Source organism: Schistocerca piceifrons, chromosome 11 (assembly GCF_021461385.2).
Source record: "Schistocerca piceifrons isolate TAMUIC-IGC-003096 chromosome 11, iqSchPice1.1, whole genome shotgun sequence".
Classification (NCBI taxonomy): Eukaryota; Metazoa; Arthropoda; class Insecta; order Orthoptera; family Acrididae; genus Schistocerca; species Schistocerca piceifrons.
Window position 1 is genome coordinate 47958995 of NC_060148.1, and position 144179 is coordinate 48103173.

At 42.7% G+C, this 144179-nt stretch overlaps 1 protein-coding gene across 1 annotated transcript; it reads left to right on the forward strand.

The window, feature by feature from the left end:
- Positions 1-11711: 11711 nt before the first annotated feature.
- Positions 11712-115163, forward strand: LOC124719657. The gene is made up of 7 exons (XM_047244869.1): positions 11712-11865; positions 40705-40852; positions 56386-56564; positions 77326-77453; positions 78918-79093; positions 93739-93932; positions 114907-115163. The coding sequence occupies exons 1-7, from the start codon at positions 11712-11714 to the stop codon at positions 115161-115163; spliced, it is 1236 nt and encodes a 411-aa protein (XP_047100825.1).
- The last annotated feature ends 29016 nt before the right edge of the window (positions 115164-144179 follow it).

Consider the following 144179-nt stretch of genomic DNA (forward strand, 5'->3'; position numbering starts at 1 on the left):
GGCTTATCTCACTAGGCGTAAAATAGATACTGCCTACAGGAAAATTAAAGAGACTTTTGGAGAAAAGAGAACCACTTGTATGAATGTCAAGAGCTCAGATGGGAACCCAGTTCTAAGCATTCCACTAGAACTATTGACAGCCTTGGGAGAGCCAGTCCTGACGGAACTCTACCATCTGGTGAGACAGATGTATGAACAGGCGAAATACCCTCAGACCTCAAGAAGAATATAATAATTCCAATCCCAAAGAAAGGAGGGGTTGACATATGTGAAAAATACCGAACTATCAATTTAATAAGCCACGTCTGCAAAATACTAACGCGAATTCCTTACAGACGAATGGAAAAACTGGTAGAAGCTGACCTCAGGGAAGATCAGTTTGGATTCCATAGAAATGCCTCAAGTACGTGAAGCAATATTGACCCGATGACTTATCTTAAAAGACAGATTAAGGAAAGGTAAACCTACGTTTCTAGCATTTGTAGACTTGGAGAAAGCTTTTGACAGTGTTGACTGGAACACTCTCTTTCAAATTCTGAAGGTGGCAGGGGTAAAATACGGGGAGCGAAAGGCTATTTACAATTTGTACAGAAAGCAGATGGCAGTTATAAGAGTTGAGGGGTATGAAAGGGAAGCAGTGGGTGGAAAGGGAGTGAGACAGGGTTGTAGCCTCTCCCCGATGTTATTCAATCTGTATATTGAGCAAGCAGTAAAGGAAACAAAAGAAACATTCGGAGTAGGAAGAAAAAATCCATGAAGAAGAAATAAAAACTTTGAGGTTTTTCGATGACATAGTAATTCTGTCAGTGTCAGCAAGTTGTAAGTAGGCTGTTTAGGTTTTTATATTGGTAACGCCACGTAGCGCTCTGTATGAAAATCACTGGCTGTGCTGTGTGCAGTCTGTGGCTGATTTGCATTGTTGTCGGCCATCGTAGTGTTGGGCTGTTGGCTGTTAACAGCGCATAGCGTTGCGCAGTTGGAGGTGAGCCGCCAGCAGTGGTGGATGTGGGGAGAGAAATGGCGGAGTTTTGAAATTTGTAAGACTGGATGTCATGAACTGCTATATATATTATGACTTTTGATGACTATTAAGGAAAATCATTGTTTGTTCTCTATTAAAATCTTTCATCTGCTAACTATGCCTATCAGTAGTTAGTGCCTTCTGTAGTTTGAATCTTTTATTTAGCTGGCAGTAGTGGCGGTCGCTGTATTGCAGTAGTTCGAGTAAGGAAGATTTTTGTGAGGTAAGTGATTTGTGAAAGGTATAGGTTAATGTTAGTCAGGGCTATTCTTTTGTAGGGATTTTTGAAAGTGAGATTGCGTTGCACTAAAAAAATATTGTGTGTCACTTTAGTGAATGTTTGAGTACGTTCAGTTTTGCTCAGCTGTTTGAAAAGCGAATAATGTAAGAGGTTTATCAGCACAGTAATTTAGAAATTGTTCTAAGGGGACGTTTCAAAGTTAATTGGAAGGGCAGCTGAGCAGTACGGACGGTGTCTTGAGAAGAGGATATAAGATAAACATCACCAAAAGCAAAACAGGGATAATGGAATATAGTCGAATTAAATCGGGTGATGCTGAGAGAATTAGATTAGGAAATGGACACTTAAAGTAGTAAATGAGTTTTGCTATTTGGGTTCAGTAGGTACTGTGAGATGAAGAAGCTTGCACAGAAAATTGAGTAGCATGGATAGCTGCATCAAAGAAGTCTCTGGACTGAAGACCACAACAACAAAGTATAATTTAATTCCTCAAGTAAAAGTGTGTGAATTCAAAAGCTGGACACAAACCGTAAGTTTTCGGCCGTGGGTTTTTGTCCAAAATATTATGTACCCACTCCCATCTACATGTATTAGAAGTTTGGAACAGGAATTTCAGAACACCCTGTAGCTCAATGCAATTACTAATTCACGATCGCATTTATTCCGGTAGTTCCACATTTTTAGTATGTTAAGCTGTAAAGTCTAACGTCTCGACATTAGAGTGGACGTGTGCATGTGGTCACATTCGAAAAACCACCCGAAATCACGACAAAATCTTTTTCCCTATATGTCTACTTTCCAGTGGAAATTTCGGTAAACGCAGCGTTAATAAGTTTTGTAGAGCATTTTTCTGCAAACTTGCATCTACGATTTTTTCTCTCCATTATGGGTTCCTAGATATTATGCTTTAAAAATATGTATGAGTTAGGAGAGTAGTTCTTTCCAGGGAAATTTTGAGAAAAATTAACTGACAACAATGTAGTACAGCATAAAATACCCATAATACGTATAAGCTGCAATGGGTTAATCCTGAGCCCTAGTTAGAAATGCCGAGATAAGGGAAGAAGAGCAGTAGTTTAAGTCTGCACACTATTTTAGTTGATATGTTACAGTTTCCAGTCTGTAACATCCCAAAAGAACGTTAATGCATTTAAACTCTTGTTTTTCTGCGGGTATTAATCGACATGCGAGATTTTGCTCATCACTCCAGGTAATTTTCGATAGCAGGTGTTCCAGACTTTGTATCGTTCGAATTACTGATTAAAATTGCTATATAAAACGCTGGTGTGTTTTGTGACCAATAACTAGCAACAACTGCTGGTGACATTGCCAGCGAGATATTGCACATGTGTAGGCTGCTAGATGAACTCGTCGTCGGCGATCCTATCAGATAACAGGATACACAAGTGTGTAAGAGGTCACAGGTAAATGATGCTCACTGCTGTACATTACATATCACTGAAATAAAACACAGCTTTAATCAATGACGATCACAGCTCTTGAATGATACTTCCGCCTTCTGACTGTACACACTTCCTTGTTCTATATTAAAATCATGATTCTGGCCTTAAGTCATTATCATGTTCACTGAGTATAATCAGACATTGTTAAGTGAAGTCATCGTCAAGGTCTATTGAAATGGATGTCTCAGCGTGCAGAAAGTCCAAAATCGTCTAAATCTGTGACAAACAGGTAGCAAATATGTTTTCCAGTCATTAAACAATCGAGCCACAGAATGAACATTAGTACAGTAGTTACATGTGTAGTGAATTTGGTCTGAAAATATACTATGGAAGATACTGATGGACTAATGCCCAAAGATGAATAGCATAGGTTGTATGTCCCTGTACGATAACACATGTTTACAGGAAGATCATAGGTACATAAAATCATACATATTTGGAAGAACTATGTTTTCTGTGATTACACTTACAAATACATCTTTGGAAGATCAGTGTTTTCTGTGTCTACAAGGTGTAAACAGCATGTCCATAGCATGAAAATGTGACACCATGCCGAAAGGAATACCCACATGATACACAGGATTAAATGAGAAACATGTCCATGTGTCATACATACCATACTAAAGAAAATTACGAGAATTTGCCTTTGCCAAAGTCGACAGCGAAATGAATCAAAGTATCAGCAGCTCGAACTCGTGCAGTCTCTACTATTTCAGTTCCAGGAGATGAGAAGCCAGCATAACGTGACAGTATTGCACTGGTGTTAAGGATGCGAATTTCATTGGCGCAAGGACGATGAAGACACCTCATTTAATGATACACAAACGGTAAAAAAGCAGTGAATAAATTCTAGTGCCCCGTTTCACCCTCGGCTTTGACCACAGGGTGAGCATTCGGACGCACGGATTTAATTTTCTGTTGTCGACACACATTGCCACAGTGGGCACGTGACCTCGGGGCGGCGTAGGTCTGTCCGTAAAACGTCCCACAAAGTTGGAATGCCGCCATATCCTTAGTACCGATAGAGACCCTTCGTATGCGCTGTGTATTTGGGACAGGTGTTTTGTAGACGCCATAACAATTTGCATTCGATACCTGAAATAAATTCTTCTCTCAGCTTAGATGAGTAAAATGAGCGGGCGTCATCTAACTGCACCGTCAAGTCAGCGTGTGTTTACACTGTCTGTCACGTCATGTAGCGTCAATTCCCTTAGTCTGTGTGAGAGTACAGTATTGCAATTGAGGAAACAAGGTTGTTAATGGCCAAAGCAAACCAAATAAGGCATGTTCTTGATCAGTTTTGTTTGTGCTAAGACGTGAAACAACATTTCAAAACGTCGACATTTCTGTGCTGTGGGAAAGTGGGCATCTGTTCTGCTACTCTCAAACCTAAATAGTTTTGTCGCTTTCGGATATCTCACACTGCTTGTGTAAAAACATCCAATGCAAAAAACCTGCAAGTCAGCATGAAACATTTACAATTTGCCACGAAAATAAAGCACAATAATAAAAGAAATATTAAGAAGATACAAAGCACAATATCCACTACTATAACACGCGTGAGTGCGGGAAAATAGGTTAACTTACGATGTTAGCAGACAATGATACTGTCGACATTTCCTTCCCGGGAACCCTTGACCTGCCGTGACGTGACGTGACGTGACGGTCTGTTGACGACTTGTCTGAATGCCGCCATTTGAAATGCAGTGTGGAACGTTTTGACGGGACGCAATGGCCAAGATGAACTGTTCTTAAACAGAGTCATGCCGAGATCACGTGATAATTTCTGCTTAATGTTGACAACGTGAGCATCACGCAGTGACCACTCCAGAGATTTTTTTACTCCATGGCTTTGACCGATGTCATATCTAAGTCACAGACGCTACATCTGAAGGCAATGAGGTTTATTCCTAAACCAAAGAATGTATCGCAGAAAAGAAAGATAGTAGACATACATACAATAAAATTTCATAGCAGCTCACGCGAATTAAATAGCCACAAGATATATTGCAAAGAAATTGATGTAACAAAAAAGAAAGTAACAACATTAAAAACAAACAAGCATAAAATAATTCCAGAACGAGATTTTCACTCTGCAACGGAGTGTGCCCTGATATGAAACTTCCTGGCAGATTAAAACTGTGTGCCTGACCGAGACTCGAACTTTTTTTTTTTGAACGTATATAGACTTTTATTTACAAAATAACAACTTTCGTTTTACAATTACAGTTCGCGTTTTACTTCTAAAGACGAGACAATCCAGTCTTTGCTTTTATTTTTCTGTTACTGTACTGTCCAGGTAATTATTTCATTTGGTGCTTTTTTATATATATATTTTTCGAGAGTCTGTCAGTCACATTTCGTTAGTTGTTTCTTGCACTGTTTATTGTTGCAGTTTAGCTTTTTCTGAGTATTTGTACACTACATCTGTACGTGTGGCAGAATGGATTGGGAATAAGCATTGATTGTACGATCTAGTTATTTACAGAGAAAAATTAGCAAAAAAAAGTTGTTTTGTGGAAATTTTACTTATTACTAGTTATGGTATTATTATTATTGTTATTTTTGTAGATATTTTGAGTTGTGGATGTGCTCTATTCATTTTACAACAATGTTGAGTTATTACTATCTTCTTAGTAAATCTTGTGTTAGAAAACAAGGGGGAGGCATTTTACGTTGGGTCTTGAAAACGTGAACTTAGTGGGACATGCACTAGGCATGAAATCAGTTTGACAGAAATATTAACGAGTCTATCAATTGTCCGCTGTTGTTTGATGAGTGAACTCACAGCTGTACCTCTGGCAGTACCTCGTCTCCTACCTTCCAAACTTCCTGTGTTTGCAGGAGAGCTTCTGTTAAGCTGGGAAGGTAGGAGACGAGATACTGGCAAAAGTAAAACTGTGAGGACAGGGCATGAGTCGTGCTTGGGTAGCTCAGTTGGTAGAGCACTTGCCCGCGAAAGCAAAGGTCCCGAGTTCGAGTCTCGGTCCGGCACACAGTTTTAATGTGCAAGGAAGTTTCATGCATTAAATTAGTTTATGCAAGCAAGTGAAAGAACCATAGACGGCCTGTCAAGTCCGTAATATCACTCGTAGTAAACCCTTAATCTATATTTACACCTACAGGGATACTTTGCAAATTACATTTACGTGCCTGGCAAACGGTTTATCGAACCACCTTCAGGATAATCCTCTATTATTCCAGTCTCAAACAGCGTGCGGAAAAAACGAACACCTATATCCTTCTGAGCGAGCTCTGATTTCCTTATTTTATGATGATGATAGTTTCTTCCCGTGTAGGTCGGCGTCAAAAAATTTTTTGGCATTCTGAGGCGAAAGCTGGTGATCGAAATTTCGTGATAAGTTTCTGCCGCAACGAAAAACGCCTGTGTTTTAATGATGATCCTGTATCGTGTCAGTGACACTGTCTCCCCTGTTTCTCGATAATACAAAATATGCTGTTCTTCTTTGAACACTCTCGATGTAGTCCGTTTATTCTGTCTGGTAAGGATCCAACACCGTACAGCAGCGCTCCAGAAGAGGACGGACAAGCGTGGAGTAGGCAGTCTCTCTAGTAGATCTGTGGCATCTTCAGCCAATAAAACGCAGTCTTTGGCTCACCTACCCACAACATTTCCCATGTGTGCTTTCCAATTAATGTTGTTCTTAATTGTGATTCTTAGGTGTTTAGTTGAATTTACAGCCTTTAAATTTGACTGATTTATCGTCTAACCAAAGTTTCACCGATTCCGTTTAGCACTCATGTGGAGAACCTCACACTTTTCATTATTTAGGGTCAACTGCCAATTTTCGCAACATACAGATATCTTTTCTAATCGTTTTGCAAATTGGTTTTGATATTCTAATGACTTTACTAGATGGTAAATGACAGCATCATCTACAAACAAGCCGGCCGGAGTGGCAGAGCGGTTCTAGGCGCTTCAGTCTGGAAGCGCACTTGTGCTACGGTCGCAGGTTCGAATCCTGCCTCGGGCATGGATGTGTGTGCTGTCCTTAGGTTAGTTAGGTTTAAGTAGTGCTAAGTTCTAGGGGACTGATGACCTCCGAAGTTAAGTCCCATAGTGCTCAGAGCCGATCTACAAACAACCTCAGACGATTCATCAATTGTCTCCGAAATCATTTATATAGATAAGGAACAGCATTACCTTGGTATCATTAAGTGCATAAGAATCACGTTGGGGAATTTATAACGGAATGCAGAGTTCAGTAAACAGTTCATTCGCTTATCGCCTCACGGCAGCAAAGCAGAACTCGGAGGTCGCTTCTGAGGACAACAGGTCGAATCGCCAGACTGACGTACAACTTAGCAGTCAGGGTGCACGGAGTAACCACGAGAGTGATCCAGCCTTCACACGAAGCCACACTGCAGACCGTAACCCTGCGTGTCTGGCAGGCAGGTCGGCTGCAGGCACTCAAGTCGCCTCCTCCTAGTCGACTCCCGGCCGTCACTGGCACCGAGGTGGAACCAGCCTCCACCAGGAAACACACGACACCTCCACCCTGCTGCGCTCCACTGAGTTCTCGCTTGACACCACTCAACTCTCAAACGTCGCTGGTCTGTGGGTAGTAGAATGCACGCTACAAGGCATCCACCTCGGACCTGTTCCTGAAGTAACCACTTTGTAACAGCTCATTGTGTCATTGTGGTGCCAACTACCACCTAAGCTGCCGCTGCAGATGCAGTACGGTACGCCAGAGCCATACGCCAAACACAATTGTTTTCCCTCTCTGTAGTTCCACGTGGCCGTTTGGAGTCCAATCTTATTGGCTCCGCAGTACATTGTCGTGACCGTTTCTGGCAACAATGATGTACAGTGGCAACATTCGGGGCAAGTTTTCCTGTAATGTTGCAAAAGGAACATGGACCTTCTTGTAGCCCTAATACACAACCTCTCTCAGCCCCAGTGACAAACATCAAATGGCAAAGTCCAATTTCAAAGATAAATGAAATATGTGACTAGGGCCTCCCGTCGGGTAGACTGTTCGCCAGGCGCAAGTCTTGCGATTTGGCGCCACTTTCGCGACTTGCGCGTCGATGCGGACGAAATGATGATAATTAGGACAACACAGCACCCAGTCCCTGAGCGGAGAAAATGTCCGACCCAGCCGGGAATCGAACCCGGGCCCGTAGGATTGACATTCTGTCGCACTGACCACTTAGCAACTGGGGGCGGACAGTTTCAAAGGTAATTAACGCTCACGAACGTTGCAGCAAGTATTTAAAAGAAACTTGATTTGCATCCCCATAGAGGCACTGCTAGCCACACTCTTGTGCGACTGGCACTGCTCTTAAATCTGGATAGACATCATCATTCTGAAGCAGAAAGACGCCTCCCAACTTACGTTTCAGATGCAGAACAGCTCCTTGGTGTTGCGATTTTCAGATCCGAGTATAGGGGTGCAGCTTTCTCCATTTCGAAGGAATCCCCACCCTGGCGTACCCCCCCTCTCCACCCCTCCCCTCACAACCACCACCTACTCTCCCCCCCCCCCCCCCCAGCTGATGTGGTGCCTTTGTCTTTTCAACTAATATCCTAGTAGCGCAGTTTTCTCGCCAATAGTAGCCATCTCGACACCTCACACTTACTACAATATGTACACACACTAAGCGGTACCTGGCGGCATTCAACTTCCCGGACTGCCGTGGTGGTCATGTGTTCGCTCATTAGCGTATTTCCTGCATAACGTATCCATCGATAATCATTTTGATCAACAAATTTATTTTTGTTACAAACGCAGTTATCGACGGGTTTATACAACGATACGATATTGCAGTGCCTGTGTTATTCCGAATTACGACGTGAAGTTCGCTTCGGCGTGCCTGCATCGTAATTCAGAATAACACAGGCACTGCAGTGGCGTATTCATCCTCCGACTGTAGGCAGGCGACTTTCTACAGAAACGTCTCCCCTGTGTTGGAATACACATAATGGAGGTAAGAGTACAGCTTGCAGACACATGGTTGACAACAAACAGGTGTTTGCGGCTGGCCGCGGGTCCCGCTCGGATAGCCTAATGGCAAGGCGGCCACTCGCGACGAGTGGGACGTCCGGGTTCGAGTCCCGGTCCGGCACAAACTTTCACTGTCGTCATTCCACTCCACAGCTTATGGTTGTCCATATTCGCAATTTCGAATTGATATAATGCACAAAGGGCGTTATAAAGTATTGCACAGTCGTCTCTTTTTTTTATTTTTTGAAGGAGGAGAATGAAATTTTTTGTGAACATACTTGGAACATTTAGCTCTACATTGAGCCTACACTGTGTAGCCTCCATCAGCTGTGACGCATCTGGCCCAACGTTCTTACTATGCACTTTTGTAAAATTCTGGGGATTGACTATTAACCATCGCGTGACACAGGAAATAAGTCCCACTATCAAATGTTTTACCGCGCAGGCGGGCCTTCTGACGATCAAAGAGGTAAAAATCCGCACTGTAGGGAGGATGAGGAACAATTTTCCAACCCATTGTCCTCATTTTTTTCTGAGGCATAAGAACTGTATGGGGTTTGGCATTGTCACGGTGTAGTCTGAAGAACTGACGCTGAAGCTGTGGTCTGTGGGTCTTGACGGCACGTCGCAGCTTGTCCATTGACAAACAGTAATGGTGCCGATTAACTGTGGAGCCAGGTTCCAAAAAGTCAATGAAAACGACACCACACTGATCCCAGAAGAACGAGGCCATCACCTTTCACCCTCCTGTTCGTGAACGTCTTTTTTTTTCTTCTCCCGAGGGGAACCCGGACGGCGCCGCTCCATGGATTGTACTTTGCTCTCAGGTTCGGACAAAAACAACCATGTTTCATCCTGTGTAATGACGCCGTCAAGACACTGTTTCCACTCTTCAGTGAAGGTCTTCATGAGACCCTAGCATACATTCTTCCTCATCGGTTTCATTTCGCTTGTCAGTAATCTAGGCACCCAACGTGCAGAGACTTTTCTGTACCCTAGTGACTGTACCAGTGATACCACACTACCCAATGACAAACGAGTCATTTCAGCAATTTGTCGTGTCGTCACACATCTGTCTTTTGGATGATTTGGTCAATGGTCTCCTTATTCACATCACTCACTGCCATGGATGGTCTACCGCATCGTGGATTTCCCAGTAAAGAGAAATCAACTTCTTTAAACCTCTGCAACCACCGCTGGATACTGCTGCGATTCACAGTGTCCTCCCCATTAACAGGGAGAAACTTCCTCTGAATCAATGTGGCAGAGTCATCGCCTGTCTTGAAAGGGGAACTCCATCATCGACCGTAGTCGCCACCTGACATCTACTTCACGGTCCATTATGGCTCACCTGTAAATGAAAGGAAATACTTTTATATACCAAGTTATAGCTGAATGTTCCAAGTATGTTCACAAAAAATTTAACTCTCCTCCTGCAAAAAATAAAAAAATTAGCGACCACTGTGCAAAACTTTTTGAACGCTCTTTGCAGATCTACAATGAAGCGGGAAAGAAACTGTTATGGGCATGCATATTCAAATACAGAGATATGTAAATAAGCAGAACGCGGCGCTGCGGTCGGCAGCTCCCATGTAAGACAACAAGTGTCTGGCGGAATCATTAAACTGGTTATTGCAGCTACAGTGGCAGGTTATCAACATTTAAGTGAGTTTGTCGGCGTACGAGCGATGGAACACAGCATCTCCAAGGTAGATAGGAAGTGAGGAGTTTTCCCCGTACGATCATATCGCGAGTGTACCGTGAATATCAGCAATCGGGTAAAACATCAAATCTCCGACATCGCTGCGGCCGACAAAACATCCTGCAAGAACGGTACCAACGACGACTGAAGAGAATAGTTTAACGTGACAGAAGTGCAACACTTATGCAAATTGCTGCAGATTTCAGTGCTGCACCATCAACAAGTATCGGCGTGCGAACCATTCAACAAAACATGATCGATATGGTCTTTTGGAACCAAAGGCCTACTCGTCTACCCTTGGTGACGGCACAACACAAAGCTTTACTCCTCGCCAGGGCCCGTCAACAGCGACGTTGGGCTGTTGATGGCTGGAAACATGTTACCTGGACGGACGAGTGTCGTTTCAAGTTCTAGCGACGGATGGATGTGTGCAGGTATGGAGACAACCTCATGAATCCTTGCATGTCAGTAGCGAGGGTTCAAGCTGCTGGAGGCTCTGTAAGGATGTGGTGCATGTGTACTTGGAGTGATATGGGACCTCTGATACGTCTATATACGACACTGACAGGTGACACGTACGTAAGCACCTTGCCTGATGACCTGCATCCATTCATGTCCATTTTCCATTCCGACGGACTCGGGCAATTCCAGCAGGACAATGCGACGTCCCAAACGTCGAGAATTACTACAGAGTGGCTTCGGGAACACATTTATGGGTTTAAACACCTCCGCTGGCCACCAAACTCCCCAGACATGAACATCACTGACCACATCTGGTATGTGCTGCAACGTGCTACCCAGAAGATATCTCCACTCCCTCTTGCGGACTTATGGTGTTCATTCCTTCCAGCACTGCTTCAGACATTAGTCGAGCGCATGTGGCACTTCTGCGTGTTCGCTGGTGCCTTACATGATGTTAGGCAGGTGTACCAGTTTCTTTGGCACTTGAATGTGCATCAGTTCCCAATTCATTATTAAAGACTGGCACGTCATGAGATTTTTGTGTCGGAATAGTAAATCAGTACGCCTGGACATCTGCTACAAGTCTCTTAGTGTAACTCGATGTCGTCCTAAGTCCACGTTGCAGGCGTATTTGTGAAACAAATACTCTTTTGTGACGAATGCGTGTCCGCAGTTGATGTCTGGTAAAGTTGAGGGAAAAATGAGCGAGTCACGGGTGGGAGACGTCACGCTCCCTGCGGTTTAACCTTCCTGCGGAAACACTTCCGCTGCACGTAGCGCACACTCAGTCAGTGCTCCCTGCGGTACGCACCGCGTGTGTTCGTTCGCACCTCTGCGTGAGTAGCTGACAATGGACCCAGCGGGCGTAGCTACGTCGCTGCTGGTTTTGCTGGCAGCAAATAACTCCTCGGTGCTCGACTGTGTCTGTAACCACGTCGCCAGCGTCACCGACAAAATGAGTTACGGCGATGGACTGATGTGGGAGACGTACTGCCAAGACCTCGGTGAGTACATCTTCGTACAGCGTCGATTCACTCGACGTTACGCAGTTACACAGTTATGTACTCAAACAGGCGGCTTGACTTGCACATAGTGCTGTGAAACAAGGTAAAACGTTCACAGGCCACCAGTGAAGGACTACGTGTACGTCTACATCTATATGATCACTCTACAATTCATATTTAAGCAGTTCATCGAACTACATTGTACCTTCAAGTTACGTGGCTAGTGTTCCACTCTCAAACAGCCTGCGGGAGAAATGAACATTTAAATCTTTCCATGTGAACCCTGATTTCTCTTCGTCTTCTCTGTGTAGGTGGGCGCCAAAAAAGATATTCCCACACTCTGAGGAGAAAGCTGGTGATTGCAGTTTCATGAGAAGAACCTGCCTTAACGTGAAAGGTCTTTTTTTTTTTTCATGACAGCCACCCCAATTCCTGTATTATATCCGTTCAAGTGATTCAAATGTCTCTGAGCACTATGGGACTTCTTAGAACTACTTAAACCTAAGTAACTTAAGGACATCACACATACCCATGCCCGAGACAGGATTCGAACCTGCGACCATAGCGGTCGCGCGGTTCCAGACTGTAGCGCCTAGAACCGCTCGGCCACCCCGGCCGGCTATTATATCCGTGGCACACTCTCCCCTATTTCGTGCTAATACAGAACGAGTGCCCTTCTTTGGACATTTACGATGTCCGTCAATTCTACCTGGTAAGAATCCCACTCAATACAGCAATATTGCGGAAAAGGGCGGACAAGTGTAGTGCAGGCAGTCTCTCTAGTGGACCTGCTGCAGCTTTATAATCTTCTGCCAATAAATAGACGCCTTTGGTTAGCCTTCCCACACACATTACCTATGTGACATTTCCAATTTAATTTACTCATAATCCTAATCTCTAATTGTGTAACTCAATTAGATTTCCGCAATTTATCGTGTTACTGAAATTTCGCGGACATATTTTACTGTTCATGTTAATGACTTCACACTTTCCATTATTTAGAGTCAGTTGCCACTTTTCAAATCACACAAATATCTTGACTAAATCATTTTGAAATTTTTTTTGATCATCTGATGACTTTACGACAATAATAAATTACAGCATCAGCAGCAAGTGGCTTGTAGTGAAATAGCGTGCTGACGGAATATCGTTTCAATTATGCGACTGGATTCGTGATTTCCTGTCAGAGAGGTCGCAATTCGTAGTAACTGACGGAAAGTCATCGAGTAAAATGAAGTGATTTCTAGCGTTCCCCAAGGTACTGTTATCGGCCCTTTGCTGTTCCTCATCTACGTAAACTATTTGGGAGACAGTCTGAGCGCCGGCGCCGTGCGGTTCTAGGCGCTTCAATCTGGAACCGCGTGACCGCTACGGTGACAGGTTCGAATCCTGCCTCGTGCATGGATGTGTGTGATGTCCTTAGGTTAGTTAGGTTTAATTAGTTCTAAGTTCTAGGGGACTGATGACCTCAGAAGTTAAGTCGCATAGTGCTCAGAGCCACAGTCTGAGCAGCCGCCTTGGCTTTGTTTCCAGATGATGTTTATCGATTAATAAGGTCATCAGAAGATCCAAACGAATTGTAAAACGATTTAGAAAAAATATCGGTACAGTGCGAAAATTGGTAATTGTCGCTAAATAATGAAAAGTGTGAGATCATCCACATGAGTGCTAAAAGGAATTCGTTAAACTTCGGTTACACGATAAATCAGTCAAATCTAAGCACCGCTAACTTCCACTATATAACTAGGAATCACAATAACCAACAATTTAAATTTGAAGGAACACATAGAAAATATTGTGAGGAAGGCTAACCGAAGACTGCGTTTCATTGGCAACACACTTAGAACATGTAACAGGTCTACTCAAAAGACTGCGTGCACTACGTTTGTCCGTCATCTTTTAGGATACTGCTGCGCGGTGTGGGATCCTTACCAGATAGGATTGACAGAGTACATCGAAAAAGTTCAAAGAAGGGCAGCACGTTTTGTATAATCGCGAAATATGGGAGAGGGTGTCACTGAAATGATACAGGATTTGGGCTGGAAATCATTAAAACAAAGGCGTTTTTCGTTGCTACGGAATCTTCTCACGAGATTTCAATCAGCAACTTTCTCCTGCGAATGTGAAAATATTTTGCTTACGCTGACCTACGATAACCATAAGAAAATAAGGGAAATTAGAATTCGCACTGAAAGATATAGGTGTTTGTTTCCTCCGCGCTGTACGAGATCGGAATAATACACAATTATTGTGAAAGTGGTTCGATGAACCTTCTTCCAAGCACTTAAATGTGATTTACCCGTGTAGATGTAGATGCAGATGAAAAAAATCTTTGTGGGCTGTTCAGATTGTCTCCTAAATGATTCATGTAGATGAGGAACAACAGAGGTCCTATAAATATTCCTTTGGAATTACTCGAAGAGTTTCCGTCGATTACTACGAACTATGACCTTTCCGACATGAAATCACGAATCCACTCGCACAACTGAGACACACGTAATTTGATAACATTCCGTCTGTGGGGAACAGTGTCAAAAGCCTTCTGAAAACATAAAAGTATTAAATCAATTTGACATCCCCTTTCGATATCACTTATTACTTCGTGAGGATAAAGAGCGTGTTGTTTCTTCACAAGAACAATATTTACTGAATATGTGTTAGTTATCTCTCGATAAAACGCCTTCTTCCAGGTGATCCATGATGTTCGAACACAGAGCATCTTCAAAATCATACTGCAAATCGTCGCTACTAATGTGGATCTGCAATGCACAGGATTACTCCTGCTTCCGTTCTTAGTATTGGTGTGACTCGTGCAACTTTCCAGTCTTCGGGTACGGATCTTTCGTGGAGCGGGCGGTTGTACGCGACTTCTAAGTACGGAGCTGTTGCATCAGCATACTTTGTAAGGAACCTGGCTGGTATACAGTCGGGACTAGAAGAGTTCCGTTTCTTAATAGATTTGAGCTGCTTCGCTACAGCGAGGACAACTACTTCTAAGTTACTCATGTTGACAGTTGTTCTTTATTCGAATTCTGGTATATTTACCTCGACTTCTTCGGTGAACGAATGTCGGGAAACGATGTTTAGTAACTCTTATTTACTGGCACTGTCATCACTAACATCACCATTGTTAACGCGCAGTGGAGGTATTGATTGCGTCTTGCTGCTGCTGTACTTTACATACACTCCTGGAAATGGAAAAAAGAACACATTGACACCGGTGTGTCAGACCCACCATACTTGCTCCGGACACTGCGAGAGGGCTGTACAAGCAATGATCACACGCACGGCACAGCGGACACACCAGGAACCGCGGTGTTGGCCGTCGAATGGCGCTAGCTGCGCAGCATTTGTGCACCGCCGCCGTCAGTGTCAGCCAGTTTGCCGTGGCATACGGAGCTCCATCGCAGTCTTTAACACTGGTAGCATGCCGCGACAGCGTGGACGTGAACCGTATGTGCAGTTGACGGACTTTGAGCGAGGGCGTATAGTGGGCATGCGGGAGGCCGGGTGGACGTACCGCCGAATTGCTCAACACGTGGGGCGTGAGGTCTCCACAGTACATCGATGTTGTCGCCAGTGGTCGGCGGAAGGTGCACGTGCCCGTCGACCTGGGACCGGACCGCAGCGACGCACGGATGCACGCCAAGACCGTAGGATCCTACGCAGTGCCGTAGGGGACCGCACCGCCCCAGCAAATTAGGGACACTGTTGCTCCTGGGGTATCGGCGAGGACCATTCGCAACCGTCTCCATGAAGCTGGGCTACGGTCCTGCACACCGTTAGGCCGTCTTCCGCTCACGCCCCAACATCGTGCAGCCCGCCTCCAGTGGTGTCGCGACAGGCGTGAAAGGAGGGACGAATGGAGACGTGTCGTCTTCAGCGATGAGAGTTGCTTCTGCCTTGGTGCCAATGATGGTCGTATGCGTGTTTGGCGCCGTGCAGGTGAGCGCCACAATCAGGACTGCATACGACCGAGGCACACAGGGCCAACACCCGACATCATGGTGTGGGGAGCGACCTCCTACACTGGCCGTACACCACTGGTGATCGTCGAGGGGACACTGAATAGTGCACGGTACATCCAAACCGTCATCGAACCCATCGTTCTACCATTCCTAGACCGGCAAGGGAACTTGCTGTCCCAACAGGACAATGCACGTCCACATGTATCCCGTGCCACCCAACGTGCTCCAGAAGGTGTAAGTCAACTACCCTGGCCAGTGGCCAGCAAGATCTCCGGATCTGTCCCCCATTGAGCATGTTTGGGACTGGATGAAGCGTCGTCTCACGCGGTCTGCACGTCCAGCACGAACGCTGGTCCAACTGAGGCGCCAGGTGGAAATGGCATGGCAAGCCGTTCCACAGGACTACATCAAGCATCTCTACGATCGTCTCCATGGGAGAATAGCAGCCTGCATTGCTGCGAAAGGTGGATATACACTGTACTAGTGCCGACATTGTGCATGCTCTGTTGCCTGTGTCTATGTGCCTGTGGTTCTGTCAGTGTGATCATGTGATGTATCTGACCCCAGGAATGTGTCAATAAAGTTTCCCCTTCCTGGGACAATGAATTCACGGTGTTCTTATTTCAATTTCCAGGAGTGTATGATCGGAATCTCTCAGTTTTCATTCAGATTTTTAGAAAACTATTCAAGACATGTTCCATCGAAGTTCCCGCTAAATTTCGAGCTTCTGTATAACTTTGACGATCTAGGTGTTCTTTCGTTCTTTTAAAAATTTGTGTGCTTTTTTCTGTTGCTTCTGCTACACCGTTCTGATATGTTTTGTGTATCGTGGGGAATCTGTTTGATACGCATCTCTCAACTGCGGTCGATGCCATTTCCTAGCATTCAAACTCCGTCTTGTCTGTATTTAGATATTGCGATCGAAAAGAGTGGAAATTGCGTGAAGCGGATTTTTATCTGCTTGTTTAAGTAGATGTATTTTGCATGTACACTATGTGCTCAAAAGCATCCGGACATGCCAAAAACATGCGTGTTTCATATTTGATGCATTGTGCTCCCACCTACTGCCAGGTACTCCATATCAGCGACGTCAGTAGTCATTAGACATCGTGAGAGAGCAGAATGGGGCGCCTTGCGAAACTCACCGACCTTAAACGTGGTCAGGTGATTGGGTGTCACTTGTGTCATACGTCTGTACGCGAGATTTCCACACTCCTAAACGTCCCTAGGTCCACTGTTTCCGATGCGATAGTAAAGTGGAAACGTGAAGGGGCACGCACAGCACACAAGCGTACAGCCCGACCTCGTCTGTTGACTGACAGAGACCGCTGACAGTTGAAGAGGGTCGTAACGTGTAATGGGCAGGCATCTATCCAACCATCACACAGGAATTCCAAACTGCATCAGGATCCACTGCAGGTACTGTGGCAGTTCGGCGGGAGGTGCGAAAACTTGGAGTTCGTGCTCGAGCGGCAGCTCATAAGACACACATCACGCCGGTAAATACCAAACGACGCGTCGCTTGGTGTAGGGAGCGTAAACATTGGACGACTGAACAGTGGGAAAACGTTGTGTGGAGTGACGAATCACGGTACACAATGTGGCGATCCGATGGCAGGGTGTGGGTATGGCGAACGCCCAGTGAAAGTCATCTGCCAGCGTGTGTAGTGCCAACAGTAAAATTCGGAGGCGGTGGTCTGGTCGTGTTGTTCATGAAGGGGGCTTGAACTCCTTGTTGTTTTTCGTGGCACTGTCACAGCACAGGCCAACACTGATGTTTTAAGCATCTTCAAAAATGGTTCAAATGGCTCTGAGCACTATGGGACTTAACTTCTAAGGTCATCAGTCCTCTAGTACTAAGAACTACTTAAACCTAACTATCCTAAGGCTATCACACACATCCACGCCCGAGGCAGGATTCGAACCTGCGACCGTAGCCGTCGCGCGGTTCCAGACTGTAGCGCCTAGAACCGCTCGGCCACTCCGGCCGGCTCTAAGCATCTTTGTAGTTCCCACTGTTGAAGAGAAATTGGGGGAATGGCGATTTACGCTTAAAACACGATCGAGCACCTGTTCATAATGCACGGCCTGTGGCGGAGTGGCTACACGACAATAGCATCCTTGTAATGGACTGGGCTGCACAGAGTCATGACCTGAATCCTACAGAATACCTTTGGGATGTTTTGGAACACCGACTTCTTGCCCAGCCTAACATCGATACCTTTCCTTAATGCAGCACTCCGTGAATAATAGGCTGCCACTCCCCAAGAAACCTTTCAGCACCTGACTGAACGTACGCCTGCGAGAGTGGAAGCTGTCATCAAGGCTGAGGGTGGATTCCAGCATTACCACGAACTTGTAAGTCGTTTTCAGCCAAGTGTCCAGATACTTCTGATAACATGGCATATTTTTGGTGGGTTTAGGTGTTACGGTATTCAGTCTCACTACAACAGCCTTGTAGTCACTAATCTGTGTATCCGCTATTGTGCTCTCTATTGGTTCACCTTTATTTGTTGCTAAGAGTTAAAATATAGTTTCTAAACCATTAACACTTCGAGTGCGCTCCTGAACTAACAGTTCGAAATAGTTTTCTAAGAAAGCATTCAGTGGTATTTCGAAATAAGTTTCTTGCATGCCACCGACTCTAAACATTCATGAGGTTGTCTCCATACTCGTACACGTTCATCCACTCGATACAATTTGAAACGGGAGTCGCCCGACCAGAAAACACGTTTCCAGTCATCAACGGCTCCAGTGTATATTCTCTGCAATTCCTGTCGGTATGTACTGGTGTGCATTGAACAGCTACAGCCGTTTCCAGTCGCTATATTAGTTTTCCAGTGCCCTCTGTTATTTCGAGCAGTGGTTTGTAGAGCTACCAGTGTTTTCCAATGGCCGGTGAACGTGCTTAGCTGACATGGCGAGCCAGACTGCGTGGTGCTTACAGCAGGCCGTAGTTGTGAGGGGTGGAACGGTACTTGAGAAGACATCCTGCCTGCATACAGTCATGTAGATCGCGGATCACCCAGAGAAGGGGCGGCAAACATCATAGTTATAATAATCTATACACACACACACACACACACACATATATATATATATATATATATATATATATATATATATATATATATATATATATATTGTGGATCATAATTACTAGTGTAAACGCATGTAGTTCAAAGTACACGATACTAGAAGTAAAAAAGTCTCAGTAAACATAGCGTCGTAAATGCATACCTTAAGAGCTACGAGCAATTCTCCATCTTCGATACTGTGAAGCAGGTCTCACCTACTGCAGGCTCTTTGCTTTCCACATTTTGGGAAGTATGTCCAGTAACATTTGCTATAAAATGCAAACCTGTAAAGTTATAAGCAATTGTTCATTAGAAGAGTTGTGTTTCCAAGTAGCGAAGATGAGCACGTGTTCATAGCTCTTAAGGTGTACATTTTAGAGCCAATGTTTACTGGACACTTTTTCTTGTTTTGGTCCCTACTACTACTTCCCAAAATGTGGAAAGCAAAGAGCTTGCAGTAGAAGAAGTTTGCTTCATAGTATCGAAGATGAAAAACTGCTCGTAGTTCTTAAGGTATCCATTATCGACCCCATGTTTCCTGAGACTTTTTTGCTTCTAGTATCGTGTACTTTCAACTGTATGTGTTTACACTATTTATTATGATACACGGTGTATAGTGTTCGTTTCATTGTAATTCATACAAATCTACAGTATTATTCCGATCTTCATGAAATTTTGCACACTTTACCTTCAAGGGAAGAGGAAGGTCACTGTCTGCATAATATTTCGTAATCTGACTTTAAATATATGTGTTTGTGGTACATATAGAGGAAAGGTTTTTGCGAAATAACTCTAAAAGTTCTTCGCCGATCTACTTCAAATTTCTACATGATGCCATAGTGAAAATTTGGGAGGACGTAGGCTACATATATTTTTAGCAAGAGCTGGTATTGTCATTTGGAGAGCGAAACCGGTAGATACATAATACTAACTGCGACCTGTGGCTCTTTTCAGAAACTTGTATACATACCTACACACGAGCAGTGGCGGATACAGGAAAACCTCAAGGAGGGGCGCTAAAGCTATCTTGAGCTATCTTTACTTTTAGCTTAATATTAAATAATCGCCAGCCGGAGTTGCCGAGCGGTTCTAGGCGCTACAGTGTGGAACCGCGCGACCGCTACGGCCGCAGGTTCGAATCCTGCCTCGGGCATTGATGTGTGTGATGTGCTTAGGTTAGTTAGGTTCAAGCAGTTGCAAGTTCTAGGGGACTGATGACCTCAGAAGTTAAGTCCCATAGTGTTCTGAGCCATTTGAACAATTAAATAATCAAGTCACACGGAAAGTTTAAGAAAGTATCATTTGAACTGATTTATACGCATATACAACAGCATGCCATCTTACGATATAAAAAAGTTACAAATGTGGTTCTCTTCCTCAAATGAAGAATTGTATGCGCAAATTGATTAATTCGCATAACATACATTACTGGGCAACTGAAAATCCATGTTGGCTGCGGCAAGTTGCACACCAAAAACCGTGGTCGGTTACTGTACGGTGTGGGATTCTGGACAGAATTACAGGCCCCTATTTCATCGAATGAAATCCTAATGTTAGGAAGTACACCATGTTACTGGAAGAAACATTAGGTCTGTTATTGGAAGAAATACCTTTAGGAACAGAATGTAGTATCGACACTTTGCGTGTCCGGCACATTTTTCGCTGACGGCCAGAAACGAGTTGCAGAGACAATTCCCAGATGGTTGGATTGGACGCGGAGGAGACGAGTCGTGGGCGGCTCGTTCGCCAGACTCGACACCTCTGGAGTTTTTCTTGTGGGGGTTCATAAAGGACATTGTTTATAAAGACGTTCCAACTACACCTGAAGATATGCGAGAGAGAATTGTCAGAGCATGTGGTTCGACAAGTGCCGAAGTGAGAAGGAATACCACTCAATCCATGATAAGAAGATTGCAGCACTGACTTGATACCAATGGTCATCAGTTCGAACACCTTCTGTACATGGACGTTCGTGCCGCGTTTTTGACCTTCGTTGATCATCAAAGACCTTACTGTTACACGTCATTCGATTCGTCTCGATAGCCGCTGTGAGCTAATAAGTGCCAAACTATAGCATCCCATTTAAGAAAACGAAGTTGTCCTTCATATCTCTGACGCGACACCACCTAGCAACAAAAAACCAACGACACATTATGGCCGCCGTTGTCCCATGCAAGATCTGCCCCACAAACTTTTCAGCTACTATCATACTTTCGGAGTTATTCTTGGTGGCAATAGTTGGTGACTCACCCTGTATATTCGTATGCGACTCTCGTTTTCGATTCATCTGTATCTGTAATTTAATTAATTACTAAATCAACTTCCAGTATTTTCACTTACATAGCTGTCGATCTGTCTTTTATTGCAACTGCTTTTGTAATACTTTTCTAAAATTTTTCCTCTCATATGACTGAAGCCCGGCAAATAGTGTCCCCTGACGATCCAACCAAAGCCCATACGTTGGCGGGGGGTGGGGGAGGGGGGGAGGAGGGGGAAGCAACAGTAAGGAAGAAAAAAAGTTGATTGCTGTTTCCCAAGCGGGTTGCTTTCGCTGTGGGTATCAACAAGTCACAGGGCCAATCAATTTCTTGACAGATATTAAACATCTTGGGCAACGTCGGGAATTACTTACTTACAAGTATTAATGATTAATTATGTTGTAAAAAATGTCAGGCAATGTCTTTCAGCCACTGTGACGCTACTCCGATCCAGTAAACTTCCAGCCTTCTCCAAACAAATGACGAGGACAGTGATGAGACCAGAGGCCACGCAGTCGTACCAAACTACGCAGTGGGCTGTGCTGCGTGCGAAGTGGATTCGCTGGCTCTTGGACACAATGCAGCCAAGATCTGTGTGTCGATTAGGACCTCGAAGCTTTCTGCATTTACAAGTTTATTAATATCTCATGCACATTACTGTAAAGGTCGCATTGATTATTTGCAATGTACACACTATGATGGCATCCCGATGTTTCGGCTGTTGATGATAGCTGCCTATCAGAGGCCTCGCTTCATGAGTTTACTTCACGACAGTGCTACTGACTGCGAGGAACATCGCAACGAACAGTAACACGGAGCAGGTACGAAACAGCTTAAATGTTCTCTCGCGAGATTATCTCTCAACCGAGATAAACTTTATCGGAAGGCTCCGAGGTCGCTTCTCACGGGCTCAGCGTTGTTTGCTTCCAGAGACACTGAATTTTCTCCTGTATTTCTTAATCTAGGGCTCTTATTGCTCTTTCTCGGTGCTTTTCCTAAAGGGGACTTGAGTCGCCCTTTTAAAATATTCTCCTATCCTTCGTAACGGAACTAGCGGGGAGAATGTCTTTTGCGTGGTAGAATAATCTGACCATAAATTTTTAGGCAGATGAAAATAATTTTTTTCTTTTTTTTTTATTTACTGTGGGTCCACTTGCTGCCATTCAGTGCTCTGACTGCTGCTTCATTGCCGGCGTGTACTCATTTGTCAGCCACACTACTACACATAAAGGCAGATCCTGTTGGATTATTGTTTTAACCGATCCGAAGACTGTTGAGTAATCAGCTATCGTATTAGCTTACTGTCAAATGTGTAAGTGTAGGTGGAAAAACACTGTAACACTCTGACTCTCTTACACGAGTAAAAAACAAGGAATGGCGGCAGATCGTCAAGTAAATATACGTGACGAGATATTCAACGTATCCAGCTCAGAGGCGTATCACTGAAATTAAAACCACTACACTAGGGGCGTTCAATAAGTAATGCAACACAATTTTTCTCGGAAAATTTTGATTGAAAAAATACGGACTTTTGTATGCTACATATTGGAATATTCCCGCCTATTGTCTCATGGAGCTCCGATAGGTGGTGGGGGACAATACGCAGCCTTTAAAATGGCGTCTCTAACAGAGGTGCGTTCCAAGCAGAGAGAATTTATAATTTCTATTGGCGGAACACCAGAGCGTCGCAAACACTGACAGGCGCGTGCAGAATGTCTACGGTGACGTGGCATTGAACGAAAGCACGGTGAGTCGTTGGGCGAGGCATCTAACGTCATCGCAACAAGGTCGCACAAGACCTTCGGATCTGCCGCGTGCCGGCCGTCCACACTCAGCTGTGACTCCTGCAGTGTTGAAACGTGCGGACACTCTCATTCCAGATGATGGACGGATCACACTCAGACATCTCGCTGCAGAACTGGACGTCCGTGTTGTTAGCGCTGACACACTCGTCCACCACGTGAACTACTCAAAGGTGTGCGCCTCCTGGGTTCCTCGTCGCCTAACAGAAAGAGTGTTCTAGCAGCAGTGGACACGGGAAGATCCTGAAGAAGATCCCAGCAGAGGGGTCGAAACGTCGATTATTTTAGAGGAAATATGAAGTGGCCTAATAGCCCAGAAGATTTTAACTTCATGGAAGGACCGTCTGTGCGGAAATGCTTGCACATTACGTAACTGATAGTTACAATTTTTTGTCGGACATCGGCACATGCTATGAAACTTGGATTCATCACTTCGAAACGAAGAAAAAACGGCAATCCATGGAGTGGCGCCACACAACCCCACTTCTGAAGAAAAAACTGAAAGCCATACCGTCAGTTGGTAAAGTAATGGCGTCCGTCTTGTCGGAGTCTGAAGGGGTGAAGGGGTTATTCTGTTCGATCTTCTCCCTCATGGTGCGAAGGTCAAATCTGAAGCGTACTGCGCTACATTCAGTGAACTGAAGAAACGACTTCTGCATATTTGCCGTCACAAAAATCTACATCTACATCTACATGGATCCTCTGCAGATCACATTTAAGTGCCTGTCAGAGGGTTCATCGAACCACCTACACAATTCTCTATTATTCCAATCTCGTGTAGCGCGCGAAAAGAACGAATACCTATATCTTTCCGTATGAGCTCTGATTTCCCTTATTTTGTCGTGGTGACCGTTTTTCCCTATGTAGGTCGGTCTCAATAAAATATTTTCGCATTCGGAAGAGAAAGTTGGTGACTGGAATTTCGTGAGAAGACTCCGTCGGAACGGAAAACGACTTTGTTTTAATGATGTCCAGCCCAAATCCTGTACCATTTCAGTAACACTTCCCCATATTTCGCTATGATAAAAAACGTGCTGTCCTTTTTTCAGCTTCTTCGATGTACTCCGCCAATTCTATCTGGTAAGGATCCCAGACAGCGCAGCAGTATTCTAAAAGAGGACGGACAAGTGTAGTGTAATCAGTCTCCTTAGTGGATCTGTTACATTTTCTAAGTGTCCTGCCAATGAATCGCTGTCTTTGGTTAGGCTTCCCCCACGACATTTTCTATGAGTTTCTTACAATTCAAGTTCTTCGTAATTGTAATTCCTAGGTTTTTAGTTGAATTTACGGCCTTTAGATTTGACTGATTTATCGTGTAACCGAAGTTTAACGGATTCGTATCAGCACTCATGTGGGTGACCTCACACTTTTCGTTATTTAGGGTCAATTGCCAATATTCACACCAATCAGATATCTTTTCTGAATCGTTTTGTAATTTCTTTTGATATTCTGATGACTTTATTAGTCGATAAACGACAGCGACATATGCAAACAACCTAAGACGGCTGGTCATATTGTCTCCCAAATCGTTTATATAGATATAACACTAACTTGGGAACGCCAGAAATCACTTCTGTTTTACTCGATGACTTTCCGTCAATTACTGAGATCTCTCTGACATGAAATCATGAATCCAGTTACATAACTGAGATGATATTCCATAGGCACGCAATTTCACTACAAGCCGCTTGTGTGGTACAGTGTCAAAAACCTTTCGGAAATCCAGAAATACGGAATCAATCTGAAATACCTTGTCAATAGCACTCAACATTTCGGGCGAGTAAACATCTAGTTCTGTTTCACAAGAACGATCTTTTCTAAGTCCATGTCGACTGTGTGTCAATAGGCCGTTTTCTTCGAAGTAATTCATAATGTTAGAACACAACAGGCTATATGTTCCAAAATCCTGCTCCATATCGACGTTAACGATATGGGCCTGTAATTTAGTGGATTACTCCTACTACCTTTCTTGAATATTGGTGTGACCTGTGCAACTTTCCAGTCCTTAGGTACGGATCTTTCGTCGAGAGAACGATTTTATATGATTGTTAAGTATGGAGCTAATGCATCAGCATACTCCGAAAGGAACCTAATTGGTGTACAGTCTGGACCAGAAGACTTGCTTTTATTAAGTGATTCAAGTTGCTTTACTACTCCGAGGATATTTACTTCTACGTTACTCATGTTGGCAACTGTTCTTGATACGAATTCTGCGATATTAACTTCGTCTTCTTTTGTGAAGGTATTTCGGAAGACTATGTTTAGTAACTCTGCTTTGGCAGCACTGCCTTCGATAGTATCTCCGTTGCTATCACGCAGAGAAGACATTGATTGTTTCTTGCCATTAACATAATTCAAAAAAATGGTTCAAATGGCTCTGAGCACTATGGGACTTAACAGCTGAGGTCATCAGTCCCCTAGAACTTAGAACTACTTAAACCTAACTAACCTAAGAACATCACACACATCCATGCCCAAGGCAGGATTCGAACCTGCGACCGTAGCGGTCTCACGCTTCCAGACTGACGCGCCTAGAACCGCACGGCCACACCGGCCGGCAATATAATTCACATACGACCAGAATCTCTTTGGATTTTCTGCCAGATTTCGAGACAAGGTTTCGTTGTGGAAACTATTGCAAGTATCTCGCATTGAAGTCCGCGCTAAATTTCGAGCTTTTGTAAAAGATCGCCAATCTTGGTGATTTTGCGTCTGTTTAAATTTTGCATGTTTGTTTCGTTGTTTCTGCAACAGTCTCCTCACCTGTTTTGTGTACCAAGGAGGATCAGCTCCGTCGTTTGTTAATTTACTTGGTACAACTCTCTCAGTTGCTGCCGATACTATTTCTTTGAATTCAAGCTACATCTGGTCTACACGGATATTATTAATTTGGAATGAGTGGATATTGCCTGTGAGGAAGGTGTCAAATGAATTTTTATCTGCTTTTTTGAATAGGTATATTTTTCGTTTATATTTGGAAGATTTGGGTGTTACAATATTCTGTCTCGCTACGACAACCCTGTGTTCAGTAATCCGTGTATCCGTTATGATGCTCGTTATTAACTCAGGATTATTTGCTGCTAAGAGATCAAGTGTGTTTCCACAGCCGTTTACTATTCGTGTGGGCTCACGAACCAACTGCTCGAAATAGTTTTCAGGGAATGCGTTTAGCACAATTTCGGATGATGTTTTATGCGTACCTCCGGAATTGAACATGTATTTTCGCCAACATATCGAGGCTAAATTAAAGTCACCACCAACTATAATCGTATTAGTCGGGTTGGTGTTTGAAATCAAACTCAAGTTTTCTTTGAACCTTTCAACAACTGAATCATCTGAATTGGGAGGTCGATTAAAGGATCCAATTATGATTGTATACCGGTTGCCAACAATGACCTCCGCCCACACTAGCTCACAGGTAGTATCTACTTCAGTTTGGCGGCAAGTTGAACTACTTCTGACAGCAACAAACACGCCGCCGTTGTTATCCATGATTGTGTAAGGCCTTAGACAATTCTACACACCCGAAATGAGCTCACAGACCATCATGGGACTGTTCTTCCTCGTGCATACTACATCACGGAACTCACACATTCCGATTGCCATCTGTTTGTCCCAATGAAGGATAACCACTACAGGAAGCAGTGCGTGGATGACGGGGAAATTATCGATGCAGCAGGAGGCTGGCTCCGTCATCACCCAGTAGAGTGGTGCCATGAGGCCCTCCCAATGAGGCGGCGTAAGGGTGTCGCACTGAACCGACGTTATGTTCAAAAATAGAGTTTAGGAGCCAGAGAACTGGGGAATAGTATGGTGTCTTGGTAACCTGAATAAAACATAACTGTTGGCAGAGAAAAAGTGTTGCGTTACTTACTGAACACCCGTCGTATGTCCATTATAATGTGAGGATTTTTGTTTTCCTGTATGAATGTGGGCAGACAGCCCATGGTGGGGGATGCAAAGAGGGTGTCATTCCGGGAGGTGAGAGCACGTTGGAAGGCAGGCGGGAAGTCGACGGCAAAGGCTGCAAGTCTGCAGAGCAGGCCGGACTGAAGCTCTGGAGTTGGCGGCACCCACCCCCGCTGGCCGCCAGTGTACAGACGAGCCAAGTCTTAGGGCTCCTGCGTGCGGCAGTTCGGGTGCCACAGGTGCAGTCCAGCGTCTCTCATGAAGCCTTGAACAGACCTCTCGCTCACTGACGTACCGGTATCTCATCTCTATCGTTCTGAAAAGTTTCCCATCGGCGCGTGCATACATCTGCCTAGCCAGCTCGAATTCTCCAAATTGCCAATGAAATCAGTGAACAATAGCTACGTTTTCGATTTGGACAACACACTCTGTGCTCGCGTTAGATATTGCACTAGTACGAGATATTTCGGATAACGCTGCAATTCTGATAGACACCATATTATCGTGTATAGACAGCCAGTCGAAATACTCCTGCTCCGTGCCATCTGAATCCATTACGACAGTGGGTATTAAAATTATCTGTTTAACACTGTCCTGTATTTAGTGCATACTTTCTCGAAACGTCTATCAATATTTAATGCGTGTTGTCAGCCTGGCTTCATACGTGGTGAAACCAGAGTGAAACCACACCCAGAGGTTGGGCAGCCACCCCTCATTACCGGTGTCGGACATCGTAGGCTGGGCAGCGAACTGTGGCGGAACTAGCGTCAAACTTCCATGTTGGGTAGAAAATATATAGATACAGCAATGAGGAAGAGCTCAGTAGGCAGTACAGTTGAAGAGGAATGGACGTCCCTAAAAAGGGCGACAACAAAAGCTGGGAAGGAAAATACAGGTACAAAGAAGGTAACTGCGAAGAAACGGAGGGTAACAGAAAAAATATTTCAATTGATCGATGAAAGGAGGAAATACAAAAATGTTTTGGGAAACTAGGGAATACAGAAATACAAGTCGCTGAGGAACGAAATAAATAGGAAGTGCAGGGAAGCTAAGACGAAAGGGGTGCATGAAAAATGTGAAAGAATCAAAAAAGAAATGATTGTTGGCAGGACTGACGCAGCATACCTGAAAGTCAAAAGAACCTTCGGTGACATTAAAAGCAAGGGTGATAACATTAAGAGTGCAACGGGAATTCCACTGTTAAATGCAGAGGAGAGAGCGGATAGGCGGAGAGAATACAATGAAAGTCTCTGTGAGGGGGAAGATTTGTCTGATGTGATAGAAGAAGAAACAGGAGTCGATTTAGAAGAGGTAGGGGACCCAGTATTAGAGTCGGAATTTAAAGGAGCTTTGGAGGACTTAAGATCAAATAAGGCAGAAGGGCTGGATAACATCTCATCAGAATTATTAAAAACGATGAGGGAAGTGGCAACAAAACGACTATTTACGTTGGTGTGTAGAATGTCATCCACACAATTCCGAAAACGTCAAGAGTTGACAAGAGCGAGAATATCGCACAATCAGCTTAGCAGCTCATGGATCCAACTTGCTGACAAGGATAATATACAGAAGAATGGAAAAGAAAATTGAGGATGTGCTAGATGACGATCAGTTTTGCTTTAGAAAAGGTAAAGGCACGAGAGAGGCAACTATGACATTGCCGTTAATAATGGACGCAGACTAAAGAAAAATCAAGACACGTTCACAGGATTTGTCGACCTGGAGAAAGCGTTCGACAATGTAAAATTGTGCAAGATGTTCAAAATTCTGAGAGAAATAGGGGTAAGCTACAGGGAGACATGGGTCATATACAATACGTGAACCAGCCAAAAGGGAATAATAAGAGTGGACGACCAAAAACGAAGCGCTCTTACCAAAAAGGGTGTAAGACAAGGATGTAGTCTTGCACCCCTAGTGTTCAATCTGAACATCGAGGAACCAATGATGGAAATAAGGTTCAGGAGTGGAATTAAAATTCAAGGTGAAAGGATATCAATGATACTACTCGCTGATGACATTGCTATCCTGAGTGAAAGTCAAGAAGAATTACATGCTCTACGGAATGGAATGAACAGTTTGATGAGTACAGAGTATGGACTGAGAGTAAATCGAAGAAAGACAGAGGTAATGAGAAGTAGTAGAAATGAGGAGAGAAACTTAACATCAGGATTCTTGGTCACGAAGTAGACGAAGTTAAGGAATTCTGCTACCTAGGCAGTAAAATAACGAGTGACGGACGGAGCAAGGAGGACATCAAAAGCAGACTAGTAATGGCAAAATGGGAATTCCTGGCCAATAGAAGTCTACCAATATCAAATATCGACCTTAATTTGAGGAAAAAATTTCTGAGAATGTACGTCTGCAGTATAGCACTGTATGGTAGTGAAACATGGACTGTGGGAAAACAGGAACATAAGAGAATTGAAGCATTTGAGAAGTGGTGCTACAGAGGAATGTTGAAAATTAGGTGGACAGATAAGGTGAGGAATGAGGAACTTCTGTGCTGAATCGGAATGGAATATGTGGTAAAAAAGTGGTAAGGAGAAGGGACAGGATGATAGGACATGTGTTAAGACATGAGGGAATGACGTCCATTGTACTAGAGGAACTGTAGAAGGCAAAAACTCTATAGGAAGACAGCAAATAACTGAGGACATAGGTTGCAAGTGCTCCTCTGAGATCAAGAAGTTAGCACAGCAGAGGAATTCGTGGCGGGCTGTATCAAACCAGTCAGAAGACTATTAATATTTTCTGATGGGTAATCAACATATAGTTTGTACAGTAAGGCTCGTGGTAATGTTCCCTAAAGATCATACTGTTTATGCAGTGAATTTCTTTACGTCAACCAGCAAAGAATCTGAAATATGTGGGACGTGCATGAACAGACTAAATCTTTATATATGTGTCAACTCAAAGGCTATGACCCAGGATATCAGGTAGCGTATTTACTTATCTTAAAATATATTTGAGTAGTCATCAAACCAAAATATATCAAAAAGAGTACCGTGATGGGGTTTCATTCAGGCTGCAATAACGCAGCTAGGACTGAGACGAATTCGACAGATGCAGAGGTAATCATAGCGAACTACACTACAAAATAAATACGACGCACCAAGAATTATGTGAATGGGACGGAAATCGGTAGATGTGATGTAGATGGACCGACAAACATGTAATTGTAGTTTAAGAAAAATCGGATGATTTATTGAAAAAAAAATAACTTCACAAGTTGAGCAAGTCTGTAAAACGTTGATCAACCTCTGGCCTTATGCAAGCAGCTGTTTGGCTTATCTTACCACTGTCTGGGGCGCCTCCAGACACCTCTCCACTGGCCATCGGGGCTCAGTTCGAAGCAGAATTCATCAGTGAAGACGATTCTACTCCAGTCACTGAGCTCTCAGACCAAAGACGTGTCTACAGACGTCCCGCGCAATGGCGGGACACCAACCAGAATGTCGCCCGCCGCGTGGCGCGGCACCCAGGAGTGGTCTGGGGTGACGTTTCTTTTCTCTTCGTAGCAGGAACTCTTTGGTAGGCATCTGCACCGCCTTTACTGCACAGTAGTACGTCGACGATTTTCTACGCCCACTTTTGTCGCCTTTCATGGCAGACCATCCTGGGCTTATATTTCAGGAAGATAATGCTCTCCCGCAGACGGCGAGGATTTCTGCTGCTCGTATTCCTGCTTGCCAAACTCCACCTTGGGCAGCAATGTTGCCGGATCTCTCCCCAATAAAGAACGTAAGGAGCATTGTGGAAAGAGCCCTCCCACCGTCTCGAGCCTTTGGCGATCTAATTTGCCAGCTGAGCAGAATTTCGCACGATGTCCCTCAGCAGGTCATCCAACAACTCCGTCAGTCAATGCTAAGCCGAATATCTGCCGGCATGAGGACCAGAGGTGTACAGCACGTTACTGACTTGCTCAGTTTGTGAAGCTCTTTCTCTGGAAAAAACTATTAATTTTTTTTCTTCACTTGTCATCACTAGTTTATTTATATCTGTCCACCACATCTACCGATTCGGATAATTTCTTCGTGGTGCGTTGTTTCTTCTTTGTGTTATAGTGTACTTTGTGAAATTTATGTTCGTACTGAGTGTTGATTACGCAGTGGAAAATATTGATAATAACCTCACATGACGCAGTTATCTATAATGAAGTGCTACCCGAAAGAACCGGCACAAACGTCTAACCATATGTTGAAAATCGATACGACTTCAAACTGGCACAAAGAATGGCAACTTGCATTAAACGTTCAGAAGTATAAAATCGTGCACTTCACACATAGGAATCACTCATCTCGTAGAAATACCTGGGTGTTACAACTTGTAAACATATCGGAATGATCACATGTGCTCAGTCGTATGCCAAGGCGGTGGTGGACAACGGTTAACTGGTACAGTACAGGGAACGTAAAACCCATACATATATTACAAATGTGAAAGTAAATCTGTGTGTTACATTGTCATGACTAAATCGCTGAACCAATTTGGATAAAATCTGGTATGGAGATATCTTGGACTTCGAAGGAAAACGTGGTAAACTCAGGGAAGAAAAAAAAAATCCTGTTAAATTGCATAACTGTTCAGCACCAAATGTTTCTTTGTTTCTCTAACACTATCTTTTTTTTAGTTTCTAAAATGTTTTCAATATTATCTATTTGTAGAACATCCTTTCCATCTTTTTTAAGCTGCGTAGTTGTATTATCTTTATAAGTATTATGCACATTTTTAAACATGGTATACGTGACTATCCCGTAGACGACACCCCAGCAGATGTCGACGACTACAAGTGTTTATAGATTAAACCGTTACAGTGCAAAACCGAGGTCTGCTCGTGCGTGCGGTTTCTGCAGTTTTAAAAATAACTGCTACACCACCTGGTGAGGCCATACGATTTTTACGGCGTAATATTGTGGAGATGCAATGATAAAATGCTAAGGTAAGCCCGAGAACCGTGGTTAAAACTGTTACACCGGTTCAAATGGCTCTGAGCACTATGGGACTTAACATCTGAGGTCATCAGTCCCCTAGACGTAGAAATACTTAAACCTAACTAACCTAAGGACATCACACACATCCATGCCCGAGGCAGGATTCGAACCCGCGACCGTAGAGGTTGCGCGGTTCCAGACTCAAACGCCTAGAGCCGCTCGGCCACACCGGCCGGCTATTACGCTGGGAAAGCTATAAGAAACATAGCAGTGGAAAAATCGCTCCTACCGGACCACAAAAAAATCATTTCCTTAAAAGGCTCTCAATCAAAAGTGGGTTAGCAGCCACTTTCTTCTGCACCTGTAAAATTTTACTCAAAAATATAGGCATGCGAACATATTCGTTCTTCAACAAGTTCCACTACCTGTAACTCGCTCACATCCAGTAGTCCACCCCTGTGACCGGCTAATACTCATCCACTTCCAGATGTCCTTCCTCACCCACCCATTCAGCCCATCATCGCTATTATAACTTTGTGTATCTCTGTCATTCTCTAATGTCTCACAGCCACACTCCCCTTCATTCTGTCCTACTACTACACCCTTCTGTCACTGTCTCTGTCTCCCTCTTGCTCTTTCTTATTGCTAATATACTATTTCTTCCTCCCCACTGCATGTGTCTCTTCTTCTTTGTCATTGTCATACACATCATTCACTCTGTCTCTTAATATCGCTGGCTCTCCTCCACTCCCCCCTCCCCCCCTGGCCACACCTTATCACCCTGGGACTGTCTCCTTCACTCGTTTCAAAGAACTGTTCTGTCACTCTCAACTATGCTCCACTGGCACTGAGCTTCTCTGTTCCCCCCACACTGCCACCGTCCCGTTTGCATTTTCTATAGCACAACCACTTTCTACCATCCTTCAGTATTTATTACTTTTCTGTCTCTTCGCCACTGCCACTCTCTTCTTCTCTCTCAGCAAAATCTTTAGAGGTGCTGAGGAATGTAGAGTGGGGCAGATAGCACTCAGTATTCAGTCAAGGGTCTTTCAATTAAACAGGGACATATTCGCATTTTTTCTGTCCGATACGAACATTTCTCAGTTGTTTTCTTTCCTTTCCCTGCTGCAACAGGGCATGTAACTTATATGAAAAGAAAGTTATTGGCCAATAAAATATAGATACTTCACTTACACTATGTGATCAAACGTATCGAGACACCCGGAAACCATACATTTTTTATATTAGGTGCATTGTGCTGCCATCTACCACCAGGTACTCCATATCAGCGACCTCAGTAGTCATCAGACATCGTGAGAGAGCAGAATGGGGCCCTATGGGGGACTCACGGACTTCGAACGTGGTCAGGTGATTGGGGTCACTTGTGTCATGAATCTGTACGCGAGATTTCCACACTCTTAACGTCCCTAGGTCTACTGTTTCCGATGTGATAGTGAAGTGGAAAAGTGAAGGGATACGTACAGCACAAAATCGTACAGGCCGTACTCGTCTGTTGGCTGACAGAGACCGCTGACAGTTGAAGAGGCTCGTAACGTATAATAGGCATACATCTATCCAGACCCTTACACAGGGATTCCAAACTGCATCAGGATCCACTGCAAGTAATACGAGAGTTAGGCGAGAGGATTTCATGGTCGAGAGGCTGCTCATAAGCCACTCATGATGCCGGTAAATGTCAAACGATCCTTGGATTGGTGTAAGGAGCGTAAACACTGGACGACTAAACAGCGGAAAAACGTTGTGTTTAGTGACGAATGACAGTACACAATATGGCGATCCGATGGCAGAGTGTGGGAATGGCGAATGCCCGGTGAATGTCACCTGCCAGCGTGTGTAGTGCCGGTAGTAAAATTCGGAGGCGGTGGTGTTGTGGTGTGGTCGTGTTTTTCATGGAGGGAGCTTGCACCCCTTGTTGTTTTCGGTGGCACTGTCACAACACAGGACTACATTGATGTTTTAAGCACCTTCTTGCTTCCCACTGTTGAAATGTAATTCGGGAATGGCGATTGCATCTTTTAACACGATCGAGCATTGTTCATAATGCACTGCCTGTGGCGGAGTGATTACACGAGAATGGCATCTCTGTAATAGACTGGTCTGCACAGAGTCCTGACGTGAATCCTATAGAACACCTTTGGGATGTTTTGGAACGCCGACTTCGTGGCAGTCCTCACCAACTGACATCAATACCTCTCCTCAGCGCACCACTCCGTGATGAATGGGCTGCCATTCCCAAAGGCCCCTGATTAAACTTATGCCTGCGAGACTGGAAGCTACATCAAGGCTAAGGGTGGGCCGATACCATATTGAATTCCAGCATTACCGATGGAGGGCGCGACGAACCTGTGAGTCATTTTCAACCAGGTGTCCGGATACTTTTGTCCACATAGAGTATGTGAAACTGAAATAACACAAAACTGAGTTTCGCCTTCAGACCTGATTTTTAGGAGCAAATGGATTTTAGTTTTACAACATGAAGTACCCAGATGATAACGGAGACACCTTACAGCATATTTCTTCTTGTTACGTCACTTTATGTATCATGATTTCGTCTCAAACCGGATTAAAGGTGCGTATTTTGCGCGTACAAGTAGGATATCTTTTAACCTCTCTGTATCTTGGAATGTAAAAAGTTATGAAAACAATTTTCAAGTTTGTTCGAGACCGGGATCTTTGGGATATTTGCTGTGAATCGCTGTCTTGGAATCCTCGGCTGGGTTCTGGTCAGCCGGTGCAGTCGAAAATATAGTAAAAAGCCTTTTTTGTATGGTTTTCCAAGGAACCGCATATAAACTAACGGTGCCTCCATCCGTTTCATCAAACACATTATAAGCACTCCGTCAGCAGGCCACAAGTGCCCCATCGCTACCATCCGACCGCCGTGTCATCCTCACTGAGGATGCGGATACGAGGGGCGTGTGGTCAGCACACCGCTCTCCCGGTCGTTACGATGGTTTTCTTTGACCGGAACCGCTAATATTCAGTCGAGTAGCTCCTCAATTGGCATCACGAGGCCGAGTGCACCCCGACAAATGGCAACAGCGCATGGCGGCCCGGATGGTCACCCATCCAAGTGCCGGCCACGCCGGACGGTGCTTAACATCGGTGATGTGACGGGAACTGGTGTATCCACTGCGGCAAGGCCGTTGCCCTAACACATTATAGACCACGTCAAATGCAAAAAGAACCAACCGATTTGCTCCATTTGCCTAAGCAAGATGAAGTGTGTACTATTCGTACTTTGATCCTGTACTGTAGGATAGTGGCACTGAGAGGATCCTTCTGCTGGGTATGCAAATGGCCTCTAGCCCAAGGTCCGTCCACAACACTGGGCCCTACCTTTTTATCATTAACATAACCTCAGGTACGAGAACATTAAGGTCCTGTTTTTGTAAGCAGAGTTTTGGAGTATATTAGGTTCGCGTGCTGCCAGATGCGCACTGATTATCGGTTATTTCATGCTACGCTTCGTAAACGTGAGTGTGATTTAGAGTATTTTCTAAGATAGCTCTGTCTGCGAAAGTTTCTCGAATTCATCAAGCCTCAAAGCAGTCTCAGAGCCGCCGTACCTTACATGCAGAACGTCATGCGGCCGTAACAGCTGCAGAGACAGACCAGTCACTGACACGCTGCATTTTAGACACTGAGTGTCAGAGGTGTCTTGCAGCTTTCGAGACGCTTGAACACTCTGAGCGACGGCGTTATTTGAATGCAAATAAGAAACAGAGAGACTATGTACTTTTACATGTAAAATGTGGGAAGCATTTAGTGAGCTGCATTTAATTATGAATCATTTAACTGACTACGTTAATCATCGATTGGTCATCTTAGGGAGGATACATCAAAAATGTAAACATCGTAACGCGTTGAAATCGTAGGAAGAAATGGTTGGTCTGATTTGCTCTGGAGACGAGCTCTCAAATTCCTAGGAAAGCCGGAGGAACCCCTAAAAACTGCATTTTTGACGGAATGTAATGAATCAATGTGTTGTTAAAATATAATTGGGAAATGCAATGCATGCTTTGAGACGACATCATTTGCTACGGGTACGGAGGTAAAAATGCCAGGTTTTCACCTACTCTTACGATTCAAGGTGAAATTTACCGTAATTGCCTCTTTGCGTCCTCCACTTAACCATCACCATCAGTCCCTACAGACAGACATAGTGGGGAATGGGACCAATGAAGCAGCCTGTAGGGATACATGCGAGGCGTGGAAAAAAGAGAATGTTGCGTGAATACAATCACCTAATTACCAATTTTAAAACTGCATTGGAGAAAATGCTAGGAGGAGATTACAAAGAAGTGATTCACCATATCCATGCGCCGAGGGCCGAACTGTGAAGTCCGTATACTGCTCCGTTACTCATTACAACGTAACTAATTAGTCTATAAGGGAGCTTCCTTACAAAACGGTCGTGCAACCCAGCCCTGCTTACTGTTGAAATGTATGGGATGCATACGAAAAAGGATTAAGTGAGGATTCCGAAGGTAGGCGAAGAGAGCAAAGGAGGTTTTAAGATGAACATCAACAAAAGGAAAACGACGATAATGGTTCAAATGGCTCTGAGCACTATGGGACTTAACATCTATGGTCATCAGTCCCCTAGAACCTAGAACTACTTAAACCTAACTAACCTAAGGACATCACACAACACCCAGTCATCACGAGGCAGAGAAAATCCCTGACCCTGCCGGGAATCGAACCCGGGAACCCGGGCGTGGGAAGCGAGAACGCTACCGCACGACGATAATGGAATGTAGTCGAATTAAATCAGATGGTGCTGAGGGAATTATATTAGGAAATGAGGCACTTGTATACGAAACTAGAAATTAGTTTTGCTGTTTGGGAAGCAAAGTATGATGGTCGAAGTAGGGAGGATATGAAATGCAGCCTGGCTATGGCAAGAAAAGCGTTTCTGAAGAAGAGAAATTTGTTAACATCGAGTATAGACTTAAATGTCAGGAAGTCCTTTCTGAAAGTATTTGTATAGAGTGTAGCCATGTATGCAAGTGAAAAATGGCTGGTAAATAGTTTAGACAAGAAAGGAATAGAAGCTTTTGAAATGGGGTGCTACAGAAGAATGCTCAAGATTAGATGAGTGGATCATGTATCGTGTGGTGTAAAAACTGTAGAGGGAGACCAACAGATGAATACAGTAAGCAGATGCAGAGGGATGTAGGTTGCGGTAGTTACTCGGACATGAAGAGGTTTGCACAGGATAGAGTAGCATGGAGAGCTGCATCGAACCAGTCTTCGGACTGAAGAACACAACAACAACAACGAAGAGAGCAATTCGAATGGACACAGGCTTCTCTGAGTCGCATAAGAGCATCAGGGGAACGCTGTTAAGGCCAAACTAGTCTCAGCTATTACTCGATAGCCTGTATAGGGTGACGATCCAGTGAAAAAGTTTGGAATCAGAGATTAAACTAGAGCCACCTACGTATTTCATTCTTCCCGTGTACAATACGCAAAGCATTGAGGAACCCTTCGTGTGTAGTACAAGGGAATGTAGCCTGTAACAAGCATTCCATCTACATCTACATAGATACTGGCTAGGTCACCGCATGGTGAATGCAGGAGGGTTCAGCCCGCGACTACTAGTCAGTTCCATTCCACTTGTGAATTTTATCAGCAGGTTTTCGCGAACAGAACATCGTCTTCCCTCCGTGAATTCCCATTTGACGTCACCAAGTATCTTAGTAACACTCGCGTGTCTATCGAACCTACCGGTAACAAGTCCAGGAGCATTCCTCTGATTTGCCTCGACATCTTCCTACAGTTCGACTTGGCGGGCGTACCACACACGCGACCAGTACTCAAGAATGGACCGCACAATTCTTCTATACGCGGCCTCCTTTGCAGATGAGCTGCACTTCCCTGTAACCGAAGTCGACCATTCGCCTTACCTGTTACCGTCCGTACGAGCTCGCTCCATTGCTCATCGCTTTGCAGCGCTACTTCTAGGAATTTCACTGATCAGTTCTTTCGTTACTGTTTCAACATGGATATAGGTTCTCTCTCCCAAAATGATAGCTAGCCACACGTACAACAATGTAGATTACAAAAAGATGTTACGAAAATGAACATATAATACACCGCCAACAGTTCCCTATGCACAACAATGCCAACCACAACATTTCATTTCTTTTACACTGAAGAGCCAAAGAAACTGGTACACCCACCTAATATCGTGTAGGGCCCACGCGAGCACACAGAAGTGCCGCAACATGACGTCGTATGGAGTCGGCTAATGTCTGAAGTAGTGCTGAAGGGAACTTACACCATGAATCCTGCAGGGCTGTCCATAAATCCGAAAGAGTACTACGGCGTGAAGATCTCTTCTGAACAGCACGTTGCAGGGCATCCCAGATATGCTCAATAATGTTCATGTCTGCGGAGTCTGGTGGCTAACGGGAGTCTTTTAACTCAGAAGTGTTCCTGGAGCCACTCTGTAAAATTATGGACGTGTGGGGTGTCGCATTGTCCTGCTGGAATTGCCCAAGGCCGTCAGAATGCACAATGGACACGAATGGGTGCGTGTGATCTGACAGGATGCTTATGTACATGTCACCTGCCAGAGTCGTATCTAGACGTATCAGGGGTCACAAATCACTCCAATTGCACACGCCCCACGTTACAGATTCTCCAATACCTTGAACAGTCCCCTACTGACAAGCAAAGGTCCGTGGATTCATGAGGTTGTCTCCACACCCTCAAATGTCCATGCGGTCGATACAATTTGAAATGAGGCTCGTCCGACCAGGCAACATGTTTCCAGACGTCAACAGTCCAGTGTAGGTTTTGACAGGACCAGCCGAGGCGTCAAGATTTGTATTGTGCAGTCACGAGGGCACACGAATAAGCACTCTGCTCCGAATGCCCATATCGATGACGTTTCGTTGAATGATACGCACACTGACACTTGTTGATGGCCCAGAATTGAAATCTGCAGCAATTTGCAGAAGGGTGGGGCTTCTGTCACGTTGAACTATTCTCTTAAGTCGTCGTTGGTCCCGTTCTTCCAGGATCTTTTTCCGTTCGCAGCGGTGTCGGAGATTTGACTTTTACCAGATTCCAGATATTCACGGTACACTCGTGAAATGGTCGTACGGAAAAATCCCCACTTCATCGGTATCTCGGAGATGCTGTGTCCCATTGCTCGCGCACCAACTGTAACGGCACATTCAAACTCGTCTTGATTAACTGACACTGTAGCAGCAATAACCGATCTAACAACTGCGCGAAACATTTTTTGTTTATATAGGCCTTGCCGACCACAGCGCCGTATTCTGCCTGTTTACATATCTCTGCATATCTGCGCATACCTATACCAGTTTCTTTGGCGCTTAAGTGTATAATGCTTCACTAAGCAGAAGCGTTATGTGTCGGAGATAAAAGGTATGGTACTGAACGTATCATTAGAATCGACGCTGAAGTGTTTTAACGAATGATGAAATTTGAGATTGTTCTTGAAAATGCTGCGGTATTGAACAAGATTTTTGTTTAAAAAAGACGTGTAATTCATGTCACACCTCAAAAACTGCAGAAAATGTGCAAAATCGGAAAACTGGATGAAGGAGGAGTGCTAATCCAGTACGTTTCACAGGAAAACTTCTATGAAGTACTGGCGGAGGTAAAGCTGTGAGGAGGGGTCGTGAGTCGTGCTTGGGTGGCTCAGTCCGGAGAGCAAAAAGTAAAGTTCCCGAGTTAGAGTCCCAGTCCGGCTCGCAGTATCATTCCTTCAGGAAATTCCAAGCAGCTGGTTTGCTGTACATCAAAGTCGTCGCTAAATTATGGATGTAGAAGCCCACATTTGGCTACTAGATTCGTAACAGCAGAAGGTACAGAAAATAACTAAATTGTACTTTCTGTGTGTTTTCTGAATACGGGCAGATACTATGATTACGTTGTTAGCTGACTGATGGCTATACAAGCTGTAGCACACAGAGCCTCCAGTTGTGCCATCAACACTGGCTGTGATCTGACTGGACGTTGAGTCGAACTAAAGCTTAGATGACAGGTATAGTTACATTCTAGCCCTCTTCAACTCTGTACCAGAGCTCAATGGCTGGTGAGTTTTGACGTGCCCGTTTCTTAGCAACACGTGACAAGGTGCTTTCAATGGGTGAGAGGTCTGCAGAACGTGCTGGAGGTAACAGCCCAACACTCTCTGTATCGATGTACGTTGGGACAGCATGGGAAACATAGAATGAGATTTTCACTCTGCAGTCAAGCGTGCTCTGATATGAAACTTCCTGGCAGATTAAAACTGTGTGCCTGACTGAGATTCGAACTCTGGACCTGAAACTTCCTTGCAGATAAAATCGGTGTGCCCGACTGGGACTCGAACTCGGGACCTTTGGCTTTCGTGGGCAAGTGCTCTACCAATCGAGGACTTGCCCGCGAATTCAAAGGTCCCGAGTTCGAGTCTCCGTCCGGCACACGATTTTCGTCTGCCAGGAACTTAATATTTTGCTGAAGACAGAATGATGGAGATCTCGAAGGTGAGAGGTCTGCAGATCATTCACAGGTCTTAAGATGTCAGAAATTTAATGATTTTTGTCAAACTTGCCAGCCATTTACTGTGTACGATAACACAAGGTGCCGGAGATATATGAGAGCGACCAGTTCAACCTGGCGACGTTCGGTCTCGGTGGAGTCGATTTTTTTGTGTTGCAATTTCAATGGCTGCTAGTGACCGTCTAGACAGTAGTAATCAAGAAGAACCTGTCTGATCAGTCAGTGTGCCAGCCTAATGGGTACTGGAAATCGTTTCGCAGGAAATTATTATCTGTTCGAAACGTGCGAGAACCTGGAGGCGCCGTCCGTCGCGGTGCCGGCCGCCACACGGCTGGTGCCGCGCAGAGGCCACGAGCCGCCGGCCGCGGAGGACGAGGAGTGCGGCCGCGCCCTCGCTGAGGTTCGCCACCTCACGGAGGACAGCTCCAGGGAGCTCACCAGGGGCCTCATCCGCAGCGTCGCTGCCGACTGCATTCGCTCTTGCTCTGTACAAGGGTACGTACGCCACTGAAAGAACCAACCCATAGTCGTACATGTAATCCTCTTCTCCAGTTCTCATATTTGTTCTCTAAGTTACCTTTACTACCTCTATTTTCCGAGACTAATATTAGTTAGTCAGTAGACGGGACGAAACATTGGTCATCTAGGAGATATCAAGATAACACCTTGTGACAACTTGATAATGACCTCTGGAGTTTCTTCAGCTTAGTCATATGGAGCTCAACTTCCCTTAAAGTTACCAGTTGAGCAGGAATGGCAAAGGGAGATGTGAGGAAAAAGAGTAGCGAAGGCATTGATGAAATAGAAGGCTGTGTAGAACTGGAGTGGAAGCAGGAATGGGATAGGAGTGTGGAGCGAAAGGAATAGCAAGGTCTCAGCTAGGGGGCTTATGGGAAGGTAAGATAATTGCAGGAGAGTTCCCACCTGCTCAATTCAGAAAAAGCTGGTGCTGTTAGTCAGGATCCAGATGGCCCAGGCTGTGAAGCAGTCACTGAACTGAGGTCCAATGTAGTGGGCAGCGTAATCAGCAACTGGGTGTCCAGCTGCCTCCTGGTCACAGTTTGTCATGCGGACTGACAGCTTGTTTTTTGTCATGTCCCCATCATATTCCTGCGTATTCCCACAAGCAACACAGCACCCTCCCCCACCGCTTCCATGCTATCCTTCCTCCTTCCCCACCCTCCTACTTACCACCAGCACTCACGGATTGCTTCTCTCATCAGACACAGTGGTAGTCATATGTGTGTAGATGAGTTTACAGTTCTACCCTGTAACAATACTTCTGTACTGAGTGGTCCACCGAATCTGACTTAAGTCCACAAAGTCGACATGATTTTGGATCTGCTGGCAAGTAATAACATGACACAAACTGATTTAAGCCTGTCATCATGATCAAGAGGCCACGCACGATGATATAGTCACAACATTCAACCAGTCGACAGCTTGGCACCCTACATCGTCCCACTTACCATTTAGAGTTGGGGTGATGGTGTATTGCACTGCGTTAGCTTTGCTCATTATGTATCATCTTTTAAGTCTGTGTAGATTGTCACAAAACAAAATATACTTCATCAATGTCAAACAGACTCACTTGCTATGAAACTGTATTTCATGGCAGTTTGTTAACTGGGAATGACCAAGAAAAGCTTGTCATGCCATAGAGGTGAAGCACCAATTATTCGCCTGTCCAGTTTCTTCCAACACCTGGCGCGTTCTCACTGGTTGCCATCCTCTCTGCTCACATTTTTTGGCTGCAGTGACGTCAGACAGTCCACTGTAGGACAAATAATGCTTTTCATACTATAATGGCTCAATTCGATGGCCCCACTGAAACACTCTCCTGACCATCTATTAAATAATTTTTTATACCTCCCAACGCTGACAACGTGGGAGGGACTAATTTTCCTTTCAGTTCTACACTGCCTGTGATTGTTTCACCTGTTAGCACCTCAGGGGGTATCTGTCTCTGCAAACTACACAGTATTTTTTCTCCTGACACGACAAGCCAAACTACTGCCACGATGAATTGGAATTTTTGTGGGCACTGTCTTCCTCTCGAGCTTCAATGATTTCTTGTAGCTGTCATATTCTGGAAATTAGGCAGTTAGAAACAAAATTCTAATCCCTCTTGATTCCAGGTTTGGATCATGATGTAGTTTTCGCTAACCTCTCTTTAATAAAGGTTTACATCCATCTACATACACTATGTGATCAAATGTATCCGGACACCCCGAAAAACAAACGTTTTTCATGTTAGGTGCATTATGCTGCCACCTACTGCCAGGTACCCCATATCAGCAAACTCAGTAGTAATTAGACAGCGTGAGAGAGAAGAATGGAGCGCTCTGCCGAACTCAGGGATTTGGAACGTGGTCAGGTCGTTGGGTATCACTTGTGTCATATGTCTGTACGCGAGATTTCCACACTCCTTTACATCTCTAGGACCACTGTTTACAATTTGATAGTGAAGTGGGAATGTGAAGGGGCACGTACAGCACGAAAGCGTACAGGCCGACCTCTTCTTCTGACTGACAGAGACTGCTGACAGTTGAAGAGGATCGTAATGTGTAATAGGCAGACACCTATCCAGACCATCACACAGGAATTCCGAACTGCATCAGGATCCACTGCAAGTACTATGTCAGTTTGACAGGAGGATTTCATGGTCGAGAGACTGCTCATAAGCCACACATCGTACCAGTAAATGCCAAACGACGCCTCTCTTGGTGTAAGGAGCGTAAACATTGAGCAGTTGAACAGTGAGGGAGACAAACCACGGTACACAATGTGGCGATCCGATGGCAGTGTGTGGGATGGTGAATGCCCGGTGAACGTCATCTGCCAGCGTGTGTAGTGCGAACAGTAAATTTCGGAGGCGTTGGTGTTATGGTGTGGTCGTGTTTTTCATGGACCGCTTGCTGTTTGGCGTGGTACTATCACGACACAGGCCTACATTGATGTTTTAAGCACCTTCTCGCTTCCCACTGTTGAAAAGCAATTCGGTGATGGCTACTGCATCTTTCAACACGATCGAGCTTCTGTTCATAATGCACTGCCTGTGGCGGAGTGCTTAAACGACAATAACATCCCCGTAATGGACTGGCCTGCACAGAGTCCTGACCTGAATCCTATGGAACATCTATGGGATGTGCCAAGCCTCACCGACCGATATCGATACCTCTCCTCAGTGCAGCACTCGGTGAAGAATGGGCTGCCATTCCCAAAGAAACCATCCAGTACCTGATTGATCGCATACCTGCGAGAGTGGAAGCCGTCATCAAGGCTAAGGTTGGGGCAACACCATATTGAATTCCAGCATTACTGGTGGAGGGCGCCAGGAAACTTGTATGCCATTTTCAGCCAGGCGTCCGAATACTTTTGATCATATAGTGTAGGGTTCCTCTGCTTCCTACTCTTAACCATTATTTTAATTTGCAAACTTAATCACTGTGAATAGAACGTGTGTAGTAAGATGACACATCACATGTCTCACATTCACTGACAGCAGCAGTTGGTGTAAGGTGTGAAACGACTCAACATTCACTCAGAGTGACAGTCGTTCTCAGTCCCGGCGGTTAGAGTCTCTTTAAGAACAGTATTGTTACGCTGACTTTTGTCGCTATGACTGGCACATCGTTCCCTCCAGACACATGCACAGTGAGCGTTGAATCCAGTACCTTGGGTAACTTCATTCATGGTCTGTTCATGTGCTTGTTCAAAAGTGATAGATCACTTCTGCCATTCCGTAAGATCTACACGTCGACCCGTCTTAATCTACTGATCTGTCACAAGCGACCTGCACACCACGATTACCACCTCAGTGTTGTGGCTGACGTCAGTGGCGGGGGTCACGTGACTGCATGGTACCAGTCCTGCAACATCTGTAGCACTCCAAAGCGACACGTGTGCTCAGTTAAGGTGGTGAATAACATTTTGTCTGGTGGGTTTATGTCACGTTTTGCAAATTGTATGAGGCTTGCAAAATTTTTGAGTACGCCTATTGTGGCTAATAGTGAGCATCGTGTTGGAAATCAAGAAGTGATTGCCCACTTTGTTTTTAATTTCACTCAGAAAAGTTATCAACAGGTTAGTTTCTTTCTACAAAGACCAAAGCAGATCAATGCTCAGTTTGTAGACCTGGTATAGAAGGGGTCTGTGTTCGGTTCCAAGTACTGCGAAGTATTTTACCTCGGAGGACTGGAATGGGGTGCCCTCAGCCTCGTGATGTCATTTCACGAGCTGATTGCGTCCGAAAGACCGGCTCCAGGTTCTGAAAGTCGACAGTGCGCTGGAGAGCGGTGTGGCGGTCGCACACTCCTCCATGCCCCTCCCACGACGCCACTGGCAGAAGATGACGCGGCCGCCGCTCTGTTCCCACTGGAGCGCCAGGACAAGAGCCCAGAGTTTGTTAGCGTAAGTTTATTCTTACTGCTAGTGACATTCGTATATGAGTGAGGCTACGACAACTTTTCACCGAATATTTATAAATCTCGAGTCTTAGTTCCTCATTCGGACATAACTTTGCTTTAAAATCATAAAGGGAACACCTTCCTGATGTTCGGCAGCTGTTATTCACTTAATGTCAAACTGGCTTTCAGCTCCTTAACTCATGGTCAAGTGTCGACGTGACGCTGACCTACAAACTGAGAGCCGGATTGTGATTAAATAAACACCAAGAAAGTGTTTGCAGTACGATTTTCCTGTCATGTTCTGTCAAACACGGAGTACCGTTAAGTTAATTCATTTTCTTTTCTTTCAAATGGTCTTATATCTCAACGATATTAAATCGTAGAAAACAAAGTTACCTGTCCTTAGGTTATTAAGTGAACAAATCAGTCTGAACTGTGAAATGTAAAGGTGTAATTAAATTAGGAAATGAGTCACTAGAAGTAGCTGACGGGTTCTGATACTTGGACAGTAAAATTACTGAGCTCGGAAGAGGTAGATCTACATCTACGTGATTACTCTGCTATTCACAATAACGTGCCGGGCAGAGGGTTCAGTCAACCACCTTCAAGCTGCCTCTCTACCGTCCCATTCTCGAACGGTGCGCGAGAAAAATGAGCACTTAAATTCTTCTGTGCGAGCCCTGTTTTCTCTTACCTTATACTGATGATCGTTTCTCCCTATGTAGGTGGGTGACAACAGAATGTTTCCGCAATCGACGGAGGGAACTGTTGATTGAAATTTCAGGAGAATATCCCGTCCCAACGAAGAACGCCTTTGTTTTAATGATTGTCACTCCAATTCATGTATCATGTCTGCGGTACTATCTCCCCTATTTCGTGATAATACAAAACGAGCTGCCCTTCTTTGTACTTTTTCCCTGTCATCCGTCAGTCCCACCTGATGCTGATCCCACACCGCACAGCAATATTCCAGAATAGGGCGGACAAGCGTGGTGTAAGCAGTCTCTGTAGTAGACCTGTCGCACCTTCTAAGTGTTCTGCCAATGAATCGCCGTCTTTGGTTTGCTCTACCCACAATATTATCTATGTGATTGTTCCAATTTAGCTTCTTTGCAATTGTAATCCCTAAGTATTTAGTTGAATTTACAGCCTTCAGATTTGTGTGACTTATCGCGTAATCGAAATTAAGCCGATTTCTTTTATTACTCGTGTGAATAGCTCCACACTTTTCTTTATTCAGGGTCAACTGCCACTTTTCGCACCACACAGATATCATATCTACTTAATTTTGCAGTTCGTTTTGTCCATCTGACGACTTTACAAGCCGGGAAATGACAGCATCATCTGCAAACACACTAAGGCGGCTACTCAGATTGCCTCCTATCTCATTAATATAGATCAGGAACAGTAGAGGGCCTGTAATACTTACTTGGGGAACACCAGATATTACTTCTGTTTTACTCTATTACTTTCCGTCTGTTACTACTAACTGACCTTTCTGACAGGAAATCACGAATCCAGTTGTGTTTCACAAGAACGATATTTTCTGAAGCCGTGCTGACTGTGTGTCAATAAATCGTTTTCTTCGAGGTAATTCGTAATGTTCTAATACAGTATATGTTCCGAAATCCAACTTCAAAACGACGTTAGTGATAAGGGCCTGTATTGAGCTGATTACTCCTATTTCCCTTTTTGGGTATTGGTGCTACTTGACCAATTTTCCAGTCTTTAGGTGCGGATCTTTCTATGAGCTAAATATGGGGCTATTGTATCAGCTTACTCTGAAAGGAACCTGACTGGTATACGATCTGGCCTGGAGGCCTTGCCTTTTTTAACTGAGTTAAGCTGCTTCGTTACACCGAGGATATCTACTTCTATGTCTGTCATCTCGGCAGTTGTTCTTGATTGGAATTCAGGAATATTTACTTCGTCCTCTTTGGTGAAGGAGTTTCGGAAACTCTGCTTTAGTGGCACAGTCATCAGTGTATACACCGTTTTTATAGCGCAGTGAAGGTACTGGTTGCGTCTTTCCACTGGTGTGCTTTATGTATGACTAAAATCTTTCGGGTTTTCTGCCAGATTCAGAGACAGAGTTCCGTTGTGGAAGTTATTAAAAGCATCTCGCATTGAAGTACGCGCTATATTTCGAACTTCTGTAAAACTTTACCAGTCTTGGGGATTTTGCGTTCTTTTAAATTTGGTACGCTTTTTTCGTTGCCTCTGCAACAGCGATCTGACCCGTTTTGTGTACCATGGGGGATCAGTACTATCACTTATTAATTTATGTGTTATATATCTCTCAGTTACCGTCGATACTATGTTTGATATCATTCCACATCTTTTCTACGCTTACATGATCAGATGGGAAGGACTGGAGACTGCCTCTTCAAAAGACGTTAAGAGCTTTTTTATCAGCTTTTTTAAATAGGTATACTTTGCGTTTCTCTTTGATGGTTGTAGGTGTTACGGTATTCAGCCTAGCAGCAACTACCTTGTGGTCGCTAATCCCTGTTTCGACATGATACTATTTGTGCAGGATTTGTTGCTAACAGGTCAAGTATGCTTTCGAAACAATTCACTCTTCGAGTGGGCTCATTAACTAATTGTTCAAAATAATTATCTGTGAAAGCATTCAGTAAAATTTCGGATGACGTTTTATGCCTGCAGCAGGCTTTAATCGTATAATTTTTCCAGCATATCGAGGCTAGATTAAAGTTACCACCGAGTATAATTTTATGAGTGGGGTACTTATTGTAAATGAGACTCAAGTTTTCTTTGAACTGTTCAGCAACTATATCTTCTGAGTCGGGGGTAGGTAAAACGATCCTATTAATAGTTTAGTCCGATTGTCAAGTACAACCTCTACCCATACTATTTCGCAGGAACTATCTACTTCAATTTCGCTACAAGGCAAACTACTTCTGACAGCGATAAACACTACCAACTGTGTTTAATCTATCCTTTTTGAATGGTCGATTGAAAAGTTTTCGGCTGAACTTATTTTCGGCTTTAGCCAGATTTCCGTACTATTTCAGCTTCAACGCTTTCTATTAGGGCTTTCTGGTTCTTTCCCAAAACAGCTACGACAATTTACAACTACAATACCAACTGTTGCCACAATTGCCTTACTGTGTTGTACCTGCCCCTTTTTCGACAAACTCCTTTTCTGTGTGGTTTCCTGAGACCCTCTAACCTAAAAAAGACCCTCTAACCTAAAAAAGAAGAAACAGGAATCAGTATAGAAGAGATACGGGATCCAGTATTACTACCGGAATTTAAAGAGTTTTGGAAGACTTAAGATCAAATAAAGCAAAAGGGGATAGATAACACTCCATAGAAATTTTTAAAATCATTGGGGAAGTCGAAAGTAAACGATTATTCACGTTGGTGTGTAGAATGTATGAGTTTGAGGACGTTCCATCTGACTTTTGAAGAAGCATCATCAACATAATTCTGAAGATTACAAGACCCGACAAGTGCGAGAATTATCGCACAATCATCTTAACATCTGATAATCCAAATTTCTGACAAGAATAATATTCAGAAGAAACAAAATTAAAATGGAGGATCCATTAGATGACTGTCACCTTGGCTTTAGGAAAGGTAAACCACTAGAGAGGCAATTCTGACGTTGCGGTTGATAATGGAAGCAAGGAAGAAAAAGTCAAGACACTTTCATTGGAGTTGTTGACCTGGAAAAAGCGTTCGACGAGGTCAAATGGTGTAAGATGTCCGAAATTCTGAGTAAAATAAGGGTAAGCTATAGTGAAGAGCGGGTAGTATACGACATGTACAAGGATCAACAGGGAACAATGAGAGTGGAAGACAGGGATGTACTCTTTCGCCCCTATTGCTCAATCTATTCTTCGTAAAAGCAGTGATGGAAATAACAGAAAGATTAAAGAGTGAAATTAAAATTAAAGGTGAAAGGATATAAAAAATAACATTTGCTGATGACCTTTCTGTCTTCAGTGAAAGTGATCGAGACTTACAGGATTTCCTGAGTGGAATGGTCTAATGAGCGCAGAATATGGACTAAGAGTAAATTGAAGAAAGACGAAAGTAGCAGAAATGAGAAGAGCGACGAACGTAACATCAAAATTGGCGGTCACGAAGTAGATGAAATTAAGGAATTCTGTTACCTAGGCAGAAAAATAACCCATGACAGACGGAGCAAAAAAGGACAAAAAATGCATACTAGCATTGGCGAAAAGAGCATTTCTTCCCAAGAGGAGTGTGTCAGTATCAGACATAGGCCCTAATTTGTGAAAGAAATTTCTGAAAATGTACGTTTGGAGCATAGGATTGTATGGTAAGTGAAACATGGACTTTCGGAAAACCGGAAAAGAAGAGTATCGAAGCATTTGAAATGTGGTGCTACAGAACACTGCTGAAAATTAGGTTGACTGATGAGGTAAGGAATGAGGTGGTTCTCTGGTGAGTCAGTTAGGTGAGGAATATATTCGAGCACTGACAAGGACATCTTTTAAGATATTGGGGAATAGCTTATATGGTACTAGAGGGAGCTGTCGACGGTAGAATTTATAAAGAGAAGCAGAGATTGGAGTACATCCAGCAAATAATTGAAGACAAATGTTGGAAGTGCTACTCTGAAATGGAGAGATTAGCACAGCAGAGGAATTCATGGTGAGGTGCATCAAACTAGTCAGAAACCTGGTGGCTCAAAAAAAGTGCCTGTCGTTTAAGAATACAGTATACCACCATTGTAGGAGTTGAACACCAGAAAAGACATGTTCATTCACAAGAAAGTGCATGTTCCTACTTCAATTTTATCAGCCTGTCCCCTATAAACCAAAGGCTACCTCCTCCAGAATATAATTAATTCAGTTCCTAATTCGAATGTGTAAACATAGTGTCTATCCCCTCCACAAGAAAAACGTCTCCAGAGTCATCTGCTGCAGCTGTTACATTGTCATTAAGGTATATTAGAAAAAGAAATGGCTCTAGCATATCAAGTTACTTAGTGACGTGTTCCACACATCATAGTCACGATAGATAAATAAATAAACGTTTTGATGTGAACTGTCTCATTTGAAGAAAAATAAGACACAGTTTTTAACCAAAATATACTATTCACATGACTACGTGCTATGCACTTGAAGAATTCCTCTATAGAATAAAAGGGATTGTTAAGGAGGCACATCTTGAATCTACATTGAAAAACTCTTCTATGATCTGAAATTTTTCTTCAGATGGTGTATATTTCAGTTTTTCTGTGCCAAGGTTGCATGAAGGGCAAAGCAAATGCTTCTAGTGTTATGAATATCTCTGTTACTTTCAAACTCGGATTCACTGATTGTAACAAATTTTAAAGTTCATAAATGAATTACGAGGCTTTGATTAATATTCTCGGATTATTAGAGGGATACTTGCTAGACGTATGTGTGAGGACCACTCACATAATTGTAATTAATTTCTTTGGGGAAATGAATACTTTTTGCCTCTGTGAGAAGTTAGGCAAGAATATTTTCCATTAAGACATCAATGAATGGAAATATGGAAATTATATCAACTTACTGACTTCTATATCCCCAGAGTTGAAAATTATTCTCTTTGCAACAGTAAACAAAGCTAAACATTTTAGCAAGTCTACTCAACGGGTTTTCCAGTTGAACTTTTCATCAGTATGGGCACTTAAGAACTTAAAACTTCTACACTGTTAACTATTTCTGTTCTGTATTTTCGGTTAATCAGTGGTAGGATGCTTTTGACAGCACAAAACTAGTTGGTGTGTGTGTGTGTGTGACTGCGTTTTCAAATTTTAAAGGTAGCCTATTAGTGGCTTAACTTTTACAAAAGCACAATTTACTATTTTTTCTGCTGATGATTTTTTACTAGCATTCACAATAATGCATGTATCACCTGTGAAAATCACTAATTCTGTCTGCTGATGCCAGTAAAATAATAGAACATTAACATGAAGCAAGAACAGTAGTCAGCACATTTATCAGTCAGTTAATTAGAGCAGAAATTGCTGTGTTCATGAACATGGGTATGTACCGAGGAATAAAAATGTCCAATAGATTGCTTAAGAAGACAAAAGTGACTATAAACGAAAATATTTACAGATGCAGTTAATAACCACCTGTTAAGCAGTAAGTTCTACACTGTGAAGGATTACTTGATAACACAGAGGTTTCCTAACAATGTAACACAAGTAAATAATAATAACACACCACAGTTATGTCATAGCACATTTTCGATCTTCATTTTGTTTTTATGGAAAACTTCATCTCAAAGTTCTGTACTGGAAAGTACTGACATACCTCTGAGCCCAATATGTCACTCATTGTGGAGCGATGTTAGCTAAGTATTTTCCGGCAAGCCGATGGGAAGTTATGGTACATGAAATTAAAACCTAATATTCTTCGTCATACTGTTGATTGCACTTGATATTGTGTACGTAGAGTATGCAGGTCTGTTGCTAAGAGATGAACGGACAGCGCACCACCAGTCTGCTCTATTCACCAGCCAGATATTCTAACTTCAGTATTCTGTTTTCCCTAAATCACTTCAGGCAAATGTCCATATGGTTTCTGCTATGAGGCCCCGCCTCACTAACTGCCCCTTCTTGTCAAAATAGATGTGCAGATATCTAAATGTCTGTCCAAAAGAATCGTAAGAATTATGTTTGTTGTCTTCAAGCTGTAAAACAAGGACGTGTACCACATCCTTAAAACATTGATCCACACAGGCATAAAACTACCATTTCAGCTGTTACATGAACCAGGTTGAGCATGCTTTAGACCTGGTGAAAGTGTGAGTCTACCATCACGAGAAATCTCTGCATACTCATTCGATGGTCTCAGGAGTGCCTCCATGGAAAAGTGTGGTAGGCCTGGGCAGCGATGAATCGACCACTTTGCAGACAGCATGCCAAGAGTCACTAGCAATGTGTCCCACAGAAGCGTGTTAGGGCCCTTGTTGTTCATGTTTGGTATTAACGACCTGGCAGCATAATGTATAATAACCTCAGGCTTTATGTCAGTACTTACTCACCTTATGTGTGCAGATTGGTAACAGTACCAGAGACCCGATTAGCCAGAACATTATGACCACCGACCTACCAGTGATATAGACCCACCTAGGCGATGGAACTGTCACCCTGTGAGGAATAAATGCCAGTCGACACATGCACGGTGCATCTCTAGTATCAGTGAGTATTCTGTGCATGTTTATAATGTGGAAGGCACGTGATATACCTGAGTGTGACCGAGGACAGAGTGTGATGGGCCGGAGGTCCAGCACGGAAACTGCACCACTTGTCAGGTGTTCTAGGACTGCAGTGGTGAGTGTGTTCAACATGTGGCGACACCCTGGTGAAAGCACGTCCACACGTCGTGGGGTTGGGTGGCCACCCATCATTACAGATGTTGTACGTCGAAAGCTGTGCAGACTGGTAAACCAGGACAGGCAGCGGACAGTGGGGGAACTAACATCCAACTTTAATGCTGGCCAGAGTTCAAGTGTGTCTAGACACACAGTGCACCAAACACTCCTAGTGACAGGCCTCCACAGCTGACAGCCTGTGTCTCTGCAAATGCTAACGACGTCAGCAACTGCGACTGAAATGGGCACACTATCATCGACTCCCGTACTTGGCGCATTGGTATGTTGTGGCATGATCTGATGAATCTCGATACCTTCTTCATCATTCAGCTGCAAGGGCCCCAATCCGTCGTCTTCCAGGGGAACAGTTCCGTGACACGTGTAATGTGGGGTGGAGACAGACTGATGGCGGCTGCATTATGCTCCAGGGAACACTCACGTGGACATCCGTGGGTCCAATGGAGCTCGTGTAAGGCACCATGATGGCCAAGAATAGTACACTGGTTTGCAGACCACATACACCCCTGCTTGACGATCATGTTTTCTGACAACTTTTTTTTTCGGCTAGATAATGCACCATGTGACGTGGCAAGGAGAGTGATGGAATGGTTCAAGGAACACAGTGACAAGCCCCAATTGGTTTGCTGGCCCTCCAACTCACCAGATCTGAACCTGATCGAACACATCTGGGATGTGCTTCAACGTGGCGTCGCAGCTCATGGCCCTCCTCCCCGGAATTTACGGGAATTAGGGGATTTGTGTGTGTAGATGTAGTTCCAGCTCCCTCCAGCGGCCTAGAAAGGACTCACTGCTTCCATACCATGATAAGGCTCCACTATTATCCATGCCAAACGTGAACGTACAGGCTATAAGGTAGGTTGTCATAATGTCCTGGCTGATAAATGAATTTCCAGTACTGAGACAATGGATGGCTTTGTCATTTGCCACCATAAAGTATGCCACTGTGATGGTTTTGCCTGTTTTTGGACATATCGTTAAGTCTTGTATTGCAGCACATTCACAGGAGTTGTTCTTGTTACACCTCCATTTTCTCAGATTGGTATTGCAGTGTGTGATGGTCGTTCTTAAGTGATGAAGCACCTGCCATGTCGGAAACAACAGATGATTCGCAGCAGCCAGTGGTTCTTCAGGCTTCATTAGCATCTGATCAGTACAGTTTTGCAATACATTTTTTATCCTATTTCAGGAGGCTCGTTTACAGAATTAGTCCTTCGCATTAAACTTCACTGGGATATCAGTAGCCTGTGCTGTATTTCGTAACCATATAAATCGTGCCGGTGATAATCAGACTGCAACTTACCTTCTGTTTATGGGTCGAGCTATGTCGAAGGTTGGGTAAATTTGCCTAACTAGCATTGATTTTAGGAGCCAGACACTACGCGCTCTTTCTCATTGTCTGCTACGTCGGCATATGTGGCAACTGCAGAGTGGTACCAGGCATTTGTCGCATTCTCAGCTGCAGAGAAATATAGGACGAGAGCCGATGTTCTCAGAATTTGAGGATGAACTCCCCATTTCGTGCCGCTGAATTTTTGGATGATGTTATTATTCGCACACACATTTCCCTTAACGTCCAAAATGTCACATTGTTGTCAAGTCGGATACCCAAATATTTCAGCGGTTCATCTGGTTTAGTTCTTGACCCAGCCTCGCCACTTTAAATTGTGTATGTGCGTCTTTATTTCTAAAGTGAAAGACACACATCAGAGTTCTACTGGGATTTGATGTGCGGAAGTGTTCTCCATAGTATGTCTTTGAGAATTCACACCACAAACGATTTTCCTTGTGAACCCATGGGAATATCGTCGATATATATATATATATATATATATATATATATATATATATATATGTGTGTGTGTGTGTGTGTGTGTGTGTGTGTGTGTGTGTGTGTGTGTGTGTGTAGGTAGATCGGCCAATATGGCCGAGCCGTTCTTGGCGCTACAGTTTGGAACCGGGCGACTACTACGGTCGCAGGTTCGAATCCTGCCTCGGGCATGGATGTGTGTGATGTCCTTAGGTTAGAGCCATTTGAGCCAATTTTGTGTGAGTGTCATTTTTTCGCCTTCTCCTGTGCCTATTTCCTGTTTGTAGCGTCACGTAAAAAGTCTATTTTGAAATAGACGTTCCGCTAATTTTGTCATTCAAAGTCCTTGTCATAAAATTTATCGAGCAGCCGTTGGTGACTGACAGTATCATAGCCAGCAGAGAGATCTGTAAAAGCGAGTCCCATTATCTGTTTCTGTTAGAGGCCGTCCTCTATATGTTGAATGAGACTGAGTATTTTACCGCAACCACCAAGCATAAATCCTACTGGTTCTGGTATGAATTTGGTCTCTAATGCTACAAAAAGTCTTTCAGAAAGTATTCTTTCAATGGCCCCATAGAGATGACACAAATGTGACAAAGGCGAGAAGTATGAGGATCTGTAGGATCTTTCCCTTGTTTCAGCTGGGCTACCACTCTGGCTTTCCTCTACAGTTTCGGAATGCGCATGCTACTTACTGATACAGCTATTCATTAACTTTACATTACATTATAAGGCTGTACTACCAAAATGCTTTATTCGTACACTGCAGATATCATCCAGGCCAGCAGCCCTATGTTCCTTCATTTGTTGGTGTGGCGAGGACGTGTGTTTCATTATTCATATCTCGTTCGATTTTCAGTCTTTTTAATTTTATATTTTCCATTTAATTGAGGGTTGTAAGATAATCTGTAGGGAGATACTCTGGTTTGATCAGGTGGTGGTGTTGTAGGGTTGTGGCCCCTCGATGTCAGGATGTGGTTTCACCTTAGTTTCGCCTCGTATTGAAGACACTCCCACAGTACTCCCGGAACATCCGTCGAGCCGTGCAGTTTCTGAAATGCTCGTGCCGAGCCTCTGGGCCATCACAATCCGCCCTTGGAGGAACTCAGGTAGACTGCGTGCCTTCCCATTCTACACACAGACAGCTCTCTCACTGATACCACATGAAGCGTGTGTGTGCGTGTGTGTGTGTGTGTGTGTGTGACTAGCACACGTCCCTTGCCAGGTAACGCTGCTACAGTCTGGACTGTTTCGTATCGATAGTGATTTGGTGGTCATAGTGCTTTGGTTGACCAGTGCGCTGACTGTGGCCAAACCCAAATGAAATAACTGCTTGTCTAAACATCTACTGTAGGCGTCTCCCTTATCTGTCTCTGTCATTTGTGCTGCACTCAATGGATCTGACAAAGTTTGGCTCAACAGTAAATCAATTGCACCAATTTTCTGGAAATGACTGGGGATTAAATGCAGATATGCTACGCAATGCCCCAGCATGAAAATGTAGTGACCATTATGCACAGTGAGGCCTTGAGAACCGTTAGTGGCACTGCCAGATCAAGTGCCACTCAATGGTTGCCTGTCCTATCCAACACTGCTCCTGCTCACCTGAGATCTAAAGCGACCGATGTGCAAATTCTGAAGCACCGTATGAACTCAGTTCTAAATACCGTATTCCATAAATCCACTGATTGCACACCTGAAGAAAGTCACACAGGCCACTTTGTGTTTATTTTCGTATTTATCTTCGATGTCACCGAGATGTAGAAAGAATGTGGGAATGAACTTCCACCCAAAAGGCGCATCTTATTCAGAATCCAACGGTGAAGCGTGCAGAGTCTCATCTTCGTTGTGGTGAATGCTCATGACTCATCTGCACCCGAATGTCGCAAGGCAGATATGGCCACCTCTTGATGAAGTGGTGGCTTTATAGTGAAAGTGGTGCATGTGGCTGTGCTGTGCAGGAACAGACACTTGTAGAGAACTGTCAACGGCATGTTTCGAATCTTAGCCTGAAAGACTTGTGTCAAGTGACACCGAGTGCTATGGTATGATTATGAAATTTGAACATTCACCAATCAACATAATGTATATGTTTGTATGTTCTGTAAGGAGTACGTTAGTAATTATCTATCTGTACTAGAGTTTGTACTTGTCCTATCATAGTATTGGATGAATTTGTGTAAAAGTATTCTTCAACAAAGACCGCTCACTTTACCAAAACGTGTCAACAGACTCGCATACCATTCACAATTCACGCTGGAATAACTCAGTCTAATATCTTGATTCACACCTAATGGCCTGGATGTCAGTGTCGAAGGGCGACCTAAAAACTTGAGAAGTGGCTGCCTGAGTTTGGTTTCATTGCTCTGTTCACGAAAAGACAGTCTAGTATCAAAATGTCACTTGTTACATCAGGTGACCGCATTTTATTGTTTAAGGTTGGATAACATGGAATGGAACCTGGAGACACTGCAAAAGGATCGGCTGAGGAGTGCGACTCTCTCCAAGTTACTGCACGCTGTACAGCAGATCACAAGAGCCATAAACCACAGGAATCGCCTTGTCTTGGATTATAATTGGGAATTTCTTCATAATGACCAGAACCTCAGCAAAACTGGTGAGTATCTCCTTTGAAACTTTGTTATCTCTATACATGAAGATCCACGTCCTGAGTGACTGACTCGTCACTATCCAGCCTTAATCACAAAGGACAGAAATTCGAAATTTGGAGAGAGTAAAGAAACAGTGTTTCAGCACTTTTGGGAATTGAACTCCTGTGGGGGGAGAAATAGTGTGTGACTGTCTCTTTTTAAAAATAAATCTTTATTAAAGAACTATTGAAACAATTATTGACGCTACATCTATGTTACTTGAATTTTTGTTTAGAAATAAAAAGAAATACGGTTTTCAACGTTTTTGCAATAAGCACTGAAATGTTTTATGAAATTATTTCATTATGAAAGCATTTTAAAGCTAAATTAATTAAAATTTGTATTTGGATACTCGATTAGAAACAAGAAATACGTGTTTCGGTGTTTTTGGAAATTCAGCTCCTAAGTGAATGAAATAGTGTGTGACTCATTCACTGACTCATCATTCATCAGTCCAAACTGCTAATGAGACGAACTTGAACTACTGGAATGGGCGCTGGTCTTACACTGTTAGCACCATTTAGTGAGGCATTGTTCGAAATTCCATCCCTAAGAGGGTGAAGTAGGGGCTGAAATGCTTTTTCAAGACAAGTCACTCTTATGTTAATTGTGATGCTAGAGCTTGAAAACTGGTATTTGGTTTCTCAATCAGAAATAAAAAAAATACATGCTTCAGTATTTTTGAAAATTCAACTACTAAGGGGTTAAAATAGTGGGTGAAAGTTTATTTTGAAAATAAATCATTATTACAGTACTAATAAAGTATTTTTAAAGATGTATCTCTGAGAAATGGCATTGGACTTCTTTGTTAGTAATTAAAAAGTATGTGTTTTGGTGTTTTTGGTATTTTAGTCGCTAAGGGGGTGAAACAGGCGATGAACATTTTTCTGAAAGTATTTCATTAAGTAATCCTTTTTATAACTACATCGAAGAAAATTTGTATTTATGTTCTAGGTTGGAAATCTAAAAAATTATGTGTTTCGGTGTTTCTGGAAATTCAGCTGCTAAGGAGGTAAAATTGGGAATGAAAATGGTTCTGGAAATATTTGATTACGAAAGAATTTTTCAAACAAAATGTTGAAAGTTTGTATTTGGCTTCTTGGTTAGAGGTAAAGAAATTGATGTTTAAATGTTTTCTGGAAATGCAACCCCTAAGGGGTTGAAATAGGGGACGTTAGTTTTTACAAAAAATTTCTTTATATTAAAACATATTTAAAGTTAAATCTATGAAAATTGGTATTTGACTTGTAAAGAAATATGCGTTAGGGAATGAAAATTTTGATGAAAGTAAATGTCACCGAAATTACTCAAAAGGGTGGATTAATGAGGATCTCTGACTCCAGTTACCAGAATTGATTTCTGGTCGGAAGTGCATTCGGAAAAGACCATACTTCTACGGCCTTAATTAGCGTGAAAAGCTTAGAAGATGTAGCGATTTCTGAACGACGTAAAAATCCGATAAAGAAATAACCAGTGTGGACCATACACTCCACACAAGAGAAGCAGTGGGTGCTAAGATAGTTGTTAAATGAAACGGAATGTGCCCTTTAAGTTATGTTAGGACGTAAATCTCGTCTAAGATAAAAAACACATAGATTATGGGGCTGTGTTTACCGCACACTCCTCAAAGTGACACGAATGGTACACTACCCCTTGCCTACATGTCGGTGCTTATATACCCGCGTCAGAGTCATGCTACATTGGAGATATGCTGTAGCAAGGTCTTTCAGATGGAAACTTTTTGCAAATAGAAAAATGTTTTAAAAGCTCTGATGTCAGATGTCGCTTTAAGGTTAATAACACCCTAAAACTACGAATAAAACATAAACTGAAAGGGAACTATGATAAATTTGATGGCTCTGGAGTATAAAGGATTGACTGCAGTAATTGTGACAAATATTATATCGGACAAACAGGCCGCTCTTTTAAATTAAGGTTTAAAGGACACTCACAGAAACAAAACGGCTTTGGGACAGCGTTTATCTGATACAGGTCACTCCATAGGGAGCATTGGGAGTTGTACGCGTGTTCTTCACCGAGGGGGAAAAAGCCGTGATCTTAATTTGTTAGAGAACCAGCTCAACTGCCTCACTGGCAAAATGACTTTGTGCCCAATGCCTACTTTGCTTTATTTGACAATGTTTTACTCTAATCACTTCACGCCTCTGTTATATATAGTGTGTTGACAAGTTCACCTAGCATTGAGTGCATCACATATTTACTTCGTTTTCATACGTTTTACGCATGACTCTAGTATGTTCTTGTTCCCTCTCTATTCATTTCATAGACTACATTAATCAGATGATGTAGATCATCCACTGTTACGGAATTTTATCATTCTTTTCTTGCAACGGCTGGGTACGAGGTGCCCTCTGCCGGTCACGTCCCTCCAGCCACTTCCCGCCTGTGCGGAGTTCTGTGGTTAGCGCTAACAGAGGGGGCTGATTATGTGCTGCACTATGTTTTCTTTCATTTGTGGCTCCTTTAGTGATTTGTTTTACGATCGTTTAATATTACCCGGTACACTATCAACGGTGTTTAATATTTATGTCATTATCTACAGCACATGTCAACCACTGTTTTTTAAGTCTTCCCCCCTTTTAGCAATATTAATTTTGTCGTGTTCTTCTTTTTATTTCTTTTTATTAATGTAATGCCTGTTATACGTTATAAGCTTATTACAGACTTCAACTATTGTACCAGCCCTTTATTTTCGCTATTTCAATTAATTATTGAAAAGTAGTGTATGCCGACATTAGCGACATCTGGTGAACTTACAACACAAACATCTTGTGGCTACTGTACGGCAACTTGTTTATACAGTAGTACTACTGACAAAATGACTCGTGTATGTGATGTTATTTATACGTTAATGACGATGCTGGTGCTGATTCCGCATTTAACATTTGACGATGCCTCCATGGCTGCAGTACATTATGACTTTGTTTTTATGAAACAGGTACGCCTCTTCATATTCAAAGTGCACAAATGTAAATTTTGTCAGCACTACTTTTCATTATGGTCTGTATTGTTCTTAAGCTGTATATAGTTTGCGAGTGAATTTAAGTTTTTCCCATTTTTGCTGCAGATCTAATGATGGTCATTAAAGACCGAGACCGATAATCTGTTATCAAAAGGTTTGTGACCATAGACGTAAATTAAAGGAAACTGTTTGATCGCCCCTTATATAAATCAGACATTATTTCTTCCTGTACTTGCCCGTTATTTGTCTGCAGCACCTCTTGCAACACTGCAATTATCTGCGTTTTCCTGACACATTTCCGAGAACCTCTTTTTCTCCTCAATATACACGACGTTTTATACTCTTTTTATTCAATATTACTCCATACACCATCATTATGCTGATCCCTTTCAACATACAGGGACGTCTCCTTCATTAAGTCTTGAGTTCTTTTACGTAATACCTAATAACTACACTTAGTTGAATCTTCAGGCTTTTACTAGCTCTAGCTTCATATTCCATGCAACGTACATAGATATGAGATAATATGGCTCTCTGTCCCCATACACATCACACTCTCTACTATCTACATCAGATATAAATGTATATATATTTGTTTACGTTGTTCTCAGATGCAAACTGTAGTTTCAGATTTCTGACTTGATTCAAAGTGGTCAGTATGAGGTAATTGTTTCAGCTGCGCCATTCTAGTCAAGATAGTCAAAAATAAAGACAAATAACACTTAATTAATAAGAACGAAAGATAAATGGAAGTATGATACTTGCATTTGGAAATAAAGTTCCATCCAGTTCAGGCCTCTTAGTTCGCCAAACAGTGTAACTACGATGCAGAAGTACCTTCCCAACAGACTCTTAGATACTGTTATCTATAATTTTTCCCAGGGCTATAATGTTCCTGAGTCTCAATTCCTTCCAGATTTTCAGATATTCGAGAGACATTCACGTGAGGTTTCGTACAATTCTGAATGGTTGCTTATATACCTGCATATCCATTTTAGTTTGTGCCATTCTGCTTTATTCATTACTCTTTACTAATACCAGTTATCCTACTTTGAAATTAAATGGGGTTACAGATTTTACACCATATCACCATTTCGCATCTAACATTCTTTCCCCTGTTTACTCTTTCTTGTGCTTGATTATTGCCTAATGAGATATCGAATAAAACAAGAAAGTCAGTCAGCTCTGGTTTATGGTTACATATTAATTTGTATGATGCAAATACTGTTGCATCAGGCTTGTGGTTGTTAATGATGGCTTCTAATTCCTTAATATTATTACCCCATGTTGAATGTTTCCTCTACATCTTCTGCAAAGTCCCCTATAACCTTATCACTCATATTTATCTAAGGGAAAATCCTAAGATAATTATGTATCGTATCCTGACAACATTTCTTCACTTTTTTAGCATCAAACCGTTTACCGCCGACCGGAGTGGCCGAGCGTTTCTAGGCAGGTTCGAATCCTGCCTCGGGCATGTATGTGTGTGATGTCCTTAGGTTAGTTAGGTTTCAGCAGTTCTAAGTTCTAGGGGACTGATGGCCGCAACAGTTAAGCCCCATAGTGCTCAGAGCCATTTGAACCATTTTTTGGAAACCGTTTACCATTACTCACCACGACATTCTGAGGCCTACCTAACTCAACAAAATTGTTGTTACCCAGCTTTTCTGTAGGTGTTGTGGTATTAGCTCTTCTGTCTGGAAATAGCTTAATGTATTTACTGAATCCACTGAAGTAGACCAAAGCACACTCCTCTAGAACTAGGCGTAGGTCGAAAATGATAGACTGCTAATAATTCCACTGTGTTCAAGGGATTGCATATTCCCTTGCACAATGCTATTTACTAATCTTCTATTTAACTCAAAACGCATATTTTCTAAAGTTACTCTCTCATTGAAGTTTGTAATGGATTTCTTAGTCCCTTAATGCTCTTACTCTAAATACACTTAGTCTATTAAAATGGCAGATTTTTGGAGGGGAAGCATAGTATCCGTTCTGGCAAATCCAAGTTCGTCCTCTTGCACCAAATTCCTTGATGGATATTGTAATATTGTGCTACTATGGGATAATTAGGGTCTCCCAAATGATGTTTTACTGATCTCCGAAGATCACCCTATTCTGTTCTCTTTCAGAGTACCGACATATTTTCTTCAAAGCAATTTCCGCTTTGATTTCATTTATAGCAAAAGTGGGTACCAAATCGTTTTTAGTTAATGTAAGTTCAGACGCCTTATATAGTTCAGCATTCTAGGCAACCTGTTGGCCGCCAAAGTACACTTTCTTCATATGTTTTTAATTTCATGATCGAACTGTTGCAGGAACATTGCTCACCTGGCATGTTTTAGCTGACAAGTTTGCAAAAATGTTAATGCTTTAAAATCATTGCATATTATTACTTGGTGATTCAACAAAGAATGCTCAGATTTCTTCATTCCAAATACGATGGACAGTGCGTCTAGCTCTGATACTCCTTTATTATGCTCCACTGATTGCAGTGATTAAGTGGTAAAAGCTATCATCTTACACACTTCAATACCCCTTCTTTTTATTTTATACACTCTTTTACCATATGCACCAGAGTTCAATAAAATAAAAGAAGTCTTCTCAAAATGTGAGTGATTCAGCAGCGGGTTATTTACGAAATGATTTTTTAGCTCATAAAATGTGGGCTGATATTCTTTAATCTGAACCCAGGGGCTATCCTCTTTTAACATCTGATGTGTGTAAGAAGCGTAGAATGACTCCTTCTACAAAACGCCGATAAGACATAAACAAGTTAAACATGGCTTTACGTTGTTGCTTTTTCTTTGACGTTTCAAACAGCTCAGTCACGGAGAACCGGGATGGTTTTGCTAAAATACGTTCTCCGTTAAACACATGGAGCAAGAAATACAATTGGTTCTTAGTGCATGCCATACTTTCTTAATTCAGTTTTGTGCCACCTTGTCCTACTTCATGTCATACATTGTCCAGAAAACTAAAATACTCTTCCCAAGTAGGACATGCAACTTCATGTTGTCTACGTAAAATGTCACTTGCCCTAATGCTTCCTGCCTCTGTAACAGCGCCATAGATCTTAAAATATTACAGACAGAGGGAAATACCCTATACCCATGAGAAAATCCATTATATATACGGGACACATAATTTCTTCAGTCTTTTGCCAATGGAAAATTCCAGTAATCACAAATTATATCCAACCATTCATGTGAAACAAGTAGCTCCTCAGAATTATTGCAATAACTTCGTATATTTTGTGCTTTATCCCTTATTAAATTTTGTTTAAACTATGAGAATCCAGTACCAGCCTTACAATTCTATCGCAATTCAGTGCTACCACCAGTGAATTTTTAAAAATATGTATTGCCTGTTCCAATATTCCCCAATCTAACGTTCGTTGAATCATTTTTTAAGAGGTTCTTGGCAACTGGTCATCGTTAGATATGGTTTCTTGAAAAATATTTCCAACTTCTTACATTTAAATTGCATTATTAATATGTTTCCATACATGTGACAACACATTGTTATGCTTGACTAACACTTGCCTAAGCTCTTCTCTCTGTTTACATGAAACTGGATGTTCACACTGAATTTTATGTTCAGTACACAATGGATCCTGATATTTGTAATTCTATTATAGGGTGGCTCAACTTATTATGAACTACACTGAAGCGCCAAAGAAACTGGTATAGGCTCACGTATTCAAATGCAGATATATCTAAACAATCAGAATACGGCGCTCCGGTCGGCAACGCCTTCATAAGACAACAAATCTCTGGCGCAGTTGTTAAATGGGCCTTCGGAGACAATGACTGCACGACACAAAGCTTTACGGCTCGCCTGGTCCCGTCAACACCGACATTGGACTGTTGATGACTGGAAACGTGATGCCTGGTCGGAAGAGTCCTATTTCAAATTGTATGTGTTCGGATATTGTAATGTTGTTGACTGGAAAGATGTTACCTGCTCGCAAGAATCTGGTTTCAAATTGAATCGAGCGAATGGACTTGTACCTCATGAATCCATGGACCCTGCATGTCAACAGGGGACTGTTCAAGCTGGTGGAGTCTCTGTAATGGTGTGGGGCGTGTGCAGTTGGAGTGATATGACCACTAATACACCTGGACACAACTCTGACAGGTGACACGTACTTAAGTATCCTGTTTGATCACGTGCATCCACCAGGACAATGCAACATCCCACACATCCAGAATTGCTACAGAGTGGCTCCAGGAATGCTCTTCTGAGTTTAAACACTTCCGCTGACCACCAGACTACCCAGTCATGAACATTGTCTGTTCAGAAGAGATCTCCACCACCTCGTACTCTTACGGATTTATGGACAGCCCTGCAGGATTCATGGTGTCACTTCCCTCCAGCACTACTTCAGACATTAGTCGAGTCTGTACCACGACGTGTTGTGGCACTTCTGCGTGCTCGCGGGGGCGTTACATGACATTTGGCAGGTGTACCAGCTTTTCTTGGTTCTTCAAGGTATCTTCAAAAGCATGCCCTTCAGGTAAAAATGGGAACCTTCATGGATGGAGGATGGATAGCTACCGCACCATACAACTCCCTTAATTGTACTGCGACTCGTTTATGAGTTTCAGGGACACACATATTATGCACTTACTTCTCCAATACATATTGATTATAAACCACCTGCATGAGTTTTGTACTCGATAAATCATATAAATCATATATAATATCATCAACGGTTTTACTTAGAAATATTGAATCATCTTTGGTGATGTGTCATCTCTCTCACCGTCCATGGTCGTGTTGGGAGTAAACAGGAAAGACGGTCTGCTTGTGTATTGTAACTTACATCAAGTACATGTCTAATTAATTACATCTTCTAGTAATTCAGACTGTCTGTCTGTGAGTTTGTCTGATTAGCATGGTATTTCAGTTAAGATGTATATTCTGCGTTATGAGCCTGGTCAAGTTAGACCAAGTTAGGCCAAGTTGAAATTATTTTAGCATGATTATGGCAATGGAATTCTTACTTTAGGCTTCAAAATCTTGTTTTGGAACCAGTTTCGCCGGATATGTGTGTGTGTGTGTGTGTGTGTGTGTGTGTGTGTGTGTGCGTGTGTGTGTGTCTGTGTGTGTCAGTGTGTATGTGAGTGTGTGTGTGTGTGTGTGTGTGTGTGTGTGTGTGTGTGTGTGTGTGTGTGAGAGAGAGAGAGAGAGAAAGAGAGAGAGAGAGACTGAGAGACAGAGGGAGGGAGAGGGAGAGAGAGAAAGAGAGATAGTTCGAGCGTTTGTGTACAAAAATGTCTTACGTAACAAACTTTGACTTCAATGTGAAAGTTATGGAAATAATGCAGCTTGACTCCATTTTTGCGCGAGATTTACACAATAAAGTTATTAAATACAGATAAATGTGTGTGTGTGTGAACGAAATATTACTGTCAAGCAAATGATGCCCGTATCTCACATTGGTTCCCATTCAAGTTAATGTTACGTAATTCTTTACTGCATATCTTTGAACTTAGCGACATCATTATGCTTGATTTTAATACCACGGTGTGGCTGTTTGGAGAGGCTGATGAGATGGTGGTGGGAGGGGAGAAGGGGGGAGGGGAGGGCGTGGGTTGTAACTTGATAGACAAGGGGGCGTGGCTGCCGCTATCTTAGATTATGACGTGGGTCACATGATGTAAAGAAAGTGGTCCAGAACATATGTATAATGTAATGAAAGAGGCCCAGCATCCCCATACACTGTGCGACTTACACTTTTGTTGTTGTTGTTGTGGTCTTCAGTCCTGAGACTGGTTTGATGCAGCTCTCCATGCTACACTACCCTGTGCAAGGTTTTTCATCTCCCAGTACCTACTGCAACCTACATCCTTCTGAATCTGCTTAGTGTATTCATCTCTTGGTCTCCCTCTACGATCTTTACCCTCCACGCTGCCCTCCAATACTAAATTGGTGATCCCTTGATGCCTCAGAACATGTCCTACCAACCGATCCCTTCTTCTGGTCAAGTTGTGCCACAAACTTCTCTTCTCCCCAATCCTATTCAATACTTCCTCATTAGTTACGTGATCTACCCATCTAATCTTCAGCATTCTTCTGTAGCACCACATTTCGAAAGCTTCTATTCTCTTCCTGTCCAAACTGGTTATCGTCCATGTTTCACTTCCATACATGGCTACACTCCATACGAATACTTTCAGAAATGACTTCCTGACACTTAAATCAATACTGGATGTTAACAAATTTCTCTTCTTCAGAAACGCTTTCCTTGCCATTGCCAGCCTACATTTTATATCCTCTCTACTTCGACCATCATCAGTTATTTTGCTCCCCAAATAGCAAAACTCCTTTACTACTTTAAGTGCCTCATTTCCTAATCTAATTCCCTCAGCATCACCCGACGTAATTAGACTACATTCCATTATCCTTGTTTTGCTTTTGTTGATGTTCATCTTATATCCTCCTTTCAAGACACTGTCCATTCCATTCAACTGCTCTTCCAAGTCCTTTGCTGTCTCTGACAGAATTACAATGTCATCGGCGAACCTCAAAGTTTTTATTTCTTCTCCATGAATTTTAATACCTACTCCGAATTTTTCTATTGTTTCCTTTACTGCTTGCTCAATATACAGATTGAACAACAAAGGGGATAGGCTACAACCGTGTCTCACTCCCTTCCCAACCACTGCCTCCCTTTCATGTCCCTCGACTCTTATAACTACCATCTGGTTTCTGTACAAATTGTAAATAGCCTTTCGCTCCCTGTATTTTACCCCTGCCACCTTTAGAATTTGAAAGAGTGTATTCCAGTCAACATTGTCAAAAGCTTTCTCTAAGTCTACAAATGCTAGAAACGTAGGTTTGCCTTTCCTTAATCTTTCTTCTAAGATAAGTCGTAAGGTCAGTATTGCCTCACGTGTTCCAATGTTTCTACGGAATCCAAACTGATCTTCCCCGAGGTTGGCCTCTACCAGTTTTTCCATTCGTCTGTAAAGAATTCGTGTTAGTATTTTGCAGCTGTGACTTATTAAGCTGATAGTTCGGTAATTTTCACATCTGTCAACACCTGCTTTCTTTGGGATTGGAATTATTATATTCTTCTTGAAGTCTGAGGGTATTTCGCCTGTTTCATACATCTTGCTCACCAGATGGTAGAGTTTTGTCAGGACTGGCTCTCCCACGGCCTTCAGTAGTTCCAATGGAATATTGTCTACTCCGGGGGCCTTGTTTCGACTCAGGTCTTTCAGTGCTCTGTCAAACTCTTCACGCAGTATCATATCTCCCATTTCATCTTCATCTACATCCTCTTCCATTTCCATAATATTGTCTTCAAGTACATTGCCCTTGTATAGGCCCTCTATATACTCCTTCCACCTTTCTGCTTTCCCTTCTTTGCTTAGAACTGGGTTTCCATCTGAGCTCTTGATATTTATACAAGTCGTTCTCTTATCTCCAAAGGTCTCTTTAATTTTCCTGTAGGCGGTATCTATCTTACCCCTAGTGAGATAGGCCTCTACATCCTTACATTTGTCCTCTAGCCATCCCTGCTTAGCCATTTTGCACTTCCTGTCGATCTCATTTTTGAGACGTTTGTATTCCTTTTTGCCTGTTTCACTTACTGCATTTTTATATTTCCTCCTTTCATCAATTAAATTCAATATTTTGTACCAAATCGAATTTACTGCAAACTAATAGAACGGCCTGGCACCAACATGGAGAGAAGCGATTAACTGATCAGTGATAGAAGGAGTTACAGTGAACGTTTCGCAGCTATGTGGACATACAGTGTCGAAAATGGAAAATGTTACCGTAAAACACCAGTAAGATTTTTGCTTAACTTTGCGCAAATGTTTATCATTAATAGGTATTAAGGTGTTAAACATTCGGTTTATTCGAGACTAGTGTCCATCATCATAAACGCTCTCCAAATGTCCTCTTGAAGAACTTATTGCCATGCTTAAAATATATGATATGGCATTTCATACGTATGTTTTGGCTGGAAGTTGGTATGAATTAATGTCATCCTATCGCATCATAGTTTTCAACTGCTGGGAAAATTAATTTTTCTTTATTTAAAATCATAGGTGTCACCACCGAATGTGGGGAGAGAGGGCGACAATGGGGACATGTGGGAAAAGGTTTCTTCAAAAGCAATTTCAAGTTTTTGAGTCTCACGAGGATAGATCCCCAGCGATGGGATCGACTTTCTGAAATCATTTACACAGTGATATACGTCAAGGTCTCAAGTTTCAGACGCTGCAGGCAGTCACCATCACAGGCATTCATTTACGAGTAATCGACGAAAAAAATTCGGAATTTCGCCTAATAATCTTCAACTTTAAAGAAGACACTTTTAAACAGACTGCTTGCACAGGCCTCACATGTAGGAAGTTAAGAGTTCAGAACTAGTCAGGTAGATAAAATTTTTTTATTTTTAAACGTTTTTTGAAACGACTTTAATCATTATTTTTGCTAAATTAATTGGGTTCTATTTCTTTATTTCCATTCCTTTGTAACATAATTTTAATCAATATATTTTTAAAATTGCTCTCACTTTTTCTGATGCGTTTTGAACTTGGAATTTATTTACATTTCATTTTATTATTTTTGTTTATTAATTCCGACTCAAATTCTTCTTCTTTACCATTCTATGTTTCTCACCATGTTATTGCATTCATTATTTCCATTCCACATTTGGCTTAGATTTCGTTTTATTTGTAATCCCTTCTTTTGTTTAAATCACCATTTTACTTAGTCCCTAGTGGAATAAGAATAAATTTTTAAAATGTTTTTATCATTTAACCATCCAAAGAAGGAACATCTTAAATAGAAATATACATTTTTGGCACAAATGCACAGCCAGTATAAAGAGACTATTTCGTCTTTTGTTGTTAAACGATTCATCTGTTGTTTCAAATGTTTAAACATTATGAGTGATAAATAAAAATAATGAAAACACTTGCGAAATGATCCCAGTTGGAAAAAGAACGTAAAAAAGAAGAGAATGAGACAAATTGTAAATGTTGATGTGTTGTTGTTGTTGTGGTCTTCAGTCCAGAGACTGGTTTGATGCAGTTCTCCATGCTACCCTATCCTGCACAAGCTTCTTCATCTCCAAGTAGCTACTGCAACCTACATCCTTCAGAATCTGCTTACTGTACTTACCTCTTGGTCTCCCTCTACGATTTTTACCCTCCACCCTGCCCTCCAATACTAACTTGGTGATCCCTTGATGCCTCAGAACGTGTTCTACCAACCGATCCCTTCTTCTAGTCAACTTGCTCCACAAACTCCTCTTCTCGCCACTTCTGTTCAGTACATGATCATTAGTTACATGATCTATCCATCTAGTTTTCAGCATTATTTTGTACCACCATTTCAAAAGCCTCTTCTTGTCTAAAACATTTATCGTCCATGCTTCACTTCCATACATGGTTACACTCTGTACAAATACTTCCAGAAAAGACTTCCTGACGCTTAAATCAATGCTCGATGTTAACAAATTTCTCTTCTTCAGGAACGCATTCCTGGCCATTGTCAGTCTACATTTTATATACTTTCTATATCGACCATCATCAAATATTTCGCTAATAAAATAGCAACTCATCTATTACTTTAAGCCTCTCATTTACTAATCTAATTCCCTCAGCATCGCCTGATTTAATTATGCATTCCATTATCCTCGTTTTGCTTTTGTAGATGTTCATCTTATATCGTCCTTTCAAGACACTGTCCATTGTATTCAACTGCTCTTCCTGGTCTTCTGCTGTCTCTGACAGAATTACAATGTCATTGGCAATCATCAACCGTTTTATTTCTTCTCCATGGATTTTAATTGGTACTCCAAAGTTTTCTTTTGTTTCCTTTACTGCTTGCTCAATATACAGATTGAATAACAAAGGGGATAGGCTACAACCGTGTCTCACTCCCTTCCCAACCACTGCCTCCCTTTCATGTCCCTCGACTCTTATAACTACCATCTGGTTTTTGTACAAATTGTAAATAGCCTTTCGTTCCATGTATTTGGCCCCTGCCATCTTCAGAATTTGAAAGAGAGTATACCACCCACATTGTCAAAAGTCTTCCCTGTGCCTACAAATGCTAAAAAAGAAGGTTTGCCTTTCCTTAATCTATTTTCTAAGATAAGTCATAGGGTCAGTATTGCCTCACGTGATCTTCCCCAACGCTGGCTTCTACCAGTTTTTCCATTCGTCTGTAAAGAATTCGTGTTAGTATTTTGCAGCTGTGACTTGTTAAACTGATAGTTCGATGATTTTCACACTTGTCAACACCTGCTTTCTTTGGGATTGGAATTATTATATTTTTCTTGAAGTCTGAGGGTATTTCACCTGTCTGATACATCTTGCTCACCAGCTAGTAGAGTTTTGTCAGGGCCAGCTCTCCTAAGGCTTTCAGGAGTTAATGGAATGCTGTCTACTGCCAGGACCTTGTTTCGACTTATACCTTCTAGTGTCCTGTCAAATTCTTCACTCAGTATCAGGTCTCCCACTTCATCTTCACCTACGTCCTCTTCCATTTCCATAACATTGCCCTCCAGTACACCACACTTATATAGAGCCTCTATATACTCCTTCCATCTTTCTGCTTTCCCTGCCTTGCTTATAAGAGGTTTTCCACCTGAGCTCTTGGTTTTCATACAAGTGGTACTCTTTTCTCCAAAGGTCTCTTTAATTTTCCTTTAGGCAGCATCTATCTTATCCCTATCAATATATGCCTCTGCATCCTTACAATTGTCCTCTAGTCATCCCTGCTTTGCCATTTTGCACTTCCCTTTGATCTCATTTTTGAGACGTTTGTATTCCTTATCGGCTGCTTCATTTACTGCATTTTCTCCTTTCATCAGTTAAAATCGATATCTCATCTGTTACCCAAGGATGTCTACTAGCCCTCGTCTTTTTACCTATCTCATCTTCTGCTGCCTACACTATTTCTTCTCTCAGAGCTACCCATTTTTTCTTGTACTGTATTTCTTTCCCCCATTCTTGTCAATCGTTCCCTAATGCTGTCTCTGAAACTCTCTACAACCTCTGGTTCTTTCAATTTATCCAGGTACCAACCTCTTAAATTTCCACCTTTTTGCTGTTTCTTCAGTTTTAATCTATAGTGCATAACTCATAGATTGTGGTCAGAGTCCACATCTGCCTCTGGAAATGTCTTACAATTAAAAACCTGGTTACTAAATCTCTCTCTTACCATTGTATAATCTATCTGAAATCCTCCAGTGTCTCCAGGCCTCTCCCACGTGTACAACCTTCTTTCATGATTCTTGAACCAAGTGTTAGCCATGATCAAGTCATACTCTGTGCAAAATTCTACCAGGCGGCTTCCTCTTTCATTCCTTCACCGTATTCCAAATTGACTTACAATATTTTTCCTTCTCTTCCTTTTCCTACTATCTAATTCTAGTCTCCCACGACTATTAAATTTTCGTGTCCCCTCACTATCTGAATGATATCTTTTACGTCATCATACATCTCTTCAATCTCTTCGTCATCTGCGGAGCTAGTTGGTATATAAACTTGTACTACTGTCGTAGGCATGGGCTTCGTGTCTATCTTGGCTACAATAATGCGTTCACTATGTTGTTCATAATAGGTTGACTGCACTCCTATTTTTTATACATTATTATTAAACCTAGTCATTACACGTATTTTATTGTATTTATAATCCTGTGTCCACCTGACCAAAAGTTCCTCCTACCACCGAACTTCACTAATTCCCACTTTATCTAACTTCAACCCATCCAGTTCCCTCTTTAAATTTTATAACGTGCCTGCTCGATTAAGGGATCTGACATTCCACACTCCGATCCACAGAACGCGTTTTCTTTCTTCTCATAACGACATCCTACTTAGTAGTCCCCGCCTGGAGATCCAAATGGGGGACTATTTTACCTCTGTAATATTTTATCCAAGAGGTCGCCACCATCATTTAACCATACAGGAAAGCTGCATTCACAAGGGAAAAATTACAGCTGTAGTTTTCCCTTGCTTTCAGCCGTTCGCAGTACCAGAACAGCAAGGCCATTTTCAGTAATGTTACAAGGCCAAATCAGTCAATCATCCAGACTGTTGCCCCTCCAACTACTTAATCTGTTTGATCCCAAGAAGGTTTTCCATTCAAATGTCTTACGAATTCCTATTTAAATCGAGTGAGGATAAACCATAAATACCACTTTCATGATTTTAACAACATATTTAGTGTAAAAAAATTGACGTTCCCAAAATGGAACAGCGTGAACGGGAGGGTGCAGGTACCGTGCATGGTAATACTGTGAGAAACGAATGTAAATTTTTCATATTTACGTTTATTTTTCTCACTACATAGTTGATACAGCTCATTTACAGATTATCCAAAATGTGGATGTGTAACCAAATAAGGAATAAACAAAATTAAACTGTGATTTACTGAGTTCAGTTTCAACTTTAGTTTGTATGAAACTGCTCAAAACAATTTGCATGCAAAGGAATTTTACATTTCTTACATTGTTTTGCTGTGTTCTTCTTGCACTGGCCACATCTTAGTTGTTTGCCTAATGGTACAATCAGATGATCTTGTCCATCATAGTGTACATCATTGAGCACCCTTTTATGTAAGGCTTTTGGATTTAGTACTGGATGGGCAGATGATTGTCATGAGCTGTACTTTTGAAAGTAGCTGTTGACCACATACCTTCTGAAGCCAAGAAGATCGAGTGGATTGCCCTTATACTGTATTGTTTGTCTATACAACAACCAAGCATTGTATGTTGATGCAGTTAGCAGAAAAGCAAGAAGTTGGTAGCATCATTTCTTTGTTCTGAAACTAATCCTTTAGTTTACAATATTTTCATTAAGTCTGTCCACTTGTCCCATGTAAGTGTTGTAGTTACCACCTGCAGCAGGAGTAATTATATCAATAAAGTTTTTCTCACTCCTACTGTATCATTTGGATTGTCCAGTTGGTTGAACTCCAGTTCTGTTTGACATGATGATAACAATACTGTTGTCATGGTAGCGAATCAGATTATTATCGGTTACTTGGTCATATGTTCTCCCTGGAGCGTTTTTCATTTTATGAAGTTCTTGCAGAGAAGCTCCCTCTGTTCTACTTGAGCGAATTGTTCCTGTTACAGTGCAGCCCTTTCCTGTTAGTGCATACAAAAGTGGCAAGGAAGTATAGAGGTTATAAAAAAAGAAATCATATGTCTGTTCATTCTCAAATGGAAGTTTTGATACTAGGACTAACAGAACTGAACCACATACAACAAGCTCAGGTCTTGTGTTTCCTGTTGCAACACCCTGGTATGGTTCTGCTTGAACTAGGTACCCTAGTCTTGTATGAAGACAATAAATATTATAACCAAACCTAATCGGTTTACCTGCTATTTCTTACTTTGTTCCATGTCTACCATAATACAGAATCATAGCCTCATTAATACATAGCAGTCTTTCGTTATTGAAAGCTCTTAGCCACCTACTATACAAGAGCTTCCAAAGGGCTCTCAATTTTGAAAATCTGTCATATTTGGATAAGCTGTTGTTATCGCAGACATGTATGCATTTCACAATTTTGTCAAATCTTCCCCTTGTCATTGCTTTTGACACAGATAGATTATGGCAATCCTCGTTCATTTCTCAGTACATTCTAAAGGTAAAGGGTTGTAACCTGTCAGAAGAAATATGGCCAGTAATACTCTTATTTCTACACTTGACACACTGAATGATGTATCTCCCTGCTGATGAACGTAAATATTTGGGTAATGGGCTAGCATGTCAACAATAGTGTCATCATAAAACAGTTCAAGTAGCTGTACTGGTGACATTTCTTCCATCAAAAATTCTGTAAGTGTCCATGTCTTCATCTGCACTTCATTTATGTCATTCTGAGCCATCTCATATCAGCCCTCTTTCTTCTGCCAGTAACAGGAATAGTATTTGATGTAGAACTTTAGGGGCTGAGAACATTATCAACATGGGCAGCACCAGAAGCTGAACATGATGGCTCATTAGGCTCCCTATGACCCACCTGTAAAATAAAACATCAACTTTCTAGAAACTATAAATAATATTTAAAGTTACAGATAAATAATGTAAAAGATTGTAATAAGTGTATTTACTAATCAAAATCTTCAATTCATAGTACTGTCTAATATTTACTTATTGGGTAACAATGTCCCATTCACAATACTTCGTAAGTTTTGCTTCTGCAACAGATTCTAGCTTTTTGCCACTATGATTTATATCAATTTCACACTCGTCACCTGAATCTTCATCTGAGCACCATGGGTCATCAGGGGGATTTATGTACAAGTCTGCATCACAAAAATCAGTATCCTATTCCAATAATGCTATAATTTCATCGGCAGTCAACCTAAAATGCAAGTGTTTTACTGTTATTTCAATGCAACCACTCAATCCTACTGTTCCAAAAATGTAACACTCAGCTGTAATGCATTATAACCCATTGTTGAGAACAGATATGAACAAATAAAACACACACAGACTATCATTATTGTATTTATACGCCATATTTAGAAAATATAATGTCGTTATCCACTGTCAAATATAGTAAAACTTATTTGCCCTTTCCTTGTAGCCATTTTTCCATAAACAGCAATTACTACAGCACTAACACTGTTTCTACACAGATGCTAGCAGCGCAGCTGGCAGTTTTGTGTAAAAGCAAGGAGCATGTAGAAGGCCAGCAGTGTAACAAACTTACCAGAAACTAAAATCACTGTACACAAAAAAATTACAAATTTTTGTTCCAGAAATGGAACAGTGGGGTAAAATGGGTTAATGTGCTGGTGCCCCTCTTCAGGAGGGGCCTCTCAGCAGATACCCCTCCGTTGTGGTTGCACCTATGGTGCGGCTATCTGTATGGCTGAGGCACGCAAGCCTCCCCACCAACGGCAGCACTTGACGCCTGTAGCTTCACCGTTACACTGCACAGCATGTTATCACCGTACAGAAGTTTTCTGAAAGTCCATGACACCGCTTGTAGACGTTTCCTTGTTAGCTGACAAAGAAAGAATGACGTCGTTGAACGAATATTTCCAAACTCTAACGAATTACACATATCGAAAGCTCTTATGCAGTGATTAGTAATGGTTTGTAGGACTGACTAACGTGTCAGTAAGAAAATTCTCTTATATTATTCAATAAAAAGAAAATATTTCGAGCTGTGTTGGTATGACTACGTGGGACGAATGATGAGGGTAGATGAACGTGAAACTGATTGGTTTTGCTGAAAGCTTTTTCGAAGGGGTGGCAAGGAGGCACTCAGCTGAATTCCATGCAACAATCATTTACAACCTGATGTTTGTATAATAATAATGTTGTAGTTAGTGCTTGTGTCAAAAGCAATTGCTATGAAGAGTGTTACAAGCAACTGATTGCTACTTCCTTTCCTGAAAGACAAGGGAGTGACTACTAAGCTTGTAGGAATTTATTTTTAAAGTGACTGAAAGACAGCGTATTGAAAATTACATTTGTACATATTATCATTCCTTGAATGTTCCCTAGAAGAAAGTTTATAATAAACTAGCGCTTTACATATCGCAGCTTCGTCCGGCTAACACAGAAAAAATATATTCTTGTAAAATAACAGGTTTTCAGCGATCTCCATGCTTTTAAAGCATAGGTCTGTACTTGAAACTATGAAGTACATTGCATTTTCTGACGGGTTATTTTCACTTTCTTAAGCTGGTTTTAATAATGAAACTAATACAGTATTTAAAAATGCGGTCTCCACCTCTTACTGTTTTACTCGACCGACTGAGACGAAATCGTGGATGAACGAATCTTTTATTTGCTTTCAGAATGGTTTCCACGTTGGTTTAGGAGGTAATACACTTTACTCATACGCACAGCCTCAAAAGTGCATATGTTAATATCATATATGTTTTTATACTAGATAATAGCAAAACAAGTTTTAATCTGGGCTTAAATTGGAGAGCTGTAGAAATTTAAAAAGCTACTGAAATAAAGTGACGGGAAAAAAAATTTCAACACAAAAAATTAATTAATGTAGACTTACTAAATTTCGGGAATACAAAAGTCTAGGCACCATATTTAGATGATTAGCGCTGGTAGATCTCAGCTTAATGTAAGCAGGGCGAAAGCCATTCCAAATGTGAAATGCTTGTACATTAATAAACGTGTAACTCCCGAAATTTAGAATGCAGGCATGCAAACGAGCATCCGTTGTGTCGTACAGGTGCCACGTTTCAGTTTGTCGGATGGAGTTCCGTGCCTATTGCACATGGTCACTCAATGCAGGGACGGTTAAAGCTTGGTGTGGATGACACTGGAATCGTCTTCTGATGATGTGTTATACGCGCTCGATCGGAAATGTGATGGTCGAACAGCCCAAGGCAACATGTCGACTGTAGAGCATGTTGGGGTCACTACAGCGAGCGATATCCTGTTGGAAAACACTCCTTAGGACGCTGTTCGTGAATGTCGGTTCAACAGGTCGAGTCATCAGACTGACGTACAAATTTGCGTCAGAGGGATGCGATAACCACGAGGGTGTTCCTGCTACTATACGAAATCGCACCTCCTACCATAACTCCAGATGTAGGCTGAATGTGTCTAGCACACAGACAAGCTGGCTGCAGGCCTCTGGGCTTCTCCTAACTGACACATGGCCGTCACTGGCACCGCGGCAGAACCAACTCTTATCAGAAAACACGACAGATCTCCACCCTGCCCCCAGCGAGCTCTCTCTTGACAGCACTGAAGTCGCAAATGGCGGTGGTTTGGGGTGAGGAGAATGCACAGTACAGGGAGTTTTGCTCGGAGCTGTCCTTGAAGTAACCAATTTGTAACAGTTCATTATGTTACTGTTGTTCCAACTGCTGCTCACATTCCTTCAGCCATCTGCTGAACACGATGGTTTTCCCTCTCCATAGACCCACGTGGTCGTCTGGAGCCCAGTCCTCTCGAGACCGTGCATTCTCGTGCCCACCGTGGCCAGCAGTCATGTACAGTGGCTACCTACCTACCTGTCAAGTCTTTCTGCAATATCACAAAGGAACATCCAGGTTCCCATAGCCCTATTACAAACGCTGTGAGCTGTTGATAATAGCGTGTCTGTCGCCTTGAAGATATTCTTGACTAACGTCAATCTGCCACATCCAGTACGAAAGGTAACTGACCATCATAACAGTTACAGTGTGTATTTAAATAAATGTAATTTGTATCGTCATACGCGACTGGCGCGAAATTGGAATAGGCGTCATCATTAAGATATAGAAACACTCCTACTTTCGTTTATGTCACACAATTCTTTCTTGGCATTGCGTTTTCTTTCCCCGTCAGTTTATGTGGTCTGAGACCTTACCAATCCTCCAAAAAATGATTTTAGCTTCCAATTTTTTTACGTTCTTCAAGGAGATCTCCCATTTAGAGTCTTTTATGATGTAAGCCTACCTATTTGGTCCCCCTCCCCCCCCCCCCCTGGAATTTAGTGCTGTTGACGCCAGTGTTTAAAATACTAAAAGTAAGCTGACATAGAGATGACATTTCCATCAACATATGATACAGGCACAGATATACTACTCGTGTACCGCTTCGGTCCGAAAAAGGTGTCCATACTGTAGTGTGACAGTAGTCTGACAGTGTATACATATTTAGTAAATTCTACCTTCATACCCTCTTTATCCTTGTGAACGCAGAAAGTGAATGTTGTGCTTCCATAGAAATCTGATTCACTGACCTCTTCACCACTTTCTCGTCCGTCTTCTTGTCCAGAATTCCAGGCCGAGATACCGGTCTTCCTGGAGCACCTCTCTGACTACTGGCGGGACTCGGCGCAGCTGCTCTCACTGGGTGTCAAACATTTCTCTCAGCTGCTCGTCCCCCTCGCTTTCGAGCAAATGGTAAGTGGAGATTCTTTTCGTGTTTTATGTTATATGTACGCGGGATGAGAAAGTGATACACACAGCCACGATTACGTGGTCAGTCCTCTTAGTCTGTTTACTGGCTTACGTGGCTCACAGTGTCGCTGTTTACGCCGCTCTGACTGCAATGTTAACTCACTGCAAGAGATCGGACCCCCTCTACCTTGTGCGGTTATTAGGCAAAGCAAGCACAGTGGGAACGGTTAAGGATAGCCAAAAAAATCATCCGTACCTTTCTTGTTCGTAGTTTCTCGTAACTTCCTAAACCAGCTGGAAAACTTCCTGTCAGATCCTACAGTACAAGCCTAAGCCTGGTGGCCACATATTTCTTAGGCAATGTTCCAGATGTTACTAAACCGTCCTTTATCTCACTATCTGAGAATCTGCTTATTTGGAGTCTATTACTCTGTAGGTAATACGCGGGAGAGAGGGGTCAGGGATTACGGTCTGCTATAAAGATCACCTTGCGTAATAGAATTTGACAGCCTATGTTGATTTTTTAAAGGCTTCATCGTTCAGAAATAACTTGGAGAATATCCACACATGAAGAATTTAATGGGCGCAAACTTAAGCTTATGCACCGTGGACATCATGACCAACCACTACCTACCTCACACTCCAGTATTCCTGCTCCTTCTGCGAAATTACACTGAGGTGACAAGGCACGGGGTAACGATGTGCTCACTTACTGACGGTGGTAATGTCGCGTGCACAAGGCGTGGAAGGGCAGAGCATTGGCGCAGCTGCCAACTGTACTCGGGTGATTCATGTCTGACGTGGTTATGATCGCACCACGGCAGTTAACAGGCTTTGTACGCGGAATAGTAGTTGGAGCTAGATGCGCGGGCAATTCCATTTCGGGAATCGTCAGAGAATTCAGTATCCTGCTGCCTACAGTATAAAGACTGTGCCGAGAATAGCAAATTTCAGGGATTTCCTCTCACCACGGACAATGCAGTGGCTGACACCCTTCACTTGATGATCGAGAGCAGCGGCGTTTGGCTACAGCTGTCACTGCTAACAGACAACCAGCACTGCGTGAAATAACGGCAGAAATCAGTGCGGGGCGTATGACGAACGTATCCATTAGATCCATTTATAATCTGTTTAGGGAAAGTTTATCTATAACTACCCATACACATCCATAGCTAGTGTGTGTTAACGTCGAATGTAGGTGGTGGTCACATTAATTCGACTCCATTGTGTACAAATAAATGCAACTCTCTGAACTGACTTTGTAGCTTGAGAATCGTGTGTTTGATAAGACATCAACACAACCCACTTTGCATTAATGTTATAATATGTTGTACAAAACTGAATATTTAGTCATAAGCTGGCATTAACTTAAGCATTATGCAATAGTCGCACCTACACGTGTAACTTAAAGTTGGCTGCTAATTGTGAATATTGTAAGTAATTTGAACCACCTTCTGTGTGTCTCAGGGTATCCACTCAAATGATCTGCAACGCCATGAATGGATTAAGAGCATGAAACATCTGAGAGACATGCTGCACACGAAATTAAGCGGCTGGGTTCATGATGTGCAATCCGTCAGCGAGCAGATGGCGTACTACAAAGTGGAAGAACACAAGAACAGGCCTGGGACTTACATACTTAGGTAAAAGCGAGTGTACTTTGTAACTTTTGTCGAACTAATTACGATTCATGAATTTTTATTCCATTCCTTCCCCTCGTACGTATTTTTTACAGTTACGTAAACAGCTGCGATAATTTAATTCAGGACTGAGCAGAAAATGTGACTAGTGGACAACAGTCAAATACCGTTGCTGCCAGATACTACATAAGTTTACATAATTTATGGAAACAGTGAGAACCTCTGAAAATTTGTAGTACTTGACACATAAACCTAGTATAGAGGTCAAACAGGGCTAAAACAATTTGTCTAATCGAGGAAAGTCATGCTAATAACGTGTATTTCCACGTGTAGCCTAGATGATGGCACCAATTAGGGAAGGAAGAGCGTACAAAAGTTATATTAATCTAAGGGCTAACCAGCGATAACGATTAAACAAATGATGAAGAGGTGTCGATAGGAGGGTGTGGGGTGGTAATTGGTCATAGTTTTCATGTCTTACACTGTGACGTGCGGTTTTAAATCCGCTCATAGCACAGTGCATAAATACTGGAAGATAGAAGTGAGAGGTACAACGTGTATGCCTCTCCACCACTGGGCATGTGGGGTCACGGAGTGGCCAGCTTGGGATTGTCGAGGATGGTGAGTGTGTCTTGGAGGTGCAGGGCGAAAAGTTTTACTATACTTACGACGACCCCTTTGAGTGCGGGGTGGCAAAAGGCCAATGATGTTTGTGGCATTCAACTCCTCACATATTGTCTATCATGCAACCACAATATTGACTGCCAATGGCAACAGGGGTGGGACTGGAGGTCTCCAGCTGCGAGCACAACATGAGGCTATGGAACATAAGTGAACTGCTTAGTCAACGAGTAACTCGCAATAGTATTACAATGCTAGTGGTGCTGATATGAAGCAGAGCAATGGCAACAATTAAGAAACAAACATTGTAATATATCTACAACAACACTTCACGAAGTTGATGATTCGTCAGAAAGAAACACAGGGATTTTTGCAGAGTGAGAAAGAAGTGGCAGATAAAATATTAAGACTTCTGCAAGATGATTCAGTGGGATGTGTGGCATCGTATATGTTTGACTGTACAGATGGTATAAATAACGAGTGCAATGATGATAATATGTGCTTAACAAGTGAAACTGATACTGAAACGAGTCCCAGCTATGTAGTTCATCACACTTGTAGGGCAGGGAGCCAGAAATCTCGGCTCCATTGAAACGTAGTAAAGGCAAATCGTTGTCCAAGGAGCGGGTATTAAACATAATAACATACATCGAAGATCATCCGCAGCATAGGAATAACGCAACTGTGAATAGGTTTCGAATAATTCCACAGCAGTATGACCGTGTTCTGCATAAGAAAAAGGACAAATATTCAGAGTAGAACAAGAAGCACTTTTTACAAAAACTGATCTCCGCGCGTTTCAAGGTTTCTTGATAAGATTTATGGGATGTCCATGATAGTTACCTACTACGTTATGCACATAAAATTGTGTGTGACGTAGATTACAGTGATTTCAAGGGAAGTAGTAGACGGTAGCATAACTTGACACAGTGCTATAGAATTGGAAGACATAAGATAACGACATTTCAAACGAAGTGTCCACTTGATATGCACAGCAAAATACGGAATCGACCCGAAAATTTGTAGATGATTATTCTATCCTTCAGTAAGGAATTTGTTTGAAGAAGAAATGCATTTAAAAGGAATCCAGGAAATTAGAGGTACTAAGAGAGTTGTGTCAAAGTCGAGTAAAATCAATGCCTCAATACATTAGTATACAATTATACCGATTGTTTAACTTGATGGTAAATCGGCTATAAAGTTATTTATTGTGCTGCGACAAGCTGAAGGTGCTCTGCTCCCTACGACTCTTTCTCGTGCGTGTGATCTTGCAAAGGCAGTAGGATATATTTATGTCACAGAAAGCAAGAATGGAATAGCGGCGTAAGAAAACAACAGCTATGGTAAGAACAGTGGTTTGGGCCAATCGCTGGTCCATTTAACTTGCTTTTGCTTGATTCCTCGTCTCCAGATAAAAATCATGCTCCTTTAGAGCAAACTATTCCTCCTAAAAAATGTGTGACATTGCATTTCACACCACCTGGAACCACTGTGTAAATTCGACCTCTGGATGTCTGCTTTTTGCACTTCCATAAACCATATTATAGCACTTTCTGGAGCTATGTCTTCAAGGATATCAGTTTCACAATAAGCTCTTCGGCGTGCTGTTCTGCATTAGGCTGGATGAATCACATTCCATCTGTTTTCACCACCCTATTACACCAATATGATTCTGTATGCTTTCTTTAAGAGTGGACATGCAGTTGGACGTCCTTTTCGGTTTGTAACCCCAAAGAAGTTCGCCTTGGATCTTGATGGTTGGCACCTCTTTGACGACTATGACGCACTATTTTTCATTTGGTGTTCATAGTGCAATTTCATGGTTTGCTTTTAAAATGTCTTGAATATCGACAATGTCTGTTTGTGAAGCATAATACACTCCTGGAAATTGAAATAAGAACACCGTGAATTCATTGTCCCAGGAAGGGGAAACTTTATTGACACATTCCTGGGGTCAGATACATCACATGATCACACTGACAGAACCACAGGCACATAGACACAGGCAACAGAGCATGCACAATGTCGGCACTAGTACAGTGTATATCCACCTTTCGCAGCAATGCAGGCTGCTATTCTCCCATGGAGACGATCGTAGAGATGCTGGATGTAGTCCTGTGGAACGGCTTGCCATGCCATTTCCACCTGGCGCCTCAGTTGGACCAGCGTTCGTGCTGGACGCGCAGACCGCGTGAGACGACGCTTCATCCAGTCCCAAACATGCTCAATGGGGGACAGATCCGGAGATCTTGCTGGCCAGGGTAGTTGACTTACACCTTCTAGAGCACGTTGGGTGGCACGGGATACATGCGGACGTGCATTGTCCTGTTGGAACAGCAAGTTCCCTTGCCGGTCTAGGAATGGTAGAACGATGGGTTCGATGACGGTTTGGATGTACCGTGCACTACTCAGTGTCCCCTCGACGATCACCAGTGGCGTACGGCCAGTGTAGGAGATCGCTCTCCACACCATGATGCCGGGTGTTGGCCCTGTGTGCCTCGGTCGTATGCAGTCCTGATTGTGGCGCTCACCTGCACGGCGCCAAACACGCATACGACCATCACTGGCACCAAGGCAGAAGCGACTCTCATCGCTGAAGACGACACGTCTCCATTCGTCCCTCCATTCACGCCTGTTGCGACACCACTGGAGGCGGGCTGCACGATGTTGGGGCGTGAGCGGAAGACGGCCTAACGGTGTGCGGGACCGTAGCCCAACTTCATGGAGACGGTTGCGAATGGTCCTCGCCAATACCCCAGGAGCAACAGTGTTCCTAATTTGCTGGGAAGTGGCGGTGCGGTCCCCTACGGCACTGCGTAGGATCCTACGGTCTTGGCGTGCATCCGTGTGTCGCTGCGGTCCGGTCCCAGGTCGACGGGCACGTGCACCTTCCGCCGACCACTGGCGACAACATCGATGTACTGTGGAGACCTCACGCCCCACGTGTTGAGCAATTCGGCGGTACGTCCACCCGGCCTCCCGCATGCCCACTATACGCCCTCGCTCAAAGTCCGTCAACTGCACATACGGTTCACGTCCACGCTGTCGCGGCATGCTACCAGTGTTAAAGACTGCGATGGAGCTCCGTATGCCACGGCAAACTGGCTGACACTGACGGCGGCGGTGCACAAATGCTGCGCAGCTAGCGCCATTCGACGGCCAACACCGCGGTTCCTGGTGTGTCCGCTGTGCCGTGCGTGTGATCATTGCTTGTACAGCCCTCTCGCAGTGTCCGGAGCAAGTATGGTGGGTCTGACACACCGGTGTCAATGTGTTCTTTTTTCCATTTCCAGGAGTGTACATACGTGCCATAGAAGTATGACCTGTGCACCTCCTGGACACTTATTTTCTGTCACTCTCTTGATGCACATGGTGAGTCATTTGCAGCTAATGTTCTTCCTGTCAGAATTGTTAACACAACGCTTTGAAATTAGCTTTACTAAAGACTGAAGTTGTGATCTTGGACTCAAGAGGGTCCTTGTTAGACTGTCAGTCAGGGGTTGATTATTGAGAAAGAGAGGGTAATGTTGAGTGGATCATGGCTGGTAAGTCAATAGAAAGCTTGCCAGTACTTGAGTTTATAGTTGGTATACTCAGAGCTTGTCTGTCGTCAGTTCAGGCGTCTTTTTGTATGAAGTATATTGCTGTGGCATCTCTCTAATTCCTAGTGGCGAGTTAGTGTGTTCAAGACATTGGTGAGGAAGAAGGAACAGTAGTACCCATGAGATTCTTTGAATATTTCAAGAGGTCAAGGAGTAGGGAGAATTTAAATGGGACTGATAGCTGGGATGAGTGTGTGTGTATGTGTGTGTGTGTGTGTGTGTGTGTGTGTGTGTGATAGTGACTTTCGTTGAAATTTGCTGCAGGAAGGAATTTGTATCGGATATACCTTCAGGATATGGAGAGTGACAAGGTATTTTCTGATTTGAGTCTGTACAAGCTTCCAGTAAACGTCCTAGATTTTATGGTACTGTTCTAGAATTATTTTACGTGGGTTATTGTGGGGTGGATATGAGATGGAGTGAGAATAAGGGTTGACTTTTGCATGAACTCGTGATCACTTTCAATCAGATGAAGGATATGTGCAGTTATGCGTCTGAGGAGGTAGACAGACGAATCATTTCAGTGATAGGGGAGTTGAGACATGAAAGGAAGTAGATCATTTGTCCTCAGCTACGTTCAACATGGTAACTGCTGTGGATATACAGGTCCACAACGATAATGTAGGTGTAGAAGGGTTAATCAAAGTGAGCAAGGAAATAGTGTACGACAACTCAGAAAGATATGGGTGGTGACTGTTAGGTAGGGTAGATCACATAACTAAAGAGGAGGTACTGAACAGAAGTGGGGAGAAGAGGAGTCTGTGGCACGACTAGAAGAAGGGATCGATCGGCAGGACATGTTCTGAGGCATAAAGGGATCACCAATTTAGTACTGGAAGGAAGCGTGATGGATAAAAATCATAGAGGGAGACTAATGGATGAATTCAGCAAGCAGATTCAGAGCGGTGTAGGCTGCAGTCGTTACTCGGGCATGAAGAGGCTTGCAAAGGATAGAATAACATGGAGAGATGCATCAAACCAGTCTTCAGACTGAAGACCACAGCAACACCAACATGGGGAATGAGTCCTCCTACCCAATATCCTCTTACTAACTTGGGAGGTGGCGAGGCTTACCTGAACACCTACAAAATGAATTCGTTTTAAACAAGTGCCAGTTGTTTATATTATTGGATATTCTCTCACTTCCTTCCCCTTCACATATCTTATTAATCTGTAGTCCACTGCAAGGTGTTAACGCTATTTAGTGTTTTGTTACTTTCGACTCCTTTATACACTTTAATGTGCTGCCTGCTCCAGCTGGTTTCCTCCCAAGTCCTACTTTTTTGACTTATTAACGCAAATATCTACTATCCTTATAGTGTTATTCACTTATCTGTTCTTATCCTTATTCTTTCACGTTTATTTCTGTATACTCATCAAACTTTAGTGTCAATTACGTCTCCATAGGGGAGTAGTGATTTTTTAGGTGCTGTGTCGTTGATACTACAGGATATATTTTGCGTGTTTCTGAGTACATCTTATCCACCCATATGACTTTATATTTTCACATATATGCACCTGTCAAAGACTATCGTGTCACTTGATCTATTTTATGTTCATGATTTCTATGACTTCCATTTGTTTAGCATTTTTGTTATTAGGTATAGTTAAAAGAATTTAGGTTTATGCTTTAAAGATTGACACGATATTTGAAGAATGCATTGCCATACAAAAAACCTACATGGAGAGATTACCAAACATGAACTTGAGCCCTTATGCTCCTTATCCGCATGTTCTGTATAGCTGCACAGCGCAGAGATTTTGTTTAATGCTGAGACTCAATCTATTACTCCATAATTAAGTGTCACACTTACTTCTACTTCAGTCCCCTTTCCTCCACGATTAAAGAGTACTCTTGACAGGAGAGTTGGCTGTAGCGCAGAATTGTGATATAAACTAGATAGCACCACCGTAGCTATGGGCCCTATAATGGCGAATTTCATAGCTGCAGAACAGTTGTGCATCCCCTGAGGTTACTTGGTATAGACTGCTGCGATCAGTTTAAATTTTGTACTCTTCACTAGTTTCTAATAAATACTTTTTTTCGTCAAATGTATCCATTTTCTCTTCATCAGGTATCAGATCGATGTAGCTTCGACTTTACTTTTGTTTCTCGTTTGTCATTTCTTTATAATCTGATTTATACTTCTCCCTTCTCTCATAAATATCATTTTCTGAATTGCAAATGTTTAGCGACTTATCTTTCAGTGGATTTATTCTTGGCTTGTTGAAATATACCTCTTCTGCAACACAGTCACATGAGACAATACTAGTGTCCTCCCTGTCTTTAGCAGACTCCTTTATTCAATCCCCATACAGGTATTTACGATGTCTATGTTCTCTTCACATGGGTGATTGGTTTCGTTTCCATATGCGTTAAACCATACTATTTTCTTGGGCCGTTTCTGTTTTACTCTCCTTGGTACCTTCAAGAATTTTACTTTGTGCAGTCCCTTTGTCGTTAATGTACATGGTCGGACTTCATAAGAACCTGATACGTTACCCATCACCCTCCTGTCTCCATTTGTATTTCCATGTGGTGTGACATATGTAACTTTTGACTGAGTCAGGTAAATTTAATTTCCGGTAATTGTACGTTATTCCATAAGTGCACAATGCTTCGCTTTTCAGGGTGCCTTAGATAGCTACCTAACGATGGCTGGCGAAAATAGCTATTTCACCGCAATCTTAGATCAAAAGACAGTTCACCTGCAACCTCATTACATTTGATTTTAAATAGATCTCTTATACTAGAAAGAGATTTGCATACACTTTATCCAGTGAATCACTGCTGCTTATGTTAAATGTGACAATTCTCGTTTTTCATTTGTTTTTTAATTAACTGAACGTCATTAACTTCTAAAGCCACCAGTTATTGGTCATTTCCTATGAAATGCTGATGCAGTGTCTACAAGACAAACTGAAATTTCTAAGTGAACTTCATTCGGTAACGACACCACATTAGATTTAAACAAGCTATTGTAGGCTTGTATGCCTCAAACACACTCTAATCTTACATAATATTTCAGGCATGTCGCACTGTCCTACTGGATTTGTCCAAGTCTGTCAGAATGCACAATGGACATGAATGGCCACAGGTGAACAGACAAGCTACTTATGTATGTGTCACCTGTCAGAGTCGTATCTAGACTCATCAGGGATCCCACATCACTCCAACTGCACATGCCCCACACCATTACAGAGCCCCCACCAGCTTGAACAGCCCTTGCTGTCATACAGGGTCCATGGATTCATTAGGTTGTCTCAGTAGTTCCTTTCACGTTACATACATTTTTTTTTAATCGAAATTTTCTGCCTACGTTCAATAGAGTATTCCCTCTTTAATCTACATTCACTTTAATCCATATTTACTAGCAAGAAGAACAACGAGTACTCCAGCAGCGACTCCCACGCCGCCTTGGTGCATGCTAACAGCTACTGCCATGCACCACCGCCACCCCTTCAGTAATGGTTATTCTTCCTATCTTACTGGCCCTGCTAATTCATACCGATAAAACGTATGTCTCAACAGGTGCCCTAATGGGCGCATAAAACCCCTATTCTAAAATTGTTTTGAATGTAAAGGAAAATAAACAGACCTTTGGTGAAGTCACTGGGCATCTCATGATTGACATGACGATCAGCTACTTCGCTCCTCTCCTAAATGGATACTGTTACTGCCGCCTTACCCCAAAATATTCCATGCATTATGGGTATAATTTGAAGGGTGTGTTGATAAGGGTAAATGTTTGCATTGGAATTTGTACTCTGAAGAGACTAAAGTCATGGGATACCTAGTAATATCGTATCAGGTCTCCATTTGCCTGGAGTAGTGCAGCAGCTACATGCGGCATTGATTCATTGGAAATCCCCTGCAGAAATATTGAATCATGCTGCCTCTGTAACCATCCATAATAGCAAAAGTGTTTCCAGTGCACGATTTTGTGCAAAAACTGACCTCACAATTATGTTAAATTAGTGTTCCATGGCACTCATGTCCTTGATTGTCCAGAATGTCCTTTGAACCAGTTGCAGATAATTATTGCCTGATGACATTAGTGGGACAATGGGGGTGCGGGGCCATTTTGTTACTGCGGGTTGCCTCCATCAGCGGCAGGTATGCACTCAGAGGCAATCCTATTGTTCTCCTTTGATTGACACATACTTAACCTATTGTCCCATTAAGTGGTTTTCCATGTCACTGCAGATAACCTATTGTCCCCCCCCCCCCCTCCACCCACTCCAACTCCCCTACCCCTTTCACTGCTACAGGTACACTTTGAAGTCTGAGTTACTGGAATAGAAACTGCCACTACTATTTCACATGAGGACACAAGTACAATTAGACCTGTGATGCCACAGATACACTGATTGACCTCCCATCGCAAATCCAAGATGGCGGCCGTGATGGCGCAAGTATCGTTACCCAAGATAGCGGTGGTGGGAAATTCAAAAAGTGCCGTACCCCCTCACAGGTGGGAAATTGAAATTTTGTCAGTTTTTCGCGAGGGCCATGCTCACCTGGACGTGAAATGAGTTTTTGTGAGTGCCATACCCACCTGGACTTTGAAGGAAATAGTTAAAGCCTCCACCACAATCTTCAACCGACCACCACATCCCCTTACCATGTTGGTGGTCTAACGTCTACTAACGTGCACTAATGTGTACTAACGTGCACAGTGCATAGAGTCATCTAAGATGGCGGCTGTGACATCAGTTGATGATGCAAGTGCCACACCCCACTGGTAGGAAGTTGAAATTTTGGCGGGAAGATAGGTCAACTGGGCTACCTCCCCTAACTTAACCCCCCTCCCCTCACTCCAGAAAAATGGCAGAAAGCTCAAATTCCAACAGGATAATGCATCACACCTAAGTAAATGGCAGAGCTCTGCATATTTCTTACACCTTGAGCACAGTGCTTAATTTATGTTCTATCTCTCTGCCTATGAGAGTCACAGAGCATGCTCTAAAGTATTGTTCTAGAGTCTAGGATGAGTACCTGGAAGGTATTGGTAAGAGAGAACATACACACATGCACTTCTAGGGCTACAACGTTCTGCACTTAAAACGGGCTGTAATGTTAGATCGTCTGCATTTCCAACCTATCAGTTGTATGGAATGTAGCACTGTTAATATTCCAATGTAAGAAATATATTTCAAGCATGGGACATAAATCGTTCTTCTCGGATTCTCTATGACAAACTATGTTATCGGACCATAAAACGAAAAAACTACTTTCTTAAAACATTGGCTCTGTGTGATTCGGGTACAATATAGCTTTCAGGTGATGTATAGCACCCACTGTACACATCCGATCATGGTTCCAAAATTATACTATGCCTGCATCAGCGCCGGCCGCGGTGGCCGTGCGGTTCTGGCGCTGCAGTCCGGAACCACGAGGCTGCTACGGTCGCAGGTTCGAATCCTGCCTTGGGCATGGGTGTGTGTGATGTCCTTAGGTTAGTTAGGTTTAAGTAGTTCTAAGTTCTAGGGGACTTATGACCTAAGATGTTGAGTCCCATAGTGCTCAGAGCCATTTGAACCATTTTGAACCTGCATCAGCCCTATATAAAATGATTGTTAGTAACTCCGAATACCTCTTACAAGGAAACAGATAAACGTACAGCAGCAGCGCCTGACATGTGAAAATTAGCAGTCATTCCATCACTAACTGCCGTTTCGAATCCTGCCTCAGGCATGGATGTGTGTGCTGTCCTTAGGTTAGTTAGGTTTAAGTAGTTCTTAGTCTAGGGGACTGATGACCTTAGATGTTAAGTCCATCTGTCACTAACTCTGTAAACAGCACTCCTGTCGGGCAAATATGTACACTGGGAATGCAGTATCACTAATTTAGTTATGACGCTGAAGTCTAGATTTTACACCCAAGATGTGGCAGGAGGATGGAGTACATCACATAAATCAAAGTTCGTTTAGAGGGATGTGTCACGTCTCATCACACATGAGATGGAAGTCCTCTGATGACAGACAGGTTTACTGTTGACGATCGGAAATGTTATGCTGCTGCTTGAACGTGGCTTATGTTCTGACATACGTTTGTGGGAAGTGATCAAACTACTATTCACGTAAAAACAAAAAAGACTGCGTATGTCTAGTCATAACAGAACGATGGATTGAAAATGGTGAATTGTGATTTCAATGCATCGAAAAGTATATCCGAACATACGTGGTGATAGATTCATTTCATAAGCAGCTGCACAATATAGCAATGCAAGTGTTCATCTGGAGCTGCTATAGTGCACAAACAGGACAGTCAATACAGCTGTTACAATACGTCCCCTCATTGGCACCCCGTAGGGGTACCCTAGTATTTTCCTTGCTGTCTGTCAGAGGTGATATTGATTCAGTACGCCAACCCGTGTCTGTGACGCCTTTCTTAGCATTACATCCGCGGATGGGGTATTCATTACCACACAGTGCCAGGCGCCTGCCCTTCATAACACTTGTTTGAAGAATCTCGGCAGGGTGCAGCACCTTCCAGAAGTGATGATTCGACGACTTTGTCGGGTAATTTCCTAGGACTGAGGAGAATCGAGACATATAGCCAGTGTGAGTGTGGGCCTTTTTTTGGATGCTGTGCAGATACAAACGATAACTGCACTGTTTGTGCAAAATGTGTATATACTGCATTGTAAAGCTACTGTGGTTTATGGTGTGGCATGACTAGAGAAGATGACTGTGTGTCCTATCGTGAGGGACGTAAATATTAGGGACATCGATAACCACAAGCGATTTTTTACATGGGAAATTACAGTATGTGCACTGTAGATAATGAGATTCGTTCCAGAGGAAACATTAGCTGCACATCTATCGATGTCAGACTGCAGTTGCAATCGTAATATTTAATTGTAGTTAGACTGTTAAATATTCTTTTGAGTCTTGTATGTATTTGATGATCTGTAGACAATTTTTACAGGGTTTAACTGTCAGTGCAATGTAGCGATCTGTGCAAAATAATTTTGTCTCTGAAAGTCTCGTCTGCAGGAAACAATGGCAGATGGTGCTCCCAGACCAGCAGTTTGACGGGTAAGTTCACTGGTGGACAGGATCTCCTGTTAGGAATGTGCCCTGGGAAGCATTGCAACATCTCTAGGTGGTGGACCGAACTGCAGCTATGTGTCATCACACCAGCAATGGTGCCTAGGTGAACACGTATTTCGGTAGGAATTTCTCAAGTGCAAAGTTAGAAAGAGATGACAGCGTCTCATACTCACAGAGCCCAAACTATTGCGTCATAGCTTCGCTGGGAGTGCCAGTGCAGCGTCAGGTGTCAGGTGGTGGGATGTGTTTTTTATTATTAGCAATCTTTTATTTAAACTATAGTCCATCTAAATATATATTCTGCTAGCCACCAAGCGGTGTGTGGTGGAGGGCACTATTCACACCAAAGTTATATTTCCCTCCTTCTGTTCCACTCTCAGTTTGTGTGTGGGAAAAACGTCTGTCTGATCACCTCAGTATGAGCTCCAATTTCCCTTATCTTTGAATGGTGATCATTGTTCGATATGAAAGTTGGTGGTAATAATATATGCTCTGCATCCTCGGCAAAGATAGGATTTTGAATTTAGTGAGCAGCCCTTCCATTTAGTGCGCAGTCTATCTGCAAGTGTGTTCCACTTCAAATTTTCAATGAGATTTGTAACACTCTCGTGATGGTTAAAGGTACCAGTCACGAATCTTGCTGTTCTTCTCTGAACCTTCTCAATCTCTTGAATCAGAACCAACTGGTAAGAGCCCCCATACATACAAACAATACTCAAAGACCAATAGGATGCCACAAATTACAAACAACTACACCATACATGTGAAGAATATCGATTTAATTAATTTGCATAAACTTTTTATGTCAATGTGGTATTAGCGGTACAGTAGTTAAGGGGAGGCAGTGTATGCGTGGGTGACATGGAGCAGAGCAGCAGGTTAATTGCAGCACACTAAGTTAATTTGAATACTTTTTATGTGAAACGCAGTTCAATAGTTTAAGGGGATGGGGATGACAATGAAAACCATTTAACAGAACAACAGGTTAAGTGCTGACAAAGGACCAAACATTAGGTTAAACAACCAGAGTACAGTGCTGAACATTATGTTACACAACATGTTTTCCCCATGTAATTGATTATTACAAGACCTAGATGTTTCCAAACAGCAGAGAATGATGAGCCAGAGAAATCCAACCCCCACAAACTGAATTTCTTATAAATAAACAATATACCTTTTCCATATATTCCATAAATTTTCTTAATTGTTTAAACAATATTCCATACAGAGCAATCAAATACCCTCCAAATGATCGATCAACTGAGTCTTTTTCCTACCAATTCCTAGAAAGAGGTGTTGGTTGGGTGAATTAGGTCAGTGCAGGTGCTCTTTTTTCCTGCCATTTTCTTAGGTATGTTGCATTATCCTGTTGCAATTTGAACTTCCCACCATTTTTTTGTGGGAAGAGGAGGGGTGTTAGGTTAGCAGAGGTAGCCCAATTGACCTATCTTCCCGTCGAAATTCCAACTTCCCACCAGGTGGTGTGTGGCACATCCGTCATCAACTAATATCACAGACGCCATCTTAGATGACATCATGCACTGTGTACGTTAGTACATGTTAGTGCACGTTAGTACCTGTTAGCCTGCTAACATGGGTTGGTAAGGGGATGTGGCAGCTGGTTGAGGTTCGTGGTGGAGACTTTAACTATTTCCTTGCAAGTCCAAGTGAGCGTGGCCCTCGCGAAAAAATGACAAAATTTGAGTTTCCCACCTGCAAGGGGGGAATGGCACTTTTTGAATTTCCGCCGCCGCCATCTTCGGTAACGGTACGTGCGCCATCATGGCCCCCATCGTGAATTTGCGATGGGAGCCCCATCAGTATGTCTGTGATGTCACAGGTCTAATGGTACTTGTGTCATCATGTGAAATAGTAGTGACAGGGGCTATTCCAATAACTCAGACCTCAAAGTGTACCTGTAGCAGTGAGGGGGCGGGGGAGTTAGTGTGTGTGGGGAGGGGGACAATAGGTTAACTGCAGTGCCATGGAAAACCACTTAACAGGACAATAGGTTAAGTACCTGTCAATCAAAGGAGAACAATAGGATTGCCTCTGAATGCATACTGCCCACGATGTAGGTAACCTGCACTAACAAAATGCGTCAGCATCCCCTTCTTGAGGGGGGAGGGGAGTGGGAGGGGCTGGAAGGGACAATAGGTTAAGTGCCACAACATGGTAAAGCATTTAGCAGAATAATACGTTAAGTACCTGTCAAACAAAGGAGAACAATAGGTTTCCCCCTGAGTGCATACCTGCCTCTGATGTAGACAACCTGACTACCCCTCTGTCCCGCTACTGACATGGTGCATGGTGCTCTATAAAATTTCCAACTTTATTTGGGAACATTACTGCATGAACGACTGCAAATGGTCTCCAAGTAGCCGAACGAGACCGTTTCCAGTCATTTATCAGTCCAGATGGACCAGAGGACCCTGTTCATTCCATTACGGAGCCACCATCAGCTTGCACACTGCCTTGTTGGGAACTTGGGTTCACGGCTTTATGGTGTGTGGTCTACACTCAGACCCTACCATCAGCTCCTACACAATGAAATCGGGAAACATCTGAAAAGGCCACAGTTTCCCTTACTCTAGGGCGCAACCAATATGGTCACTAGCACAGGAGCAGTAGCAGCATCTTCTACTATCATTCCCCATTGACAACAAATTGCATTGCACTTTCCTAACGGATACGTTCGTCTTACGTCCAACACTGATTTCTGTGGTTGTTTCACACAGAATTGCTTGCCTGTTAGCACTGACAACTCTACGCAAACAGTGCTGCACTCGGTGGTTGAGACCATCGGCCACTGTGTTGTCCATAATGAGGAGTAATGCCGGATATTTGGTATTTTTGGCACACTCTCTTGGAACTGTCAATCTCGGAATATTGAATTCTCTAACGATTTCCAAAATGCCTATGCGTCCAGATCCAACTAGCATTCCGTGTTCAGAGTCTGGTGATACCTGTCATGCGATCGTAATCGCGTAGAAACCCTTCTCACGTGAACTGCCTGATTACAAATGACAGCTCCACCAAAGCACTCCCCTTTTAAACTTCGTGTACGTGATACTGTTGCCGTTTGTGCATGTGCATATCGCTACCCCCAGACTTTTGTCACCTCCATGTATAACACTGTAATTCATCGTAATTCATCACAATAAACGACTTTTATTTGAGCAAAATGTTCTAATGACAGACCGACACACAATTTTAATTTGCCGTGAAGTTTCATACCAGTGCACCCTCCAGTGCTGAAAGTAAATACTTTGCGGATACCTCTACATCACACGTGAGCTGCACATGATCTGGCACGCTGAATTAACTTGTTTTTAACTTTTAACGTCGCAACTTTTTTTGTTACAGACGACCTCTGTTGAATCATGACCTACTGTCCTACCACGAGCGGTTCCTCTCCTTCAGGGACGACTTTACTGCGCTGTGCGTCGCTCGACATCGACGGGCGTCACAAATGTTTGGTCTCGCCGACGCACTGTATTCCTTCTATTATTACAACTGGTTCTTCGACCTACAGTTTGTAGGTGACATCGAGAGTTTAGGTAAGAATAATTTTCTCAGTCAGTCACTTCATTTTTGTGCACTGGTGACTCCCTACTGTATTCCAGATCGAGGACTGAGCCTCGTAAACAGCTAATGATGTGTGGTTTCACATTTTCCGTAATTTCCCATGTGACCTGCGTTAACTACTGGTGTGCTTTTCATTGCTGGTTCCTCGACTGGTTGGCAACTCTCCCCCTAGTTCTATTGCAAACTGACTACTCCAGTTCGACGTATCTATAGACTCCTGCCCAATAGGATGTAAAAACCTACATATAGCAAATATTACAGTGTTTGGAAGAGATAAAAAGAATCGACTGGTTGGCAACTCTCCCCCTAGTTCTATTGCAAGCTGATTACTCCAGTTCGACGTATCTATAGACTCCTGCCCAATAGGATGTAAAAACCTACATATAGCAAATATTACAGTGTTTGGAAGAGATAAAAAGAATCGACTGGTTGGCAACTCTCCCCCTAGTTCTATTGCAAGCTGACTACTCCAGTTCGACGTATCTATAGACTCCTGCCCAATAGGATGTAAAAACCTACATATAGCAAATATTACAGTGTTTGGAAGACATAAAAAGAATTACTTTAAATGTTACAGAAACGTCACTGGAGCGTCGGTTCCCCACTAGGCATCCGTGAATTTCGCGACGCTAGTGATATTCACAGACGTTGTTAACACTGCTGCTTGACTAGTATGGTTTTAGAGACGTTGCTGAAAACGTCGCGCTATTACATTTACCCATTGCTGCCATCGCCATAGCAATGCTTGCCTAATTCCATCAAAACAACCAACTGACTAGTGTTCACTAATGCGCCAAAGGAACTGGCATAGGTATGTGTATTCAAATGCAGAGATATGTAAACAGGCAGAATACGGCGCTGCGGTCGGCAACGCCTATATAAGACTACAAGTGTCTGGAGAAGTTGTTAGATGGGTTACTTGTGCTGCAATGACATATTATCAAGATTTAAGTGAGTTTTAAAGTGGTGTTACAGTCGGAACAATGGACACAGCATTTCCAAGGTAGGGCTCAAGAGAGGATTTTCCAATACGAGCATTTCAGTGTACCGTGAATATTAGGAATCTTGTAAAACATCAAATCTCCGACATAGCTGCGGCCCAAAAAGATCCTGCAAGAACGTACCAACATCGACTGAAGACAATCGTTCAACGTGACGGAAGTGCAACCCTTCCGCAATTTGCTACATATTTCAATGCTGGACCATCACCAAGTGCCAGCGTGCGAACCATTCAATGAAACCTCATCGATACCGGCTTTCAGAGCTGTGGCCCCAATTATGTACCCTTGATGAATGCACGACACAAAGCTTTATGCCTAGCCTAGGCCTGTCTATACCGACATTTGAGTCTTGATGACTGCAAATATGTCGCCTGGTCAGACGAGCGGATGGACGAGTACGGGTATGGTGAGAACCTCATGAATCGGTGGACACTGCATGGCCGCAGCGGTCTGTTGAAGCTGGTGTAGGCTCTGTAATTGTGTGGAGCGTGTGCAGTTGGAGTGATGTGGGACCCCTGATACGTCTAGATTCTTTAACCAAATGAAAAATCAACTCTTCTGGAGTGTCTATCGTTGCCCCATACACCGAAGGCTTCATGTCCCTCAGTACGAGATCAGCAGCATCCTGAAAACAATATTCATCACACAGCCATCTGAACATGGTCTCGAAACACAGATTACGTCAAAACTTCGTGGACAGCTAGCGGGATAACGGTACGTCTGTGAGAGTTCTGTCACATGAGAGAAACTTTTCTTATCATCTTCGCTGAACAGTGTAAAGCTTTGCATACACAGTTCTTTTGAGACCGAACAAAAGGCCGGTTTTAAATATGTTTGTTTTCTGTAGCTCAACAGCTACAGATATAAATTTTTGGCTAAGCACTGAACTGCTGTGGACGAGCTAAATCGTCGTGTTCCGCTGCACCACAGTTACTGAGTGTGGAGTCTTGTACCGCAAGGAAGCAAGGGAGCAGACGTTGTTATGGATGGTTGGTATCCTCTTTCTACACTACAAATGCACACGTGGACTAATATGGTTCTTTATTTACATGAACAGACTTTTACTTAATTTCAATAGAGTTCATGTGTTTTGGTACAAGTTCATCAGTAATAGTCCTCTTGCACGCAATATCGGTAACCTTGATATTACAAACTTTTGTGTCATTGCTAGTCCCACTATAGTTAACAATCTGGTCACAATGTACTGTCATAGGCTGTGATGTGCTCTGCAAATGTACTGACAGATGCCAAACAGGAGTTTGAGTTCGTGAGTGAGGCCTAGAGGGCGTTGGCGACATCTTGCTTGCGGGTGTGTCTCTGGCCTCTCTCGTGACAGGCGCGCTTGATTCAGCGTGCGGGCGTTCTCAATAAAAATGTGATAATGTGAATGGATGGCCCTCAACTATGTACCCTACGACAGAGTTGCAATATGAAAAGTTTTGGCTGGTTTCGTTGTCTAGGAGCTGGGATACGTAGTTGTCGCATTACAGGCCAAATACAGCTGAGTCTACAGTATACAATATGGATGTACACATGAATCGAATGGTCGAAGCTTCCTATGACTCAACAACTGCGAATTTAGGACGTAAAAAAAACGTTTATAAATGAAGCATTGCAATTAAATAAATCTGCAGATTATCTTAACGACTTTAAATGATGAGTACGACAGTAGAAGTACTTTTGACAGTGTGGTATATATTTCTGGAGAACACTTATTGGTGTCGATGGTCCAATAATTAAATAAAATATAAGTTGAATAACAGGAAAACAATAGATTCCTACTGCACGTAATTAGTTATGAACGACAACATAGCTCGCGAGATATTCACTTCTACAGGCACACTACGTCTTCACTGTAGAAGCCGCGGAAATCTCACAAGTGCAAACGTCGGCATTCCGAAGTATTTCTATCTGTGGCGACCAGGCGCAAACCGCTGCCCACTCTCCAAGTCTCTGCCTCGACTGCCGCGTCAAGCACCTCCCCCGTGTCCTCTGCCGTACCCCTCTCCCACTTCCATCGAGTCTCCCCATTCACGAGCGCTGTGATTGGCTAGAGCGCTCCCGCCATGTCTTCAAGCCAAAGTACGCTCACAAACATCAAACACTCTCGAAATACTGGATTTACATCTAAATAACTTGAAATTAAATAAATATTCCTATGGCTGGACTATAAACAAGCTCTAACATCCATTATTAAATACATCAACAAATTATATAAACATATATCAAAGGAATAGTGAGCCAAAGTAACCCAGTAGCCTAATGTCTCCGTGCTTTCTAAAACACGGTAAATAATTGACCATTTTCTTCACGAATAGCATATATCGGATTTAAACAAAGACATAGATGAATAAATATATTTATAAGCATGCTGTGGAGTACTTATGGCCTGCACTATCTATAGTAATCGGCTATTTTTACCTCCAATAACTCATGTACTATTGACGTTAGATGCCTGTAATTCATGTGACTTTAGGTTTAATCTAGTAGCTTTCTAAAGACACGTCGATCGACGAAATCGAATGAAGGGTTTAAATTTTGGAAATTCACTGCTGGGTGTTACTTGTACAATTTACCCGCAGATACTAAACTTTAAACTAATAAAGATATTGAAAATCTGATTACAGCGTCAGAATCGTCGTGCAAATGATAGTAATTTACATGTTTCTTTTTGGGGTATCATGATTCATCTGGCTACTATTAATATCTATACAAACTGCGAAATGTCTGCCACGATGGTTTCAGAAAGTCCGCCACCTTTGGCACTCTCGGCGTGCAAGCCTCTTTCACTGACGCAGCCTCGCCGTGGAACTGCCAGCCTCGTGCCCGGGCTGCAGCCCTCTTGCTTCGGCCAACGTCCGGCACCACGTGGTCGGCCTGCCGAGCGGTCCACGCGACCATGACAACTCCGAACTTGGAATACTTTCAGGGCGCCACAATCCGCCTTTTAGAGGCGTCTACTACTGAACTTTGCATATCATCTTTGCCAATTGCTGTGCTGGCGACAGCTTACACCAGCACACTGAGGGCACGTGCAAGTGCGCTCCCTGGGATTTCCTAAAGCACTGTTGACGTATTTATGTGTCCCACTCTGCCGACCTCTCCCTGCTGCATAGCAGCTACTTCATCTCGATTAACAGAAAAGTTTCGATTATTCATCATACAAACAATGTACGTCTTTGAGTGCTGTCATTTGCGTAAACCTTGTTTCACTATCTCGAACGGTTTATGAAATATTATGTTGATTACGATCACATCACTATGATGCACAGGGACGGAAATGAACGCATTTCACGGAAGTGTCCAACAGTTATAAAAGTCAATAACTGGAGGACGGAATGAGATAACGATCTGTTCTAAGTTTGAAATAAAATTTCCATATTTTATCTACATTTCCAATAATGCAACGAATGAAGTGAAATTAAACATACACACGGTTAATGCAATGTGTTATTAGTTATGGAAACTCTTCCATATTTCGTGCAATGTTTTACTTAAGTTGACGTAGTGAAATATGACAAGAAGGAAATGAAATTCTGTACCTTATGGAGATAAGATGTCAGACAGTAGTATGTGCAAAGACGAAACTTCTTCACGCAATACTTTTCCAAAGATCGGATGATAAGTAGTTCATGACAGCACAGGTATAATAATTTGGCCAGCAGTATCCACATTACACCCAGCACGTCTGAGACAGTGAAAGTGTTAATATTGTAAATGCTGCAGTTATTTTAACGTTTCGTATATGATCTAAGTATAATATTTCTTATAATTTTCTATTTTTCATTAATGATTAATATTTTTATTTAAAATTGAATAGTTAATTATGGAATATAAATTGTTAATAATTTTCTTATAAATGTTGATTCTGTGAATCCTAATAATACTGAGAAAACTTTGTATGAATGATGTGTATAAACAGTAGTGTTGGTTGAAAAAATCATTTTAAAAGGTCAGTGTTACTGCATTCTACGCAAGGAAAGTACTAGATTGTACAGTATGATATGTTCATGATGAAAGAGGTGTTATGGTCGTTCTGACCGTTAGAAACTTAGTACCAGACAAGGGTTGCATGTATAACTAACTGATCACTGACCTAAGGAGGAAGTGCAGTCGGATGTAAGTATGCCAATTCATACATGACTAGCTGCAAACTTTGCTGTGACATTCTGCTAATGCAGCACCTGCATAGTACCTCTAGGACAGTGATAAACATGAGTAATCATCAATATTAATATTGATATAATATACCTACAAAATATGTATAAGCCAATATTACCACCTAACTAGTGTATATGAAATCATATCAAAAGTGCTATCCTGACAGGGACACAAAATAAGACATAACTATTACTTTCACTTTACCAGAAATGAGATTTCTTGACAGGATCCAACTGTCTATCAAAAGATTCTGGCAGTGTCAATTAAATAAAATGTAAGGACTTACTGGAGACAGACCTGAGTGCCTGCCAAAACGTTGTACCAAGGTTTATCAAATAAAACGTAACCATTGAACTGAATGACTCGGTTTATGAACTGTGACAACAAGAGATTTTCGAGTATCATCAGTTATATCCAACAGGCTAGTTGCGGTGGTCCAAATGCAAGTTCACTAGCATTTTAATGGGACACCATTAATGAGATTAATGCTCAATGGATTTAAAAGTGGCAATGGGAAACAATTTACCCACTGACTTCTTGTAGATAAGTGTAATCAAACTGAGTGCCTTTGGTCGCCACTGGCCAATACCAGCTGAAGTAATATTCTTTTCAAACAACGCATAGCAATTAGGATCAGTATTTAAAGTAAAATCTTGATACTGATAACTGTAGGAGTAGATTTCTAAGGAATTTCACACAAGATTTATTAAACCATAGATGAGTGGGTAACGTTAAACAAAAAAGCATAGATAATTATGTAATTCAGGTTCATCCTCACATGGAATGAATTAATTAACTGTTCATTAGTACTCAGTGCTTCCACCTATTAGTTATGCTAAATTATTCAGAGCACCACACAGCATCATGGATTTTAGGATAGGCATGTGGTAACCTATGATATTGACGGACAGCAGAACAAGACTCACATGTGTGTACAATCTACAAACACAGCTATAAATGAGTTTCCCTTCCGAAAATCAGCGTTATTATAACACTACAGTGTTCTTGGCATAGTAGGTGGATTGCATTAGCAGACAGGTGCCAAGCCATGAGAGGTTTCATTAACTGGATAATCAAGGACTTGAACTGAACTGAGTAGTGATTTATTATTTATTATTTACTATTATTTGGTTATTATTTATCTTCACAGATCATGCACTCCCACAATGTGTGTTCTGGTGTGCCTGCACTGTCCCAGGAACAGCTATCATGTATCTATCTTCTAATTTTGTATAGATACTTAGCATAAGGGCCATAACAGTCAGCTAATGAATCAGTCCACTCAACGGGTTAAGAAACCTCGTTTTTACTCCCTCCCACTCGTTTTGCCACAGTTGTAATATGTAATCTTTTATTTATTACTTTTTAGGATTGGCCTCAGTTCCAGGCATCCTTCATACTTTCATTTGATTGCCTTTCTGTAGCCAGTAAAAGACCAGTTTTTTTTTATTTTCCAACTATAGTGAGCATATTCCTAGAATTACTGACAAAGCATCATATGGGGCAGTTCAATAGACACCCATTAATTTTGGCAGCACTCCTGACTGAACTCTCCTCACTAATGCAGCTGTCTCAACTAGCTCCAACCTATGAGCCCAAAGTCTCACACGATATCCTGTAATTGATGCTAATATAGATTGATGGTAAACTCTGATTGTTGTTGCCTGTTAGCTACGGTTATAACTTTATTCATCACATTTATACCTTTTCTGCCAGTTTTCTCTATTTGTAGTTCAAAGTTACGATGTTCGTCCAGAAGCATACTCAGCTATAGGGATAGATTTATTTAGAATAAGGAGTGATTTATTTATCGCTATCATGGGCGCCTCCAATGGACACTTGAATCGATATGGCCAAACTGTGAAAATAATGCTAATTCCATCTACCATATTTAGGAGGACAACGGTTCCATCCCGTGTCCGCCCATCCTGATTTACGTTTTCCATGATTTCCCTGAATCGCTTCAGGCAAATGCCGGGATGGTTCCTTTGAAAGGGCACGGCCGACGTCCTTCCTCATCCTTCCCTAATCTGATGACACCGATGACCTTGCGGTTTGGTCTCTTCCCCCAAAATCAACCCAATCCTGTTCGTTCCCCTCAGTCCCTGATCTGACCCCCATATACCATAACTGATTAAAAATTGGCCAAGTTTACAGAGTAGATTCAGGAGGTTGAAACCTATTTCTTTAGCAAGGTATTTGCAGCCTACGTTAACTTTGGTGCACATGTGGGAGGGTATGACACTAACAGCCTACACATGTGGTATCTATTTACCAAATTTGGTTTACTATGCACTGTGCCACAATTGAACAAATTGTCCTGGCATGGGAAAAGTCATGTGTAACACTATACTGCACCATTTAGTATATAGATATAATATTTATAGCCAATTTTGGTATGTAGATGCAGTATAATGTGAGAATTTTTGCAAAATTTAACCATGAAATGCCTAGAGCATTTTGCTTATTGGAGCCGGCTGCGGTGGTCTAGCGGTTCTAGGCGCTCAGTCCGGAACCGCGGGACTGCTACGGTCGCAGGTTCGAATCCTGCCTCGGGCATGGATGTGTGTGATGTCCTTAGGTTAGTTAAGTTTCAGTAGTTCTAAGTTCTAGGGGACTGATGACCACAGCAGTTAAGTCCCATAGTGCTCAGAGCCATTTGAACCATTTTTTGAACCATTTGAACCATTTTTTGCTTATTGGACGTGAAATGAAAGATACATAAAAACAAAGAAAGTGTCAAATCCAATTTAGATAAAGTTTTAATTACTCAAACGTACTCAAATGAAATAGAATACGGTCGCCAGACTAATTAGGCATAGAAATGCGAAACATTTCTTTTAAAGAAAAAGTAGCCAGTTTTAGTGGAAAAACTCAGTCTATACTTGTTTCCTACGAAAATGCAGTGAAACCAATCACAAGCAAAAAAGTGGTAAAGTGGATACTAGCAGTTATTGTAAAACATGATTGGCCTCTGAAACACAAAAGACATTGGTACACTCATCAATTTTAAATACTTTGTCAAACCTGAGTAACTTAATCAGCACAACAATTGCAAGCCTACACTAACTGGAGATTGGACACAGGTCTAGTTTCATTTTGTGATATTTTCAACACAGCACGAATTCAATTAAATTTCACTTGCATTAAGATTCACTCTATTCTTTAAAAGCAAAAAAGTAACTGTTTTCATGGATAATGGCATTCATAGTAACCTTACCTTCAGTCAGAATAAAACGGTAAATGGGTGCTCATAAACTGAAATTGGGCCTTTTAACACACAATGTGCACAAAACTCAACATAAATTTCAAAAGCCGTTAGAACTTACTACTATCATGTAACTTTCTGCATTTTGTGCAACTTTCAATGAAGAATCCCCTAATCTTTACTACTACAATAAAACAAACTATCCCACTTTCATGAATAATTTAAAGAATGCCAACTTTTGGAATTCTCTTTCTGAAATATTCACCTTTTATGCATTTTTATAACTGATTTTACAGTGAATATTTTTACTAGGTACTGGTTTTCAAACCATTCATTAAGAACATTAACTTTAAAGTGACCACAAAATGGCTTGTTGTCTGTTATCATCTCAGTTGTCTACATTTGAAACCAGAAGTTAAGCAAGCAATTTAAGAGATCACAAAACTTTAGAGTGAAGAAGTTCAATTACTGGGAGGTTTTCACAAAGCTACACTTACATCCTCTTCAACTTTACCAAAATCTACATTACTTTTAGATAACCTATTTCACTCAATTTTGAACAAATTTAACCAGTTAATCGTCTTTCTTTTTTTTATAATCATTTCTAACAATCTGGACACTCAGAAATCATTGTTCAAGCAGAGAGGATCCTGAGAGATATTTAGGTGAGGAACAGAATCAAGTTATGCACATAAATTTTGGTATGAGTTAACTTGTATTTGCACATACTAATTGTGCTGATCCATCACTTCATAATTTCTCCTCTCTGTTAATGTGATTGAGCAATATTGGTGGCGAGTATATGATGGCAGAGGGACTTGCCATTTGAATCGAATACTCTGTTATTTCTTCATGGAGGTCATCATGTTATATAATACTTACAGGCCACAGAGCATCATATTAAATCCATTCATCCACCCAAGGCTTTGGCATAACAAATCCAAGCACTAAAAGCGTAACTCGACACCTGCACAGTTAACTTCCCAACCACTAGCTGCCAACTGTACAGTAGCTAGCCTCCAACTGACTCTCATGAAAAGATTTCACTCACACAAATCACATTTTGTACGTGCTAAATAACTTCTGTTTAGAGGGGAACCACTCCATATTTTACCATAACATGAACCAAGAGAGCTAAATTTGGATCAGCAGTTACAAGTATCAAGTTGTAGTGTACTGTTCTCCTCGGGGTTCTGCCGTGAAAAATATAAAATAGAAAATCTGATTGGGTTTGGAATTTTGGTGGTTTCAGTTATAGATAAGGTGGACTTCGTATTATTGATTAAGATCATGCTGTAATTTGACCGTGCATGGCAGACCGGGTTGGCAACACTACAAAAAGCGACTGTACGGAAATAGCATCAGAAACTAATTGAAATTTATCCTATAATCTTGTTAGGTACGCAGTATTAATTACAATGTAGTCTTCATGGCTGTCCTCCTAATTTCTCTTGTAGGACGACCCGTCTTTCACTTTTCTCCGTCTGTTGAAAACTTCTTCACGTTGTCGCTGTCATGATCAATTTACATATTTGATGATAACCACCTCGAGTCACTATTGAAACAACCTCGCTTTGTAATGTAATTTTAATTTCCACCCAAAAGCACATTCAACACATCGCCGAAAAATACACGTCTTTAGTATGAAGACAAGAGAGAGAGTCTAATCAATTAGTTGTTAAAAACAAAAACCTACGCAAAAGTAAAAAAAAAAAAAACGAACAAAATTATTTATAAAAATCGGTCGCTGGCGCAGCGCTCTTCTGCGTGCGCGATCGTAAATTATATCTTTGTATTGGCGGAGGCGCGGTAGTCAAAGTACCATTACAAAGTAAACATTTTTAAGTAAACATTGCATTTACCTGTATTAACAAATCAATACAAAATTACTTAACCAAAATCATCCATTTCCAAATACAACCAAAGCTATTAGTCAATGAAGAGAAAACATAGTACAACATATCAAGAGCACATACTAAAGAAAATACACTTTATGTAAAGCATAATAATCAGAAGAACAACAATACATAAGATCTTACTATGGTGTTACACATGCCCAATGGTTCAGTGAGCTTTCCCAAACATCTATAACACTCAAGTAGTACTGGCTAAAAAAAAATTATTCCATCCAACTTTCGTTGGGTAAGAGAAAACATGTTACATACATACAGTAAATACACTAAGAAGAATCATACATTTCTTCCAAAAGATTGTTCAAAAAGAAGCATATATATCATTTACTTTATGAATAACAGGTTTATCGTAAAACAGGACATCATTACCCATTATCATCTCATACACAGACTGTCCAAATATTTTCTTTACTACAGAGAAAGTCATTTTAACATTATTATAAACAGACAAAAAAAATCCATCGTTAAACAGGACATCCTTAATCATCTTCATCTCATACATATATTATCCATTAACAGGCAACCAGTTCATAAAACAACCTACACATTTATAAAACAAGTATAGCATTCTGTAGAAAAGCAAATATACATAAACTAAGACATACATTAACCAAACACAAAAGCATCCTACATTGCACATTTAATTAATAGCAATTCAAAACTTTTGTTCTAGATAAGCACATAAACACTCTAATATATTTATTTAGAACCTAGCTTTAATTTCCACTGCCCTCATGTTACAACCAGACAGTCCATTTTTGGTTGATTGCACAGACATACCTATAGTTACATCAGATTTAATATTGTTTTTCACTGACTTCTATAGAAATAGTCAGTCCATTTTTGCAACTCATAATTAAAACATACACAACATTAATCCAGAAAATTCAGCTTATTTTGTTGCCTCCAATAGCACTTGGCAAACCATGTCTGTAAACATTTAGGTACACAGAAACACGTACAAATTTTCTTTAAAAAGGAAATATTTTAACTGTATTCTTGCCCTGGTTGGCAAGTCTTTGTTATTGCCTGCTGCAATTGGCAGTCCTCTGTCATTAACTCTATTGTATTCTCTTTACTATTTTGGTTTGTTGCCCGACAACACATTTTTGGCATTTTATTTTATTTTATACTGCAGAAATTTTATCCTTGCAGTCCCTATTACATCATCTCCAGTAAATATTACACATTTGGTTCAATATATCTTTTTATGTCATACAGAATGTGAAACTTAAACACATATATTAGACACTGGTAACAAAAAACATTTCTTTTCAAATGACTACATCATAAACCTGTGAATTTAAATGTCATATGCAGGATTAAGTCAAGAATGAGATTTTTTCTATTCATTTGTCATTGCTTTTTCACACGCTTCTAGGTCATTACACATATCAACTCAGGAAATCATGTTATATTTTATTGCAAGTGAATTCCGTCAACTCCTGTGGTTTAGAAAAAGGAACATCTCAATTCTAACTCATACACATATAGTAGATACTTTTCCCTTGTTTTTTACAAACTTTTCATCACCATTTTTATACAAAAACTTTTAGACATTAATCATACTAGAGTATCCATTGAAACTCTACTTTTACTTATTCTTGAACACCTTTCTTCCAAGAACTTTAGTCATTCATTTGCATTGCGTGCTTCTACTTCTTATTACAGTACCCACTTTACTTGCAACATGTTTAGTCATTTTCTAGTGCACGTGTATTACTTATTTACTTCTTTATCCACAAACAATTACTGTATTTTGCATGGATTTATCACATCCCTTTAGCATACACACATCTATTTATTCTGATATCTATTCTGATAGGGAAGAAGGAAAGATGATAGTAGAAGTTCTGAATGCTAGAAGAGGAAGATTGACAACAGGAAAAGAAAAGGAAATAGTATTGTCAATAACTTGAGTACCTGGTGTTTGCCAGACACCTAGCATCGCATAGAGTGCAGTGCCCTCTGAGGGTTTTGATTTCATTCATTATTTGTTTCTGTGGACATACTATTTTAGGTTAACAATGTTTGTAACTCCCAAAGGTTTTCTTGATCTAGGGTATAGAAGAAAATAAGCACTGGCATGTGGAGCTCCTTGCACTTCAAATGGTCCATTGTAAATGTATTTAAATTTAGAAATTTCATCATTAATTTCACTAGATTTTTCATGTGCTTTCACCAGAACGTAGTCACCAAGTTTAAATTTAGTTGTTTTGAGGCACTTATTATGCCTTTTCGATCTAACAGCCACTTTCATTTCATTCTCCTCCCAACTAGTTCTTTTTGCTCATGCAAGTTAATCCCTAAAACAGGTGGAAATTTCAAGATCTCTTCAATAACTCTTTTGCTTTTATGGTTCAACAGAATTTATTTGGGTGTAAACCCCATTGTCTCATGGTAGAGAGTGCTCATGGCGTTTTCAAAATCTGTCACAAATCTGCCCCAGGCCTTGTGATTATGGTGGCAATAGGTTCTACCTAATCTTCCGAATGCCCACACATACCTTCCGACAGGGTTACTTGCAGGGTGGTACGTAAAACTATATTTCACTTGTATACCATGTTGTCTCATACCTTCTTTCCATATTTTAGAAATAAACTGAGGTCCATTATCAGATAGGACTGCTCTGGGTTTACCAATGGTGTTAAAATATTCATTCATTTTACTAAAGATTGCTTTTGCAGTAGCTTCTCTGATAGGGTAAAACTTAATAAATTTAGAGAAAACTCCTAAAAATACCACAATATAAGACCTACTTCCTTATGTTTTAGGGAGAGGACCATACGAATCTACTGATAACAATTCCAAGATGTCTTTTGGCACTGTGTTTTGCATATACCCTGGTTGGTCTGGTTAGCAACTTGTGCCCTATGACACACATCACAAGATTTAATTCTGTCAGCAATTTGCTCGGTGGCACCCACATTAATCACAATTACATCAGTTAATTTCTCAATACACTTTTTAGACCACAGTGCCCTAAGGCAAAATGGAAATAATCAATAACTTCATTTTCAAACTGCATAGGCCAATAAACTTTCCATTCCTGAGTACTTGCATCTTCCTCCTATACAATATTCCATTAAATATCTTATAAAATTTACTGATTTGTGGGAAGTTGGGGTTAATGAAATTTGTTTTAACAGATTTCCAGACTGCATACTCTTACAAATCTGTTCAGTTCTTTTTCTACCTGGAACGTCTTTGATACATCTCATGTGAAACTTACCACCTTTATTACATTCTTTCAGTAGGTTATTCATATCCTCTGGCAATGGAGATGAAGCATCGGCCACATGACATTCACTGCCTTTGATATACAAAATTTCATAATCAAACTGTTGTAAGTACAGAGCTCATTAACTTAACCTGCCAGTAAACAATCGACAGTCTTTCAAAAAAGTTAAGGCTCTATGGTCAGTATGAATAATAGTTTTGTGCCCCACAAGTAATTTCTAAATTTCTTTAAGCCCCAAATTATGGTCAAAGCTTCTTTCTTTGAAATAGTGTTATTTTTCTCATATTTAGTTAGATCTCTACTAGCAAAAGCTATAGTTCTATGTTTTGCTTCCGCAGATTCTGTGCTTTCTTGAAAGATTTCAATACTAATCCCCTATGTGCTACTGTCTGTCATCATGTGGAATGGTTCACTTAAAATAGGATGATGTAAAATAGTTTCTCTTATTAACTCAGTTTTCAAGTCTCTGAAGTCTTTCTGACATTCTGACGTCCAAATATATGCACTGTTTTTCTTTAGCAAACTGTTCAAATATGGGCTATTAAAAGCTTACCCCTTCGCAAATTTGCGATAAAAACCACAAAGACCAAGAAATGCTTTCAGTTGTTTTCTGTTCTTAGGTGGAGAACACTTTTCAATTGCATTTAGCTTCTCTGGGTCCTTGCCAATCCCATCTGTAGTTACGATGTGTCCTAAAAACTTAATCTCCTGTTTTACAAATTCACATTTCTTCAATTTCAAAGTCATTCCTCCTGCTTGAAGAGCTTAGAGTTTTGTTCAATAGTTCACAATGTTCTTCCCAACTTTCAGTAGCAATCAACAAATCATCTATACAAACAGTTAATCTGGCACAAAGTTCTTTTTCTAACACAGTATCTAATGCTCTTATAAAAACTGAAACAGAAGTATTTAAACCAAAAGGTACAACTTTATACTGATAGCATTTCCCTGCAAACACGAATGCTGTATGTTTCTGGGAATCTTTGTGTAATGATTATTTGCCAATATCCCGCAGTGAGGTCAAGACTAGTTAAGTACATTACATTATGGAATTTTTGCAACAGATCACCCACATTTTCTGGCCTGTCTACCTCTCTCCTGACAATCTTGTTCAGTGTTCATGCATGAATAACAACTTGCATGCCACTGTATTCCTTATTTACTATAATAAGTGGACTATTATATTTACTGTTGCTTCTTTCAATCACTCCCCATTCTAACATTCTGTGAATTTCGGCCTGTACCACTTCTTTCTTAGCTATTGGCACTGGATAGGGTCTTACACAGAATGGTTCATGTTCAGCTGCATCGATATGGTATTCAAAGTTCGTGACAACACCTGGATTATCAGAGAATACTTCCCTGTTGTTATTTAAAACAGCAAATAGTTCATCTTTCTGTTCACACAAGAGTTCTTGGATAGCATCAACAATTTCCTTAAAATTGTCAATTTTTTATTCATTCAGTATTAAATTTTTCACATGGTAGATTTCATATAAGTGGGACAAACCATCATTTTCAGATTCTATCTCTAGCATTATGGATTCTACATTAGCGCCATGTACAGTGTCATCTTCTGTAAATTTAATTTCTAATGTATTAGGCTCCCTATTAATTTTAACAATTCCATTACGACAATATAAAAACACTTTTTCTTTGTCCAGTCAATCAATACCCGAAATCATCTCAGCACTTAATTCAGGTACCATAAAATGTCATGTTCAAATTTCTGTCCTTGCAATTTAAATTCAATCAGTACATTTTTCCAAATGGGTTTACTGGACTTGCCAGTAGCTCCTACAATCTTCACTCCACTCACAGACATTATTACTAAACCTGGCTTACTTGAAATATGTTCAAAAAATGATTCTGATACAGCACTAATTTGTGATCCTATACCCAAAAATACTTGCAACTCAATATTATAAACATTACTGGGGATAATGGTTTTGTTTAACAGTTCTAGAGTCTTTCACCTCCTGTTCTTCCCACAATAAATTATGTTCAACCATTATGTCCTTCCAGGAAATGTTACCTGCTTATTTCTGTTGTATACTGGGTGGGTTTTTAGGTTTCTTGATCTCTATATCTCTAGCGATCTTTAACAGTTCTCATCCCTCTATGATTTCATCAGGTAGTTCTTCTGGTTCCTGCAATTCAAATTCTTTCATAAGATTAATTAAAGCATGTCCCAGCACAGTATCACCAGTGGCTCTTTCGGTTTTGCTTCACATTCTGGATTTTGTTTGGAAAGATTGTCACTCATTCTTTTGTATCGTCTTTCGGTAAATGTGTACTCACTTTCCTCTACCTCCGAGAATTCATTCTCATCTAAATCTATTCATTTCTAGTTTCTTGTCCATTTTAGTTAATATTATATTCATATATATTTCACTTTCAATCTTAGATAACTTTCTGCTACTTACTCTTTCAAATTGGCTGCAAGTTCGTGCAGCTGGACGTTTTATGCTCACTTTACTTTTGTAAAACACGTAATACTGCAAAGCTGTAAAATCAACAACGTCCTGTCACGGGGGGCCACATATAACATTAACTGCCTACTCGTGTGCTATCTACTTACTAAATTTGGTTTACTATACCCTATCCATTTGCACACTGAGACTGTCACAGACCTTATGAAAGAGCCCTTCCAATCATTCTTCCTACTTGGAGACTTTAATGTCCTAAATATCTTGTGCAGATCAATCTCTACTTGTCCTCACCGTCGCGTTTCGGAGAGCTTTCTGATGTCTCACGAGCTGCATATCCTCAACACAGGCACTCCCACTCCTTTCTGTGCTGCCACTGGGTCACTGTGAGCCAGCGACCTCTCTTTCTGCTCTCCAGGCTTCGCAGACCAGGTTCAGTGGGCAGTCACTGATGATCTTCACTCAGTGACCACATCACAGTCTGTATTCATCTACTGGATGGAGCATTACCTGCACAGAAGCCACGAAAATTGTTGGTCAGTAGGGCTAACTGGATGCTTTTCGTCCATCTGGCTGTGTCTGAAGACTGCAACAGTGTCAACGAATGGGTGGACCACATCACACGATAGATCCATCACACCACTGACTTATTAATCCCAAGGTCCTGTTGCTTGTTGGACTGTGTGTCGCTCAGCAATCCAGGACAGGCGTACAGTTAGCTCTTCAACTATTTAAGTACAGCCCAGCAACACACAATCTCACAGCCTTTCAGGTCACGAGAGCCAATACTTGACACATCATTAAGGAGAGCAAGAAAACGGCGTACCAAGCGTTTCTGGACTTTGTCAACCATTCCACTTCTTCTACAAAAGTACTGGAACCCATTATGAGGGTTTCTGGCAAACACAGTCGTCTACCAATAACACCAGTGCTGAAACACAAGTGTCTCCAAACTACACCCAGAAACATCACTCAAACTCTGGCAGATCATTTTGCAGCGACTACTGCTGATGCCAGCCTTCACAAGCTGTGAAGGGAAGACCCTCGAGCGAATAGTTAACCGTCGTTTGGTCTGGCTGTTAGAAACCAGGCAACTGCTTAACCACTCTCAGTGTGGATTCTGGAGGTTTCGATCCACTGTTGTCAACCTGACTCTACTAGAGGTGGCTATTCAGCAGGCCTTACTATGTAGACAGGACTGTCTTGGCATATTCTCTGATATCGCTAAGGTGTACAACACTATGTTTGTGGGCTTCAGTTTTAACTCCAAATTTTCGTGGTTGCCACACCTGTGAGACCTGAAAGCCAGAAACCAGAAGGCACAGTATTCTTGTGCAACTCCACGAATGGGGCTTTCATGGTCATCTCACCATCTTCATATGGTCCCTCATGTCTAAGCGCTTTTTTAGGTCTTGATTTCGTAACACGCTGTTGGAATGTTTTGTGCAAGGGAATGATGCTCCTAGAGCAATGTTTTGAGTTTTAACCTCTTTTTTTTTTTTTTTAGCGATAAATAGTATCACATATACAGAAAGGAGCCTTGTACAGTGCTTCTTAACTGTGGACAATTTTGCTGTTTCATGTTCCTCCTCCAGAAGTGCTACGGCGACCCACCAGTTGCACTTAGAGTGCGGAAGTTAGGGAGGTGGGCTGCAAAGACAGGTTTTCAGTTTTCTGCAGATAAGAATTTTAATTATTCTCATTGTAATTTTAATTTACCTGACTTGCATGTGAGGGATACAAGTCGACATTTTTAAGACTCAATCAAGTTTCTGGGCCTCAGTTTGAACTCCAAATTTTCGTGGTTGCCACACCTGTGAGACCTGAAAGCCAGAACCCAGAAGGCACTGAATACTGTAAAGTGCCTTGACCTAAGGTCTAGGGGATGAGACAGGGTGTGTTTGCTCCAGTTTTATAGGGCTCTTGTGTGTTCGTGGCTAGACTATGGATGCACAGTGCACAGGTCAACGAGGTCTTTTTACCTCAAGATTATTGACGCATAAGGATATTAGGATGCGCTTACAGAACCAGCCCCATACCCAGTCTCTGTGCTAAGGTTGGGAAACCGCCATTCACCATCTAGTGACACCTCCTCATGGTGAATCAGGCATGAAAGTTTCTTTTAGCTCCAACTTCACCTGCACACCATACCATTGCTCCTCCACCTCTGGAATGCCTTTTCTCCATGAGCAACATGGACATATGGACACTAGGTAGGGCATGTGCTGTAGTCACTTGGTGTGGAACAAGTGCAACCCCAAATGCAGTGTTTTAACAGTCTGCTACCCTGACTACTGTAGAGGTCCAGAGTAACTTTAGATTTAGTGTAGTATAGCAGATGTAGCACTCCAAAGGACTTTTTTAATGGTCACCAAACCTTTATAACTGTCTTTATGGATGTGTCGAAACAGGGGGACACTGTTGGTTGCACTATTGTTTTCTCTGTTTGTATACTCAATGTCTGACTGCCTTGCAAGTTTTTTGTCTTTGATGCAGATTGACATGCGACCTTGCAGGCACTGTAGCAGACGAGATGTGCTTAACGTGATAAATTCCTTGTCTTGTCTGATTCGCTGAGTGTTCTTCACTCTCTACAACGTTTGTACCCAGTAGCTAAAGTAGTGCACGATATCCAGGACGTCCTCCTCCAACTACAACGGCAGGGGAAGGAGAAGTCAGTCTGCTGAGTGCCAGGGCATGTGGATATTGCTGGAAACGAAAGGGCAGATCTAGCAAGCAGGGAGGCGTGCCGTGCTGCTGAGTTAGCGCGGTGTGCCATCCACCTGCCTGCTGTCTCCTTGCTTTGGGGTCGGTGGGAGGATGAGCGGCTCCCCAGTCGTCTTCACACAGGCCACAGCCCTATGACACATGGCTTCTTGCTCTGGTGAGAACTCAGTCCATTGTGTAGTACTTGTGGCATACAGATCATAGTGTGCCAGATTTTATCAGACTATGTTTTATTCTCCGACCAGTGGGCAGCGACTGATTTGCTGATAGATCTGCCCTCCGTTTTAATTAACGTTCAAACGAATGTGATGAGAGTCTTATGGTTTTGTAATTTGTCCACTATGTTTCCGAAAATTTTAGGGAGATGATTTTAACGTATTAATTGTGTGCCCAGCTAACCCATCTTTTTCGTATGTGGTCAGCCAATCAGATTTCTTAGAGTCTCTTTTTTTAGCTCACCTGCCCTTTTATTTTCGTTTTAATCCCAGATATAGCACCTTTCACCCTTTATCCGTTGTCTTAACTGGTGCGAGACAGAGTGCTTGTGTGGTCAACGCGAGTGAGGTGGGAGAGAGAGGATGAGCGTCACTTTAAAGGTTTCCTCCTCACTGTGTGATACCATTTTCTTAGTTTTATCCACATTTGTTTCTTTTAATGTGAGTAAGGGTGCTGATAATCTCGCTGTTGACCGACTGTAAGCTCCAGACACACACACACACACACACACACACACACACACACACACACACACAGACACACAAACACACACACACGCACACCTGCAGCAGTTACTGAGATTAGCGTTCACATGTAGACAGGTAAACGTGCCATGGTAATCGCATGGTTTTCACTCAGGCAAGGACTTTAATTTATCAAAGCTCAGGAAGTTTGCACTAAAAATTTACAGATGATATACAAAAACCTATTTCGTGAACCTGTCTCTCTGTTAGTGGAAATTGCGCCAAAATCTCTACAGTAGAGCCTGAGATTAGGCTTCGCTTCAGACCCCAAAATACGGCTAGAGACTATAAAAAATAATACTTGTTGTTAACACTCTTGGGCGAGACACGGCAGGTCGCAACTAGTCGCTCCAAGCAGCAGTCAGATTCTTTATTCATTAACTTCGGCCTAAATCCTTTCATTATCAAATATTTTTTAATGTGGTCATATGTTGGTGACCACAATGTTTGAATGTGAGCAACTCTTGCGAAAGGATTTCATTCCAGACTCCTCGGCCGGTTGAGGAAACACGCTTTCATTTGTATTTTTTACGTCCAGCACGCTACCAGCCTTCGATACATAACCAGCTTATTGCGCTCAAACAAGCAGAGCTGCTTTACGATTTGCACCATGGCAAATACTCTCATAATGTTTTTCGTTGTTTGCCCTCTCTGTGGACCTTCGTGCATCCATACACGCGCCACTAAACGCACCTCTACAGCGTAACTGTTTCAACACGAATTCACAACTGAAATGGCGCTGTAGTGAAACAAAAGAGTATAGTAATTACACCAACGCTTTTCGTCAGCTTCAAAGGAGGGATACCAAGCAAACGAATGTATGTCCTCAATGATTGCACAAAGTCACCCACCATGTTAATCGAGAGCACAAATGCGCTGCTTCCTGGACTAGGGTAGGCGCGCCGGCCCCAGATCGAATCCGCCTGGTGGATTACCAACGAGCGTCGGTGTGCCAGCCAGCCTGGATGTGGTTTTTAGGCGGTTTTCCACATCCCACTAGGTGAATACCGGGCGGTCCCCACGTCCCGTCTCCATTACACGACTCACAGACATCTGAACACGTTCACACTATTCCATTGCTTTCACTAGACGCAGACAGCTGGGTCTACACTAATTCCATCTTGGGGGGGGGGGGGGGGGAGGTTATGGGGTGGGGATAGGAAGGGGATCTGGATGCCCTCTACACTAACAATGGCAAATCCATAGTAACAACGCCGACCCTGCGTTGACGTGGGAAAAAGGCGCAAGGAAATGATGAAGAGTTACTGTAGATAGTCAAGAGGGTTTGGGGGACTTCCTGGATACTCTGTAGATGAAAACGAATTGCGTACTCTTCTCTCGATTCAACTCTGGTATATATCTTTCCAAATACAAAAAATTTTGTTGACATTATTTATCATCGATGATGTAGCTAAAATACACCTGGTCTTGTGATCCAGAGGAGCCTCTGGGATCAGATGTGTACATCTGCTTCTACATACATTTGGTGTGTGAGCACCACTCAACTCGCAGTGATTCTTTTGCAGATGAGGAGTGGCAGAGGGAGGACAGAAGCAACGCCATGCTCTCCGTGGACAGTGACTGCGTGCAGCTGTTGGCGAACGCCCTCGACCACCCCACGTGTCCACTGGAAGACCTGCCACCGGAAACCAAAAACCTGCGCGAGCGGTGCCGCGTGCAGCTGTGGGACGACATGGTGCAGAGGTCGCCCCACGTACCCGTCACCAGCTACCTGGCCTACACGCAGAGGGCGAACATCAACCTCTGCCTCTGGCCTGGATGACAGACAACTCGTTCGGCGTTTGTCAGGACGTCCCGTTTAGTATGCTACAATCCGTACATGATGCTCGCTGCTATTTCGACAGCCCTGGCGATCAGTCCTGCCTGCAGTCGAACGCTACAGACCCCATCTGCTCTGTTTCCAGAGCAGTCCTGTTGCTGATGTGTGGCGATTTTTCTTTCCATAAGTCTTTCGATTTATGCGGCGTCAGTTTCTACACAAACGGATCGCACTTCACGACGTACAATTTAACGTGGGAAAGAGAGTTCTACAAAGGGTATGTGAGGCCAACAGAAAGGGCTCTTAAGTACAAAGACAGCTTGAACAGTGCCACCTTGAAATACAAAGATTTCAAAATCGGCAGCTTAAAACCTTTAGAAATGTCATTTATAGCCTTAAATATTATTTTCCGCTTTTTGACCACTGTTGTATACATGTACCTGCCCCAGTTACGTAATGTCCCGGGAAAGATATTCTTGTCCATTCAGATCACGGGTATAACGCAGATCTTGTGTTCTGAGGTCATTTATCGTATGACAGGTGTCCCCGACCTATCTACGATGGTCCACATTGATAGTGCCCTCACTCTTCTAAGATGTATCTGGCTAAACTTATTCTGCTACCAAATGTACGCGTCTGTCCGTCATCTTAGGCTCCCTGACGACCTGCCACCTGCTGAAGCCAGAAGGGTATTCTGTGGTCAGGCGCTGTACGCACTGATACCGTGGAGTGTGGTATGCATAGCAACTATTGCTTTCGAAAAGACGAGCAAATATTACCTGATGCACAGTCGGATAATATTCCTTGCGGGGATTTCTCTATCGACAACTTTCAATTTGGTTTGTCTTGGGTCGGTGGGATACATGTACTTACATGCTCGGAACTCCATGCGGCAACTCAAAATTTTTAGTAACGATAAATTTGCCTCTAAGAAACAATATGTTTTTATGTCAGTTAAGGGTGTTATTTTGAGCGGGATAGGTATAATTATTAGAATTGGGTTCCACCAGGCACAAGGCATAGCGCAGTTTGTGTACTACGTACACATAGCCACGATGGTGCAGGGACCACTGCAGTTCGTTTTCTTCATTTGTAATGGAACGACGCTGCCTCTGCTCAGGAACAGAGTGCTGTCGTGGTGGAATCCGGATATCATCCGCCCAGGACAGGAGCTCTGTTCAACAGCTGAGAGAAATCTGGAAAGGAGGAGAAATGAACGGTCTCTCCTTGCGCAATCCTCGTTGTAAGTTACATGGATATTGTTTCCAAAGGGCTGTCTCGACTGTAGCCAGTGACCAGTCATAATGATTGAATCCAGCTGACAACACAAAATTAACTCCTACTGCTAACGCGAAACCAGTGTATTTTTCTCACTTGTTCTAAATTATTCTACATGCCTGTGTTTGTCTAGTTAATTTAATGAAATGACATTAAGTAACTACTATTAAAATGTAATTTGCTACAAGATAATAAGAATTTCTTGCTCTATTTCTTCCAACCCACCCTGTGATAACATGTTAACTTGGTCTCCGAAATTTTCACAAAAATATTTTGTTACCCATAGCATATGATAAAAACGAAAATACTGCAAGAATTTCTTGCATATGAAAAAAATATTTCAACCACTGGGCAGTGAAGGGAACAGAATATACTCTTGCAATGTCTTTACAGGAATGTTTGCCTTTCCCATTTATTCCTACAAAGCTTCAAAAAGATGTCTACGTTACCCTTCTTATCTTGCAAATAACTGCAGAACTGTGCTTCGTCTTTTGTCTCACACTAGATCGCTCAACCCAAAATTCTGTCTCCGACTAGTACTAGGAATTTTTTAATGACAATTTACATGACTTTCACCTCTGGCAACGCATTGTGTATCTGAAAATTATTCCCTTGTACCATATTTAACTTCAGCTTGATACAGAATTTTTTTGCGAATTTATTTACTTATCTACATTGTTCCATGACAGTATTTATTTTTTGGAAATATGCAAGTCTTAAATAAGAATTGTATGTGTGTATTACGTGTATGTTCAGTACTGTGCCAAGAAAAATTAGTATCAGTGTCAAACCAGAGGAGCAGGAAGATGGAGATAACTCAACTGTGTGGAAGAACATGTAATGGTGTTCGTAGCGCTGATTAGTGTTCTGATTGGTCAGAGGGGCACAAAATGTTATAGTATGAGACAGTAACAAACAAGTGTCGTTGTGACATGTTGTTTGAAGTGAATGCATAGTGTTAAAGGACAATTGCACAGGACACAGGAATAAGAGCAGTTGTTGTACAGGATGTTGACATACTGATTGAGAAATACAGTAAGGTATTAAAGAAAACGTTAAAAATTAATGTATATACTGTGTAGCACTTGTAAAGAAGAAACCATGTTGCTTAAAAGTGTATTTTTACAATTAATATAGTGGAAGGGAAAAAATTTGTCAGAAGTTAATGTGAAAGAACATATGTCTGGCAAGAGTTAAACTGTAAGGACGTAGTACCTCGAAATTAGTGTGATTTGTAATCAACAGATGATGGCCAATTTGTTCGAATAAAAACAGAGTGAGCGAACAGTGCAAATGAAACCGATCCCTGTGTGAATTTAATATACTCTCCTACTGAGCATCACTGCCATAGACGGTGTTATATAGAGTCATTTTTGCAGAGACTGTCAAGTTACAGCGAACCTTACGGTGAATTTAATGGAGGAAGGATTGCTATTTTGAAACTAGAGATTGCAGCATCCCTCGCCATCTTCGTATGACACGAGGTAGGTGTGACGTGCAGCTCAGCCTACCTACAAACCTATTTGATCACATACACACTCACTCATTCTCAAACACACACACACACACACACACACACACACACACACAGGTGCGCGCGCGCGAGCACGCTGCAGAATCGAAACAAAGTGATGAACTCCTTCCGTCGTTTCTTCGGAACCCCTGCAGCGTCGCGAAAACACAATCGCGGTTTGCCCCGCGTCAGCCGGCCGGAGTGGCCGAGCGGTTCTAGGCGCTCCAGTCTAGAACCGCGAGACCGCTACTGTCGCAGGTTCGAATCCTGCCTCGGGAATGGGTGTGTGTGATGTCCTTAGGTTAGTTAGGTTTAAGTAGTTCTAAGTTTTAGGGGAGTGATGACCTCAGATGTTAAGTCCCCGCGTCAAACACATCACGTGACGCTCTACTCCGCGTGTTTAGTTGCAAGCAGTTTACTGGCGGGCCCGTATAAATTCCCTACACTAGCAAAACCGCTCTAAATTTGACGTCGTCATCTTCGCTTTGATCAGCGAGGCATGGTTAAGCTTCACCACTCTAAGTCCAGCACCGGCAATTACCAGCACTGTTAGTACACTGAGGAGCCAAAGAAGCCTGTACACCTGCCTAACATCGTGTAGCGCCCCCGCGAGGCCGCAGAAGTGCCGCAACGCTACGTGGCGTGGACTCGACTAATGTCTGGAGTAGTGCTGGAGGGAACTGACACCATGAATCATGCAGGGCTGTCCATAAATCCGTGAGAGTACGAGGGGTGGAGATCTCTTCTGAACAGCACGTTACATCCCAGATCTGCTCAATAATGTTCATATCTGGGGAGTTTGATGGCCAGCGGAAGTGTTAGAAAAGTGTCTCTGGAGCCACTCTGTAGCAATTCTGGACGTGTGGGGTGTCACATTGTCCTGCTGGATTTACCAAAGTCCGTCGAAATGCACGATGGACATGAATGGATGCAGGTGATCGGCCAGGATAGTTGCATACGTGTCAGCTGTCAGAGTCGTATCTAGATGTATCAGGGGTCCCGTATCACTCTAGCTGCACTCCATTACGGAGCCTCCACCAGCTTGAACAGTCCCCTGTTGACGCGCAGGGTCCATGGGTTCATGAGGTTGTCTCGGTACCGATTCACGTTCAACCGCTCGATACAATATGAAACGAGACTCGTCGTACCAGACAAAATGTTTCCAGCCATCAGCAGCCCAATGTCGGTGCTGACGCCCAGGCGAGGCGTAAAGCTCTGTGTCGTGCAGTCATCAGGGGTACAGGGGTGGGAGTTCGGCTCAGAGAGCCCATATCGATTATGTTTCGTCGAATGGTTCACACACTGAAACTTGTTGATGGCGCAGCATTGAAATCTGCAGCAATTTGCGGAACGGTTGCACTTCTGTCACGTTGAACGATTCTCTTCAGCCGTCGTTGGTCGCGTTCTTGCAGGATCTTTTTCCGGCCGCTGCGATGTCGGCGATTTGATGTTTTAGCGGATTCCTGATATTCACAGTACACTCGTGAAATCGTCGTACGAGAAAGTCCCCACTTCATCGCTATCTCGGAAATGCTGTATTTTTCTTTTTTTTTTCTTGGCGTTTCAGTGTAGTAACGTTACTACTATCGCGTAAGGTTCCAAGATTGGACCGCAGGACTGGGGAAATAACCATCTAAGTTGAATAAATTAACTTGAATTGGCTGCATGCAATATAAAATTCAAAGCCAGCAGGAAAACGGTGACTTAGAAAACATCACTCTCAGATCTGCACGGGAAAAGTTCAGTTTATGCATGTGAATTCACCCTAGCCACGCCCGTCACTTTCTACCTAACCACTACTTCCAGCTACCTAACATGTCCACGTTTCCCCTGAGCTCACCGACAATAACGCTCCTGTCTACAGGAAACCATCCACGCTTCCAGAACACCTACAGCCAATAACGGAAGAATTCCTCCATCAGAAATTGTCTGAGGGGACTATTGAAGAGGTGTAGATGCTTTAAGTGTTCCCAAAAAAGTTGTCGGATGGCACAAGAATGTACAGATTATGCTGTGACGACAGATACCTCAACACAAGGACTATCATTGGTGCACGTCCAACATTGAGTGCAAAAGAAATTTTGGACAACATGGGTCAGTGTAAATACATTTTTACGATGGACTTAAGAGCGGTCCAGAACATCCACACAGGGAACAACAGGGCCGCGCGGGGCAGCCGCACGGTGTAGGTCTCCTTGCCACAATTCGCGCGGCTCCCCCCGTCAGAGGTTCGAGTCCTCTCCCGGACATGGGAGTTTTTGTTGTCCTTAACGTAAGTTAGTTGTAGTTAGATCAAATAGTGTGTAAGCCTAGGGACCGATGACCCCAGCAGTTTGGTCCCATAGGAACTTACAGCAAATTTCCAAATTTCCGAAATCACAGGGAAGTATGTCAGAGGCAATAGACACCCAGCACACGGGAACACACTTTCTAATACTTCGTCGTAACTCCGTTAATCGTGGAGGATCACTCCCTCCAGAACACCGATGTAGTAATCATGTCAAACACAAACTGCGCCTCAGTGGGACCCACGACATAGCACATCCATCCCAAGAGAACTGACAGCCGACTTGCCGACTTCGCGAGCTCTAAACTTCCCCACGATAACATCCAGCACACAGCCCATTCAGCCTGTCGGAATAAGGAGCCGACTGGAAGGCACATCAATGGCCACTCCTGCTGCTGCTTGCTGACGCTCCTGTAAGGTGATTCCTTGTGGCAGGACGTTCAGAACCTTACCTGCAGCGGCGGTCGTGTGGGAATTATCCTCCCAGTAAGCCCATCAAGTAGGCTACCACTGACCCATCTAAGACAATTGGCGAAAATCCCCTCCAACATGCAGCAGTAAATTGGTTCAAACGACGGGAAAAGTGAATAAACTGGCACACATGGATAGCCACAAATGATTGTGTGCACCTAGAGTCTTGAAACATTAATATTGTGATCCACTACACATACACAACTCTAAAAATGTTTTACACCACCTCGGTTCCGAGAGTTCCGGAGCCTGTACAGAAAATTGGAATACAGATCATTGCTATACACACCGGTACCTCTAATACCCGGAAGCACGTCCTCTTTCATTGATGCGTGCCTGTATTCGTCGTGGCATACTATCCACAAGTTCTTCAAGACACTGTAGGTTCAGACTGTCCCACTCCTCAACGGCGATTCGACGTAGGTCCCTCAGAGTGGTTGGTGGGTCAAGTCATCCATAAACAACCCTTTTCAATCTGTCCCAGACATGTGAAACCTTAACTTTTCTCGGCGAATTGAATGTTGAAATAAGTTACGGGTTTGCTGCTGGGTGACGTCGTCGACCACCGCCGATATTTTGACAGGAGGACACCCAGCCGTTGTCAAGGCACAACTGCAAGGAGGAAGCAATGTGCAAGGGTATTTAATACCTCGGTTCACAGGGGAGAAACAAGAAAGATACCACACACAGAACAAGCCGGCCGGTGTGGCCGAGCGGTTCTAGGCGCAACAGTTTGGAACCGCGCGACCGCTACGGCAGCAGGTTCGAATCCTGCCTCGGGCATGGATGTGTGTGATGTCCTTAGGTTAGTTAGGTTTAAGTAGTTCTAAGTTCTAGGGGACTGATGACCTCAGATGTTCAGTCCCATAATGCTCAGAGCCATTTGAGCGCACAGAACAAGTAACCACAGAGTCAACACACAACCAAGGACAACAAACATCAGAAATATCGATAGTGACTATTAATCAACAGGTGAGGTAGCACTAATTCTGTCCCTGTGTTTTTGATGAGAGACAGAGCCGGATTCCAAGCAGCTTTTAAACAAAATCCACCATCTCTGTTAATAATGTTGCTTGATAGTCTGACTTCAACAGCTTCCTTAATAACAGTATCCCAATAGCTGGACGTGCAATCCATAATCTCCGTGTTGTTGTATTCCATAGGATGGCCGGTGTCAAGGCAATGTTCTGCAGTAGCAGATTTGCTCGGCTGTTGTAAGCGTATGTGACGCTTATGTTCAATACACCGGTCTTCCACAGTCCTGATTGTCTGACCAATATATGACGTGCCACAAGTGCAAGGAATGCGATAGACACCAGCCTTACGCAAACCAAGATGATCTTCTACCGACGCCAACAGGACCTTAGACGGTGGTCGGAAAACACATTTCACATCATATTTCCGCAAAATAGAGCCAATCCTGTTGGAAATGCTTCCTGCGTAAGGCAAAAAGGCCGTAGACTTGGGTGCCACTTCGTTGCTATCGTCATTCACCCGTTGCACAGAAGGCTGATAGCGCAACGCAGGCTTGATCTGCATCTCACTATAACCATTCTGACGAAAGGTTACTTCGAGATGTGATAGCTCAGCTGCCAAACTTTCAGGGTCTGAGATAACGAATGCCCTGTGCACCAAGGTTATTAAGGAAGCTGTTGAAATCAAACTATAAAGCAACCTTATAAACAGAGATGGTGGATTTTGTTTAAATGCTGCTTCGGCTCTGCTTCTCATCAAAAAAACAGAGGGAGAGAATTAGTGCTACCTCACCTGTTGATTAATAGTCACCATCGATATTTCTGATGTTGGTTATCCTTGGTTGTGTGTTGACTCTGCGGTTACTTGTTCTGTGTGTGGTATCTTCCTTGTTTCTCCTCTGTGAACCGAGGTATTAAATTCCCTTGCACATTGCTTCCTCCTTGCAGTTGTGCCTTGACAACGGCTGGGTGTGCTCCTGTCGAAATATCGGCGGTGGTCGACGACGTCACCCGGCGCAAACCCGGAAGTTATTTGAATGGCCCAGGCATGTTAGATACGGTTTATTTCTGGAGAACATGCTGGCCGCTCTAGTCGAACGATGACGTGATCCTGAAGGAAGTCATTCACAAGATCTGTACGATGGGGGTGCGAATGTCGTCCAGGAAGACGAATGCCTCGCCAATATGCTGCCGATATGTTTGCACTATCGGTTGGAGGATGACATTCACTTATCGTACAGACGATACGGCGCCTTCCATGACCACCAGTGGGCGTCGGCCCCACACAATGCCGTCCCAAAACACCCGGGAACCTCCACCTTGCTGCACTCTGTGGACAGTGTGTCAAAGGCGTTCAGCTTTACCGGGTTGCCTCCCAACACGTCTCCGACAATTGTCTGGTTGAAGGGATATGCGAAACTCGTCAGCGAAGTAAACGTGATGCCAATCCTGAACGTTACATTCGGGATGTTATTGAGCCCATCTGTACATGTTGTCTTGGTTGCAAAGATGTACCTCGGCATGGATGTCGAGAGTGAAGTTGCGAATCATCCAGCCTATGGCGCACAGCTTGGGTCGTAACACGACGTCCTGTGGCTGCACGAAAAACATTATTCAACATGGTGGTACGGCTGTCAGGGTTCCTCCGAGCCATAATCAGTAGGTAGCGGTCATCCACTGCGGTAGTAGCTCTTGGGTGGCCTGAGCGAGGCATGTCATCGACGGTTCCTGTCTCACTGCATCTCCTAACAACATCGCTTTGGTTTACTCCGAGACGCCTTGACACTTCCCTTGGTGAGAGTCCTTCCTGGCACAAAGTAACAATGCGGACGCGTTGGCCTCGCGGTGTTGACTGCCTAGGCACGGTTGAAAGACAACGCGACGTGTCCTGGTGGAATGACTGTAACTGATCCACTGTCGGACCCCTTCCGTCTGATACGCGCTGCTCATGCACTGTTGTTTACATCTTTGGGCGGGTTTAGTGATATCTCTGAACAGTCAAAGGGACTGTGTCTGTGATAAAATATCCACAGTCAACGTCTCACTTCAGGAGTTCTGCCGAACCGGAGTGAAGCAATACTTTGTTTATATGTGTATTAAAGACTTTCCTATTATACTGAATGAAACGAAACTATTTTAGGAGCGCTCTGGCAGAGAAAACACTTAACTCTTGTTATACTCTGTGGGAAAAGATTAGTGCACCCATTTAGAGGTTTCCAGTTCACTCACGGTTTATTGTTGGCACTGTGCAAATGGAGTACATGAAATTGTTACGTTTACAGATCAATAGCACCAACGGTTCTGGTGTAGCACGTATCGGCCCCTGCGGAAACACACAGTATATGGTGTAGCTTCCACAGGTGGTAATGCAGGCACTGACTCTGGTATCCAGTCGATCGCACACATGTAGAATACTGCGATACATTATGTCATCCCTGCTGGACCGGTTCTGTAAGAGTTGTTGGTTGTCGAGTCGCACAAGTCACTTCTCGTTCCATCGCATCCCACATTTGCTCGGTTGCAGACAAGTCCAGGGACATTGCTCGCCAGGGAGTTTGCCGCGCATCTTGCAGAGCACGTTGAGTTCCACAGGCAGCGTGTGGGGGAGGATTGTCCTGTTGGAACAACACATTACCTTCCTGTTACAAGAGCGGCATTGAACAGGTCTAACAATATTCTGCACATATCAGCTGCATGTTAAAGTCCCGTCCAGAAGGAGCAAAAATGAAAGGGAGCTGTAGTGGGTGGGACCAGTGTGTCTTGTCTACGAGACAGCGCTTGCCAGGTCTAGGTCGTACGAACAAACTACCATCACTTGCGTGCAGGCAGAATCTGCTTTCGTCGCTCAAGACCTCGGCACGCCATTCCAAGTGATGCTCTGATGACACCAGTCGAGTGGTGCACGGCGATGCTGCGGCGTGAGGGGGACACAGGCTACAGCTTCGCCTGCCCACAGCATCACTCCTAATAACAGGTTCGCAAAAGTTCGCGTGGACGCGTCTGGGCTCAGAGTCCCTCTCACCTGTGCTGTGCTGGCTGTACAACCTACCACTGCTGCCCTGACAATACAGAGACATGGGCTGGTGTCTCTGCTACTTGGGCGTCCAGAACCTCGTCTACGCTCTTGAGAATGTTCACGTGACCACTGGTACCAGCGTCATTGCACAACTGACGCAGCATCGCCCTCTTGTGTGGCGGTTGACCGACAGGACCATCCCGCCACAGTTTTATCGTGGCATGGTTGCCTGCTTGCTTCAGATCTGAGCCTTCATGGCATAATTCGTCATCGGATCAAAATAGACGTCGTCTTTCCAGATGTAAAAATTTTTGTTTTGACAATGTTTCTATTGGGTCTTTAGCATATATTTCACTCAGAGAAACTTGCTGCCAACTGCATTGTGCGCATCATATGCCACTCTTGTTACGTGCAAGACTGTGTTGTTCATTGTCAGGACACTACAGATTAGGACAGTGAGAGTTAGTGACGGGAAGTGAGGCTCACCGGCACTTGGCTGCAGAGGTAAGGATGTAACTCAGGGCTGAGGGCACGGGTTCATGAGCAGGGCATCGGAAGTCTAGATTATCCTGTTCCCAACACGCAACAACAGCGTCCAACACACCAAAATGAGACAACAAACTTCACCTGCAACAAAGCCGCGCAAGGTGAAAGAAAACGAAGTAGCCAACAAGGCTGACAAAAATACTAACACACGTTATATCCGACATTCAAAATGGTCATACGTCTAAATCCTGTCATGCGCCTGTAAGGCAGTAGCCTTCCACAACTGACGTCTCTGACTCATGACTGAGCAGCTTTTCATGTGGTTACATCCAGACGCAAGTCCACAGCAAGCAAAGCATCTTACACTATCCTAACAAATTTGAAACAAACAACCATTAATCAACAATAATTACTGTATAAAATGTAGACATCAATGAAATCGCCAAGACACTGCACAATCCACTAAGATAAAGCAATCTACTTCATTTTGTTCTGGACTTAAAATTCCGAAAAGAAACAGTGCCGAGGTTAACACACACCACTCAGATAAAAAGATTGATACTGTTGTGACTTGGCAAGACAGCCAAGCCACCATGATTGGCAGCCGAAAGGAACGCGTTTAAGCTCACGCAGGCTGGCGTGAGGTCTGGAACAGTTAAAGGAGTTGAGTCTAGTAAAAATAATACGTAGCTGCTGGAATACTTTAATCCATAATTGGTGAACATCGGTCTGACGGTACAGGCATCACAAGATAAATAGCAAATGATAATGGCGCCTTTCTAGGTCGTAGCAAATGACGTAGCTGAAGGCTATGATAACTATCGTCTCGGCAAATGAGAACGTAAGTAGGCAGTGAACCATCTCTAGCAAAGTCGGCTGTACAACTGGGGCGACTGCTAGGAAGTGTCTCTAGACCTGCCGTGTGGCGGCGCTCGGTCTTCAATCACTGACAGTGGCGACACGCGGGTCCGTCGTATACTAGCGGACCGCGACCGATTTAGAGGCTACCAGCTATCAAGTGTGGTGTCTGGCGGTGACTCCACAGATACTACGTACTGACCTGACGCAACTGCAACACCAAACAAATCGTGTGTCAGACTGCGAGCGGATGAGGAACTGCATGGAGCCACTCTCATGGTTGACCGTTATATAGTTGCACGACCACTTTTGTCAAAACTGTCATGTACCATAACTAAATACCAACAAATTGATGAATGTAGCAAATCTCAGTTAACCAAAAGGTAGAAACGAGAGCATTGCTATGACTAAGGTTGCATCAGTGATAGCCACATCTGATTACTGTATTTGTACAGGGTGTACATCAAGTCTGGGAACATCTTCAATTACTTATTGCACAAGAACCAAACATTGTACAAATCTCACAGATATTGCATTTTGAAGAGAAACCCAGAAAGATATCCTGTGTATACCGCCACAGCGTAGTTTGGTAATTTGCCGATAGTCAGCGCTCCCAAACATGGCGAGTTCAGGTGCCACTCCGTGTGACTTTTTTCTGTGGGGACACATTGAAGATCTGCTGTATGTACCGCCTCTACCACGTGATGTAGCAGAGCTCTGGGACAGAATACGGGAACCGAATGCCACAGTCGGTGATACCATGCATGCCAGCCATGGGACAGGTATGGCAAGAATTCGATTACCGTATTGACATCTGCCGGGTCACTCATGGTTCACGTATCAAATGTTTGTAAAAAAAAAAAAAAAAACTTTCAGAGGTTCTCTTCAAAAAGCTGAATCTATGACACGTGTACAATGTTTAGTTCTTGCGCAGTAAATAATTGAAATTGTTCCCGGATTTTATGTACACCCTGTATATTAAATTCATCTTGGGGACATCTGTATAATGTACTTGGGGATCTTACTGAATACAAGATAAGAAGAGCCCACCTCAGCAGGGGAGACAGCCAGCATCCACCCATTGAGAGGTACTGTATGTCTTCTGGAAGGCAAACCCTGCTAGGGGAACAAGGAGAGCAGGTAGAATGTTCGGAACAGTGTACTGAATGTCATCTGAACTTCGCAGTGTGGCATCATCTGTTTTGTGTCCTAAACGATTGTACGCCATTTTATCATGTTTTTGAAGAGGGCATTCGTTGATGAAGAGATTGCATACAGTGTGGGAGAGCAGTTTCATAGCGCCCTGTCCTCCGCAAGTGTCCAGCTTTCTGGGGAACAACAGACCAGATGCTGTGCGCAGACACGATCTCTAAAGTGGGGCGAGATGGGAAGCTGAAGGGCACTTTTGGTTTAAGCGACGTGGGACCCCCAGCCATAAGGCAGGTGGCGAGCTAGGTGTTTTGTTGTATACTTTTTTAAGAAATAGTAAGAACAGCTACGATTGTTTAATGTGAACGAAGTCTAGAATAGGAAAAGACAAATTGTTTTCTCTACATTGAGAAGAGAGCTTATTGGCTGAAACACGGAATAGGACAGGTAGTGGGAGTTGTCCGTTTCAGATTTCCGGCAGCAAAAAGCCACGAATCTGGTTAATTATCTTTAAAATGAGTATGGAAGGGAGATTGTTGCTACTTTATAATGGACTCATTGGGCACCTCTCAGAAGATTCACTACCATTAGTCCGCAAATTATCCACAGGGAAATTTTGCCTCTTGATGGGACTGCTTTGTGGAATTTATTGCGATCCAAGACTCACCAGAGGACACTACAGTGGAGAGGGGGACCTGGATTCTGGGCTCTGAGGGAGAACAGCCTTCGGTAGAAGTTAAATGACTTAGAATTTTCAGCCGCCACAGCAAACCTCTCGCAGGCATCAGTAACTCTAAGCATGGTGAGCCACTACAGTATTCACAGACAAAGTGATGGGAAGCACGTGGGCTTAAGTTGAAGTCCACAGCAAATTGTAGCAAACAGGGTTTTGTAGTGATCATTGATTTGTTTAGCAGTTTGAAAAACTCCCTATTTATCATCTTGCAACTTACAGCACACATATTTACATATATTAGAGTCATCTGCGTTTAATAAATTAAATTCATGGAGACATACAGGGCATCAGAATTACCATATGTATGAATGTAACATCAAATCTGAGACGAACATGTAGTGTTAATCAACGTAGTGAACATATGGCAAAGGTCCAGGAGGCATCGCTAGGGATCTGAGGTCACCATATGTTGCTTTTAGTGACTTTTTTTACCAGTAGAACTTTACGACCTGCTTTATCTGTATAATGGGCACTTCACGTCCACCCAACCCTTCTTCACCCGGAAATTATTTGAGGGTATCACCTGGTAGCGTAACTACTCTACAAATTTTTCTTTTATCATACAAACATTTTTTTAATTCAAATCAAACGTAGCATTTCTTGGTATACTGTAGGTGTAGCCTACATAGCCACAACATTTTTTTGCGCCCATCAGTGTCCAGATAAATCTGGAAGCGCGAGATTCCATTCTCTACAGCAGAACGAATCATGTCTGTAGGTATACTTGCTACCTCTCTTGATACGCTGCAGATCAGCACATGTGTGAATGTTTCGCTGATGCTGGTAAACCCTGTCCTTGAGGTAGCCCCACAACCAGAAACCACAGGGAGTGAGACCAGGTGATCGTTCCGGCCAAGCATTGGGAAACGATCAGCTGGTAACTCGATGTGCGGTGGGCCCCATCAGCATGAAAACTGTCCAGTTCAATGCATCTCTCTCCTGTAGAGCGGGTACAGCGTGTTGGTGAAGCATATCGCAGTAGCGCTAGCCAGTCACACTACACATCTTTGGTCCCATGAGTGCCAACCTGTTCAAAAAAGAATGGGCCAATGATGAATATGGATGTAAGCCAAACCATACAGTGACACGTTCACCATACAGAGGAACTTCATGCACAGTGACTGGAGCTGAAAATTCCCACACTCGGCAGTTCTGTGTGTTTACCTGTCAGAAGAAAATGAACTTTTTCTGTCCATAGGATGGTCCAGGGACAGGCCTCGCCAACTTCAGTTCCTGTGGAGAGCGAAGTCAGCACGTGGTTGTGCGTCCAGCAGTGCAAGCTGCTGTGTGATACAGGTCTTTTGCGGATACCATTTGAGAATGGTTAGAAGCACCTTCAGTCCAATGGATGGGATTTTCAACTGTCGTGACACAGCACGTGCACCTCCTCACGATCGAAAATTGCGCGCAGCGTTGTCTGCCATAGCAGCAGCGATTTCATCAACCATCTGCGGTGTAACCGGCCGACGGCCTCTTCCCAGAGCGACTCACAGTTCTCCAGTTGATCCAAACTTCTTCATCATGCTCCGCACAGCAGGTGGAGAAAGAGGACCCTTCTTTTGTCCTTTCAGCCGGCGATATTCTCGAAGTGCAACTGCAGCATTACTGTTGTTTTGATAATAGAGATTCGCCAATAACTCCTTGCTCCTTTTGTCCAAGCTAATGTTGACACGTCAGCAAGTCACTGGGACTGGTCAGGTGTGTGAGACTACGAATCACGGCATCTGGTGGCCATAGTTGGAACTGGATGGTGGCGCTGTGATGCTTGGAAATAATGCACCCCATGCTACCAAGTTTGGTACTTGTACAGTAATTAGTTTCTGCGTTATAACGTGTTAAATAGGGAACATTTAATTATAAACGCCCGCTGAAAGGAAGATGCTAAGTATAAAGATTTTACTACGAAGATTGTCTAGATAAAGCGATTTATAATAATTTGTGTAAAAATAGCGCTAACACGTTTGCATGACAAAATATTTTGTGAGAAAGGTAGAAAGAGGAAGAGGCAGCTGGTTCCCCACTTTTCCGACAGAGAGGAGCATATTCGTCTATTTTTTGCCCCGAAACGAGTCTTTTTCAGATAGTAGAAAACGCTTGTGTATTTAGAATCAATAGAATCCAAGACTGAATTTTAGGATGAGAATATATTATGGACCAACGCAGCCTCAAGTTTTGTGCACTAGCAGTGTTAAGTTAGAATCACTGGGCAACCATCTGCTTCGAACAGATTACGCGAGATGTGTGATGGTGTACATATTTCTATCATTGCTACCAGGCCCATAGCAGCGCCCTCGTGTGTCAGTTTTTGGCCTTAAGAGGAACACAATCCTGCAACATTTAACATATCGCGGTGATCTGGTCCCAGTCGGCTTCGTGCTCTAGCTCAGACTGAGATCTCTACTGGAGAGGGGGGCGGACTGTTCAAGGGAATGCAACGGACAGCGAGCGTGGACATCGTTTCAGTCAAAGGCAGTGGAAACGTGATGGAGGGCCTCTACGTCAGTGCTGTGAATGTGTTTCAATTGACCGAATGTGAGCTGAAAACTGATACTGCAGTACACGTCTCTAACACCACATTGTGTTTTATTTCGAAGTAACGTCAGAGCTTATTGAACCCGCTGTTTGCATACGTGGCGACAATCAATTAGTGCAAGAGGACGAAACGCATATTCTAGATTTTTGATTCGAAACGATGTACAATAAAACCTTCTATGTCGACGTCAAAATAGATCTAGAAGAATAGGCGCAAGTAACCAGGAATAAGGCACACAATGCAGAAACATCTTCAAGAAAGCTGTAGCGACCTTATGTGCCGCAGGCGTCGAGAAACGCTCAGTAGTTGGTAAAGAGTCAGCTGAGGGCCGCGGTTGACACACAAGTGATAAAAATCTGGCCTGATCGAAAAATAATAAATGGGGACAATTGTGCAAGTAGTTTTTAAATTAGTAATTTAAAAATGTATTCGTAGAATGTTTGACCACTGCACAGAATCAAAAAGGAGGGATATGGATATTAGCTCTGTTGTTATTGAAAAACAATTGAGACCACCTAAAGTGAGCAATGCATCAGATGCTTACGGAACTGAAGTTAAGTTTTACATTAAATATACCACAAGATGAGGTCCTTCCCCGGTTCGTATTTAGGGAGAATGACTTGTACCAGTGCCGTACAACAAGAGGGGAGTTCAGCTCCGTCCTGTTTACAGAAATGGTACAAGACTGGACACACAGCATCATACATCCAACATGGCTGACACAGGTCTGTTGAAGGAGCCTAGAGCATACTGCAGCTGACGACATCATGTCACTCATAGAGGAACACACGTTTCTGTCAGAGAACTGGCACAGACTGAAGTGGAACCACTTGTCTGAGACACAGCTTTCCTTATTTACATAGTATCACATGTCATAACTAGCCCGAGGGTGTCAAAATTTACAACAGAATTGCAAATATCCCCCTGACGCCAACAGCGGCCGTGCAGGATAAAGGGGGACCCGCCGGGCCACGCCTCCAGTGGCTCTGCACCACGAGCGCCCTCTGCAGCACGGCTGGCGCCGCTGACACAGCCCACTCGTACTTGGAGCCTCTTCGCGACGTGACGCCACGCAGACGTTGCCCAGTCGCTGTGGACACGTAAAGGACCTTCTGCACACCGACCACCACAGCACAGTGAAACGCCCTCAAGAACTCGCCGATCAGCACGCCAATGCAAAGAGCGGGCAGCGGCAAACTTCCAGGAAGACAAAGTTCAGCGCCCCCTGTCGATGTTGACTTAACCAGCCGTCCGTCGCTGGTCGGCCCAGTTGGGTCGCAGACCTCGAGAGATCAGCACTGCACAATTGGAAGTCAGAGGCTACCCGGCCACTGACCTTCTTCTGTGTGAATGAGCACGCTTTGCCCGAACTCTTACGGGACTCGTCAGCTTAGTCTGGCGCGAGTAATGAGTGAATGGGCAAATATCAATTAAGAACACAGCGAATGTAGGGTGTGGACATTTGGGAATGTGGGTGTCATGGGAAGCGTGCACGGGATAAGTCCCTGCAGTCACACTATCCTCTGTGCCATCGGTAGCTCAGATGCATAGAGTGTCTGCCAACTAAGCAGGAGACCCGGGTTCGAGTCCCCATCAGGGCACACATTTTGAACTGTCCCCATTGATGTATATCAACAACACCTGTCGGCAGCTAAGGGTTTCCATTTAATTATCATTACATTTGCTTGTATTGACACTTAAAATATGTGTTTATACAAGTCTGCACACCTAAGGCGGTGTTCACAAAAGTTTATTCGACTGTTCGTTCTCATAAACTCTAGAGTCTGGATCCCTCGCATTCCGACTTCCACCTGTTTGGCCCAGTGGAGGGAAGCAGTACGTGGATGATGGGGAGGTCGCTGGTGCAGATGGGCGTCTGCTCTCACCTCGACCAGGAGAGCGGCACCATGTAGGCACACAGGCCGTCCCAACAAGGCCGCCACATCCAATTGAGACTGCGTTGAAAAATAGGGTTTGTAGCCAAAAAACCGCACCACAAAGCGTGGATCTTGTCGTTGGTGGCGAGGCAAGCGTGCCTCAGCTATACAGATAGCCACAAGCGAGGGGTATCTGTTGAGAGGCCAGACAAGTGTGTGGTTCCTGGAGAGGAGCAGCAGCATTTTCAGTAGTTGCAGGAGCTACACTTTTGATGATTGACTGATCTGGCTTTGTGACGTCAACCAAAATGGCCTTGTTGTGCTGGTGCTGGGGATGGCTGAAAGCAAGGGGACACTACAGCCGTAATTTTTCCCGAGGGTATGCAGCTTTACTCTTCGCTTAAACGATGACAGCATTCTGTTGGGTAAAATATTCCAGTGGTAAAATAGTCTCCCATTCAGATCTCCAGGCGGTGACTACCCATGGGTACTTCGTTATCAGGAGAAACAAAACTGGCGTTCTGCAGATCGGAGCGTGAAATGTCAGATCCCTTAATTGGGCAGGTAGGTTAGACAATTTAAAAAGAGACATTGAGCCGTGGCTGCTGGCGCTAGTGTGTTCTACTTGCATCGCTGATATGGATATCCGTCTGTCCTGCTGTCTTTGACTGCCTCCCCACGGCGGTTTTCCGCATGAACGTGTGACGGGGGAGTCTCTGCTCGCCGCTCAACGAGCCAACTTGTGCTGACAACAAGCCGGCGCCCCTGACCGTGGTGCACGGGCCCCGCCGTGCTCGCCGCCCTTGTCTTTTGGCGCGCCGGATGCACGGTGCCGATCATTGGCCGCCTTGGCGTGCAAAATTGTGGTGCGTTTGTCGTCTCACACTGAACAGCTACCCAGCTGGTATTCTGCAAGCTCAAAGTTACGTATGACTTTTATTCTGTGTTTATCTAAGAAGATTGTTGAAACTTACTGTGGCATGGGTAGCTGCCGGACATGATTCTGAACTTGGTTCCACAGTGGCTATTTTAAGGAGGCTCATGTGCCTCATTTCGTTTCTCATCATCTGTGGAGTGTGTATTTTAAGTGGATTTCACGCAACTTTTAACTTGTTTTACGACATACTGACCGCTTTGGGACTGGTTGCGGTTGTGTAAGCGCCCGGCAGCGGTAGAGTTAATGGTTTAATCATTTGTCACGGCAGGATTTGGTATGTTTATTTAATTTTGAAAGTGCCTGAAGGCAACTGGAAGTGATCTCTAACTTTCCTGGTAATTTATTGGGAGACGGGAATGTTAGAGTATTGCTCCATAAGAATTTGGGGGCATGCTTATATATTTCAGTGTGGCTGTGATTTGACCTAGTTTTCATTGCAATCTATTTGTGCTGCAGGCCACTTTTTAAGTCTGCTCGTTTTCTGGCGTCGGTGCGGTTATGGACTCTTGTCAGGACCGCTCATTGTGAGGCCGGTCGGACTATTTATGAATATACACCGCCTGCTATGTGAGCCTGTGCACAAGCCGTGGGGAGTGAACGCTCGTATTGCCTGCCGGCCGTAGCGTTCGTTGTTGCTTCCAAACACTGCTGTGGACCTTAACGCTGTTCTCTAGTTAAGCGAGGCCACTTTGTTAATATTAGCGTTTCTGTTATTCTACTGGTTGAGTTATTACTAGCCATTCTTATTCAATACTTACGTTAGTTATCTGAGTATCTTTAATGACTGTGCAACTTGTTATTATTCCTGTGTGCCAGTTTTGCGACCTTGGTTTGCCCACTTTGCATTTTTGGTATAAGCATGTTTCACTGTGGACCTTTATGTGGGCAGTTCAGTTTTATTAAGCTTTAAGATCTTTGTCCATATAATGATGTTGTGGTATTATGTGGCCGTATAACTTTTGTTTGGAGGTGTATAGTGTTACCAGTGTTTGAGATATGGTTAAACAAGAACGATTGTTTATTATTGATTATTCATCTTGTCCACTATGTATGATTTTGGTTGCAGACGCAAAATATGATTCTTATTCGTGTTTATGTAATTCAATGAAAGTGAAGATTTGTATATAGCATCAGTAAGAGGACAAGTAAAGGGACGAGAAAGGTAATTCTGACGTTACGGCTAATAATGGAAGCAAGGCTAAAGAAAAAGAAAAATCAAGACACTTTCATAGGATTTGTCGACCTGGAAAAAGCATTCGACAATATAAAATGGTGCAAGCTGTTCGAGATTCTGAAAAAAGTAGGGCTAAGCTATAGGGAGAGATGGGTCATATACAATATGTACAATATGTACAACAACCAAGAGGGAATAATAAGAGTGGACGATCAAGAACGAAGTGCTCGTATTAAAAAGGGCGTCAGACAAGGCTGTAGCCTTTCGCCCCTACTCTTTAATCTGTACATCGAGGAAGCAATGATGGAAATAAAAGAAAGGTTCAGGAGTGGAATTAAAATACAAGGTGAAAGGATATCAATGATACGATTCGCTGATGACATTGCTATCCTGAGTAAAAGTGAAGAAGAATTAAATGATCTGCTGAACGGAATGAACAGTCTAATGAGTACACAGTATGGTTTGAGGGTAAATCGGAGAAAGATGAAGGTAATGAGAAGTAGTAGAAATGAGAACAGCGAGAAACTTAACATCAGGACTGATGGTCACGAAGTCAATGAAGTTAAAGAATACTGCTACCTAGGCAGTAAAATAACCAATGACGGACGGAGCAAGGAGGACATCAAAAGCAGACTCGCTATGGCAAAAAAGGCATTTCTGGCCAAGAGAAGTCTACTAATATCAAATACCGGCCTTAGTTTGAGGAAGAAATTTCTGAGGATGTACGTCTGGAGTACAGCATTGTATGGTAGTGAAACATGGACTGTGGGAAAACCGGAACAGAAGAGAATCGAAGCATTTGAGATGTGGTGCTATAGATGAATGTTGAAAATTAGGTGGACTGATAAGGTAAGGAATGAGGAGGTTCTACGCAGAATCGGAGAGGAAAGGAATATGTGGAAAACACTGATAAGGAGAAGGGACAGGATGATAGGACATCTGCTAAGACATGAGGGAATGACTTCCATGGTACTAGAGGGAGCTGTAGAGGGCAAAAACTGTAGAGGAAGACATAGATTGGAATACGTCGAGCAAATAATTGAGGACGTAGGTTGCAAGTGCTACTCTGAGATGAAGAGGTTAGCACAGGAAAGGACTTCGTGGCGGGCCGCATCAAACTAGTCAGTAGACTGATGACCAAAAAAAAAAGAGGACAAATGTCCGAAGTTTATAATAAAGACTGTTTTGAGCCAAATTAAAATTATAAAACAATCACAAGTTTGTCCGTCACCAGTGATGCCTGGCTTCCTATTTCATTTAAGTAACTGTGGTGAGATTGTAATTTTGATTTTGTAAAGAATTGACTAGTACCTCGGTTCATGCATAATTTGTTATTTTTCGGCACTTAAGCACGCGTTGCGTTTGATTTCGTGGTTAATGTTTTGGCTAGTAGTAATCTCTTTGTTAGTCGATAATCTCTTCGCATTTTCCTGTACAATATTTTCTACTTCTTTACATTAGCTTCGTTTTTGTATCCAGACGTTTCCCTCACTATTAGGCTTTTTACTACGCCCTAAATCAGCACCGGTGTGGGGCAGTTTCAGAGGTGGAACAGCGTTTCGGGGGAATGTTCAACAGTTCTTTTCAAATCTCTTTCATAATCCAAAGCAGACAAGAGCGTTTTCAGCTGAAAATTAATCTCGAAGTGTACAAGCGTTTAACAATCTTCTTTTCGTTACACCGGTTTTAGGACGCGATGCAAGCCATTCTTTTCCACTCTAAAAACTCCTCAATTAACGATAATTACGGTGTAACTCTGTAAACAATTGCCAGTGACTAATAAAATGGCTCTGAGCACTATGGGACTTAACTTCTGAGGTCATCAGTCCCCTAGAACTTAGCACTACTTAAACCTAACTAACCTAAGGACGTCACATCCATGCCTGAGGCAGGATTTGAACCTGCGATTATAGCGGTCGCGCGGTTCAGGACTGAAGCGCCTAGAACCGCTCAGCCACTCCGGCCGGCAGTCACTGATAAAAATTCACGTTGTCCTAACCAACGTTGTTTTTCGCCTGTGAGCGGCATTTTAAGGCATTGTCTTCACCTCGACAAACGAATCTCCTGTCCTCTGTTGACAACATGCTGACATTGTTCCCGTCACGTCTTCCACCTCGGAATTCTACAGTAGTCTGTTTCACATTTCTGCTATACGTTAAAAAAATACCGCAATTTTTTTTACTACGAAAAACGAGATTATCATGTTTATTTCTTTTTGTGAAGTGTGCTATCCGTCGTGTTTAAATGACCGACATTGCACAGTTGTAGCACAGATTGGCACGATTTGTGTATCTACATACTGCTCAGAAATCATTGCCCATTCTAATCAGGAAACGTATTTAAATCTTGCTTCGTAACGATTTGGTTAAATGTATCACATGTGCTTTTACGTAGTTACTGTGTACTGAACTTCAAAGTTATAAATCGCTCGTAACGCATTCCGTCATTTTGCCGTATTTAGCACTTTCTACCATATACGAAGTGTATTGGATGGCTGAGAATTCGACCATTACTGTCGCGTCACGTCTAGAAGAAACAGGGTGGGGGAAAACAATTTGACCGAAAGTGCAGAGCAGGAAGGCAGCATCAAATCAAGGAATTTCGGTATTGCAAGTGTCAGTTGAATATTTCGGGTGCTATGCCAACATGGCAACTGTGGTCAGTCTAAACATTTGCTGTGACATACTTATAGCAATAAGTGGCGGCTCCCTTCTTACTCATTTTCACCTTTTTAAGACGTATTGAAACATGAGACATGCACATCTGATTCTCTTCATCTCTAAAAACGTGCAGTGTCCGAAGTCAGCTAAGTGCGATACACGTGTAAGTGGCGCTTTAAATTTATCTTGTTCTCATGGTGGCGGTTGGTTAGTTCACATAGCCTGTGTTTACGTATACATTTTCTGTAAACTACCAGTCATTTGGAGCCAAGACGGTCGTGTGTGGGATTTTAATTACGTTCCGGTGCCGCCGAAAATATTCAGTCGCGAAGCCTAGTTGCTATACTCAAATTTTTGTGTTTCATACTGCGTTTCCACGATACACTTTTGGTCAGATTGTTTCTATGCAGCCTGTATGACGACGCCGGATGGCAAACTTCGCTAAATCACAACAGCTTAAATTTTTCTTTTTTTACGAACGCTGGGTGACTGCCACCCATATTCTGCCACGTCACTGGAACGCTAGCACGCGACACATAAAATCATGAAACCAGTATCAGATCCGCGTAATTACACTGTACCGATTACGTGCATATTTAAACGTTAATCACAAATGTAGATAGCAGTAATGTGTAAGATGAATTTCTTTTTCCGTTAGTCTTCCGCGTCCTGCAACCGACAGAGCTTTGTTGCTGCCTCAGCGACTGATTGTTGCTGCTACTACGCAGAACGATGTCAATTTTAAAGTCTGCCGCGAGTAATGGCGGTTTTCTGAAGCAAACGAAAGCGGGAGAAAAATGTATATGCATCATCTGATCGAGAGTGGATCCCTAATTGGCACAGAGACTTAATTTTTAATATTTACGAGCAGCAGAGCCTGGCGTAGCTGTCCAGTTTCGAGATGCGTGTCCATTCCGACACGTGAATCGCACCCCTAGTCGCCGGCAGTTGTAACATTGTAATGCATTCGAAGTGTGCTCTTTCGCACACCGAACCTACATGGATGGACTTGTGTCTCAGCTGCCTCCAGCTGATTGTATCCTACACTCCTAAGAAGTAGACGATTCTGTGAGAAAATCTTCTGGAAAACACGTTTAGAAATCGCCAAAAAATACCTTCAGAACCTTTCTATCCAAGCCAGTTAACGCTTGTGTTACTTATATTATGCTCACCTTAATGACACACGTGGTGCAGAATATGCGTAGCGGTAAGGGATGGAACTTATTTACACTCCACGGCTTTGAAGACGTATGATGGCTAGAAAATTCCTGTCGAGTCGAGGCGGAACCTTAAACAAGTACACAGGATTAGCAGATATGTCGTCACCACCCATCGATTGTGAAGGTTTAATAAACAAGTTGACAGCGTCGTCTGTTTCGCATCGAGGCGGAATATAATCGCAGTGTGAGAACCTGTCTTACTTCGTGGCAATGTGTCCAGCTGTTGTCCTTCTGTGTTTCTACAGACTGCATTCGTATCTGGTAACGGATAAGGAAAAAGATCTATCATCGCCCCTAACACACTGCGCATGTGAAGAGGAGCACCGTATGGAAACTAACAAGTAATTTACTGGAAAGGTGATAAAAATGGAAAAAAAAAATCTTGCGTCAGCGATATTATTCTGTCGTGTCTGGGCAGCGCCGAACGCGAGAACGAACGCCACCAAAGCTTTATTTTAATTTACGGCGCCTGTTTGCGTTGTACGGCGCTCGTTGGCGCACGTGAAACTTTGGACACACACACAGCGTTTCATACCTTAGGCCATAGTCACACACATGTAGACGGCAAATGCATCTATCCTTGCCGTGTCGAGGTTCGAAACCAGGTGGATAAGACAGTTGCAGTATTAAGCACTCACATCAACGACGGATCCGTGTCGTATTAGCGTCACACGTGTAGCAATTCCGTTAAGCTAATTTCCCCAAGACTCGCAGTGCTAATCCGGTATCTATCCCTGTTGCGTTTGGTCAGGTGGGACGACACCAAACGTTTCACACACTGTCCTGACAAGTCTTTATTTTCACGAACGACAGAATTCCTGTTCTTGTTAGACTGTGGCTCATTTAGCTGGCCGCTTCTACAGGAGAGCAAATATCGGCCTGGCGGGAAGCATACAGTTTTCTGGCCGTTTCCTCAGGAGTACGTGTCGTGTGCGTCATTATGCCTTAAGAACTAACATCTGTGATGTCCGAATTTACACAGAATAAGAGGCTATGGTCCCTGCATACTCCAGTACAGATAGCGACACAGTATCGAGATATGAAGCGTGAAGAACCGAATACGTTACTGATGGAGGACGCCCGTATACCGAGTTAGAGATTAACATCCCGTCGTCTCAAAATCTTCGCCATTCGTAGCGTTTTACACCTGACGACCGACACGCATCCCTGCTTTCAACCCATGGAAGGACACACTCGCCCTGTTTATTACGGCCGACTCTGCAGCGCCACACGTGCAGCCCCTGCCTTCGACAGAACTCGGCCTTACAGTATTCTCACTAAGACGATGCGTTTAGTATTGCGAAAGATTTGTCCTATTATTAAGTTTTAGCGTTTAAATGGTGTACTGTTTGTTCTGCTACTGCTTTAATATGTTATCTAAACATATAAATGGCGTACATCTAATCGATCGTTAGGAAAACGGGGATTACATGTTCCAAACGCACAAATTTCCATCGCTTTATTTTCTGCATCGACATTCGAATTGCACAGCCTTTGTTGCCAAAGAGTTTTCGTTGTGGTTTGCTTCCTCCTCTGCGAAGTAGTGCTGTGATTTCTTACACATTCCATCCACGTATCAAATCAGCATGGAAGTTGCCCTAATGAGAATAGAGAAGAAATTTAACATTACTAGGTGCTCGTACGAAGTGTGGTGTCCGCTCTCCGACGTGTCCGAAGAGTCCATACCAGGAAACCGCACTACAAAATGGCACGCATTGTGTATGTTGATAATCTTTAAAAACCGTGTCCCAATTACGGCAAGCACAGTTGCTAAGCTAAAACTAATGTGTACTAATAAAATGTTTGATATGTCTCCAATACACTGACTTTACATAGGAAAGCGTCTCACGTTGAATTGCTAGAACAATAATTATAAAAGGTGGCAATGTTATTTACGCACTATCTTTTAAATAGATATGATGGTATCTGATACTCAGCTACTAATGCAAAGAAACGTACTGATGCTAAAATGCTTTAAATTCTTGCTATGATTTAATATTTAAAATTTAATAATTCTCTTCCTGTTAATATTTAATTAATTAACTTATGTCGTTCAGATTTCGTAACGATGACGGCCTTAAAATTTAAAGTTGTTCATTCCCTGTTTTGTTTTCTTTCAATTGTTGCGAGCCAGCGATGGTGCAATATTGTTCGCTTTCAAGTCTACACATTTATAAAAATCAGGTCCAGGAAACACTTTTGTGATCACGGTTGCGATTCAGACGGTATTCGCGTCATTGTACTGATTAAGTGTTATCGTTTCCGAAAGATGCAGGTTCGATCAAAGCTGTGTGCGCTTTTGCGCGTATAATGAAAATATTCCTAACACGTCGCGTAACAAAAAGTAACATGCGAATCACAACCGTGGTCAAACGAAGAAAATATATGATGACATAAATGTTTTTCGCTGTTATGCAGGACAGGTTTAGATTAAACACCGCAATTTTCAGTCTTTTTAACTCACAGTACGATACGCTTTAGAGATATTTGTTTTGAATAACTTGTATTTACCTTTTCTTATACAATATGGTCATTGTCCGCAAGAATTATCTCTCTCTCTCTCTCTCTCTCTCTCTCTCTCTCTCTCTCTCTCTCTCTCTGTCTCCCTTTTATAGCCTTTATACATTCACATTACATACATCGACTAAGAAACTTTTCTTTCTCTACCGACCAGTACGAGCACAAAACCCGCCCAGACAAAATGTCTTACATAGAATTAGTTCTCACTTAAGAATCATATATAGTTTCGTAGTACAAACAATGCTAGTTTATTCCGTGCAATAGAAAGTCTTTGATTCACTGAGCACAAAAATTAAAATAATAAAATTATAATTACAATTTTAATATCGTCAGTTATTGTTTATTTTGTGAAAATAAGGTTTGACATTGTCGTAATATTATTTTTCATCGTTGTAGCACTATAACGTACTCTGAATATTTCTGTGAATGACGCATACTACTTTTCTTTCGTTCCGACCGACGCTTCGAAGTAAGTATCGAAACTGCTTTGGAGTTTATCCACGTACGGTTCCAGAGGCTACGTGTAGCAGCTTTCAGTCTAATCAGGATTGGTGACAAATGAAGCTGTTTTGTCTTCTGGTCTTAAGAAACTGATAGCACCTCTTTGTTCCGACAGACTATGCTTGACCGTTCCTACACGTGGACCACAACGTCACACGCGTTTTGCTCAGGTTGTGCCGCAGGTGTATATTGAGACCAGAAAGGAAAAAAATGATGAAATCATTATATATGAGTTCCTCTCTTTCACTTCTGTGCCTGTTATTCAGTTCTCGCCGTATGCGATGCTTTATTTGGGAAGTAAGGAGCGTCTCTAGTTAGTTTCGGTAGCAAACTTTTGCCCACAGCTGAAACTCAGTTTCCAAACCACATCTGCCATGAAATGAGGTCGTCTTTAGTAGTGAGGCGATGAAGCGGTTTCCCAACTCTGGGTAAATCTTCTGTTTTTTACTTTCATTGACTAGGGGAATTCACTGAAAGAGCATAGTGTTGTCTCCCTTAACCAATAGAAAAGACGACAAGAAATATTACGGTCTTCCGATTAAACTACAGTTGAGAAAAGCCTTCACTTCATCATCGTAATCGCGTTTCTTTCTCGTTTACCGCTCTATAGCTCTTCCCTATGAGATAAACGGACAATTAAAATGACGCGGTGTTCATAAACTGCCACGAAACCTGCTGTGGGTCGACAATTTCGTTACAGCTGGGAACGGAGTCGCTCGCGACGCCATTCTTGCGTCAGACGCTGTCGGTGCTCTTGACGAGTTAAACTTGAGTAGCGGTTCGGGATTATTTTATAAAGTTCCATCGCTCTTCTTTTGGTGACCGTATCATTGTCGTCGTGCTGCCAGGGAAGATGTCGATGTCTGGGACGCTGTTTCCCCACGCCGGGGCGTCAATGATTCGACGAATTACTCTGGAGTACAGCCGCTGTCCAGGTTGAAACTACAGTTGCGAAATCTGATCTGTGCGGCCTCTCTGATGACAATACGTAAAACCCTTGTATGAAATAAAAAAGTCTGTTTGTCTCGGTTTTGCGTCGTTAACAGTGCTGCCAATATTTTTGCTTAAAACCCAAGTGCGAAATATTACACATAGTTAAGCCGAACATATTTCTCCATCCCCTGCGGCCTACAGAGCTTTGCCACTAATGGCAGTTCGACTCTCTCGCGAGAGATGGCTGTTATCTGACCTTTCTTAAAATCCACCCACAGCAGGACGTCGCGTCGCCCGCGATTCACGAGATGCGTGTCCGTTCCAACATGTGAATCACACGCCTAGTCGATGGCCAGTTGCACCTTTTTAATGCATCCCGACAGTGCTGTTTCGCAGTCCGCACATTCATGGGCGGCCTTCTGTTCCAGCTGCCTCCAGCTGACGGTATCCTAAATTTCTGAGGAGGAGGCGGAGGTTGTGTGAGAAAATCTTCCAGAAAACACGTATAGAAATCGTCAAAAACCACCGTCAAAACATTTTTATCCGGGTCAGTTAATGCATGAGATTCTGTTTTATTATGCCCACCCGGATCACACGCTTTGTGTGGTAATAGTTGTTACGTATTTACGCCTCAAGGTTATGAAGACTTGTAGCGGCTAGAAAGATTCGTCTTGAGTCACGGCCAAGTCTTAATCACATACGCATTGTCAGCGTGTATTTTGTCAACAGACATCGATTGTGAACATGTATAAAAAATTGTCGACAATGTCACCTGCTTTGCGCCGATGCGGAATTTAAACGCGGTGTGTATCGACAGCTTCCATTCGTAACTGGAAACAGATTAAAATATATCTATCCAGAACCTTTACACGCTGCACCTGTGAGGACAAAGAACACGTTCAAGTCAAACAGTAATTCACTGACAAGGCGGTAGAAAATTAAAACAAAAAACTTGTCTCATCCATATTCTTCTGTCCTGTTTCTGGGCAGAGCAGGTCGCGAGAACCAATACCGCAAGAGCTCTGTTCACGGTGCCTGAATGCGTTACACGCTGCACGCCGGCCTGTGCAAAATTTTGGACACAAACCGTGTTCCGTACCTTCGGCCAATCTCGAAACTCTGCCGTAGTGTCCTTCATATTCTTGCCATATATTGAAACAATCTTGAATTTTTTTTTTATTATCACGTAAAACAAAAGTTAGTATTTTGATTGTCTCTTATTAAACGTGCTATCACTCGTGTTTCAATAGTCGACATCGCAAAGTTGTCCCACGAGCCAGTGCGATTTGTATGTCTACGTACTCTTTCTAAATGATTGCCCAGTGTGGGACAAGCACATCTGCGGGAAATTCGTTATGATACAATTATTATCTAGTATTCGAATCTCTGATTTGTCGGTTATATACATATTTACGGAGCTGTATGCGACCCTCAAATCGTTTTGTGACAGTAAAATAGTAGGACTGCTACTACATTCCACATCTGCGATGTCGATGCTGGATGTGTCCCTACAACCACAGCCGCCTCTCGCTTAGTGGCACAGCCTCCGCCACACAACAGTGGATGGTGACAAAAACGTCCCCTAACCCTGTGTACAGCGGTGGGAATGTGAATTTACTCCACGTCTCCTGCCCACATCTAAACGCCTAATCTTTTCAGGTGCAAAACGCTTCCACCAGTTCCCGCCTCGTATTTCTTTCGACAACGAGCGTAATTCCGGTCTATTAATAAAGCAGCCACGAACGCTTTAATGTGCCTGGATAAGACTTCTGAACAGTCCTTTACGTGTGATCTGCTCCTCACACTTCTCCATCTTATATTTTCACTGACCTCCGTAAGAAATTCGTACTCTACATTACATGTTGACGTCTTCCTTTCACAATACGGAAACACCGC

Coding starts and splice junctions, on each gene's coding strand:
- LOC124719657 (XM_047244869.1), top strand. CDS start 11,712: ATGGACCCAGCGGGCGTAGCTACGTCGCTGCTGGTTTTGCTGGCAGCA. Junction 11,866..40,704: donor GACGTACTGCCAAGACCTCG/GTGAGTACATCT, acceptor TGCCGCGCAGAG/GCCACGAGCCGCCGGCCGCG. Junction 40,853..56,385: donor CGCTCTTGCTCTGTACAAGG/GTACGTACGCCA, acceptor TTATTGTTTAAG/GTTGGATAACATGGAATGGA.